The sequence below is a fragment of the Cibotium barometz genome, chromosome 30, assembly GCF_041138505.1.
Source record: "Cibotium barometz isolate CiBa-2024 chromosome 30, ASM4113850v1, whole genome shotgun sequence".
Lineage (NCBI taxonomy): Eukaryota > Viridiplantae > Streptophyta > Polypodiopsida > Cyatheales > Cibotiaceae > Cibotium > Cibotium barometz.
The window spans coordinates 24,463,570-24,607,748 of record NC_141075.1 but is presented as its reverse complement, the minus strand read 5'-3'; the positions used below and the strand labels follow the sequence as shown (position 1 = coordinate 24,607,748).

The window sequence follows — 144,179 nt, the reverse complement described above, 5'->3', positions numbered from 1 at the left end:
GGGTTGTGCCATCAGCGGCGGCGGGCAGAAGGAGTACCCAAGAGCTCCACTCTACCACCACCTCCATACTCCAAACGCAACTCGACCCTCCTCTCACTCAATTCTCTCTCTCTCTCTCTCTCTCTCTCTCTCTCTCTCTCTCTCTCTCTCTCTCTCTCTCACACACACATGCAATGAGCACACAAGAGCTCAAATCGAAATAGGCAAGCAAGACACAAAAGAGAAAGAGAGTAGAGAAGAACATCACTCTATTGATTATGCATAAGAGAATGAATGGTGAGAATACAAATTAACCCTTATCTTGGCCCTAAATCATTCACACCTTAGCCGGCCATACTTAAAATATAGGTCCATGGCTATCCAAGGTTGCTTAGGCTTGTGCAAACACTTAATCTAAGCATGCAATCTCCATAATTAATCTCGTGGCTCGCCCTTCATAGAGAAGCGATAATCGCATATGTAAAATATGCAATATTAGCATTTTTAATATCAATGGCCAAATGAAGTGACGGTTGCCAATGGATCGCGTCGATGCTAGAGAGGTGTCCTGTGTAACTTGAGACTAAACCATAATCGTAGGCATATGACTAAGACTAGTTTAGGTACAGATAGGCTTCTTAATAACCTCTAAGTTAAATTGGCCTTACCTTTCCTCTCCATAGCACAACTTGAAGTTTATTTACTTAACAAAAAATGCATGCATAGCCATGTTTCATCTTATTGTTACAAAGAACTCTTTACCGCTTGATTTGTTTTTCATGCAGGTATCTAACACTTGGCCTTCAACTATCATTACCTTCATATGCACGGCATCGACTCGTCTTCACCAACGTATTCCAAGGATCGAATCGGCATCAAGAAGGGGAGAATTTTTAGCCCATGTGTGCATGCACTCCATGTGCACACACCCTTAGTACGAGGATAGCATCCACTTAAATTAGCACTAATATAGAGTGGGATTACTTCATTAGGAATAATTATCCACTTACATTAGCACTAATATAGAGTGGGATTACTTCATTCAAGAAAAGGGGGTTACAAGCATGAGGAGTGGTTGGAGGTCACATAAGAGAGTGCGGAACACTTCGGAGGCTACATAAGGGAGTGGGGAACACCCATATGCTTGGGGGGTTACACTAGAGAGTGGGCTAGTGGGGTAGCCCAAGAGTCATTCATCCATTGCTATAAGCACCCCATTGTATCTTCTATGAGAGAGAAAAGAGCATATGATAATTTAAGCCTATGCTTATGCCCCAATTATGTGTTTTTATTAATTGCCTAGTTAATTAAAGTTCATTTAAGTATTATGTTCATGAGCATGTAATCTCTCTTTCTCTTTCTTTCTTTGCAAATAATACATCGTAAGCTTGACCCACATCGTGCTCACCAAGCTCCTCCTCAGCTACAACATCTACAATTTATTCCTAGGGATCGGAGCTACTGCTTGATCCACTTCAGAAATAGATTTGTCAAGTTCACCTAGTTCCGCTCCTCCATCTTGTTGCCGTGTCACATTTAGGCCTTCACCAGAATCGCCCACTTGCAGCAAATCTCCCCCACTCTCAGAGGCTTCCACTTCATCTACAACCTGTTGATCTGGTTCAATTTCTACAAGGGCTGGCTAATCTGGTTCGATCTCAACTAGATCCTGTTGATCTGGTTCGGATTCAGCAGCAGAAGCCTGCTCATCTGGTCGAGCTTCAACTAGAGCTTCAACTTTTGGTTCTGGTTTGATCTCAACCAAAGCCTCCACCTCTGGTTCGATCGCAATCGGAGGTGGGTCTGCCACTGGTTCGATTGCAACCGGGGCCCCGTTCTCTGGTTCAGCTTGACCTGGATCCGCTTCACCGTGTTCTTGTTGATCGGGCGAAACTACAGTGGTGGTCATATCGCCCACAAAATAGGTGCAGAAGCATTTTCTAACTGGATACCATTGTCTGGCTCCTTGTCCTGTGCAGGTGTCTTAGGAGAGAGCAATCTTTCTTCCATCACTCCTTCCTGTAAACCAACAATCTCCCCATTGATCTCCTGTTCTATCACGCCTCCTGGCCTTCTGCCACCATAGCTTCTGCATCTCTCTCCAGTTACATCAGTATCCAATTCTTGCTCAACCAGAGTCTCGGAAAGAAGAGAAACTAGTGTTTTGAGGGTTTTCGGAGCTCAATGTTGACCTATGGCGGAGGGAGCTTTCTATGGCTATGGATGTGGTTATGGCTGTGCCATTGTGGCCTTTAAAGCTTTGATCATGCTACTGAACAACTTCACTTAAGCGTGTAGTTAATCGTATGCTAATTTCGCACCGTTTGGCTGCCCAAACGGTTCAATTCGATGTATAGAACGGCTTCATTTGTCATGGCTATGGTGGGCTACAAAGTGATAGCAGATTTTGTAATGGCTATCTTCCAAGCCATGCTTTGCAGGGTCTCATAGAAGCACCAAGACGAGAAAGAGGGATCAGGTGAATTCATTTGTAAAAACCAAGAAAAAACATTTGTAAGAAAAATTAATAGGCACTGGGCCAAAGGAAGAAAAAGAAAAATAGATACAAGAAAAACGTTCACAAAAGTGCTTTTCAGCACTAGCTGATATATCGAAGGGCTGACATTGCGAGAGTCTGGAGCATCGCCCCCGAGACTGTCCCAAATGTTTGGCATATGGCAGATTCAGACATAAATCCAAGCATTTTCCGACTTGCTCCAGATGTCAGTAGCATGGCCATCGCCAAAAAGATTGTCCCCATTCGTGTTTTGCAAGGAGTGCAAGGAAGTTGGCCATGAGGATAGTTATTGTCCTAGTGTATTTGAGGAGGAGGTACTCCACATTCTCGATGCTCTAAAAGTCTCCACCTTTGTTGTGACCATGTGAAGTGCAAATTTTTTAAGGGTAAGCATGCATATAGTATTTGCATCATGAAGAGATTTAGAGCATTACAGAATGAGCTACTTATATTGTATGCATCCCTAGAGGAGAGGGAGAGGGAGAGAGAGAACATGGTAGAACAAAAAAGGGACCTTGATAGCCAGGAAATCAAGATTGGCTCGGTGGAGTTTGAGGGAGCATGGGAGGACAAGAAGAGCCAGGTGTCCTTGTATGTCCCTAGCCTCACATCGGCGGATGGGTCCAGTGGGTGGGCGAATGGTCTAGATGATGGTTCAGATGTGATTCTTGCTCATGATAGTTCTTGTGCTGGATGTCTGACTATGACTTATGACATGGGTGGTTGCAAGATGAGGTTATCTAGTTTCATGTAGTGGGCGTCCTTGGCTTTAGCTGAAAAACAGGCATTTTTTCAAGAAGAATAGCTAATCTCTCATAGTTAGCCAAGGAGTTTCACTTCAAGGTCTTCTAACGAAACATCATATGCAAAGTTGGGCACCCAAAACTATAATCTGATCGAATATCCAATAATTGCAAATTCCCTTTTCTTTGGGAACCAAGTTTGTATACAGGCCCTGTCCTAAGTTTAGATAGGTACAGTGAATGTGAGTAAATTGCCTATAACTTTTACATTATTACTCATATGATGTTCCCACTTTGCATATCACAAATACAAATAGCATAGAGCTTAACTTGATTTACCGAGTAATTTTTGATGTGTTCTACTATTTTCTATATTATTTAAAAGGTATTAGAATTGTTTAAAAACATACTATTTTATCCTCCCACCACATCTACCATTTAAAATGCTCAAATTGTATGGATCTAGTGATGATTAGATTGGGAAAGATTAGTATAATGTGGATATAAGGTAAAATTATAAATCTAACGGTTGGATTTTTGTAGATTTACTTTGGAAAATTTATTATGACTGTTAGAGACCCATTAAATCAATAGTATGTTAATTCTAGGAAATTAAATATTGAATCTTTCAATCTAAAAACTCAACCAAGTAGTTTCAAAGCTTTATCAAAAGATACCAGTCATTGAATCCAAGGAATTTTCCTTACCAAGTAGTTTCAAAGCATTTTAAAAACAAAGCATTTTCAAAAGATACCGGTCATTGAATCCAAGAAATTTTTCAAAACCAAGGAATTTTCCTTACCAAGTAGTTTTAAAGCTTTATCAAAAGATACGAGTCATTGAATCCAAGAAGCTTCCATAATAGATACTCCTTGGTGATTTTGTTGTCTTGATTTTTTGTGTAAGTACATTATAGTTTCACTTTAAAAAGCAACAAAAATCATGAAAGCTTAAGATTAAGTTAGACTTATCTTTTTTTGTATGATATGTTGTCTCAAAATTTCATGATTGTGGTGAACAAGTTTTGAGGTACAATAAGCATTGATCTTTTAATACTTTTGTTGTCATTAATTGTAATCAAATCCCTTGAGTTATTTAGTTATTGATTTTCATAAGTTTAGCAACATGGAAAGGAGAACATGTGTGAATTCATTCAATCATGAACAATGCTAGAGAAAAATTATCCTTTAGTGTAATTTTCACGGCTCAAATTGAGAAAAATGTTGTAATTTTATCTAATCTTGTATTTAAAGGTTTTAAATTTTATAAAATTGATTAACCTATGCATTTTATTAATAAAAATATGCTTGAAGACATCACTAGTTAGGAGAGAAAAAACTTACTTGCGACACTGATTCTGTGTTGATTTGTGATACTGTTGGAGCCCTTAATACTATTCGCTACATGGGTCTCGGCCTTTGCAGTGTTGCACAGTGCACAACCTTATAAAATGGAAGTGCCTAAAAACAACATGGAATTTTTAATGCGCCTAAAGTGGCACAATTGCATTTTAGGTTGGGAAAACTTACCAACGTGGGGAATAAACTTTTTTTCTAACCAGTGAAAAAAGGATGACCTTCAAGCGGTTTTTATTTAAAAAAATACGTAGGTTAGTACTTTTATAACTTAAATTTTAAAATTTTAAATCTTGAAAATCAAGGCTTGGCAAAATTACAACGGGTTTTTCTTGATTTGAGCAGTGAAAATTACATTAAACTTTAAAGGATGGTTTACCCACCCTATTCATGAGGATGAGCTCACACCAGTGCTTGAAAAAAAAATCAACCAATCTAAATAAGGACATCTCTTAAATCTATCCGGTTTTCCAAAATCTCTACGCTATGCTAGTAGCATAACTAAAATATATGAAAAATCATTCCTTAGAATAAGGGCTACTTAATATCCCAACCTTTTTTTCTTAATTATGGCCAGTACAAATATACTAGAATGTTGGTTTTTTTGAGCACTAGTAGCCCTCACAATTGTTATAAATGTAACAAGTAGCTTCAATGGGTTGCAAGGGCCAAAACGTTGTACACCTCCAATAACTCTTTATATATATATATATATATTGCTACTAAATATATGAAGGAAACTACTTTGTAATCCTTTTTGTGCCATGTGACAAGGGGCAAAGTAGTCTCCTTTATATATGTACAGATAGATGTATAGATGTGCATTAAGTGCAAATGTAATGTGCAGTAGATGCTTGTGGGAATCTTTAACTTGACAGTAAGAACTTATTAGAAGGTTCCAAGAGTTTAGTCCAAAAGTCTAACAAAAAAACCAGCAATGAGGGCACTGTGCCTTTTTTTTTTTGAAAAATAAAATAACCTTCTGCTAATAAAATTCTAAAACTGGTCAGACATGGCTTATGGCACCATCGTGCAATTGATCGAGTAGTCATTTGCTACTGCAGCAATGATAAAATCGGAAGATAAAGGAGAAGGATTCATGGGCACTTTGTGCTGAGTTTTGCCACTCGCTTGAGGTGCTTGAGAAGCTGTAAGAGAGCGATACATGGCCAGTATGCTGTGAAGGCGCTCATGCAGCTCTTAGCTCTGTAAGGTTGCGGCGAATGAGAGGTCCTGAGGGGGATGCAGGAGGTGGAGGAGGAGGAGGAGGTGGAGCGGACAGCTTGTGGGCGGCGTTGGCGTAGATTCAAATCGGGACTATTACTAGCGGGTACTAGTACGCTCTGCATGATCGGCTGCAAGTAGCATACGAGGTCGTGAAGCTCGAAGCTGTCAAGCAGAGTACTACTGTATAATACTAAGCTGCTGTCTCCCGCTATGCTGTAATTGTTTGCCTCCAGCTGCAGCAGATCGACTCTTCCGCTGCTGCTGCTGCTGCTTCTACTTCTAGCTAACTGCGCCTGCTGTCCAGCAGCATGATAAGCGTCGATTGAATTAACAGAAGAAGCTCGATCGAGCTGATAATGAGTCGTATTCTGCCCTTCCGCCCCGCTTCCCGCTACAGCAGCTGCTGCTTCTCGCCTGAATCGAGAGTAGCCACAGGTCTTCATACTGTTCTGGCGGCGCGGATCAGGTCCTATCATAACCGGCGGCGGAACAACCGTGTGAACGCTAATCTCTGGCTTTACATCTTGGTTCCCCCGCATGTACCAAGCCCACGCTGCAGCCTTGGTGCGAGCATCAGCGTCGCCCATAAGAATAGTGTTCTCTGCGGCTAGACCTACAACATACCCGTCTCCGTAAATGAGCAAAAACGCCCATCAAAGCTATCAAAGCTAGCTCGTAACAGCGATGCGACCTTAGAAAACTCGACGTCTGCGGCGGCGCGGCCTGCCCACAGGGGGAGGCGGCGCAAATGCACTGATCGCTCGCACCTCCGAGCACATTGCAATCCGCGAAAGTGATGATTCTTCCTACTCAGACACTGCCTTTAAAAAGCTCACAGACTATTGCGAACTCCAAGCGCACTAACTCTCTCGTTCATTGCGCACTGTGTTCTTCTTGGAAACTACAAATCTGAAAAGCATTTTCGAGACGTTCTCTAACATGTGCATGGCATAATTAAGCCACGACGTACTCAAAAGTTCTTTCGTTTCCCCCGACGCTCCTGCAGGACGCTGCTGTGACCTAGCGCTGCATCGCATAATACGATGACCATTGCCCTTCCATTCGTAACGGTCTATAACCTTCAATTTGAAGGCCATAAACTAGGTTGCCCTTCACCACCACCACCACCACCACAACAACAACAACAACAAAAACCACCACCACAACAACAACAACAACAACAACAACAAAAAAAAAACTTATATGTTTATGTCTAAAATTTAGCCTCAAACTTTCAAATAGGTTTTCTTTTGCAACCCTATTAGGCTTTCTTACAAAGTATGCATGATGGAAGCGTCTGGATAGTGCCGAGATTAGAAGCCCTCGAACCTTTCAAAAAAACATATGTTTGTCTAAGATTTAGCCTGAAACTTTCAAATAGGCTTTCTTTGGCAACCCTATTAGGCTTTCTTATAAAGTATGTATGGAAGCATCTTCACGGTGCCGAGATTAGAAGGCCTGATGGGGGCAAGCATATGGAGAAAGAGGAGTAATAGGAGTACATATGCTTGGAGTGGGACCCACATTGGTCCCAATCAAAGCAATGTTAACTCTCTCGCGAGAGACGACGTGGTGGAGTATGAGCATTAGTCCCACTACCACCGTAATAATAACCACCACCACTACCACTAGTATTGCTCATCTGGTGTGGCTACTACCACTCTGGTGAGACCTACGGTGCAAAGTCCCTCTATCATTGGCTTGGCTATATGGCCTTGCTCTCTACAGTGTGGGATGATGTGCTAGGTGTACCAAGCTCTAGCCTGGCTACCTTCCTATTAAGGGAAGAGAATCCAAAAGAATTTTCGAAGCTTATCATACATGTAATTTTGTGGATTAGTAGACCATGGTCTAGGAGGCGAGTCCATGGATCTGGAAAAAACAAACACATATATTATGTCCAAATCTCACATAGAGCAAGGCCTCATGCACATACTTAATTGTGGATATAGAAAAGCATCCATAGAGTCTTATGCATAAGAGTCTATGCACAAGACTGACTATGTAATAGACTCTATGCATAATACTATACATAAGACTCTATGTATGCTTCTATTATGCAATGCTTACATAGACATCTATGTATGCATAAGAGCTCTATGCATGTATAATACTATTTTGAAACAAAGTTTTTCCAGGAACCCTAGGGTGCAATAGCAAAGAGTATGGTGGTGGAGGTCACTTATCGAAAATGAAGAGAGCTCCAGGAAGATCGTAGAAAAACAAAATACAGTTCATAGGATACATGTATACATGGCTCCATTATAGAGAGCATGCATGGCATAAGACTATGTAATAGACTCTATGCATAGAGTCTTATGCATAAGACTATGCAATAGACTATATGCATATATTATGCATAGACTCTTTACATAGACTTTTTGCATAGACTCAAAGCATAAGACTATGCAATAGACTCTATGTATGACATTATGCAAAAGACCCTCATGTATAGAGATCTATGTATAGTATGCATAAGAGACTTATGTTGAGCTCTATGCATGCATGCATGCATAGAGACCAAAAAAAACCATATTTTGAAACAAAGGTTTGTTGGGTTGAGGGGGACACACACACACACACACATAGCTTGAGACACATACAAGTTGCAAGAGAGCTCGATAGTTCTTCTAAATAATTAAATGTGATCAGAAGTTATAGTACAATGCTCTAGGGTACTCAAGTATACCAGCGCCGAAGAGGGCGATCACACAGGGAAAAAACCCTTTCCAACAAGAAGGCAAAAAGTGCCCATGTACAAGAGTCTGTTCACACAAAAATGACCACAAGAGTATAATGTGAGAAGTGATAGTATAATTCTATAGGGTACTTAAGTACCACCACCTAAGAGGGTACTTGAGTACCACCACCTAAGAGGGTGGTCACATGGGGAAAAAACCCTTCCCAATAAGAAGGTAAAAGCAACCTATGTACACTGGAGTGTGTTCACACCAGAATGACCACAAGAGTAACACAACACGTGTAGTGAATGATATAAACGTATACATGGAATAGCAGATTAATCCCTAAATGGTAGTAAGCCTAAAGCCTTGTGGAAGACTTCAAACTTTTCTCTCGAAAGAGTGCAAATAGATCTACCACATTGTCCTATGTAGACATGTACACCAGGTCAATCTCTCTAACATGGAACCTTTCCGTGACATAATCATAATGGACCTCAATGTGCTTTGTGTGAGCATAATGATAATACACCTCAAATAGATCTGCCACATTGTCCTATGAAGACACGTACACCAGGTCGATCTCTCTAACATGGAGCCTTTCTCTGACATAATGATAATGCACCTTAATCTGCTTTGTGCGAGCATGAAAAATTGGATTCCTTGCAATTGCCATTTCTCTGACATAATGATAATGCACCTCAATGTGCTTTGTGCGAGCATGAAAAATTGGATTCCTTACAATTGCCATTGTATTCCGAGACTATCAGTGTAGATAAGAGTGGAGGACTGCTATTCCACTTATAGATCTACCAATAGCCATCTAAGCCATACACATTCAACTATAGCTATAAATGCTTTCATGTATTTAGCCTCATAGCTAAAGGTGGCCACATTAGGTTATTTCTTGTTAGCACCAAGGGGGGGTGATGGAAAGGGTGCCTACTTGTAAGATTACCTCAAATTAGATAGACTGGAGGCCTTTAGCACCTTAAGATTCTAGGGTTTGGATGGCTAGATGAATTTGTGGAACCTTGTAGTTGAGTGCACTCATGTAGTGACAGTACTCGCATGGGTGACATCCCGGGAAGTTTTCCCCTCATTACATTTTAACATCATAGCCATTCAACACGCATAGGTGTTTTCACTCTCCTTTCTCTCCCTTATATCCCTCCAAATGGCTATCATAGCCATTTCAAGCACATTGGTGCTTTGATTCTCCTTACTCTCCCTTGTATGGCTCCAAATGGCTATCATAGCCATTTCAAGCACATTGGTGCTTGATTCTCCTTGCTCTCCCTTGTATGGCTCCAAATGGCTATCAAAGCCATTTGGCACATATTAGTGCTTTGATTTTCCTTGCTCTCCCTTGTATAGATTTAAATGGCTATTTGATGTAATCACATAGCTGATTGCCACATAATTTTGGCTTGATTGTTTTTGCTCTCTCTTTTATAGCTCAAACCAGTTTTGTGAACGAAAACTAACCCATTTGTCGGTATTTATAACTAAAATTAGCAAATTTCAACATTTTTCTTAAGTGGACAAGTTGGCACCAAGAGGGGATGTTGGAAACAAGTGCCTACTTGTAAGATTACCTCAAATTAGATAGACTGTGGAGGCCTTTAACACTTTAAGATTTTAGGGTTTGGATGGCTAGATCAATTTGTGAAACCTTGTAGTTAAGTGCACTCGTTTGGTGACAGTACTCGGATGGGTGACCTCTCCGGAAGTTTTTCCCCCATTACATTTTGCCCCCATTACATTTTAACATCATAGCCATTTAGCGCGCATATGTGTTTTCATTCTCCTTTCTCTCCCTTATATCACTCCAAATGGCTATCATAAAGCCACTTTAAGTGCATTGGTGCTTTGATTCTCCTTGCTCTCCCTTGTATGGCTCCAAATGGATATCATAGTCATTTCAAGCACATTGGTGCTTTGATTCTCCTTACTCTCCCTTGTATGGCTCCAAATGGCTATCATAGCCATTTGGCACATATTAGTGCTTTGATTTTTCTTTCTCTCCCTTGTATAGATTTAAATGGCTATTTGATGTAATCACATAGCTGATTGTTGCCACATAATTTTGGCTTGATTGTTTTTGCTCTCTCTTTTATAGCTCAAAATGGCTATCTAATGTATCGGTGTGTTGGGAAACAACTTTTTTTGAGCATTGGTGTGTTGTAGCTATTTTTGGAAAAAAGGAACAGAAAGAGAAGAAGAAGACACGACGATGAGAAGAGCAAGACAAGAAGAAGAAGATCGAGGAATGAAGAGAACATTCAAAGTTCTCCCTCTCTTGCGTCAAAAGAAAATATATGCTTCGTACTTGGTCAAGCCTCTTTATTACTATTGTCAGGTCACATTCTCCAAGAAAGCGCTACTTTTTAGATGAAAAGGTATGTTTATTGCTATTGTTAGTCACGTTCTCCAAAAGAATGTTACTTTTTAGATGAATACCAGAGTTTTTTGATTATAAGTTAAAGTTTTTAAAATTTTTTATTTTAATATAGTTATTTTTTAACGTTACGTTGCCCGCTTGCTCATTGGTCTACTTCTGTTTTCTCTCTCTTCTAAAAGGCCCTCCAAATGACCTCCAAAATATTCTAATGTATCTTGCCTCTTAGGGTCCTCCAGGGATAGAATAACTGGTGCATGACCGGGGAAAGTAGTGCTGTGAGAATACCAATCATGCCACCGCATCCACAAGCCCACTTATCTACATAGAACCAATCTAATCATGACCCCACATACACAATCCCACTTATCTACAATCTGGATAGGTTAGGGCCTATACTCCTCTCGTCGAATCTTAAGAAGCACAAACTCTCGAAGTTACGACCAAACTTTAGTAAATACCAAGGGTCCAATCCCCTCAAATCCAAATGCAGTGCCTCCCAATCCAAGTACTATGTGCCATACATTGTAGCCATGCCACCTCTGAGTATATCCTTAGTTGACTCTAACGTGTTAAAGTCCCCACCCATACACCAAAAATCTGCCTATGGGAGAGTCTGGCAAACTATACTCAAGAAAGTGACTTTGTCTACTACAACATTCGATGTATACATGTTCAGAAAGCCCACTCTATCGTCTCTAATCATGATGGTCACCCACTGTGGCTCTCCCAAGTGAAATGGTGCTTGAGTCGACCACTATAGGCAAAAGCTTGCTAATGGAAACGTCGTACTCCACCCTATCTCATCCTGGAAGGGCCCAAAAGCATGGGACCGGAAGGTGTGTCTCTTGCCCCGTAGGATCTTCCCAAGTAGCTGGCGAGGGTACACCCCTCTAAAATATAATGTTCCTAGAGGAAGAGAATGTCTATGGACCCACCAAATGTAGCACTGTTAAGCTTATATCTAAGGACCCCGTGCCTTTGATAGCACTGTGGTCCTCCCAAACCTTGAATGTTCCATGAGACAATCCATGTAACTAAGATTTGTGGGAGGCTGAGTTGTGGGAACTACCCTCCAGTCAAAGAGTCTTGGGCATGGGTTTTGATAGAGAGTAATCACTACTTATCCTTGTGCAAAGTTGCATTAGATGGGCACGAATCCTACCCTCCATGTGGAGCCACTCTGTCCAAGCCATGGAATATGCACACTTTGGGCTCCATCAAGTATCTATAGGAGGGAGGAATGGGTATTGCCACTAAAACATGAAGGAAGACAAAAGGAGAACCTTCAGGCTGGATGACACCATCTCCCCTTTCAGATCTGTATGGCCAAATCCACCAACTCCATCCATGCTAGTGGGGCTAGAAGTGAGTGAGCACGTTGGTGATATATAAATCATGCAAATGGTGTGGAGATCTATGGCCTACTCGTGAATAGCAATAGACATTGACTCCATGCTCCAATCCATCTTCTCGATGCTACACTCAAGGGGAAGGAGAAGATAATTACACCACTCTGTGGGGTGGCCTAGAGTGATGTAAAACCACACATATATGAATGGGAGTCACTGTCTCCTCAAAAATACTAGCTCCTTTAACGGGAAGGCATCGGAGAAGCTATAGTTGACACCCTATCATCCCAGCACTTGGGGGGAAGGGGGGTGCCTACTGATGACTTTAGAGGGAGAGCCCACACTGAAGAGGAAGCAATAGTCATCTACTGGCTCTATGAAACAATGGATCAAACGACAGACTAAACTAGATTGCTACCTCTACTCTCCAGGTCAGGCATGGTTGGAAGGGGATACGAGTTCTTTGGTGAGGTGGAAAAGGGGGAGGGGGTTTTGATGAAATCAAAGCAGAGGGAGCTGTAGGGGGGAAGCCAGAGTATAGGAGGGGGAGGATGATGGGGGAGAGGAGGAGGAGAATGATGGTGGGCGAGGGCTAAGGAGGGGGGTTACAGGAGGAGGGGTTCACTTGAGAGGGAGAGGGGGCTTGGGCTATGAGGTCAGGACCACCAAAGGCTCTAAAGGGTCAGAGAGCCTCACAAGAATTTAAATGCCTAGTGCAAGATCATGACAAGGCCATGGTCTCCAAAAAGTGGGGGATAGTGGTGGGTTCCTCGAGGGTACTGTGGGCAAATGCTCGTCAACTGTTCTCTGACAAAACTGTTTCCTCCTCCTCTCCTGTGTCCTTCCAGCTTAGCATGCCACTATGCTTTGGAAGTCAGATGGTGGCTCCTCCTTAGGCCAATTGTCTTGTACTCTCCTGCACTAGGATCAATGGAGGCTCGAACTCAATGCTCTGATGCTTGGGGCCCATTATCCCCCCACCCCCCTATGATGAGGATTTAAACTGGGAAGAACTAGGGGGACCACTAAAGGCAACCTCCTAGACTAATAGTGAGGATAAGCTCTAAAAAGGTATCCCATTCATCTAGCAAAAAATGAAGCATTGTCCTAGGAGGCCGGAGTACTCAACTCTTTGTAGAATAGGATCTCCCTGGGGATCTTCTCGAAGGTAAGGAAGTAATATGGTTTAAGGGGGACTAACTCCAAAGAGGCTATGTAAATACAAAGGGATGGAATCCCGACTGTTTGGGCTAGAACCAAAGAGGCAGAGAGGATCTTCATCACTCTCCCAATAAGACCACCTATCATCACTGGAGGAGAGGAAATCAAACTCCGTGAGACTAAGAAAGAAAACTATCACTGGGAAAGCAAACTATCACAATGAAAGCAAAGTATCATAGGAAAGAAAATTATCACCAGGAGGAGAGGAAAGCAAACTATCTAGGAAAACTTGAGATGCCAGCCATAGGGGGTCAGACACTAGGTTGAAGTCAAGCTACCACCTTAGAAAGAAGGCATGGGCCATATGTTTGCGACATGGTTTAGCTTCTTAGCTACATAACTTTGTTTGATTCTATAGGCAAATCAAACTCAACCTTGTAGTAACTACACTCCAAGGGATAAATATTAGTGACGTTTCTAGGATCACCAAGAAGGTCTGCCTGTAAACAGATCCCTAAGTTGTCCATACACTGGGCGGATACCAACAATCTTGTAGACTAAGGTGGATATGACTGCGTCAAAGAAAGTAGATGGAGGTCCTATTTTGAGAAGAAAAGGAAAAGGATGATGGCCTTGATCGGTGACGTGATGAAGTGGCTACCATGGAGTATAGTGGTACATACTTATCATTCCTCACACCTGGAGTTATTACCACTAGAATTTCCAACTCATCAAGACACTCTGAACTTAACGAGTGATAACTTGTATTCACAATACCAATGCCTTCAACGTTATTTTTACCCTTGTCCAATGCACTACTCTCAGTTCTCACCTCATGTCTCAATCTTCCTGACCATGGACTCACTTTGTGACTACTAGATGTCTCATGTGGGCCAGACATACTAGTGGAGTCCTCCAAAGGTAATTGGACATCCTCATTTGCATCATCATGACACTCTTACTTTGTTTATACTAGCTAGCCATGTCATTAAATATCACATCTCTACTAATGAGAATTTGCTTTAGGTTCTAGCATTTGTATACTTTTCTATCCTATGCATACCCAATGAACACACATTTTTCAAATTTTGGGTCTAATAACCTCCTCTTCTCATCTAGCACATGTACATAAGCAATGCATCCAAAAACTTTCAAATGTCCAATTTTAGAACTAAAACCTTTCATCCTCATCTCAGGAGTACTCTCATGTATAGTAGTTGTAGTAGGTGTCTTATTCAAGATATACACCGATGTAGCACATGCTTTTTCCCAATAATACAATGGCATCCTCTTCTCATTCATCAATGCTCTTGCCACTTCACCTATCACTCTATGCTTTCTCTTATTATAGTAACCCCATTTCGCTTAGGAGTATACCTGCATATGAGATCCCATCTAATACCATTCTCTCTCAAGAACCCATTAAATGCATGTGAGGTATACTCACCACCACCATCTATCCTTAAACATTCAATCCAATGACCATATTGCTTTTCCACAAGTGCTTTGAATTCTTTAAACTTGCCCAATCCTTCACTCATCTCTTTCAAGAAGTAAATCCATGTCATCCTACTGAATCACTAATAAATGTAATGTAGTACCTAGTTCCATTTACTGATTGGGTTTGAGTAGGACCCCAAATGTCACTATGCACAATCTCAAGTAGTCTTCTACTCATTTAACTATCCCTAGGAAATGGCAACCTTGCTTGTTTCCCAAATTGAGATGCATCACAAACATGTGTGCTCCCATCATATTTTAATCTTGGTAGACCACAAACATGTGTGCTCCCATCACAAACATGTGTGCTCCCATCATATTTTAATCTTGGTAGACCACCAACAATGCTCTTTCTTTGCATAGATTTCATCTTTTGTATGTTCACGTGTCCAATCCGTTTGTGCCAAATATCAATGGTGGCTGGCACTATCGCATGACTATGAGAAAATATGTCTGACTTCGATTCTAGCATGCTTGCATCTAGCTTGAAAAATCTCCCTTCTTTTTTATCTTTGGCAATGAATTTTCAGCCATCCTTAAAGTCTTCAACAAAGCATCCATGCTCATTGAATCTATTGTAATCCTTGTTCTACCATTTGTCCAACAGATTCCAAACTCTTTGTAACAGATTCCAAACTCTTTGTAATCCTTGTTCTACCATTTGTCCAACAGATTCCAAACTCTTTGTAAAATAGATGGCACATAAAACACCTTAGACATGGTTTTCACTCTACCATCATGCATCTTCAATGATACACTACTAACATGTATGATAGGATGCTGTGTATCATCACTTGTAGGAGATCCAGAACTCCCTCTAGCATGAGGGTAAAAGCCTCTACCACCACATGCACCAAATGATGGTTGTGAATCCTTTATTGTTGTGGTGGCCTATTTTCCCAGCCATATCCACTGGTACTAGATGAAGTACCTAAACCAAGTTTCATTTCCTCCACAATAAGCAAAGAGACCAACTCATCAAAATCTGGGGGATCACCACCTCTAACGCTGATAGACGTTTCAAATGCCTTGTAGACTTTGCCCAAACCATTCAATGTAATGGCAAGCAAGTCATCATCTTTCATAGGGGCACTAATAGATGCAAGTTCATCTACACAGCCTTTAATCTCATGCACATAGTCGTTGATATTCCTATTATTTCGAGTCACACTATGTATCTTTTGCTTTAACTGCATTATCTTTGATTGAGTAGTTGTATCATACAACTTCACCAATGTATCATACAACTTCACCAATGTATCCCATACAACCTTGGGATTGTCTGTATCCTAAATATGGCATAACACTCCATATGTCACATAAATCAAGAAATAAATCAGCACTTTGAATGCTCTTTCCGTCCAGTTCCTATGTGATGTAAGTTGAGAAGGGGTTGTATTAATTGCTGGAACCCTAGGCTTTGTATCCTCACCTGTCACACCCAATTCTAAAGTCCTTTGCCCTTAGGAATTTTGACATGTGATACTTCCAAATTTGGAAGTTGTTTCTATCAAGCTTTTCCCCAACAATCTTATGTGGACCATCACTCATCTTGCTATGCACAATGTTCACTAAATATACCAACCAATCAACTCAAACACTCACCAATGTTGTCCTCACATTCAATAATTTTTATGGACGACTAAATTCGGGACTTAAAACCACTGTTTGCACAAGCTAAAAAACACTTGACACATTGCTCACAAATTCTGAGAAATACATTCAAAACAATCCTCCACTTTCCAGAATAAGCTCAGTCACATGTAAATATATACATACATCACATGTGCATACCATATGCTTCACTTGACTTGCCTCACATAAATCTCATTCTCTAAGCTGTCCAAAAAATAACACTCTCTATTTTTGTTTTCTAAAGATTTGCAGCACCTCCAAGCTTTAAATCATCACATATGAGCTCCACACATCACATGTCATCATATTGTATGCCATACACATTTGTGAGGTCACCTCACCACATGTAGTGATCCAAAAACACTACAAGAGCTTGAGGACATACCGACGCCAAAATACCGACGCAAATGTCGAACATCGGTATGTCCGTCGTCATGTTGGAGGAGACAAGCATGGCGGGGTTTTTTTAAATTTTCGTGTCCCGTCGCGTATACCGACGCCTATACCGACGCTTATTCCGACGTCTATACCGACGCATATTCCGTAGCATATACCGACTTATATTCCAACGCATATTCCGTAGCATATACCGGCACTCGTAAGTTTTTCACAGCCGAGAGCCTATTTTCTGGTTTTTTCGCAGAAACAGCGCAAGTAGAAGCGAATTAAGGTGCTTTCTCTCCCTCTTCTCTTTCTCTCTCTCTCCTCTTTTTTCCTCTCTCCTCTTTTCTCCTTCTTTCTTCTTTTCTCCTCTTCTCCTTCTCCTAACATGTTATTGCAATTGCTTTTAGTTTTTAATTCAAGAATTAGGACGTTTAGGGTTTTGTGTTTTTTTTGCTCTCTATGCATGTTGAGAGCTCTCTATGTATGCATAGATCTCCTAATGCATGCATAGAGATTTTAGGGTTTTGTATTAGTTCTTTTTCTTGTGTTTAATTTACTAATTAGTTTGTTTAATATTTTGTTTTGCAGCTCTTTCACCTCACCAATCTTTCACCAATCCTCTCCTTCAGCTTTGCAAAAAAGAGGTAGATCCTCTTTCAATTTTTCTTGTTTATGCTATTTTCTATGAATTTTTGCATCCCTGTTTTATGCTTTAGGGTTAGTTTTGGGTTCTTGTAAGCTTACACATAGGATTAATTTAATATCTATGCATAAAACCTATAATAAGCTTGCAATCTCTATTATTCATGTACGTAAAACAAGATCATGTTTATTACACCATTGGGTGATGGGATTAAGGGTTAGCATAGTGCATAAGGCATATAGCATAGAGCTTATGCATAAGTCTTGCATAGAGCGTATGCAAGAGACTTATGCATAGAGCGTATGCATAAGACTTATGCATATGACTTATGCATAGAGTTTATGCATATGGCTTATGCATAGAGCGTACGCATAAGACTTATGCATATGGCTTATGCATAGAGCTTATGCATAAGGCTTATGCATAGAGCGTGTGCATAAGGCTTATGCATAGAGCGTAATTGCATAGAGCGTAATTGCATAGAGGGTGTGCATAAGGCTTATAGCATAGAGCTTATGCATAGAGCTTATGCATAAGTCTTGCATAGAGCGTATGCATAAGACTTATGCATAGAGCGTATGCATAAGACTTATGCATATGGCTTATGCATAGAGCTTATGCATAAGGCTTATGCATAGAGCGTGTGCATAAGGCTTATGCATAGAGCGTAATTGCATAGAGCGTAATTGCATAGAGCATGTGCATAAGGCTTATGTGAAAGGGATTGTTGAAATGCAATTGCAAATGCCTTGATTGTGGTTAACAAATGCTTATGCAAATGCCATGGTGAGGGCATTGTGAATTGTTGGTTTGTGTTGGAGCTTTTGGATGATGGATTGAGGCATGAGTCCATGCTTTATTGATGAGTTCTAAATTGTAAAAGGGCATGAGTCATGCTCAATACTTGTAAGCCAACAAACTTGTTCTATCATTTGATATTATCCACATCATTTTGTACGTACACTCACCATTGCAACCACTTCAAGTTTCTATAGAATCTAGCAATGTGTGAGGGTACCTTGGCATTGGTTGGAGAGGCCAAGGGGAGAATGGCTTGAACTCTTTGTGCCGTGATTGCTTGGTAAAGCGGTACGAAGGGGGATTAGGTACACCGGTGTGAAGAAATGGCCTCAACCTTCACCTTGGAGGAAAACTCGGTGAAGGGGTGAGAAGAGCTTGGCCGGGAGATCGGCAAGCTTCAACGCGCGTCCTCAACAATCCTCACCATCGACTTTGTGGATGCATTTGGGCAATGGGGCCCCTTTTCCGTCATATTGTGTGGATATTGCAAATGCATATGATCTTTCATGACATTGTGGGATACAAAGAGTATTGCGTACAAGTTTTAAGAAGTTTAGGGTTTAGGGTGAGATTTGGTTCCAATTACAAAGGAGACTCTGGCGGAATTTACAAAACCGTAATTCAGTCCTAGGGCTTTTGGGATTAGGTCCGAGCTTATGGCTTATGCATAAGACTTGTGCATAGAGCGTGTGCATATGGCTTATGCATAAGACATGCATAGAGCGTGTGCATAAGGCTTATGCATATGGCTTATGCATAGCATAGAGCTTATGCATAAGACTTATGCATAAGGCTTATGCATAAGTCTTGCAGCCTTATTATGCAAGCTTATACTTATAATATGCATTTAGATTATTGCATAAGGCCTTTATAAACAGCTATTTATGAATAGAGATAGCTTCTCTCTCCATCCTTGTTCAAATTCTATTTAATTTTGTATGGAGAGGAGATAAGCTGATTTGTGTTTAATGAGCTGCATGTACATGTTATCCTGCTAGATGGAGCCTCTCAATCTTGAAGAGAGAATAGCGTGTCCATGCATGCGATGTAAGTACCAAATCTTTCGAAAACGAAGGATTTGCAACGAGCATGTTCATGACGCTGGCATATTTCCAATGGAGCGCTTGCAAAATTTACGGTTTCAATCGTACAACCAAGCAAGTGTGCAGCCGCATCTTGATAACATTGCGCCTGTGAATTCTCGTCCCCAACAAAGGATGAGGATATCGCAGGAGGGAGTGACAGATGGAGCTCAATTAACAGCACCCGAGGGAATGGAAGAAGGTCAGGAAATGGAAGAAGGTCCAATGGAAGAAATGTTGGATGCCTTCATCGAGCAACAAGAAGCTCTCTTCGAGGAGCATGAACATGAAGATCATCAACCACGACATTCTCAACGGTCAAATTATGAACCAGAGGAAGAGGCCATGCGTAAACTTGCACGCCTTCCATTATACAATGGTGCCAACATATCTGTATTGCGTGCATCTCTTACGATGCTAAATTTGCAGTCAGTTTTTGGATGGTCTAATACAAGTGTCACTGAACTATTCAAGTAAGGTCTTTTTTTGGAGATTACACCTACTGTTGAAATGTTAAATTATCAACTTGTATTTGAGAAAATCTTAATAGTAACGATCAGATATTGCCATACTTGCAGGCTTTTGAAAGATCAAATATTGCCCCCTGGCAACGAGATGCCTCCATCTCGTGCAGATGCGAAGAAGTTATTGAAATCCATAGGCATGGATTACAATAATATTCATGCTTGTCGCAATGATTGTTGCCTCTTCCGCCATGAATATGAGCATTTGCAAGAATGTCCCCATTGTGGCTCTAACAGATATAGAGAAGATGTTCAGGGGGAAGCTGTCCCGGTAAAGGTTCTCAGGCACTTTCCAATCATCCCAAGGATAAAAAGCATGTTCAGGTGCAAATCAATAGCAAGCTTGATGACATGGCATGCCACAACTCGATCCACAGATGAAGTGATGCGTGTGCCTACTGACTCACCCGCATGGAGACACATTGAAGAGAAATGGCCGGCTTTTAAGGAAGAACCTAGAAACCTCCGTCTTGGCCTAGCAATGGATGGTGTAAACCCTTTTGGTTTAAGGAGCTCTTCATGGAGCACATGGCCTGTTTGCCTTGTGAATTATAATCTTCCGCCATGGTTAGCAATAAAGAAAGGTCATCTGTTGCTCTCATTAATAGTTCCAGGAAAGTACAAGGTGAAGAACATGGATGTATATTTGGCACCACTTATTGATGAGTTACGCACCTTGTGGAACGGAATTGAAGTGAAGGACATGTCAAAGCAGCAGAGTGGCCAAAGACTTACAACTGTGCAAGGTATTCTCATGTGGACAATGCATGATTGGCCTGGCTATGGAGAATGCTCAGGTTTGTCTATATCGGGTTACAATGCATGTCCTGTATGTGGTCCTCAACTTGATTCAAGATACTCAAAAGCATTACGAAAGAATGTCTACCAAGGACATGTTAGGTATCTTCCAGAAAATCATGAATTGCGGGATGGTAATCTAGGAAGACCTCCTCCAAGTGCATTGAAGGCAAGCGATTGGAAGATCAAATGGGAGGAATGTGGCAACTTGGCATGTCCTGGGATGAAGAGGCTCTCTATCTTTCACCAACTCCCCTATTGGGGTGATCTCCTTATAAACCATTTGCTTGACCCGATGCATATTTTCAAGAATGTAGCTGACATTCTGTGGAAGACCATGACAGGAAAAAAGGATACTAAAGGCCAAAGGGATGACTTGGAAGAGATTGGTTGTATGCAAGAGTTGTGGGCTCGCACTAGACCCAATGGAAAGGTGCTACTTCCAAGAGCCCCATGGGTTTTTAGCAAGATGGAGGAACAACAAGTCAAGAGGACAATTTCTGAGTTTCGGACTCCTACAGGTTGTATGCATTGCTTGAAAAGTGCATTTACAAAGGATGATGATCTTAGTGGTCTCAAGAGTCATGATTGGCACAAGTGTTTAAGTTCTACATGTCTCTCTTTTTTTTCTCTACATGTCTCTGTGTTTGATTCTCCATCAACAAACTTTTTGTGCTATTTGTAGTATCACAAATATGGGGCGTTTTGGTCACATGGACGTCATTTTCGAGTAGAACGAATAGACCAAAGAAGAGCAACCTTTGATTGTGGTGTCACAGCACAGTTTGTTCAAGAAAGTCGTGCAAGTGCAAGTGATGATAACACAATTACTGGAATGCTTGATTACTTTGGAACCATTCAAGATATATTAAAGGTTGGCTTCAGAAGTTTTGAGTTGTTTATCTTTGATGTGAAGTGGTTCAAGGTAATCATGAATGGGCCACATGCAACTGTACGTAGAGACAAGAGTGGCCTCATCCAAGTGGACTCCACAAAGGTATGGACCGATCAGCAAGATACTTTTGTGCGCCTAGAGCATTGTGAGCAGGTTGTCTTCATAGTTTTTTACTAATAAACCTTGTTCTTAGTCAACACTTCATCTTATGTGAGCATTTACTCATTTTTGGGAGTTTTTCTTTTATAAATTGGATTTATCTCCTCCTCCCCACACTTGGATTGATCTTATTGGCCCATAGGAACGTTAATTGGAGCATAATTCAAAAAATTTTAAAAATCTGGACCCTTAGGCTAAGGTCTTTTTTTAAAATACCTATTTTCAATTAATTCCAATTGCACATTGGAAAGTTCTTTCTGAATTTCTATTTTAGGGGAAACCATTTTAGACATTAGGAGGATTTTTATATCAAAAAATATCTCAATTTTGGATTACCTCTCTCTAGACATTTTCTCTCTCTAGGTCAAAACAGGGTAAAATAGAGTCTTTCTTTTATTTCAAAGAGGGGAATACATACAAGATCAGAAGGGGAGGTTCTTACACTTGTACACCTCAAAAGCTGGAGGGAGGAATCTTACATCCTATCCCACTCCACTTAAAATGCGAGATGTCCTCATCTCGTAGGTGGAGTATGATCTCTTTCATCCTCTTCTTCTTCTTCAATCACTTCCAGTGTTATTGCCTTGGAAGTGGACGGTCGATTTGAGAGCATCTCTCCTTGACTTCTCCTATTATTCTGAGGCGGAGCTCTTGCATTACTTTGGATTAAAACTGCGGGTTGGTTAGACGGTCTATCTCTAGGATTTCTGTGATTTTTGGCGGAAAGAAACCTGATTACTCTGGAAGGAAGGAGCTGGAGTCTTGAATCTGTTCCCTGATTTTTTCGCCCTGAAAACCTTGTTCCAAAAGGTGTTGGACAATCCATACTGCGATGTCCAAATCCTTGACAGTTATAGCATTTCACTTCCTTGTTCAAGGGTGGAACTTCTGAAGTTGAATTCCAAGAGATTAAGTTACGGGAAAAGAACATTTCTTCCATTCTGGAACTTCCCATATCCTGGGCCCCTTATATCTCTTAGACGGTGGAAGGTTGGAATCACCTTCTGGAGCTAAAAACCTTTTGAAAGGTGATGGTACTGGTTTCGAGAGACCTTGACATCAAAGGCCTTGGCGAAATCCTTCGCCATCCGCACTGCTTCGGCCATGGAAACGGGCTTGGCATTCTTTACTAGGATATTCAAAGGTTTGTTTAGTCCCCGAATGCGCCTGGCCATCAGCTGTTCTTCATATAGCGGTGGCGAGTATTTGAGGAGGAGAGCGAATGCTTGGTGATATACTTCAATAGTTTTGCTCCCCTTAACTCTAGGAATTCGTTCATCTTTGTTTTTAAAAAGCCAGGAGGATAGAATCTCTTCCTTAAGTAAATTTTCAGATCATTCCATGTCTGAGTGTTTCGATCCACACGGTTTGTTTCGCAGTGGTTTCTCCATGCTACTCTGGCTGTTTCTACTATCTTCAGCCTTGGAAGAGCCATTTTGCTCTTCTCATTGTACCCGGTGACATCGAAGTACTCTTCCATTGCTTCGATCCACTTCTCCACAGTCTCTCCCAAGTTTTTCCCTTCACCCTTGAAAGGTCCAGGCTACGATCTATGAAGAGTTTTACGAACATTCAAGTCGAGCTCTTCCTCATCGAGTTGGGGGTTATCATTCCTACACACAACGACCTCGATCCATGATCCAATCAATACGAAAATTCTTGTCAAGTCTTTTTATTTACAATTCAAATTTGACTTTAGATCCAACTGATTTTGGGGTTCTTTAGATTGGTCAGCTCTCCACAGAATCATGGGATAAAGATCCCTTATATAGAACCCATTATCAGATAACAATTCATTCAGAACATATCATTCATATTCTTAACACAATAATGGTCCATCAGATTGAAAATTCCATCTGAACATTCTTCCATGGAAGTTTTAGTTATGCAGGTTTTTAACTTATCATCCCTTAACTTGATCCATCGGGTCAAGTGTTAACAGTAGCAATCTGACAGTACAATCCACTAATCTCATAGTGATTCGCTGAAGTCATTATCATCATTCCAGTACAATCCACTAATCTCATAGTGATTCGCTGAAGTCATTATCATCATTCCAGTTACAAACATCATCACAGGGACTCGTCCCATTCATCCTCATTGTGGCTTTGCTGAACTTCTCGCTTTTCAACCAAAATTCAGGAATAATCATTTTTCAATCAGAATCCAAATCAACTCATCAGTTCTCAACCAGAGTTTTAAAATCATATCAACCACATTCGAATTCATCATCTGGATAGCATTTTTGCTTATAATTTCAAGGTCTTAGATTTACTCGTATATACTGCCAGTAAAGCGCTACAGTTATACCCTCGGTATACACGGGTAATCACGGTCCCTGGAATTATAAGATAAACACCATCATGTCTAGGCCTCAAGCAAGTCAGGGATTCCATAAAATTGTGGTACTTCCATCTGAAGACCCACTTTCAATTTTATGAATCTTCATTCTGAATATCAATTTATATGAATTTTATCACACAATTACAACCTTTTATTGTTACTTCACAAATTTTTAATATTTTTGGCTTCTCAGTTGATCCACTTTAGTCAATTCGCTCTGATACCACAGCTGAAAGATCCCTACCCCCCCTCCGCACAACGGATTCGGGGATGCTAGCAGCGGAAGTAGCACTCCTTGCGCGGTGCAGGGTCCCTCACTCGGGGCCTCGCCCGCCACCACGGATATCCGGACAAGAGACTAATCCCTCGGTTCTTCCAAAACTCAGAAAAAACTTCCCTCGCCTGGAAAGCACGGGCGATTCCTCCAAGATATTTTTGGCTCCAACGCAGTCAAGGTCATTACTGACCGAACTGATCCGACGACCGAACTTGTAAGTCGCTTGGTCAGATCAAGGAAGAAACTTGCACTTGGATCATAGAGATCAACGCTTTTTTCCCCATCGACGAGAGGCACAGCCGCCGTTGATTCTTTTCCATAGAACAATAACTATCCGGGATTCACTTCATCTATTGTACTACAACAAAATTGAGTCTCATTTTACGGATCCTTCAGTCCAGCCTAACCCTATCCAGTCCCATGGGTTAGCCAACCACCCAACCACTGTAGTGATGGGATCCAATAAAGAATTTGGTTAGGTTTTGTCTCGGGTACCAGGGAAAAGAGTTCCCAGGTCTCCTAGCCAGATATTCCTGCAAATTTAGCGCCAGTCACACCATTTACACACCCAATATGAAATTACCTTTTTTTCATAGATTCAGTTATCTTTAAAACAATCCTTTAATGAAACCATAGTGTCACTAATCATAATCCTCCAAAATATCCGATTTAATCCTAATTTCCAATCATTCTTTCATCGGTGTATCTATGGCATCATTGGCAAAACGTTCACCACCTGTCCCTGAGGGGACCTTTTCGATAGTTCCTAGCTCATAGTACCCGACAATATATTCACTTATAAAAATCAAGATGGAATCTCCATTGAAGATCAGCAAGATCAACTAACAGCTCCATATAAAAGAGCCATGGACTCATCCGTTGAGGACCAGCAATGTCAATCAACCAGATCCATGCCCGGTTTTAGAAAACAACTCTTACTCCTTGTTCCAATATCTTCCCCGACACACGTGTGGGTATCTTTGGCGACCCAGAGCCCGAGCACCCTCTAAGATCCTTCGTAGGTGACCTAGCGCTTCACTCATAGGCTGCTTCCTTGGTCCCTCATCCACCATACCGGAAGCTCACCATTTAAATCGAACCGAGACTGGTCAAGACCTCGGCTGAGACCTTGCTATGCGAGACGTCCTCTGTTGACTCTCCGTCATAACTGTTGCAACTTTATCAGATTAGGTCACCACGACCTCATTCACAAGACGGTCAAAATGCTTCTCCAGCATTCTTGACATAAAACAATCATTTAAATTCAGGTCATAAATATAGTTTCTATAATGAACTCTCGTCTTTCCACATTGTTCCACATCAATCCACATTACTTAATCCACATCCATTTCATATGTATTCCCATTCTCATCCAATCACATCATTTTCCATCTCACCGCATCTTTCCTCATTTATCTGCATCAGTCATTATTTCAGTATAATACTGGCATAGTATAGTTCTCATATTTTTTTACAAAGGGCTAAGGATCTTTTTTTTAGGTGAGGGAGGCCTCTACCCAAGTCCAACTAGTTTCTAGAATTTTCTAGGTTCAGTTTGGCTGAATTTGGACAAGATTTGGACCTAGTTTGGCTCCCTTGATCTAGGAGAGAGAAGAGATAAAAATATCATAATATTTTTGAGTTTAAAACTCCACCACACATGTGAAATAGGTGCCTCCTTGAAGATCCCCCTTCTCCTTACCAAGGTGTCAAAATTGAATCATTACATCCAAAATATCTCATTTTTTTAGTAATACTCATAGTTTTTTACTAATAAACCTTGTCCTTAGTCAACTCTTCATCTTATGTGAGCATTTACTCATTTTTGGGGGTTTTTCTTTTATAAATTGGATTTATCTCCTCCCCACACTTGGATCAATCCTATTGGCCCATAGGAACCTTAATTGGAGCATAATTCAAAAATTTCTAATAATCTGGACCCTTAGGCTAAGGTCCTTTTTTTTTACCTATTTTCAATTAATTTCAATTGCACATTGGAAAGTTCTTTTTGAATTTCTGTTTTAGGGGAAACCATTTTAGACACTAGGAGAATATCTCAATTTTGGATTACCTCCCTCTAAACATTTTCTCTAGGTCAAAACAGGGTTGATCCACCGGGTCAAGTGTTAACAGTAGCAATCTGACAGCACAATCCACTAATCTCATAGTGATTCTCTGAAGTCATTATCATCATTTTAGTTACGAATATCATCACAAGGACTCATCCCATTCATCCTCATTGTGGCTTTGCTCAACTTATCACTTTTCAATCAAAATTCAGGAATAATCATTTTTCAATCAGAATCCAAATCAACTCATCAGTTCTTAACCAGAGTTTTAAAATCATATCAACCACATTCGAATTCATCATCTGGATAGCGTTTTTGCTTATAATTTCAAGGTCTTAGATTTACTTATATATACTGCCTATAGTTATACCCTTGGTATATACGGGTAGTTATGGTCCTTGAAATTATAAGGTAAATACCATCATGTCTAGGCCTCAAGCAAGTCAGGGATTCCATACAATTGCGGTACTTCTATTTGACGACCCACTTTCAATTTTATGAATCTTCATTCTGAATATCAATTTGTATGAATTTTATCACACAATTACAACCTTTTACTATTACTTCATAAATTTTTGACATTTTTGGCTTCTCAGTTGATCCACTTTAGTCAATTTGCTCTGATACCACAGTTGAAAGATCCCTGTCCCCTCTGCGCAACGGATTCGGGGGTGCTAGTACTCCTTGCGCGGTGCAGGGTCCCTCACTCGGGGCCTCGCCCACTAATCCCTCGGTTCTTTCAAAACTGAACCCGGAAAAAACTTCTCTTGCCCGGAAAGCACGGGCGATTCCTCCAAGATATTTATTTTTGGCTCTAACGCAGTCAAGGTCATTTTACTGACCGAACTGATCCGATCGAACCTGTAAGTTGCTTGGCTAGATCAAGGAAGAAACTTGCACTTAGATCATAGAGATCAACGTTTTTTCCCCCATCGAGAGAGGCACAGCCATTGATTCTTTTGCATATAACAATTACTATCCAGGATTTACTTCATCTATCGTACTACAACAAAATTGAGTCTCATTTTACGGATCTATCAGCCCAGCCCCATGGGTTAGCTAACCACCCAACCATTGTAGTGATGGGATTCAATTAAGAATTTGGTTAGGTTTTGTCCCGGGTACGAGGGAAAAGAGTTTGCAGGTCGCCTAGCCAAATATTCATGCAAATTTAATGCTAGTCACACCACTTCCACACCCAATATGAAATCACCTTTTTTTCATAGATTCAGTTATCTTTAAAACAGTCCTTTAATGAAACCATAGTTTTACTGATCATAATCCTCCAAAATATCCCGTTGAATCCTAATTTCTAATCATTCCTTCATCGGTGTACATATGGCATCATTGGCAACAAGAACGCTCACCACCTGTCCCTCAGGGGGCCTTTTTGATAGTTCTTAGTTCATCCGCCGGCCAACAATATATTCACTTATAAAAATCAAGATGGAATCTCCCTTGAAGATCAACAAGATCAACCAATAGCTCCATATAAAAGAGCCATGGACTCACCCGTTGAGGACCAGCAAGGTCAATCAACTAGATCCATCCTCGGTTTCAGAAAACAACCCTTACTCCTTGTTCCAATATCTTCTGACGCACGTGTGGGTATCTTCGGTGACCTAGAGCTCGAGCACCGTATGGTTAGCACCCTTTAGGATCCTTCGCAGGTGACCTAGCGCTTCACTTATAGGCGGCTTCCTTGGTCCCTCATCCACCGTACCGGAAGCTCACCTCGAACCGAGGTTGGTCAAGACCTCGACTGACCTTGCTACGCGAGACGTCCTCCGTTGACTCTCTGTCAGCTGTTGCAACTTTATCAGATTAGGTCTCCACGACCTCATTCACAAGATGGTCAAAATGCTTCTCCAGCATTCTTGACATAAAACAGTCATTTAAAAACAGGTCGCAAATATAGTTTCTATAATGAACTCTCGTCTTTCCACATTGTTCCACATCAATCCACATTGCTTAATCCACATCCATTTTATACGTATTTCCATTCTCATGCAATCACATCATTTTTCATCTCATCGCATCTTTCCTCATTTATTCTCATCAGATCTCATCCACTCGCATCTACCCATATTCACATCTCATCACATCACATTCATTCACATCTTATCCATTTGTACACATCTATCCCGATTCACATCCCATCACATCACATTCATTCACATTACATATCATCCATTCATTCACATTACATATCATCCATTCACATCTATCTCAATTTAAATCACATCTCATCACATCCATTTCACATCACATCTCATTCATTCACATCCTGATTTACATGATATCACGTCTCATCCATTCACATCACATATCATTCATTCACATCCCAATTCACATGACATCACATCTCATCCATTTCATCCATTTACTCACATCGACATCACATTCTCTCACATGCACATCCACATCCATTCTTTCACATACACATCCACATCCATTCTTCCACATCCATACATTCACACATCCACATCCATACATCCACATACACATCCACATCCAAACATCCACATCCATTCTTCCACATACACATCCATATTCATTCTTTCATATACACATACACATCCACATCCATACATCCACATACACATCCACATCCATACATTCACATCCAATCTATCACTTACACTTACACATCCACATCCATACATCCACATACACATCCATATCCATACATTCACATCCATTCTTCCACATACACATCCACATCCATTCTTCCACATGCACATGCACATCCATTCTTCCACATACACATCCACATCCATTCACATCATCCCATACACATCTTATCGCATCCTATTTTCACCTTATCTCATCCATTCACATGCTATTCCCATTTAATAGCTTTTTCGAGGTTGATCCTGATAATGGGACTTTTTCTAAATTTCTACCAATTGCTTGGCCTAATTAAAGGTTCTTTTTCTCGGCGACGACTATTTCCATATTCATTCTCAAATGAATTATATTCAATATTTCTCTTTTGAATAAAAGGATTCATGGGATTTACAGAAATCAATTCTATCCATATTTTCACTTTTGATAAATAATCATAAATTGAATTATACTAAAAATTCCTCTTCTTCTCATTTAATTTCTTGGATCTCAAATACCATGGAAATTTCTCTTTTTCCATTTAATTAATTGCATTCCAATGTCATGGGTATTCCTCTTTTATCATCAAATATTTCTCATAAAGTAATTTCATCTAAAATAAAATACCCATTAATTCAATATGCTAGAAATTTCTCTTTTTTCATCTAAATGGTGGAATTCCAAATGTCATAGAAATTTCTCTTTTAACATTTAAATATTTCTCATAGATAAAATAAATTTATCTAAATTTTATCTTTGAATTTAATTAAAATACTCATTAATTTCAATATGCTAGAAATTTCTCTTTTTCCATCTCAATGATGGAATTACAAATGTCATAGGAATTTCTCTTTTAACATTTAAATGAATTACTAGAAATTTCTCTTTTGCTAATTACTATTTATGCATAAACATAAAAATTAAAAATTTCATGATTATAATGAGAATCATTCAATTAATCTAGGATGATTAATCCTAGAATATGGTAGGAAGTCCTCTTTTCATAATATAAATGAAAATGGTTTATTTGTTTTTTTTAAGAAATTTTACCAAGCTCTGCTGCTATTACTGATAATTCTCAATAAATTTAAAAGAATAAAGTTTAGTATTATTCATGTGACTAGAATAACCACTAATTGGATCATTATCCAATTATGGATTGATTCTTAATTTTACCATAAATTAAATAGCATAAAAGTATTAAAAGCTATTATTTTGGCCTCCAATTAGACAAGCATAGAAATTACTTTTAGATTAGAGAAATGCTTCATGAGAAGCTTCATTTGAATTGAGAATAGGTCATAGGAATGACCATTCTTTGGGGGAGAGAGAAAAATACTTAAAAATCATTATAAATTAAGCATAAATAAAAATTTATATATTTCTTCATTACAATACATTAAAGAACTTCAATAGTATTCAAAAGCCATTCAAATTAATGCTTCTCAAGCTTGAGAGGGGTTGAGAAGAGAAACATTTAGAGATTTAAGAAAAAGAAGACAATAATCCACACTTTACCTCCTAAATTACTTGATTCTTTGATCACAGTAGTAGAGGCCCCCAATAAATCAATTGGTTTGGTATGTTGTTGGAGTCACCAAGGAAGATTGAAGAGAGAGAGAAGCTCTAATCTCTTCAATTTGTAGAGGATTTTTAGAGGATAATAAAAAATATCATTATTTCAGTTAAATACTGGCATAGTATAGTTCTCATATTTTTTTACAAAGGGCTAAGGATCTATTTATAGGTGAGGGAGGCCTCTAACCAAGTCCAACTAGTTTCTAGAATTTTCCAGGTTCAGTTTGGCTGAATTTGGACAAGATTTGGACCTAGTTTGGCTCCCTTTTGATTTGGTTTGATCTAGGAGAGAGGAGAGATAAAAATATCACAATATTTTGAGTTTAAAACTCCACCACACATGTGAAATAGACGCCTCCTTGAAGATCCCCCTTCTCCTTACCAAGGTGTCAAAATTGAATCATTACATCCAAAATATCTCATTTTTTAGTAATACTCATAGTTTTTTTACTAATAAACCTTATCCTTATCAACTCTTCATCTTATGTGAGCATTTACTCATTTTTGGGGTTTTTTTTAATAAATTAAATTTATCTCCTCCCCACACTTGGATTGATCCTTTTGGCCCATAGGAACCTTAATTGGAGCATAATGCAAATTTTTTTGAAAATCTGGACCCTTAGCCTAAGGTCCTTTTTTAACCTATTTTCAATTAATTCTAATTGCACATTGGAAAGTTCTTTTTGAATTTTTATTTTAGGAGAAAGCATTTTAGACACTAGGAGGATTTTTATATCAAAAAATATCTCAATTTTGGATTATCTCTCTCTAGATATTTTCTCTCTCTAGGTCAAAATAGGGTAAAACAGAATCTTTCTTTTATTTCAAAGAGGAAAATAATTACAAGATCAGAAGGGGAGGTTCTTACACTTGTACACCTCAAAAGCTGGAGGGAGGAATCTTACATCCCACCCCACTTAAAAGCTGCGAGATGTCCTCATCTCGTAGGTGGAGTATGATCTCTTTCATCCTCTTCTTCTTCTTCAATCACTTCCAGCGTTATTGCCTTGGAAGTGGACGGCCGATTTGGGAACATCTCTCCTTGACTTCCCCTATTCTGAGGAGGCGGAGGTCTTGCATTACTTTGGATTCAAACTGCGGGTTGGTTAGAAAGTCTACCTCTGGGATTCTCTGATTTTGGTGGAAAGAAACCTGATTACTCTGGAAGGAAGGAGCTGGAGTCTCGAATCTTGATCCCTCATTTTTCCACCCTGAAAACCTTGTTCCAAAAGGTGTTGGGCAATCCATACTGCGATGTCCAAATCCTTGACATTTATAACATTTCACTCCCTTGTTCAAGGGTGGAACTTTTGGAAAACATCACTACAATGGTTGGGTGGTTGGCTAACCCATAGGATTGGATGGGGTTAGGCTGGATTGATGGATCCGTAAAATGAGACTCAATTTTGTTGTAGTACGATAGATGAAGTAAATCCCGGATAGTAATTGTTCTATGGAAAAGAATCAACGGCTGTGCCTCTCGATGGGGAAAAAAGCGTTAATCTCTATGATCCAAGTGCAAGTTTCTTCCTTGATCTGACCAAGCGACTTATAGGTTCGGTCGGATCACTTCGGTCAGTTAATGACCTTGACTGCGTTAGAGCCAAAAATATCCTGGAGGAATTGCCCGTGCTTTTCGGGCGAGGGAAGTTTTTTTCGGGTTCGGTTTTGGAAGAACCGAGGGATTAGTCTCTTGTCTGGATATCCATGGGCGAGACCCCGAGTGAGGGACCCTGCACTGCGCAAGGAGTGCTACTTCCACCGCTAGCACCCCCGAATCTGTTGCGCGGAGGGGGTAGGGATCTTTCAGCTGGTATCAGAGCGAATTGACTAAAGTGGATCAACTGAGAAGCCAAAAATGTCAAAAATTTGTGAAGTAACATTAAAAGGTTGTAATTGTGATAAAATTCATACAAATTGATATTCAGAATGACGATTCATAAAATTGAAAGTGGGTCTTCAGATGGAAGTACCGCAATTGTATGGAATCCCTGACTTGCTTGAGGCCTAGACATGATGGTATTCACCTTATAATTCCAAGGATCATGACTACCCGTATATACCGAGGGTATAACTGCAACTCTTTACTGGCAATATATACGAGTAAATCTAAGACCTTGAAATTATAAGCATTATAAGCAAAAATGCTATCCAGATGATGAATTCGGATGTGGTTGATATGATTTTAAAACTCTGGTTAAGAACTGATGAGTTGATTTGGATTATGGTTGAAAAATGATTATTTCTAAATTTTGGTTGAAAAGCGATAAGTTGAGCAAAGCCACAATGAGGATGAATGGGAGGAGTCCTTGTGATGATGTTCGTAACGAAAATGATGATAATGACTTCAGCAAATCACTATGAGATTAGTGGATTGTGCGGTCAGATTGCTACTATTAACACTTGACCCGATGGATCAAGTTAAGGGATGACAAATTAAAAACCTGCATAACTGAAACATCCATGGAGGAATGTTTAGATGAAATTTTCGGTCTGATGGACCATTATTGTGTTAAGAATATGAATGATATATTCTGAATGAATTGTTATCTAATAATGAGTTCTATATAAGGGATCTTTATCCCATGATTCTGTGGAGAGCTGACCAATCTAAAGAACCCCAAAATCAATTGGATCTAAAGTCGGATTTGAATTGTAAATAAAAAGACTTAACAAGAATTTTCGTATTGATAGAATCATGTATTGATAGGATCATGGATTTTAGCCTAAGGGTCCAGATTTTCAAAAAAAATTGAATTATGCTCCAATTAAGATTCCTATGGGCCAATAGGATCAATCCAAGTGTGGGGAGGAGATAAATCCAATTTATAAAAGAAAAACCTCCCAAAAATGAGTAAATGCTCACATAAGATAAAGAGTTGACTAAGGACAAGGTTTATTAGTAAAAAAACTATAAGTATTACTAAAAAAAGAGATATTTTGGATGTAATGATTCAATTTTGACACCTTGGTAAGGAGAAGGGGGATCTTCAAGGAGGCACCTATTTCACATGTGTGGTGGAGTCTTAAACTCAAAAATATTATGATATTTTTATCTCTCCTCTCTCTCCTAGATCAAACAAAATCAAAAGGGAGCCAAACTAGGTCCAAATCTTGTCCAAATTCAGCCAAAGTGAACCTGGAAAATTCTAGAAACTAGTTGGACTTGGCTAGAGGCCTCCCTCACCTATAAAAATATCCTTAGCCCTTTGTAAAAAAATATGAGAACTATACTATGCCAGTATTATACTGAAATAATGATATTTTTATCTCTCCTCTCTCTCCTAGATCAAACAAAATCAAAAGGGAGCCAAACTAGGTCCAAATCTTGTCCAAATTCAGCCAAACTGAACCTGGAAAATTCTAGAAAGTAGGTGGACTTGGCTAGAGGCCTCCCTCACCTATAAATAGATCCTTAGCCCTTTGTAAAAAAATATGAGAACTATACTATGCCAGTATTATACTGAAATAATGATATTTTCTGTTATCCTCTAAAAATCCTCTACAAATTGAAGTGATTTGAGCTTCTCTCTCTCTTCAATCTTCCTTGGTGACTCCAACAACATACCAAACCAATTGATTGGTTGGGGGCCTCTACTGTGAACAAAGAATCAAGTAATTTAGGAGGTAAAGTGTGGATTAGTGTCTTCTTTTTCTTAAATCTCCAAATGTTTCTCTTCTCAACCCCTCTCAAGCTTGAGAAGCATTAATTTGAATGGCTTTTGAATACTATTGAAGTTCTTTAATGTATTGAAATGATGAAATACATAAATTTTTATTTATGCTTAATTTATAATGGTTTTTAAGCATTTCTCTCTCTCTCTCTCTCTCTCTCTCTCTCTCTCTCTCTCTCTCTCTCTCTCTCTCTCTCTCTCTCTCTCTCTCTCTCCCCCCCCCCCAAAGAATGGTCATTCCTATGACCTTTTCTCAATTCAAATGAAGCTTCATGAAGCATTTCTCTAATCTAAAAGTAATTTCTGTGCTTGTCTAATTGGAGGCCAAAATAATGGCTTTTAATACTTTTATGCTATTTAATTTATGGTAAATTTAAGAATCAATCCATAATTGGATAATGATCCAATTAGTGGTTATTCTAGTCACATGAATAATACTAAAATTTATTCTTTCAAATTTTTGAGAATTATCAGTAATAGCAGCGGAGCTATGGCAAAATTTCTAAAAAATAAACACATAAATCATTTTCATTTATATTATGAAAAGAGGACTTCCTACCATATTCTAGGATTAATCATCCTAGATTAATTGAATGATTCTCATTATAATCATGGAAATTTTAATTTTTATGTTTATGCATAAATAGTAATTAGCAAAAGAGAAATTTCTAGTAATTCATTTAAATGTTAAAAGAGGAATTCCTATGACATTTGGAATTCCATCATTGAGATGGGAAAAGAGAAATTCCTAGCATATTGGAATTAATGAGTATTTTAACTAAATTCAAAGATAAAATTTAGATAAATTTATTTTATCTATGAGAAATATTTAAATGTTAAAAGAGGAATTCCTATGATATTTGGAATTCCACCATTTAGATGGGAAAAGAGAAATTCCTAGTAGTTCCATGGCCGAAGCAGTGCGGATGGTGAAGGATTTCACCAAGGCCTTTGATGTCAAGGTCCGACCGAAACCAGCACCATCACCTTTCAAAAGGTTTTTAGCTCCAGAAGGTGATTCCAACCTTCCACCATCTAAGAGATATGAGGGTCAAGCCCAGAATATGGGAAGTTCTAGAATGGAAGAAATGTCCTTTTCCCGGAACTCAATCCCTTGGAATTCAGAAAACAACTCTTTCTCCTTGTTCTAATATCTTCCCCGACACACGTGTGGGTATCTTCGGTGACCCATAGCCCGAGCACCGTATGGTCAGCACCCTCTAGGATCCTTCGCAGGTGACCTAGCGCTTCACTCATAGGCCGCTTCCTTGGTCCCTCATCCACAGTATCGAAGCTCACTATTTAAATCAAACCGAGGCTGGTCAAGACCTCGATCGACCTTGCTACGCGAGACGTCCTCCGTTGACTCTCCGTCAGTTGTTGCAACTTTATCAGATTAGGTCTCCACGACCTCATTCACAAGATAGTCAAAATGCTTCTCCAGCATTCTTGACATAAAACAGTCATTTAAAAATAGGTCATAAATACAGTTTCTATAATGAACTCTTGTCTTTCCACATTGTTCCACATCCATTTCATATGTATTCCCATTCTCATCCAATCACATCATTTTTCATCTCATTGTAACTTTCCTCATTTATCCTCATCAGATCTCATCCACTCGCATCTACCCATATTCACATCACATTCATTCACATTACATATCATCCATTCACATCTATCCCAATTTAAATCACATCTCATCACATCCATTTCACATCACATCTCATTCATTCACATCTCATTCATTTACATCCCGATTCACATGACATCACATCTCATCCATTCACATCACATATCATTCATTCACATCCTAATTCACATGACATCACATCTCATCCATTTACATCCCGATTCTCATCACATTACATCTCATCCATTTACTCACATCGACATCACATTCTCACATGCACATCCACATCCATTCTTTCACATACACATCCACATCCATACATCCACATTCATTCTTCCACATACATATCCACATCCATTCTTCCACATACACATCCACATCCATACATCCACATCCATTCTTCCACATACACATCCACATTCATACATCCACATACACATCCACATCCATACATTCACATCCATTCTTCCACTTACACATCCACATCCATACATCTACATACACATCCACATCCATACATTCACATTCATTCTTTCACACATACACATCCACATCCATACATCCACATCCATTCTTCCACATTCACATGCACATCCATTCTTCCACATACACATCCACATCCATTCACATTCTATCATATTCCATACACATCTTATCGCATCCTATTTTCACCTTATCTCATTCATTCACATGCTATTCACATTTAATAGCTTTTTCGAGGTTGATTCCGATAATGAGAGTTTTTCTAAATTTCTGCCAATTGCTTGGCCTAATTAAAGGTTCTTTTTCTCGACGACTATTTCCATATTCATTCTCAATTTCTCAAATGAATTATATTCGATATTCCTCTTTTGAATAAAAGGATTCATGGGATTTACAAAAATCAATTCTACCCATATTTTGACTTTTGATAAATAATCATAAATTGAATTATACTAAAAATTCATCTTCTTCTCATTTAATTTCTTGGATCTAAAATACCATGAAAAATTCTCTTTTTGCATTTAATTAATTGCATTCTAATGTCATGGGTATTCCTCTTTTATCATCAAATATTTCTCATAAAGTAATTTCATCTAAAATAAAATACCCATTAATTCAATACTAGAAATTTCTCTTTTTCCATCTAAATGGTGGAATTCCAAATATTATGGAGGAATTCCTCTTTTAACATTTAAATATTTCTCATAGATAAAATAAATTTATCTAAATTTTATCTTTGAATTTAATTAAAATACTCATTAATACCAATATGCTAGGAATTTCTCTTTTCCCATCTCAATGATGGAATTCCAAATGTCATAGGAATTTCTCTTTTAATATTTAAATGAATTACTAGAAATGCTAATTACTATTTATGCATAAATATTAAAAATAAATTTTCCATGATTATAATGAGAAACATTCAATTAATCTAGGATGATTATTCCTAGAATATGGTAGGAAGTCCTCTTTTCATAATATAAATAAAAATAATTTATGTGTTTATTTTTTAAAATTTTTATCATAGCTCCGCTACTATTACTAATAATTCTCAATAAATTTGAAAGAATAAAGTTTAGTATTATTCATGTGACTAGAATAACCACTAATTGGATCATTATCCAATTATGGATTGATTCTTAATTTTACCATAAATTAAATAGTATAAAAGTATTAAAAGCCATTATTTTGGCCTCCAATTAGACAAGCATAGAAATTACTTTTAGATTAGAGAAATGCTTCATGAGAAGCTTCATTTGAATTGAGAATAGGTCATAGGAATGACCATTCTTTGGGAGAGAGAGAGAATTGCTTAAAAACCATTATAAATTAAGCATAAATAAAAATTTATGTATTTCTTCATTACAATACATTAAAGAACTTCAATAGTATTCAAAAGCCATTCAAATTAATGCTTCTCAAGCTTGAGAGGGGTTGAGAAGAGAGCATTTGGAGATTTAAGAAAAAGAAGACAATAATCCACACTTTACCTCCTAAATTACTCGATTCTTTGATCATAGTAGAGACCCCCAACCAATCAATTGGTTTGGTATGTTGTTGGAGTCACCAAGAAAGATTGAAGAGAGAGAGAAGCTCCAATCTCTTTAATTTGTAGAGGATTTTTAGAGGATAATAGAAAATATCATTATTTTAGTATAATAATATTAATAATAATAATGGCATAGTATAGTTCTCATATTTTTTTACAAAGGGCTAAGGATCTATTTATAGGTGAGAGAGGCCTCTAACCAAGTCTAACTAATTTCTAGAATTTTCCAGGTTCAGTTTGGCTGAATTTGGACAAGATTTGGACCTTGTTTGGCTCCCTTTTGATTTGGTTTGATCTAGGAGAGAGGAGAGATAAAAATATCATAATATTTTTGAGTTTAAAACTCCACCACACATGTGAAATAGACGCCTCCTTGAAGATCCCCCTTCTCCTTACCAAGGTGTCGAAATTGAATCATTACACCCAAAATATCTCATTTTTTTAAGTAATACTCATAGTTTTTTACTAATAAACCTTGTCCTTAGTCAACTCTTCATCTTATGTGAGCATTTACTCATTTTTGGGAGTTTTTCTTTTATAAATTGGATTTATCTCCTGCCCACACTTGGATTGATCCTATTGGCCCATAAGAATCTTAATAAGAGCATAATTTAAAATTTTTTAAAAATCTGGACCCTTAGGCTAAGGTCCTTTTTAAAAAACCTATTTTCAATTAATTCTAATTGTACATTGGAAAGTTCTTTTTCAATTTCTGTTTTAGGGGAAACCATTTTAGACACTAGGAGGATTTTTTATATCCAAAAATATCTCAATTTTGGATTACCTCCCTCTAGATATTTTCTCTCTCTAGGTCAAAACAGGGTAAAACAGAATCTTTCTTTTATTTCAAAGAGAGAAATAATTACAAGATCAAAAGGGGAGGTTCTTACACCTGTACACCTCAAAAGCTGGAGGGAGGAATCTTACACTTATCTCCCTCTACCTATCTAAGCTGGAGGGAGGAATCTTACACTTATCTCCCTCTACCTATCTATGATGGAGCTTTCATATATATGTTTTCTCACTCCATCATTTGCCAAGGTTTCTTCACAACATTGAAGCCTACATACTAGGCCTTGAGCATGCCAAGGGAATTCACTGATTGACTTGTCCATCACCTAAAAATCACGCAAGATGTAGCTCTTTTTTTTGGACTATTTTGACGAAATCGTTGCCTCCACAAACAATTAGGTTAAATGCTTCTAGAAGAGTTCAATTGTGCTTAAGTGCTACCCACAAATGAAAGCTTGGATCATTTTATTAAGAGATTGGTGAGATCTCTTCATTTTTTCAAAATGTGCCTTATCTTGCTTAATAGTGAGATTAGTACTAATCATAGTACTTAATCTCCACAATTGGTGGTTCAAAATTGGCATTAGAGTGTTGGTATTTCATAATACATTATTCATTTGCAAAAGCCTCAACATTTGACTAAACTTTTGCATTCTCCAAGTTTTCATAGTCTTTGTATACTACAAATAGAGATTTATCTCTGTTAATCGAGCCTTAATTATCATTAATCTAAGTTATTTTAGATAATTGGGGATTCAACTCTCTAATTGGAGATTTGCTATAGGCGTATATCGCATCAAATCACACAATCTCCTTGTTTTAGTGCTCAAATCGTACACTCCAAGTCAACCTATTCACCATTTTCATGCTTTAAGGAGTGTTTATGATAATCATTGCTTAATCCTTTATTTAGCACTAATAAAAATCATTTTTAAAGGGATTAGACACTGTCTTTGGTTAAAAATTAGCTTGGTAAGATCTTACCTCTCTCTTGCCCCATGGTTAACTCTGCTAAAATTAGTGCTAAACAAAGGATTAAGCTATGATTATCATACACCATGGCTAACCTCGCCAAAATTAATAAATTTTTGAAGGCTTCTCATTTCATACTTAGTAAACTAAGGTCAGGTTTACTCGTATGAGAAAGGGTTTGTGGAACATAGCATGTGGCAAGGAAAAGAAGCCTACCACAAGGGAAGATGAAGCTATATGGGTATCCAAAGACAAGAAATCTCTTGCCATAATAGCTTTGGGTCTTAGTGATCAATTTATTCATCATTTCGATGGAATGGATACATCCTTTGAAGCTTGGGAAGAGTTGTAAAAACTCTTTGGAGTGCAAGCTAAGAGCTCTGAGATTAGCTTTCTAATTCAACTGTTTGAGCTCAACTTGATGAAACAAGACTCTGTTTTGCTGCACATCTTAACAATATGAAGAGTCTCACAACTCAACTTGCAGGTATTAAAATGAACACTGATGAAGATATTTGCATTGCTTTATTGATTAAAAGTCTACCACACGAAGACTATGGAAACATAGTCACTACACTCACCAATCTACCATCTCCGAAGTTGGTCGACACACTGCATCCTTGATGGAGACAGAGAAGAAGATAAAGCAAAAACATGAAAGAAGCCATCTCTTCTCCCATAATGAGGCCTACTACACAAAGAATATATCCAAAGGGTGTACATCAAAAGGTAGCTTAAAAAACAAAGCAAATGGTAAATACAACTTTTGCGGCAGGCCAAGGCACTTCGATAAGGATTGCTATATCAAGAATAAGATCTCCGCTAACCTTGTGGAACAAGACAATCAAGAAGTGAGGTGAAGACAATACAGATGAGGCCTTACATGAGGCCAGCCTTGTTGTTGATACTAAAAGGGCCTTCTAGGCCAGCTCTCTTGCATCCTAATCCATTCTACTCATTATATTCCTTTTAAATTCTACTTACTTTGTAAACCTACAAAATAGCGTGAGTTCCAGGTTGGGGTCATGTACATTGTCACAAGGGTGGACAAGTCATGAAGCATCCCATGGGTTACTGCTAGGGGTTTCAATTTCAAGGGGGGATTATCGGACAAATTAATGTACTTGGGATTTATGGATGTAGAGCATAAGCCTTAGGTCATTTATCAAAGGTTAACATCTCGTAGTAGTTGTAAATTGTGCCACTAAAGGTGAAAGAATCCATGAGATGTACTAGGAGCCAAGAGCATTAAAGGCAACCTTCTTTGTTGACTTTGTAAGCTAGAATCTAGGGCATGTGGAGGCTACAATCATGGAGATATTTTAGGGAGAGAATCGTGGAGAGATTTGTGGAGAATATCATTGACTTTGTTAAGATACTAAGCATGATTAGCATTTGCTAATCTATCTTGTACTCAGCCTATTTAAGTCTAATGAAAATATATCTCACTCTTCCATCTTGGTGTCATTATGCTCATAGTTATCTTATGATTAGGCTAACTATCTAGATTAGCATGTTCATTTTGTCTAAACCATGAGGTTTCTTATCATTTATGAGCCACCATGATGCCACCAAAAATACATCAGTATCAAGACACCCTCAAATCATAGATGACAATTATGTGTGTTACCGACAAGCTCGTACTATGCTTTCAAAACCTCTTGCAATGAGTCCAAAACTAGGAGTCTATTCATTAACAAATATCTCTTTGATACCCAAGTCATGCCAAAATTAGACATTGAGATATTGCCATTTAGAGTCAATTTCAGTTCGGTCTCCTTATGTGTGCATTGGAAGCGAAATTGCGGTGTTTGTATGTGCACATACATGACAGAAATCAATAAAAGTCCATTCATTTTGCATATTGAAGAAGCAAAAATGTACTCTTTTTATAAACAGAACTATTAAATAGAGAGAAATGTAGAGAGAAATGAAGTAGAAGTCTGATGATAATTTTTAATAAGTAATTAAAAGAGAAAAATTAAGTTAATTAAAAGTAATTAATTATTAATAAACGATTAAAATACTGGTGGTGTACTATTTTTTTGATCTTAATAGTTGTTAAACATTACTTAAGTAATAAAGAAAAAAAATGTAAAAGTATGAATATGCACCCGCGAAGAAAAAATAATTAATAAAATTATACATGGCATAAAGAAAAATAATTAATAAAATTATACATGGCATATGGGTGCATTTATCTTCCACTAATTATTTAATAATAAACGTTGATTTGTATTTTTAGTATTTTTAAAAGTTAATTAATTTTTGTGCTCCTTTTCTACTCATTTTCTAGTGTTCTCAGGGTGTACGTGCCTTGAAAGGTTTAAGTATTTAATTTGTTGCCGTTTTGCATTTTTTCTTGAAGGTTCGAGCAAACTAGACGCAAAAGTAAAAAAACCAATGCAAAGTGAAAAAAATACAGATTCTGTACACAAAATCCCTTCTTTTCCACCAGAAAAAAAACCAGGCTCTTTGAAGTACTCGTTACAATTGCAATCGGGAATAGAGATATTCACTTATCATGCTGGGAACCCTTGGAGGAATTTGTGAGGATGGAGTGTTTAAAAGGTCTCTTTGCACTTGAGAAAGGAGGAATCTTAAATCACTTGCACTTTCAAATGGTTGCTAGTTTAATGGCACCATCCCCCTGATAAGCATAGGAAAAACCATAAAGCTAAATAGTATAGGTGTCACCAAAATTTAGAAAAGGAACCTCTTGAGTGGCCAGGTCTTGATCTTACTCTAAATACACATGTTCACAATTACAAAGTATGTGTGTTTCCACTGCTCTAGCATAGGCATCACACATTTCTTGTATCTATAATTTGAAAGTAATTCTATTCCTAGATATATGAACTATTACCACATTCACCCTTCTTTTTTTGGTGAGGAAGTTGTTACTCACACCGCTTTCCCACCCCTTTTTGGAGGGAAGAGTTCAAAGCTCACATCTCTACACATAGAGCCACTAGCTCTACTGTTGGGCTACTGTCCCACCCCTCCACTTTAAATCATTCATTTTGATAATATACAACAAGAATGGGCCCTCTCATGGATTTTTCATATCCTACTTTCCTTTTGAGCATTGACCATATAAGTCCAATGTATACACAAAATTGTTCCAAGATAGCCATTAGTCTTTCGTGGAGTAGGTAATGAGAACTGCAAAATCAGCATAATGAATAAGGAGAATGATATTTTTCCAATGCTTTTGATGTGTTTATTCTCTTTCTTAGCATACTTAAGCACTATGTCTTTGAGTCATTACAGAGCCTCAATAGAGTAGGCAAGAAATGATATCAACACTCAACATCTTTGAGATTCCATTTCCCATGCACACATCATATTTGACTTGCTCAAATAGTCGTGTAGTTGCTTGCATGAGTGTATGTGGGACCCCCAATTTGGGCATCTTTCTTCATATGTTATCTCACTGAGTCGTGTTAGATCAATGAAATGCTTGAGTACACATCACCATTTCCATTATTTCTTCATTAGTCATTTAGTGGCTCTTCATAGAGATTTCATTGCATGTGAGTGGTGTGTTCCAATCCTTTGAGCATTAGTTTCCTAGTATGCAACATTAATAGTGTCATGGCTATTTTGAAAACCCTTTGATTTTGGAACAATCCTTAGTAGTTGAGATGGACTTGCTGCCTTTGGCCTTTGGCAACAAGTTTACGGGTGATTGGCTACACCTCTCATCTCTACTAGCCAGGGGGTGCCGTGGCTATTTCATTTTTATTGTGCACACACCAATCCCTTATTCCAAGGGCACCCATTGCAATCCCTAGTTGAATAGCATTTGTTGGATCCATAGGCTACATCAAGAGAGAGAGAGAGAGAGAGAGAGAGAGAGAGAGAGAGAGAGAGAGTTATATTAACATCTTCAAAAGAGCCAAGGTACCGGTTAGTGTGTTCAGCTTCACGCTTCTAGATTTGGCCGGTAGCTAACTCACGCAAAAGACGTGCACGTGTGATACGACATTCGTTGTCATACCAACAATTTTGAGGCATGGTACCTATGCGGGCTTTGGGCGGTAGACCGGCAAGGGTGTGGAAAACTGTCGATGGTGGAATTGTGGATAAATTTTGTGACTTGTGAGGTGAGGGTGGTGAGGGGTGAAGATGGGTCTACATCCAAGAGATGATGACATAGCTGATTTACATACATAAGATCACAATCATGGATGAAATACGTGGGTGGTGTGTGATGGGCGGTGTCTGTCGTGGGGTAGGTGGTGTGTAGATGAGGGTAAAGGCGAGGTAGATGTGGTCGGCACCAACAAGTGGGCATGGTGGGATGGTAAAGTCGGGTATCAACGAGGCTAGTTTTGATGATCCCATAAGATAATTGACTGTGGTGGTTCCCCCCTTGTACAGAAAACTAGTAAGCCCTCTTGATGCAAGCCACCATGCCATCCCATTATAGATAGCCAGGCTGTGGCATGAGCCAAGGTCTAGGAGGCATCTCCCATAAAGTGATGGCTCCATGGTCCTGTGAGATTCACTATAGTTCTGTGGCATCCTAGTCTAGCATCTACAACTTGATAGGGTCCTCAAAATCATACATCTGTATCTGCTCACTCTTGGTACTAGCATTGAAGTCCCCAAGTAAGAGGACTTCACCTAGTCCCAAGAAGCCAATGATATCCTTGGAGAGAGCTGTGTATGGAGACTCCCTCCACTCTTGTGGGGCATATCGTGAAGAAACCGAGATGAAATAGCATATTGCCACCTAGATACATCACGAGGCTATAATTTGCAACCGCACCCACATGTAGCGGGCCTCCTGATCCCTCCTGACTATGCTAACCATGGGCTATAAGTGTGTTCTGAATAAAACCGCTACTCCTAATTCCCTCACCCTCTTGTTGTTCAGGTATCCCACCTAACTTCACTAGATCGGGACCTTGGCGCTTACCTTGGGCAGGTAAGTTGACTCCCATTGATATCCTAATACATGTGGTAGTCCCCTCTCCTAGCTCTCGTGCGTCCATGTGTAGAAGATAATGTCTTATGAATCTCCATGAATCCCTCAATGTTTGACCACAAAGTCCCATTGTAATGCCAAACTGCTATCCTCAGATATGTGGTCCATAGATCGCGTGTCCCTATTTGGGACGCCTGTCTGTGTGGATGAGTACCTTGCCATCTCTATAAATGGCCCACTTTCCCACCTTACGGACTTCAAGCACCTGCAACATGTTCATTTTTCTATGCTCCACCTGCGTGGGAGTGAGGTCATCACCAAGATAATTTTTCTCACATTTGAGGGTTGCTCTATGATCCTAGAATGCTTGCCGACTAGTAGGGTCTTTGAATTTGAGGGGTAGTGGTCAGGCCCGTGTGGTGTCCTTACCTGCTCTCCATGTTTCCATATATGGTGTTCCTTCTATGTCCATTGTATCTTGATAGCGTCTACCTTGGCAAATTCCACTTCTTGCAGCCCCAACCACCCACACATGTAATGCTTAAATCTCCCTTCTGTTATTCTCCTCAATCGTGTCATGAATAATAGTGAGCGTGTGTGGTGTCCATTGTATCTTGGTGACCTTTGTCCACACCTTCTCAACTTCTTTCTGTTGGAATTAGGGTTGCAGGAATGCACACACAACTTCAAGAAGATGAGGAAGCTTGAGCACAACACAGTAGTGTATTATGAGTGCCAAAAATGAAAGATAACAAGCCCTAGAAGATAATGGGCGTATATACAATGCACGGGGGAAAAAACCTCCTAGTGAGGGAAAAAGTGCCCCGGCGGTCCTAAGTGTGTTCACACACATCACTACTATAATATGGTAACAAATCCCCCCTGGAGTGATGCGGTGAACAAGAGCTAGCACTCATGTATAGGGAAGTGTCTAGCTATGTGGACGAATCCACAAAAGGGAGTAAGCCCAAAGCTTTGCGAAAAGCTTCGAACTTCTCACGAGGCAGAGCCTTTGTGAAAAGGTCTGCAAGGTTATCCTGTGTTGGCACATAAGCCAAACTGATCTCTCCTGCAGAGAGTCTCTCCCTGACATAATGGTAGTGCACCTCAATGTGCTTCGTACGAGCATGGAACACTGGGTTCCGCGCAACTGCCAATGCGCTCTGATTGTCAGTGAAGATGGTGGTGGCAGATGGCTGCCCAACACCCAAATCAGCCATAAGGCGTCTGAGCCACACACACTCAACCGTAGCTGTGAAAGCTGCCCTGTACTCAGCTTCACAACTAGAAGTGGCCACAGTAGGCTGCTTCTTGCTCAACCATGATATGCATGAGCTTCCAAGCATGAAGCAAAAACCACTCGTGGACACGCGTGTGTCATAACAACCAGCCCAGTCAGAATCTGAAAAAACATGTAAATCTGGCGGCAATGATCCCCCCTTGGGATAAAACAACCCAAGATGCCGAGTACCACTCAAATAGCGAAAGATACGCTTCACTGCCTGCCAATGCTTAATGCCTGGGCTATGCATAAATCTGCTCACCTGTGAGACTGCAAACTGAAGGTCTGGCCTCGTAATGCATACATAAATGAGGCAACCAACAGCTGTCTGATAGAGTGTGACATCAAAGTGATCTCCAGCATCATGAAGACTCAACTTCAAACCTGTCTCCATTGGAGTAGCAATAGGCTTGCAGTCTTCAAGGCCAAATCTCCGCAACAATGTTTCAATATACTTTGTCTGACACAAAGCAATACCTCCATCACACTGCTTAAATTGTATCCCCAAATAATGATGCAAATGCCCCAAATCTGACATCTCAAAAGAGGCATTCAAATCAGCCTTAAAATCAGCAATATGACTCTCATTTGGTCCTGTGAGCAGCATGTCATCGACATAGAGAGCAATGATTAGATGTACACCATCCACACGTTTAACATACAAAGTGCTTTCTGTTGGACTATTCTGAAACCCATGTGCAGTCAAATATGCATGTATTTTTTCATACCAAGCTCGTGGAGCTTGCTTTAAACCATATAAAGCCTTTTTTAACCTGCACACTTTGTTTTCCTGCCCTCTTTGAACAAAACCACGAGGCTGCGATACATACACCTCCTCATGCAAATCTCCATTTAAGAACGCAGTCTTTATGTCCAGCTGATGTACATTCCAACCATTATGAGCTGCTAATGCACAGATGCTACGAACAGTGGTCATACGACATGTGGGAGCAAAAGTCTCATCAAAATCAATGCCCTTCTCTTGAGCATAACCTTTTGCAACAAGCCTAGCCTTATGGCGATCCACTGTGCCATCAGGCTTACGCTTCAATTTGTATACCCACTTAGTGCCAATGGCCTTCTTGCCAGGGGGAAAGTCACATAAAGACCATGTACTATTCTTCATAATAGCATCGTATTCTGCTTGCATAGCAGCCATCCAATTTTCTGAACTTTGTGCCTCATCAAATGAAACAGGCTCACTTTCATCGCACATACTAGAAACAGCCAATGCATAACAATCTGACGCATAAGAGGCACCATGAGAGCCAGAACGAGTGCGACTAGACAAAGGGGCATCCAACTTGCTGTCACGCAAAGTCTGCACCAGCCATCTAGGCATGTTCCTAGAGCCCTCAATCTCTTGTCTCTCATCCTCAAGTGCATCATGCACATCTGCATCAGATATAGGCTGATCTGTGCCATCATTTAAAACCTGCATAGGCTGAAAAACTGCCTCATGAGGTATTGCACTTGACTGTGCACCACTGAAAAGAGGCAACAATGTATCATAGACATCACGTGAGCTGATATCTGTCTCCTTAGTACATGAAACCAAGGGCTGAACTGCATCTTCCACAAATACAACATCACGGCTAACCAAAATGCGCTTTGTCTGTGGATGATACAAACGATAGCCTTTGCTCTCAGCACTATATCCAACAAAAATACATTTGACAGCTTTGTCATCCAATTTTCTGCGATGTTGCACAGGCACTAATGCATATGCCAGGCAACCAAAAACACGTAAATGGCCAACAGATGGCTTGCGGCTATGCCAAGCCTCATATGGAGTGACAACCTGTAATGCTTTGGTGGGACACCTGTTTAGTACATAAGTGGCACACATGACAGCCTCAAGCCAAAAACCATGTGGTAGACTTTGACTCTTAACCATACATCTTGCCATTTCCATGAGAGACCTGTTTTTTCTCTCAGCCACACCATTTTGCTGTGGTGTATACGGCACTGTACATTGGTGTTTTATCCCACGCTCAGCCAAAAATGCATTAAATTCTGAAGACATATACTCCCCCCCTCGATCTGAACGGAGGGTGCCCATCTTACTTTCTGACACATTTTCAGCCATAACCAAAAACTGTTTGAAGCACAAAAACACTTCGGACTTTGCCTTCAAAGGATATACCCATGCATGCCTGGTAAAATCATCAATGAAAGTCACGAAGTAAAGGTAGTTTCCAAATGATGGAGTTTGCATGGGACCACAAACATCACTGTGAACAAGCTGCAATCTGCGTTCAGCTCTCACTGATCCATCTTTGGGAAAGGAAGCACGCTGCATTTTACCCAATATGCAGCCCTCACAAACATGCTTGACAGGTGCCTCAAGCTTAGGCAAAGAAGACACCATTTCAGATTTCTGCAGGCGCAGCAAACTTGCAAAATTCAGATGACCAAAACGTGCATGCCACAGTTTTGCATTTGAAATAGCCTGCGTATCCATAATAGCACATGCTGAATCCTCTACACATTTGCCATCCATATTGAGCTTATACAGCCCTCGACATAGTGAACCAGATGCTACAATGATGTCACCACAAGAGAGATCATGAACAGTACATCTGTCATCCACAAATTTTACAACCAAACCTGTTTTGGCAAATGCGGAGACTGACAGCAGATTCTTTTTGATCCCTGGCACATACAATGCATCAAAAAGTGTAAAGGTGTTGCAATTTGCAACATTCAGCACAATCTGTCCAACTCCTTTAACGGGATAAGAGGAGTTATTGGCACAAGTGACAGTATTCCCTGTGGGAGCAGACTCAAGGAAAGTGAATAAACTGCGCTGCGAGGTGATATGCTTAGTGGCACCACTGTCAAAGTACCATACATCTGAATCTACTGCAGACATACATGTGTCATGCAAAGATGGGTCATAACTGCACTGCGCATTGAATGCCCATTCTGTATCTTGAACAACATTAGCAGATTCATTGTTAGAAGGAGAGGCATCTGCAACAGCCATACCAGCCTCTTTCTTCTTAGCCTCTTTCGCAGCCAGCTTAGGACACGCTTTGATGACATGATCATTTCCCTTACAGTACTTGCAAAATGTCTTCTGTTTGTCACCCTTCTTCTCATCTTTGTCTTCCTTCTTTGGTTGCGCAGCATTTGCAGATTTCTGCTTACTAGAAGAAAAGCCAGCTTTACCTTTCCCGCTTCTCTGACTAGCAACGAAAGCTTGATCTGCGACACGCATAATATTCCTGTTTTGCCTTGACTGGTCTTCTTGCAGCAAAACAGAAACTAACTCCTCAAATGATAAGGCATTGGGATTGCCTTTCATCATCAAGCGAAGAGTGGAAGCAAAACCCTGATAAGAATCTGGTAGACCATTCAAAACAGTCTGCACAAGTGAACTGTCTGACAGGATTTCATCTGCAGAAATGAGCTGCTCTTTGAAATCCTTGATCTTTGTCAAAAAGCTATCCATAGAATCACCTTCGTTCATATGCTCACTCTCCAACTGTTTTCGGAGGTAAGCAACACGAGCCTCATTTCTTGCCTGATACAATGTGGCAAGTACATCCCAAGCATCCTTAGAAGTCCTGCAGGAGCGAATATGTGGGATAATGGTACGTTTGACAGACAGCGCAATCAAGGCATGAGCCTGCGCATCTCTACCATCCCAACGAATCTGCTCTGCTGAAAGTGGTGGTTCTCGAACAGCTGCTACAGCACTTGTGCCTGCACCATCATCAACAGTACCTGTTTCTGATGTGTTTGCAGCATTCCCAGCCACAATAGGACGTGCATCAATACCCTGCACAATGTTCCATAACCCCTTTGCTACCAATACATGTCGCATCATATATGCCCACAATGGATAGTTGGTGCCATCCAACTTATCCTCAGCAGCCAACATGCGGAATACATCATTGTTGTCAGCCATGGCCAATGACTGTACTACTAGATGTAAATGCTGTCTGTAAGAGGTAAACCTGTATAAAATTGACCTGTGCTATGTAGCACAGCCCAAAACAGACGAATGGGCACCTGTCCTGCAGATTTTAATCTTGACAGAAAATCTGCACAGTAGGACGATTTTGCCTGCGCAGTACTTGGAATGCAAAAACGGAGGGCGAAATGACTTCAGATCAAAATTCTGAAACGGCATATACTAACCTGCAGACGGCTCGTGAAACCTCGTCGCAATCGGAGGAGATGAAGCGGCAGGTGCCAGTGATGCTGCCCGGGAGGAGGAAGCCTGCTCTGATACCAATTGTTGGAATTAGGGTTGCAGGAATGCACACACAACTTCAAGAAGATGAGGAAGCTTGAGCACAACACAGTAGTGTATTATGAGTGCCAAAAATGAAAGATAACAAGCCCTAGAAGATAATGGGCGTATATACAATGCACGGGGGAAAAAACCTCCTAGTGAGGGAAAAAGTGCCCCGGCGGTCCTAAGTGTGTTCACACACATCACTACTATAATATGGTAACACTTTCTTCACTATGCATCCCACCCTTGTTCAATCTCCCTTTTGTTCTGCACAATGTCCTGATGAAGCTTCACCTTAAGGTCTGCAACTTTAGAGAGGATGGAGGGACTGATTTCTCTTTCTTCCTTCTTGCACTACCTATTCTGGCAATCATTCCAACTACCTATCTAACATGTTCTTTCATCCTGGAAATTTGCTCTTGTGTTTTTCCACCTCTGCTCATGGTGATCTTCTTGGATAGTCAAAATTTCTTTCAACAGCCATAGGCACCTCTGGTAAGCACACTGTGTCCAGTTGGTTATGTATTTGCATTGAACTGGGCATCAATCTTGTCGAGAACTTTTTTCAATTCTCCTTGCAATCCATCCCACCTGCTCGATCTGTGGTCTTTTTTGGCTTGGGGATAGATAGAGAGAGGGGGGGGTACAATCCCTAGTTGAATAGCATTTACTGGATCCATAGGCTACATCTATTGAGAGAGAGAGAGAGAGAGAGAGAGAGAGAGAGAGAGAGAGAGAGAGAGAGAGAGAAGGGAGGGTGGCTATCCTTGTTTTACACTTATCAACATCTTTAAGATTGCATTTCCCATGCATGTCTGGCATTTAACTTGCTCATATATTCTTATAGTGGCAAGCCCCAATTCTTCTTTATGTGATACCTCTTTCAACCATGTTAAAGTCCTTTTTGAAGCCTAAAAAGTAGTAATACAACTTGCTACCATTGAATCTAGTCTCTTCAGTGAGCACACTTAGAGTTAGAATATGCCCAAAAGCACTACATGGGAATCAAAAATTTTCTTGCCTCAATGATTGTTTGGTGTCTTGGTCCACCCATCCACGAAGTGTGCATTCCACGATGTTTCCAATTAAATTCACCACTTACATGGAGATAGCGATGATGGTGGAGTAGCTATAAAATTGATTCTAGTCTTTTTCTTTATGAAGAGTTTTTATCAAATTTGTGGTCCATTGTATCCTATGTTGCATTTCCACGTTAAAAACATATTGTATCGTCCTTCCCATAAATTTTTGCACTTTAGTCTTAAATCCTTTGCACTACTTCACAAGTTGAGAGACTTTTGTGATGTCTTTTGTGTGGTGAAGAAGTTTTTGTGAGTTTCTCATTCTTAGGCATTTTTTCTACATTTACTTTTGACTATAGATTTTACAATGTCAATATGTGTGAGCTAAGTTTGAACACTCTGAAGGATTCAATTTTTCTCCTTTAGTTTCGAGCCAACTTTATTTTCTTTCTTTAGCCTTCTAGTAAGAATGTGCAATTCCTTGTTTGATTTCTACTACTCATGCTTCTTTGTAGTGAGTGTGGAATATCATGTGGCAAGCTTATTTACTTCAATATCATGTCTATACATGATGCGCCCAACCTTTTGTTGGATAATGTGGTATTCCATGTCTCAATGAGTTTTTTTGCACATCCTTTGTTGTGAGTATCCTTTAGAACTTTTTACCAAAAAGCATGATATTGAGTACTCTTCTTTGAAGATAGGCTTTCTCTTGAAGTCCATTTTAAACATAAGTGCATCATATTTTTCATGTGGTGTAGGTGGTTGTTCAAGTCAAGAGATTACCTTAGCCTTGTTGAGGCATGAGTCATTGGGTCTTGCTTTAAAGCCGCAAATGCAACTGGGTGTGCTATCTCATGCCTCGTGTCCTCACTTTGTTGTCACACCAAAAGACTCGTTTGCCAATGGGGTGAAGGTAAAACTCTCAATGCCTGTATGGAAGCAAGAAGATATGGTCCTTCATGATAGTTCTTTCTCACAAAAGGTGGGGAAGGAAGAAGGTAATGGAAGAGGGAAACCTACAATCACACCTATTTAAACAAGTATCCATCTAGCATCATGTAAGAATCTAATAGCATGCAAGCAAGAAAAGAAGGGAAGAAAAGTATAGCAAGGGAATAATTGTCTTTCTTATTGTAAAAAATGATTAGTTTTCACACTAGGTCAACTCAACTTAAAAATGGTATGGCCTCTATTACTAGTCTTAAGCAAGTATGTGCACTAGGTCCTTAGAATTTTTCTATTTGATATCAAGCACATGGTAAGGCTGCTTTATATGCTCTAGCAAAGCGGTCTTACAAAAGTTGTGTCCATTTGAGTGAGTAAGATGCCAAAGCATCTTAAGGTAGGTCCATGTTAATGGAGTGGTTAATATACTCTTGGAAACAAAGAGTTGTCATCCACCCATGATGTGTCATGGTTCACACACACCAAGGAAGAAATTGATCGTTTGGTCAACATATGTGCCTAGCATTCCCCTTTCACAAGAGGGCCACTAGTACAACTGGAGGCACACATATCCGCATGGGCTTGTGATGGCTCTAGCATGCTAAGGCAAGTCCCGAATCTGCCTAACTAGCCCTCCGGTCTTCCGTGGGATTACTTGGCATCCCTTTTCCCATCTTACAATCCTCACTACCTATGCGAGATTTGCAACTCCAACACCCCCTTCCAATTGATTAGGGAGGGAAGCGAGTCGGGGCTTTGATACCATCTTTGAAACTAAGAGTTGCTATGCTGTCCATGGAAGAAATTGATAGTTGGCCAACATATGTGCCCAATGTGCTCCTTATGGACGATCACTAGTGCTCTTGGAGGCACACACATCTGCATGGGCCTACGAAGACTCTCGCATACTAAGGTAGATCCCCATTGCCTAACCAGCTCTCTAGTCTTCCACAAAAGCCAAGCTTGGGAAAGTTGGAAGATAGAAGGGGCCCCTTTGGATTGCATATATCCTTCCATCTTGCACACTGACTTTGAATGTGAGATTACTTGGCATCCTTTTTCCCATCTTGCAATGTCCACTATCCATGATGTGAGATTTGCACTCGCATCTCCAACACATACCCCCCCTTCTGAATGGTGACCTCGGCCTTGCATCACCCAAGCCGGTGTGATGCTAGTGTAGAGGTGGAAGCCGAGGTGGAAGGTGTTGATGGTATACGATACGCCATGAAGTTGGCGGTTGAGGTTAAGTGGTATAGTTCAAAACCACTCAACCGGATGCAAAGCAAAATGGTGGGAAGCTTTGGGTAGCCCTAATGGCAAGCAATTGATCAAGGTGGCATGGAAAATGATAGGTAATGGAGAGGTTCTTCATGTCAAGCCTCCATTGGTTGTAGAAGTGGTGTGCACTCTTCAATATGAGGTGGTTGGTAGAAGTGGTCCACACCTTGGGATTGACGGAATGAGGGCTAGGATCCCATGTATTAATCAGCATGGGTAGATGGCAGTCCAAGATGTCTTGGCACGAGAGGCTATGATGTCAGAATCTCACTTTGTGATGCTTAGAGATTGGACTTCGTCATGGCAAATACGTCAGCCAGGCTTAAGTCATGGTCTCCCCATCCAGAAATGTACGTGGTGGATTGGCATTGATGAGGTTAGTTACAAGTAGATTGGCATTGATGAGGTTACTTACAGGTGCATGTGTACGTGTCATGAGATGCGAGAAGAGAAAACAATTGTGATGCTCATATGAGGTTAGTTGCACGTGCACGTGCATGTGTGTCATGAGATGCTAGAAGTGAAAAAATTATGATGCTTGTATTGAAATAGGCAGGTGACGTGCATGGGCAATGGGCAGAAGGTGTGCCGTGTATGCACTCTCCAGCACGAAGACCTCCTCAACTCAACTACTCTCTTCAACTCTCTTTGCTGCTTTCTTTGACATTTACCTGACATCCCTTTGCTTGAGGAGTCAAGATTATTAGATTGTTGGAGGCATGGTAGCAGCCATTGTGCTTGGTTATGTCCACAACTGTAATGGAGTTGGGCAGCCTGTGGCTTGAGAGCTTTGACGTTATCGAGCACTTGGGATAGAGGCAGTGTGGATCAAATGGGTGGTGTGGTTCAAGATGAGTCCAAGGAAGTTTCCTATTGATTCGAGGAAGATCCAGGTGATGGGACATACTATGGGTCAGGGTTGTGCTCGCCATGGTCTTCCTATTTAGAAATGTACTGAGAGGACTATTGACGATGTGGCTCAATGTAGGTTTGTGAAAGAATAGAACTTATGTGTCTATTACATGCAGAGCACATGGATATATTGCAGGTGGTGTGCATAGGCATTGGGCAAAAAGTGGGCCTATGTAGAAGCTTCTTCTGGTGAAAACTCCAACACTTTACTTTATTGGATACTTTTGATTTTACTTTCTTCGACTCTTACAGACAGTTTGAGATAGGCAATTGGTGGTTGATATGTAATGAGGCTGCTCAATAAGGTGGGTGTGAATTAGGTTTGGTTGTCCATGAGAATGCAAGAATTTAGGACACCCAGTCTAGCAGGTACATTGGTAAACCGCAAGCTATGGGTGGCTTGCTCAACATGGCCGAATAGATCCAGGTGATTCTTGAGCCTCTTTTTGAAACATTGGTGGCTATTCGGCCCGCTTAATGGCGATGTCAGTGGAAAGAAGGGAAGCATTATAGAGCTTCCTCCATGGCTTGGGCATGCAGCATGGCTTTGACCATTTGGGCATCTCTACCTTACTTGATTAGCATGGATGTATGCAAATTTTGTGTTTGGGAGGGAGATGCATAGCATGGTTGGTTGAATCACTGCTTTGTGTGAAGATTTCTATTTGGATGCATGGATCCGACACTCTAAGATGGAGGAATCTTCGATGGGCATCTTCATGAAGTCCCAATGTGCGGTGCACAAATGGAAGGCTAGTAGCCCTTATGAGTATGCAGACGCCGGAATTGCAATCCAAGGATGGAAAGAGGGCTCGACTGAGCAAGAATGAGACCCAATGAAGAAGACAAGATAAGACAATTGTGGATTGGGTGGTCAAGCATGAAAAGTGTTGACATGGGAATGGATACTGCATGCAAGAATGGGATCTGATGTCAGAGTGCCTTGATAAGGTGCATTGAGACCATTAGGTGCGAGCGATCAAAGGCATGGCTGCATGGATGATTGCCAAATGGACCAGATGGACCACATAGTAGGAAGGACTGTCCAGGTCTATATGCCTACATGCCGATGAGGATCGAAAGGATGTGAGTGAAGGGGCTACATTGTGTAGGCTGCACCAAATGAGTGATATAGACACGAAAGAGCCATTAGTGTATCTTTTAAATAACAATTTTGAAAAATATTGAACAAAAGGGAGGGGAGCACATGTCGTGCATTGTGTTTTTTAAATGTAATCAAGTGATTAATTAACTTTGCATTTTTGGTGAAAAATGAAAATCAAAATCAAAAGGAAAAAAGAAAATAAAAAAGAAGGATGAAAAAGTTAAAAAGAAGAAAAAATTAAGAAGAATGATAAAGAAGCTGAAAAGAAGAAAAAATAAAATCTAGGGGAGGTGGGAGGAGCATGGGAAGGATACGTGCTGATGCAAGAAAATCTAATCCCTTTCAATACTATACATTGTGTACATATGCCTTCTTTTTCAAGTAACAGATGCCAAGGACATGGATGGACATGGATTTTCCTAGTCGGGAGAAAGATACTAAGCTTATGGTATGCTGAGAACATATGATATACAAGACTATGCAACAATGATTTCAAGTTTCTAGATCAAAATTTAGAGTTTTCTTGAAGGTAGAGCTTCGTTTAGAGTTTTTCATGAGTTTGAAGTCTCAAGCTTGTAAATCAGATCATATATGTTTAGCATCTTTCTGAGTTCTCAATTTCTCTTTTTGCAAGTGTCTAAATCAGTTTCTAAAGAGTTCATTGGGTTCATCTGAAGTGTGAATGTTAAGGATGTTGTTACATATCCTCATGAGATTTTTCAATCTCCTATACATCTACTTGATCAGTTCTTTTCATGTGACATTACTTAGTCTTTACAAGAGGTGAAGAGAGGGGAGCTGCCTTGAATAGGACTTAGTTTTCTTTTCTGAAAAGGGTTTTCAATTTGTTTTGATCCAAGCCACCTTGTGATGACCTACTAGGGTTTTTGTTGGCACTTTGGGAGAGCTATCACCATGAGTTGAAGATGTTTTTCCTTGCTTGTGGTTTGAGAGGCTTGGGTGACTAGGAGATTGATGCCTAGGGAGGTGTTGGGTTTGAGGCTTGGGTTGCTAGTAGCTTAGTTAGGTGATGGTTGCATTTCCTAGAGATGTAGAGGCCATCTTTAGAAAAAACTCAGCTCCACTGTGTGCATGTATGAGTGAATGTGTGCACATGGTGTGTGAGCAAAGGCGATGTGGGGGGAAGGCAAAAAAATAACAAGGGAGAGGGGGGAGGGGGTTGAAAATTAAAGGCTAGGGAGGGGATCAACTTTGTGTGCGGGTGCACAACATGCATGCACAGTCTGGAAATGTGTGGGATGCACGTGCGAGTAAAAATGTATGTAGGTGCACTTATGAATGTGTAAGTGTATGCATGCGATGCGTATGATGGTGTGTGCACATGTGTAAGTGAATATGCGCACACAAAAATGTGTGCCAAGGCATGTGCGATGTGTGATGGAGGGTACATGTGCGAATGAATGCGGATGCACACATGGGATGTGTGAGTGAATGAATGTGCATGCATGGGGGGTGTAGGTGTGTGCTTGTGCATGTGCAAAGGGGAATACATGCATGATCTAAATGGGTTAGAGTGTGTGAATGTGTGCACATGTGTGTGAATGTGTGGAGTGCTCGTATTAGCAAGAGAAAGACTCAATTGCACAATGTGAGAGTATATTGTATTATGAGAGATATTCACTTATATACATGGCCATAAGTGTTCACACTCACTTAAACTGTGGTGGCCGATCGGGCACTTTAGGCTCATAAGAGGCCTAATGCTATACAATGACTACTCTCATAATATATCCATGAAGTACATCACTTAGGACTTCATCCTAACTTGCTATCACACGGAGCGAGAATTGCCATAAATACTCCGTCACGTCATTACGAGTGCCTGTCCAAGTTGTAGCTTTGGACACCATTGCTTTGTACCTTGAATGTATGACCCTTTGGTGCATCTACCGTGACTCCTTGATGTAAGATAATGGCAGTAGCTCTTGTTAACCCTAAAATTGGGTTAACATCCCCCCTTCCTAATGGCAATCGCATCCTCGTGATCGCGTTAAAGACCTTTGTGTGGGGAGAATTGTGTGGGGAGAATGGACAAGCTTTGTTGATGGCTTTGATGTTGAGTGATGTTCAATTTGTTCCTCTAGAAGGAATAAGAAAAACTAGTTAGTGAATAAAGAGGTTAGTGGTTTATTGGGAATTCCTAACGGGGTGGGGAGTGGACTTTTTTTGTGAATGATTGCATATTTGTGTGAGCATGTTTTTTTTTTAACTTTTTTCACTTTGTTTTTGACAATCATAAGCAATGTTATGTGTGATTTGTGTTAGTGGGGATGCTAAGAAATGTTAATAATGGGAGAGAAGAGAGGAAAGGATCCAGAGGAGCGTAGACTTAATTTTCAGGAACGAGATGGTGATTCTTAGTTTCTCATTTGATTCATTGAAGCGGCATTCATTATTTGAAGAAATTGACCTTCGATGATATCCCTGTGTGTGGTAGGATTCTTGTCAAATATTGTTGAGTAGGACCTGTTTCTGCTTTCTTCTACCCATGTGCTTTTTTTATGTATATTTAAGTGCTCTTATAAAGCAGATATACATGGAGTACAAGAATTGAGTCATATAGACTCTTATTGAACTGCTCTGTGTTGAAGTAGTCACTTGTTGGGCGAGGATTGAAAGAATTACATCGACTTGAGAGGCTAATATAGATATCTTCACTAAGGATTGAAGATCATTTATTTGTGAAGATGGTGGCGTCATTTGGAGAGGTTTGTAATTTAAAGGAAAATTCCAGGCGATGGGCTGTACCATTGACCAGGCTTTCGCCCACCATGGCCCCCCCATCCAGAGATGTACCTAGAAGAAGTTGATGGTGAGGCTTTTGTGCAAATGTTTTCCAGTGCATGAGTATGGATATGTACTCATGGAGCAGTTGCTACATTAATTTAGCCAAAAGAATAGTAAGAAATAAGCTTAACAAACATATAATAGCTATTGAAGATTATTGAAAAAGTGTTAATGCGTGAGATGACTTAATCCGTGATGAGGATTAAATCGTGAAAGTGCGGGTTCTTAAGCCGTGAGACTATAATTTGTGAGAAACCTGAACTCGTGAGATTGCAGGTTTTTGGCCGTGAAGGGATATTCTGTGAAAGTTAATCCCATGAAATGGTGTTTCGTGAAAGTGCAGGCCGTGAGATGGAATTCCGTGAAATTATAGGCCGTGAACTGGAATTCCGTGAAGTGCAATTTTGTGAGATGGAATTCCATGAAATTGCAGGCCGTGAACTAGAATTACATGAAGTGGAATTCCGTGAAATTGCAAGCCATGAACTGGAATTCCATGAAGTGTAATTTCATGAGATGGAATTCCGTGAAGTGCGATTCCGTGAGTTGAAATTCTATGAGATTGCAGGGTTTTTTTTTAAAATATATAAAGGTCGTGAAAGGTTATTCCATGAAATGGCCTAAACCCTTGAAAGTGCAGGTTCTGACCCCGATGATTTTTTATTGAAATGATTCTATGGATTAGCTAGAGCATGCATGCGAGCAACATGTTCTTTTGCACTTATGCTTCACATCCAGAGGGGTAACAAGAGCATTGTAAGTTTATCTTTGATGTGCTCATAAGTCTTCGTTTTGCAGACGTGGGAATTGATTCCTAAATTTTTGGCTCACATGTTGTCGAGGCAGTAGATAAGACTGCTCGTTGGTTACCATTAGGGTTGCTTGAACACACAAGCTCTTGTGTAGGTGCTGAATGTACGAGAGTGGTTGAGTGAATTGCTTGGTGTTGCTTGGGCCTCCACTCTTGTCGAACTTGAGGTGAAGCTATTGGGGTTGAAGTCCGTGGTGAGGTTTTCTTCATGTTGCTCGATTTTGGCAACCATATGATGGGATTATCATCATAGTACCCATGTTGTTGAAGCACATGCACAAGCACCCATCGTTGATGAACATTATAAACAGGTGGCGGATGTGCTTGGTGCTAAGGCTTTCTTCTTTGTGCAAGCTTAGGGGCTTTGTGATGTGCTTGGGAATCCAAGCTTCGGTATTTCTTCGGTAGTACCGTTGTGCTTGCAGTAGTGTTTTTGATACCCACACTTGTTGACTTAGTGGAGTTCTTTGAGGAACTCGCATATAGGCTTTTTTGGATGATGTTGTGGAGTACTTTTCTTTTTCTTTGGCCTCTGAGTACTACGTTGAGGAAGAGGCTTTGACTGTCAAGGCACCCAAATTTGATGGGCTAGCCTTGAGCTACAAGTAGCTGCTTTTCCACCCACATCTTGATACTATTTAGATACCTTGATTATGGTTATCTTGGTGGAGTTTTCTTTTGGGTTTATGTGGAAGGTTTGGGGCCCTTCTTGACTTTGGTTGGCGCGGAGGCTACAGGTTTGAGACTCATGGGCATTGTTGACGATGATGAGGCTAGAGTCTCTTGTGGAGTGGCTGTCAATGATGAGGCCTTTAAGCATGTGGCTGTCTCCTTTGGTGAGTGCTCTAACCGAGTCGGTTGTAGATGTAGATGGTATGTCATTTTATAGAGGGGATGCTATGAAAGAGGCTTGTAACTTTTTGCGTTCAGCATCATAGAAATCCATTAAAGTTGGATCCTCTTCCTTGCAATATGGTATTGTCAACTTTTTGTTGTTGACCATCATAATGACTCTATCGCTAGCAAAGCACAGTGGTGCTTGGGCGGCAATAGTCCATTTATGCCCCAAGAACAATTTGCTTCAACCACAAAAAACTTGCGCAAGTAATGGGGTTAGTTTCAATATACATTGTATGTTCAAAGTACCCCAAACATGGCATGTTCAAGTCTTGTGTAAAGGGAATTATTTCAGGATGTGCCATGAGTATTGGTTAACCTAACAAATCTCATAGCTCGAGGGTCATGAGATTATGTTCTTGTGTTGGATAAAGCTATGCTTGAGCTGTGGTGATTTTATGGCAAATTTCCAATCCAACCAGAATCCTAGGAATCTTTTCAATAAGATATGTTGGAAGTTCCAGCTCCTCTATGGTCTCGCTCTCTCGTAAAAGCAATTGTACAATGTCTGCAGGAGTGTTCAAGGTGACTGTTTGCATGGATTCATCTATTGAATACAACAATTCACCTATCCAAGTTTTACCAAGGATGACATCATACTCGAGGGAATCTACATCTCCACCGATTATTTGAGTATCATAGCTAAAGTAACCTGAAACTTTAATGTCTTTTCCATTGGCTCCTCTTGCAAGAATATTGTCTGTAGGGATGAGTTTAGGTTATCCCAACGACACCCAAGTGTCTATTATCATGATGTTATGTGACTAGCTCGAGGACTAATCAATGCGTGTTTGCGCTTAACATCATTTTGTGTAGGGAAATCCAACCATACCATGACAGAATCTTCCAAAGGAACCATGGATGTTTCAATTTCTGTTTCAACTTCAAATCCCGTTTTTGTTTCATATTCCTATTCACTTTCATCCTCATTTTGGCTCTGAGCTTTTTCAAGTGTACTCAATGTGTACACTAGCACACTTAGCCCTCTGAGAATTCTTAATGAGGTCTGTTTGGAAACTTGCGAATCCTCACGGTCCTATTCTATGGAGTTCTTTATGTCTTGGTATAACTCATGTTGATCCCTTAAAGGTGCAAGTGTGGATGTTATGCTTGCTTCACTATGAGAGAAGAGCATTCCTCCAAATGAGGTTTTGAGAGACTGTTTTAATCTTGTAAGGGAATTATCAAATTCCTTACGTGCTTTCTCAAGCGTATAGTTTGTGCAATCTGTCTCAAATGACTCTTCTGTAGAGAGTATGTCTTCCTCTTCTTGAAAGGGGAAGCGGTACTCCTCTGGGCTTTGTATTTTGGTTGCTTTTTTAGGATTAGAATTATGAGGCTCAATCACAATCGGTGACCCTGTAAGACACTCAACCAAGCTAAGCATGCTCTCCTGAGTTTGCTTTTTGCGTTCCACATATGTCATGTGATCATTATTATCCATTTGGGGTGGTTGGGTGGGTTCTAGTTTCTTGATTGGTCTATGAGGTGCACTGAGTGAAGAGTCAGAACTTGTTTCATCCTCACTCAGTGATGTATTAGAACTTGTTTCATTTTTTGACTTTCTTTGGATTGTCAGTTTTTCATTATGTTTGCCCATGCGATGAGATCAAATTTTCTTTTGGGCTTTTGTACCCTGTGTAACACATATGGGTTTTGTGGTTTGCGTCGTGGCTTTTGTGATGGATGCTTCTACATCATGTATAGATTTTGGCTCTTTTGGGTTTATGTCCCCATTTGGGTTTGTCCTCTACTGGCTCCTTTTTCCTGTCTTTTAATTCAATCTTGGTTTTGATAGTTTGTAGTCCCTTGTCTTTATTGAGTTTAAAAGGTTTTGTTTTCTGTTTTGGGTTCATTTTAAAGCATGTTATTCTACCCATGTTGAGATAGTGTCTTTTTTGTCCTTTCTGACCGTCTCTCGTACCTTTGCTTGTAAGCTTGTAAGCACATTTAAGGATATTGTAGACAATTGCTCCTTTTGTACACTTAAGATGTTAAGAGTTGTATTTTGTGAGGCAAGTTGCATTGAAGCAATTCATCTTGGGTAATCTTGGAACATGTGATCAATGGGTCACAAAGTGTCAGTGACTATGGGCATGAAAGTATTCCAAACTGTGCAATCTGCCACCTTGTGAGGTCCACGACAATAGAAACACTGGAGTGTTCGATTAACTCTTCCTGAGCAGTTTCTACCCTTTGGACTATTTGTGTTTGGTGTACGGGAGATGGAGGTTTTGAGTCAATTGTGGATGAAGCGGGACACTTTTTAGTATCATGGTCACAAAGGTTTTATAGTATATGCAGTATAAAAATAGGTGTCTTGTATGCACAATGAGGATTGGGATGGTCGTAGTGATTGCACTCAACACAAGGCCTTTTGCTCCTCACTTGTAGAGGCATTAAGGATGTCTAGTTTTGAAGGATCTCATCCTCTCTTAGAGATGTTGGCTGTAAGGTTTCAAGCAAGGCTGCATAGAATTCTGGAAATGTCAATTCTGAGATTGATCTTTCTTTTGTCATTGCTTCACTTGGTTTAGATGAGGAACACCTCGTAGCATGATCATCTTCCAGCATGTTGTCATCTCAACGTATTGCTTCTTTACAACATTGATCGAATGTTTCCAGATTGGATACAATGATCAGGTTGTGTAAGCTGTTATTCTTCAAGCCCATCTCATGAAACATCTCTTCTATTGAATATCGTTTAATTTTTCCCATGACTCACAACGTGAGTCCAAGAGTTTTATTCGAAGGATAAAATCTCTAATGGATTCATTTGGTTGACGCTCAATTGAATAGAGTTCTGTTGCTGCACTCCACCGATCACCTTGTCTGGAAAAGCCATGTATAAAGGTTGATTTCAAGATTTTGAAGTTGGTCTTGATCGTCGGCATCAATGTGATGAACCATCGGCTAGCCTTTCTCGCTAAGCGTAGGTTCAACGCATGTACCTTGGTGGGGCAATTGGGATTTCCAAAGGCTTCACATCGCAATTCAAACATTTGTATGAATTGAACAAGATCTATTGTTCCGTCGTATTTGCTCATCATTTCGAAAATCTGTACAGCCGTATTTCTATATGAGTCACTGAGACCGTATGTGAGTGCTCTTGTTGGAAGAGACTCACTGAGTTCTTGGGCTACTTCCCTTCCTAGACTTGTCAGTATGTCCATGGTGTGGGTATCCACCCCACCAGGAAAGAGTTGGTACCTATAGGATTTGTAGAAATGTTAGCTAAGGGACCAAAGACCGGTGGGATCGAAGGACAGGGAGTGCAAAACCCGATGACATGCTTGTTATAGACATAGCCAATGGTATTGGGAAATGCATTTGCCGCATGGATCTCAATGGCTCGAAGATGTCAGCCATTGGGTTTAGTCCTCGTGTGATCCTTGGCAATCCCTCTATCGTGGCTAGGGTTTTGTTTTTTGCTTTTTATATTCTCACAACCCGTTATTACAGCCTCAAGAGACTTGGCGTTCTCTTTGTTGAATCAAACGAATGTTCGTTCGCCCTAATAAGCTTAGACGCTATATACACGCGAACGACCTTAGATAATTTTCCAAAAAAAGCGTGTGCTAGTATCCTCCCAGATGGAAGAGAAGGTCCTAAAACCTATTTTCCATCATTGTCTCAAGACGGAAAAAAATTTCGAGAATTTTTCTCCTATTTTGCGACACTTTTCTGAGAGTGTTCTAAAAGGAATTTTGAAAAACTCTGTATGAGAGAATTGTAGTATTTTTGGAGTACTACAACTTTATTCACCTGAGTTGTCCGTGATTTTATCATTTGCACCCTCAAAAAGTAGTCTAAATATGGCTCGTCATTGTTTTCGCCTGTTTTTTGTGATTTATGTTTTTTGGGTTGTTTTTTACCTCAATTTTTGGATCGAATTTTGAGGTTGTTGGTCAGAGGCCAAAATGATTGATTTTAACTTTAGAAGGCCAAGTCCAAAGTCGAAGAGCTCGGTATCAGCTTTCTAATGAGCCCTAGTACGCCTTCATCAGATACACGGTTTAGGAAATACGGACCTCCAAACAGGGGTGTTTTTCAGAGTTTTTTTTTAAAATCGACGGACCCTTTTTCACGTCGTGAAGCAAACTTCACGGATTTTAAATATTTTAAATATTTTATTATTTATTATTTATTATTTATTATTTATTTATTTATTATCGCGTGCACAAATGATCTCACGCCGTGAACCGAATTTCACGAAAAGATTTTTTTTTGATACGGTTTCCAAGGATATGAACCCTTAAGTCATGAAGTTGTAGAAAACGGTTCACGCCGTGAACTAGACTTCACGAAAAAATCAAATTTAATTTTTTTTAAAGTCTAGTGAAAAATATGAATTTTCCTTTTTGAGAGGGATATTTTTTGAATTTAAAATTAAAGAGATATGGACATTTTCTCAAAAAGGTAAGTGAATAAAAAAAGTCAACCTTTTTATGACACCCTTTATAAATGACTCCCAAAATGGACAGTTTGACAACTCATGAGCATCTACTCGTTGAATGCTCATTAGCCTTAATGAGTTATATAAAAAAGTGATTAAAAATTAATTCAAGATTAATCTTTTTACTAATCTTTTTCTCTTTTATACTAATTAAAGATTTTAATTAACTACTAATCTTTAATTAATTCACATAATTGAGCACATCGTTGAATATAACAAGAGAATGCTAATCTTTGTGCATCAACAAATGTGTAAATTAATTTGAAATAAGAGATTAATTAGACTCTTAATTATGATCTCCTCTTTTAAGGTAAAATTAAGCAGAGTCAAATCTCTTCAATTAATAAAAACATTAATGTAATTAGGTGTTTTGATGCATTTAGATGTTCTCAAAATACTCAAAAACACCAATTTCAAGTACTCATATGATCAATTTAGATCAGTCCATTAAGAGAAATTAGTCAAATTTAAAGATTTTTTTATGGTTTTAATTTTTTTTTGAAAGATTAAGCTACTCCTAATGCTTGCTAACACTCTAATCCATACAATTTCAATAACAAATATAAATTTAAACTAAAATTAATGATCTTAATTATATGCTTAACACTAAAGAGAGATAACATACACTAAAAATTATATTTTTGTATCTTGAATGTATGACCCTTTGGTGTATCTACCGTGACTCCTTGATGTAAGATAATGACGGTAGCTCTTGTTAACCCTAGAATTGGGTTAACATCGTTAAAAAGTAGCCACTTGTTGGTGAGGATTGAAAGAATTACATCGACTTGTGAGGCTAATATTGATTTGTAAAGATGGTGGTGTCGTTTGGAGAGGTTTGTAATTTGAAGGAGAATTCTAGGTGATGGGTTGTACCATTGAGCGAGCTTTCACCCACCATGGCCCCCCCATCCAGACATGTACTTGGAAGTTGTTGATGGTGAGGCTTTGGTGCAAAATGTTAATGTTCACCCTAATCCTCCTTGATACACATCCAAAAGAGATTACCTGGTTAACTTGCACGATGCAAGTTTGGATCCAATAAGAAACTCCGCCGCTTCAAAACAACTGACTGTCATAGATTGGTAGTTATTTACCATCATAATAGTTACTATGGATAGTGCGAGGGGTGGATAGCCTCTCCATCGTTCCTTTATAAACAACAAGTAACATGACATTCACTTCATCGCTTTTGAAGTAGTGTCACAATTTGTTCATGGGCACTTTTGGCTGTTCTTTTATCTTAGGTATGGAAGGAGAGTACTCATTGTGGCATGGCTCATCCTCCTCTCCTCTTCACATGTGGGCTCTTAATTCAGTCAAATAAGTCTCTCCAAAGTTAAGAATTTTCTTGTAAAAGAGAACTTTTTGGTACTTGGACTTTTGAGGATAAGAAGGTTGTGAGGCTTGCTATGTCCCTTGTGTGATATTCGTTCTCTCACTTAGCTCGTACACTCGCTCGGAGGTGGACCTGCCCCAATGTGTAGGGTGACCCTTCTTCCCTTGGAGGTGGTGCCTCTGATGGGTTCGAAATGGTGTTGTCACCTACGTCAGAGAAAATATTATAGTGACCATAATGACCCATGGTGGAAGGCTAACTTTCATTTCCCACTAAGTTCTCCTTTATTATATATGGCAATGCAGAATCTGGTCAGATTGGTTTTAGAGGTAGAACTTGCTATTTTTGTAGCCTCTTAAGAATGGTCACGGTTTTGATCAAGGCTAATGGAAAACTCCAAGGTTCCCTCACTGGGTCTATGATTGGCTCTGGGGCTAGGGTTTGGTATATGCTTAAGTGGGGTTAGTGGTACGTACTTGACAACTTGCTCTTGCACTGGCTCTAATTCAGCCTTTACCTTCCTCAGAAGCTCTTGGCCTTGCTTCATTCTCTCTTTCTCCAATAGGGTTGGGGTACTCCTTGAGTTTCTTTGGAAGGTTTTTGTAATCTATGGGTTTCTTTTCTTTGGGAAGAGCTGATTTGAACAAGAGATCACTCATTGTCTCTATAAGGGAGGCAGCTTCATAGTTATCGTCCGAACCACTTCTTTCAATAGTCATGACGTCGTTGCCCTTGACAATTGATTGTGCATTGTGTTTCCGTGTGCTCTTTGAGGTTTTGTTTTTTTGGACCTCTAGTTCCAGTCCTTTCACCGTTTTCGGGGACTACTGTAGCCTTTTGGGCTTGCATTGCAGGCTGTTATGCTACTGGATTTGAGGTTGAAGCTTAAGCTTTCTGCTCTTTGGTTTTCCTTGGATGTTTCCTTGGCCTTGTGATTGCATTAAGGCGGACTACATAAATAAATGCACCCTATATAATTAATAACTTAAGGCTCAGTGACGTGGATGCTCTTATGGTGATTGCCACTCTATTGGGACAATCCTCAAAGGCATGTTTGAATCCATGTGCCTCCACATAGAATGACATTAGGGTTTGGCACTGGATTTAGGGATGGAGTTGGGGTACTTCGTGCAGGGTGGTAATACCATAGGTGGATATGGCGTTGGTAGTAGCTTATACATACATCTCAGTATAGGGCTTTGATAAATGGGCACTAGATTATGTGCTGCAATTGAGAAGCATTTAGTATGCGTGGTAGGGCTACTGGATGTTTTGGTGCTAGCAAGAGCATAGGTTATGGTGTCGGATTTCCTTGGTACCAATAATGAGTTGCATTGTGGTTCCCATGGCACTGGCACCAATGAGTACAAAATTATTATTATATAGGCCTTAACATTGGACACTCCGTACTTCTATGATTTTGGTGATAAATTGTGCATCAAACCATATCTCTTCGAGTGGGAATAGATGCAGGTGTCCTGCTTGAGATGCTCATTGGGGTTGGCCTTGGGGTTACCCTTCAGGGCTAGCCTTGGGTTTACCCTTCGGGGCTAGCCCTATCATATTGCTGGCCTAAATGGTTGAGCAGATTCTTTTCCATGCTCATGTACTCAACTAGGACTCGGTCATTATCCTTGAGATCTAGATTGGCTTGGTTTTGCCAACTCTGAGCCTCTAGTTATTATGTTTGTGATGACAAGCCACATTTCCAGTTTAAATGCCATCCTTAGTATGTCTTATGTGTTCACGAGGTGGTGGAATGTAAGGAGGTGGTTGCATGAAATCCTCTCTTTTAGGATATGAAACCTCTTGCCCTATGGGGTTGGGTGTTTTTTCCAGTGGGTTGGCCTGGCACTTTGAGGCTACACGCTTGCTATGTAGCAGTAGTTGAGGATATGTTTTGAGATCTCTTTCAGATCCCTTTGTGATGAGGTAGTCCTTGACACTGGCTCTTTACTCTTCCCTGTGTTTCATGTTCCTCATGGATCCCTTTATAATAAGGTAGTCCATATGGAGAAGAACATGAACTTGGTTCTGTGGTGGTAAAGATGCTTCTATAATAGGCTCCTATGGAGAGCAGGGCCCCTTCTTACGTTGTGTGCACTTTCTGTTGGGTGTATTGTGAAAAACTTATCCCTAGTGGTACAACAAAAGAGAAATATCTCGATTGCCATTTAAGTGTGGGTGTTGTGTTGTTATTGGTCATGGTCTACTTGACATAAACCTAGCTCAAGATTGACACCAAATATTTGAAATATTATGGTATTCGACATGGTGTAATCACTTCCAGTGGGAGAAAACCTTGAGGTTCTTGGTCCCGCTCCTGCTCCTAGAGCTACAACCAAAAATAGGGTGATTGAATGCCTTCTTAATAAAACTTAGGGTGTTGTTTGACAAGGTTAGTTGGTGCATTCAGAGCTTGGAGAGCCGTGGGTGGCTTCAGTTTCTTGGTGTTTCATTTTCCTCCACTCATGTATGTGTTTCATTGGCTCATTTCCTCCTAAAGCTTCTCGCTTGAGGTGGATCCGAAGGAGTTTAGCCTTCTTAACAGGGGAGCACTCTGTTGAGAGTGTTGATCATGTATTGGAATTGAAGGCTTGGTGGGTTTGAGAAGGTATGGTTTAATACTCTATAGACTAAATCGATTTCGCATTAAAGATCCTTGGTGTATCTGGTGCAGGTTAAAAAATGCTTCAAACACGTTTTTTTTTTTGTTTCTACTGCTAGGCTCGTGTCTCCAAGTTTACACCGCTAGGCTCACGTATGTAGTCATGTCTATAGAACCATGTCTCTAGGCTCGTGTGTCTAGGTTCACACCTCTAGACTCACGTCTCTAGGCTCATGTGTCCAGGCTCATGCCTACATGCTTACGTTTTTAGGCTCACGTGTCCAAGCTCACATTTTTTTTCGTATGAACTCGGCTCATGTACTTTCCTTATATGAAATAAGCTTACTCGGGACATGAAAATACAGGATCTGGACTTATGATAGGCTTGGTGTGTAATTATTAAGTAATAAGTGTACTTTAATTCTCTAATAATTGCGAAGGATAAGATTTTACCTTGGAATTTGTAGATGGTACAGATTGTATGACAATAAAATCTTCCAAGGACATAAATAGATATGTCCATACAAGTCCTTATGGTAGGAATTGGTCCATATAATGTTAGGTATATGTACCCTAGACTCAAGTCTCCACGCTCACGAGCTAACGTGTCCAGGCTCATGTATGCAAGCTCACGTCTTTTTTGTGCTAGACTATGAACTTACGTCCCTTATCTGAGAGCTATGGCCTATTTTAAGTGTTTTTTAAAATGTTTTTTTTGGACTTGATAGGATGTGATTAATGATCTTAATCTTAATTAATGAGTTATAATGCAAGTAATTCAATGTTTTATTGTGGTTTAGCATGCTTTTACTCTACCAATTCCAACAATGCATGCAAAATTATGAAATGCATGAACACAAATTGATAATCTCACTCTAATTCAACCTAATGGAGCTCAATGGTCATGATTTCAGAGTGGATTCCACTCCTAATAACAATTGCTAATATAATCCTTGATGACTCAAATCAATGAGATCTAAGCCTGTTGGGCTCCAATTTCATGCAAATCACCAAAGAACCATAGTTTTGTCCTACCAATAGATGAAAATAGAATGCCGTAATACAAATAAACTCCAAAGAAGAATCAAACGAAACAACCAACACATCCCAATGGCTCAAAAACTCGTATGCTTTTTTAAGTATGACCTAACACTGAGCAATATTAGGTGATCCTAATAGCTTGGAATGGACAAAAAAACGAAGCTAAGTCCTGGGTTGGCGCTTGACAATGGTGCCAAATATGTTCAAGTCAAGAGCTTACCTTAGCCTTGCCAAAGCATGTGTCGTTGGGTCTTGTCTTAGAGCTGCAAATGCATCTTCCTAATGTGGGTGCGCTAGCCCATCCGTCGCTTTATTATGGTAAGACCATTCTATTTCCTAACAGCGTGAGAATATAGATATAAAAGTGAATTAGTTTCCCTCCCATGATAGTCTAGATTCTTTTGACCCATTGAAGTTCTTGCCCATTTTGGGATGTCCATGTCTACAATTATCTACAATTACAAAGTTGATGTTTTTGCTTTCTACTCCAAAGTGGTGGTGCCTGCATTCCTATCTTCAAAAACCAATACATCTCTCGACTTTAAGTTTTTAGTGTCTTGTTCCAAACTCGATAAAGGCTAGATCAAGCCCATTATAAAAATGCAAATCCTTGTGAAGGATGTAGCATCTTTCTATAAAAAAAGGTGATTACCAAGGTATATCTAAGGGGACCCAAATATATCTCTTATGCTTATTCTCTTTGATTAATGAAATGCTTGAGAGTATTTCTTTTGTTAATGTACACACCACCATCATTTCCACTTCTTCACATTTCATTTAGTGGCATATTATCACGTCCCTACAGTCCGCCATAGCCAAGAGGGACTCGAGCTCTAGTCACCACCCAACCATAGAGGGGAGTGCATGGCTTATGATCCATTGATAACTCTGGGCTACAACCTCGTAGTTGGCTGCTGGTGTGTCACGAATATCATGGACATGTAACTTAGCAAGAATGCATAAATCAATGATAATGTTGACGAAGTTATTGATAATGAGCTCAAAGATTCAATGTTGAAGAAGACAACGGCCCTATCTACACACCAAATACAACTGTAGTGCAAAAAACCAAAAATCGAATAAAGACATTCGAATTGACACCTCCTTGGGATGTTTGTGAAAACCTATAGCATGGAACCAAACCCTGAAACACACTCAAAATGCTTCAAACATGTATATTTTTATGTTAACATAGTTAATTACACTCTATAGAGTATACCTTCTCCACCTAAGAGGATAGCTCAATCTGAGACAATCAAAAGAGAGCAGCTCAAGGAGAAGATGGCAAGGGGTTGAGAGCCAAGAGAATATGCTCTGTGTTAGACTCCTCTTTCACTCCTTGAAAAGAAAGAAGAGAAATCTCGCATGTAGGGGATCAAGCATTCACCTTTGCAAGTCAAAAAGGTAAAGGCAAAGCCTTTTCTCAAGGCAATTATAAGCCAGAGGCAAAATTAGCCCAATTGTATGGCAAGGATGCCGAGAAGAGTGAAAAGCCTCAAGATAAAGAAAAATTATGCAACTATTATCGGAAGCCAAGCATTTATATTAGTGATAATGGAGAAAAAAAGACAAGAGAAGGAGAAGAAGAAAGAGTTAATCATGGCTAACTGATGCATCAGTACCAAGTGCTGAAAAGAAGGACTAGACGAACCATGCACATGATGATTAGGCATTTAGTGTGCAGTGTAGTTATGACCCTTATTTCCATGATGTATGCATACATCATCACTACTAGGGAGATTTGTAGCCCTTTATATGGTAGTGATATGTGAACTTAGGCTACTAATGGGGACCGGACACTTTTTCCCTCTTTAGGAGGTTTTTTCCTTGAGCGTCTGTATGCACTCTTATGAGTGTGTGTAAGACCTTATAATGTCACTTCTTAATGTAGGCTAATAAGGAGGGCCAAACACTTTTTCCCTCTTTGGGAGGTTTTTTCCTGGAGTGCCTATATACACTCTTATGAGTGTGTGTAAGACCTTATCATGTCACTTCTTATACTTTACTCATTCTCATCAATCTACTTTGAGTGTTGTGCTTCTATCTATCTCTCCTTGCTTGTTGCATCTAGGTGTGTGTTGCTACCCTGATCTCCACTCCAACAACGATAATCCTAAGATTAAAGTAGTCCCTAATGCACTCACATAGTTTATGAAAGATTTGAAGGTCTAAATGGCCTGTTGTTGAACTTATTTTATTGGTGTTCTCAAATAATGGTTCTACCTTAGAAACCCCTATAGTGAAAAAAGAATTATTCTTATAATGGTTTAGTTTAAGTTTATCAAGATTTTTTTGCAATGATGATTATTTAAAGTTGGTCTAGCATCTTAAAACACTAAAGCAAAATGGTCAATTTTGGGACATAGCATATCAATACACTAATGCATTAATGGTCAACCATGGGATGGCTACTAATGACTACAAAGAGAATGTTCTTTGTGTCTAATAAGGCCAGTATGTGGATTTGTCACATTCCACGGAAGTAAGATTGTATTGAGGTAGAGAAGGAGATTTTTATCGCAATTTACCCATCAAGACTCTAGGATTATTCTATCTTGCATTGGAGGTACCAAAAGGTTGTGGCGAGTCTCTCACAATGGCCTTACCATGGCTGCCCACACAATAACCACTCCATTTTCATCAAAGTCAAAATTGTCGATTATGGTAGTTAATGATCCCAAAATAGCCAAGTTTGGTTTTTTGAAATATGGTACCTAGACCATCTACTACTTTTTGGTTGAATCTTCTAACATGAGGGAGAAAGTACATATTCCTTTCATAAGGGACTTTGCATCACTACCAAGTGCCACCATGACATTATCTTTCTAGGCTTAGAACAAAGATTATTGCCACATTGAGCTTTTTGGGTATGATCTTGCAAACTTTGCAAAAGGAAAAGTCATAAAGCACTTTCTATATGCACGTATCAACATTTTACATTGTTGTCAATTGTATTTACACATTGACACACCAATATTCAGAAAACAACAAATTAAGATTGGAAATTGTAATGGGCTTCACAAATGCACATAAACATTGAGTTAAACATGAATGCACGAAGAAGACCAAGTTGCTTCTAGAAAAGTTAAAGCTAGTCCAATTGCCCACCACTACACTCTTGTGGGAAAAAACCCAAAGGAAAAGAGAGTTCTTTGGTAGATGAAAGCTATATACCATAACCTATTCCAAAACTCAAAGAAGACGCGTGGAGAAATACCAAGGGATCTCCAAATGTGGGGCAATGACCAATTCTTCACCCATCTCATATAGCTATATCCTCTCTTAGGTAAGTGGAAAACAAAGATATTCTTCTTCAACCATGCAATTTCTTTTATTCCACTCTCTATATTCAGAAGGGGCCAACTCTCCCATAGAAAGAGCCATCATAAGCGATTCATCTATGATCTGAAGGGGAGAGAAGTTTATGTGCCATGTCCACCTATGGGAAGTTGCCAAACTAGACCCACTCTAGGAGGGCACAATAGTCATGCTTGGGGAGTGTTCCTATAAACTAAGGTGGCCAAATTAGCCAACTACACAAGCTAGTGGAGGAAAGTCCTCTTGGAGGCTAAAGATTAAGAATGGGATGTCATAGAAAGATGATCCTATTGGAGTGAGCCACTCTTGACGATGGCCAAGTCAATCTTGGTAATAATCACTTGATGTATGATGAGGTGATCTACGTGTAATAGAGTGAGCAACTAAGAAAAGTAGAGCAAGATTTAAGAAACTAAGTGGTCTAGTGCCTAGATTAACCCAAAAGAATGTGGACGTAAGAGCCAAGTAGTTTTCCAATAGGGAGAGAAATCCAAGTGTTCCAAGCCAATAATCATTATAAACACTCTTTATCCAATATAGAAGGGGACTAGACAAGCGTCAATTTCAAATCGGCTCAAGATCAAAGAAAATTGGTCACAAATGTACTTTCAAAGAAGGTGCTGAAATTGTCAAGAGGGGCTTTGATGTAGGGTTTCTTAGGTGTTAGGGACCTAAGGACCACCATGGTAGGTGGAATACTAGGGTATTGTTGGTGATGCAAGAGAGTTAGAAATCCTTATATAGCCCCACCCTGAGATTCCTACTCATTGTACCCACCCCACAAGTCCGCGATGTACTTGTACCTTGTATTCACATGTTATCAAGGCATACTTAGGTTTTTTTTAATTTTCCATGATTCAACAGTCTCATGGATTCATTGTGCTACTTTTTGGTCTCAAAGACCTAATAGATCTCTCTCTCTCTCTCTCTCTCTCTCTCTCTCTCTCCACACACACACACACACACACACACATATATAAATATATGAGTGAGTATGATAATAGGTTGGCCATCATTCTGCTTGCACGAGTTACATAAAGAGGCAATTCAACAAGCAAGCACACAAGAGGCAATTCTTGCAAACAAAAAGAAGACACTCCAACAAACAAATGAAGAAAAAGTAAAGCACATTAGAATTGTGTGTACATATGGTTGTTCAAAATTGTTTTTGCAATTGCACTCAATGCATGCATGCCCTACTAAACTAGGCTATAGCCAACATCTCCAAAAACTAAGGTCCAAGCCCTTAAACTTTGACTCTAGATAATACTACATGAAGCTTTTCCAAGAAAAAAGAACACTGACACTAAAGCATGCAAGAGGCATCTCTCCTTCAATGGCTTGAAACTCAATACTTGGAAAAATATGCAATGATGTATTCAAAAGACTCCATATTTGAAGCTGCTTGTCAAGGTGGTTAGAAACATTAGGCATGAAATGTACAATGCATCTTTGGTGCAATTACAAAAAGTTGACTAAAATAAGGCATGTCAAGTACCTCACTCTTTTTCTTGAACTTACTTAATTTGGTATATTGAAAACAATTGTATACACATAATACATGCAAACTGCATGGGAATGCATGAATGAGGCATAGGGGCTGCCTAATAAAATCTAGGGCAAACGCTAACAATCTAGAATTTATATAGAAGCTTGTGCATTGTGTAGCGTACGGAAGGTTTGAGTACAAGTTCAAAAAATGAAAGTATGTTGTTGACTATTGCATAGATGCAAGGATCAACATACCTATCTATAGGGAGTCTCTTACATGTCACTAGTGCAATGATCATAGTAATCCCATTGCACATAGTCTCTTCCCTTGGTAAGAGGGTGAATCACATTAAATGGGGTCTCTTCCCTTGGCAACAAAGGAGCTTAAAATGCATAAATTCTAAACAAGGAATGCATTAACTACATGATTTTTAGAAAGATCTTAAGTCTAAGGGAGGGGCAAGGAATGCATTAACTACATGATTTTTAGAAAGATCTTAGGTCTAAGGGAGGGGCAGGTGGACATTGAACACCTTGCTTTCTAAGGAGTTAGTTATATATAAGTTTAGATTTTACTATATATTTATATAAATGTGTATATATATATATATATGTATATATATATATGTATGGAGGGAGAGAGAGAGAGAGCATATAGCAATGTAGACCACTTTCAATCAATGCTTAATTATAATCATCTCTTGCTGAGGTTCTAGCATGTGCATGGCTTCATCGTCCTGGGCAATCAGTTGTAGGTCTTCATCTCCTGTCTGAGGAGTTTGGAAGTCATCAGCTGTGCCCACAGGCAGAAGGGTCAAGAACAGGAGAGGGGCCAAGCGCAGGAGGCTGCGAACGAGCACCGCCAGCCAGAGATGGCTGTAGTCCTCCTTGCGCACACGCAGCTGGCGCAGGAGGAGGGCGCCCAGCCACGACGCACAGGTTGCCCCAAAATTGGACACAGACATGAGGAAGGCAAACACCGTCCCTTCGATGCCGGGCGGGCACAAGCGCGCAGACAACACCATGAAGGGTATAAGCTGCAGCCTGCCAATCACGTCCGTCAGCGTGGCATCCCCAATCACGAAGGCGTGGTCAGGTATCCCCACTCTCAGGTTCCACCGGCTCACAATCACGATATCCATCAGCCCCATCACACAGTAGGCCACCTGCCACAAATCTCACAACATCAACATTATTTCTTGATTCATTAACGAGATTTGAGCGTTTAACCCTCCGTTGTAGGCTTAGGTTATTGATTAATTAACTAAACTTGGGATTAAAAGGGGGTTTGAAAATGCAAGCTCGGACCTTCCCCTCCAGCCTTCTAGCCTTATTGAGCAATCATTTGAACACGCATTTTCTTCGCACTTTAATCTGATTAGAACTAAATCTTTTTAGGAGATATTCCTTCTCCCAGCTATTTAAGAAGGCTTCTTTTTTAAGATTGAACAAGTTCTGGGCTAATCTGAACCTATTTTTCCCCAAACCATTAACACAGCAGGTTCTGCTAATGAGGTGATCGCTCAAGTGGTAAAGGAGGACCAGGTCCTTAGGGTCAAAACCCCATAAGGTGCTTCCTCCACAGCAACACCTATGGGCAGATAAGGAAAGCGCCTACGGGCGGTGAAAGACAACTACGGGATGGATCTTGCGCCTAAGACCAGTCAGGGAAAAAAAACAGACACACGGCAGGTTCTGCAAAGCCAACAAAAGGATAAAATGGGTGAATCCATGGTAAAAAGGATTTTTTTTTAAAAACACGCACACACACAGACAGCAGGTTCTGCAAAGCCAACAAAAGGATAAAAAGGGTGAATCGATCGTAAAGCAAGACATGCTGTGGATAAACCTTTTTCCTAGGAGAGGATGTGTGATAACTCCAGGCACATAACATAGTCTCAGCTGTTTTGAACCCCTGGTACCTTGATGTACCCATAGCAGTTTTAGTAGATCTCTCTCTCTCTACCCCTGCCTACCTCCCCTTGCCTTCTCCACAGCTCTAGCTGGCTCTCTCTCTCTCTCTCTCTCTCTCTCTCTCTCCCCCACCCCCCCCAGGGATCCATCTCAGAACCAGCCACCGCAGGCACAAGACAAATATATATTTGATAGACGCACAAAATTTTCACTCATCCACACCTTCAAAACAAGAAGAGATCCTAAGGCCGCACATGCAACACATTTATTTCGACATCGAGAGTACGGCTGCAGCATGAAAGAACCTAGTCCTTTTCTGTTTTAGACATTTACTTGACAACTAGATGCATGTTAAAGTGCTGCGCTAACTTACCTGAGGCCAAAAAAACATTGTCCTGAAGGTGTAGAACCGAAACCAGCAGTTGTACAAAGAGATTCCTGCAAACATGGCTAAATAGCCAGTGGCGCTAACTAATCCAATAAACTGCTCACTGAATCCAGGCCCTACCGCAGGATCAGTGAACCAATAGAACATAGCTTCTGAAATGTCCGGGCATAAACTCTGCACAAAGGCCCCAATATTACTTTGTTTTGCACAAAAACACGTAAATTAGACCTTGTTTTTATTCTCTCCCCCGTCCGCCGTCGGATGAGCAGGGGATCTGTCTGTAAAGACACTTAGAAATGAGGTCCCTGGGCATCATGTTATCACCCCTGATGTTATGACTGGTCTCATAATAGACCTTTTGCAAGTAGAACAAACAGGCCCATACTTATGAAATTGATGTGAATTAAAGATTGAAATAAATACCTCCCAGGATCTGAGTGCAACAATGTGGCTACCTGTGATAGATAGATATAAAATGCCGGTCTCCAAATAACGGGGTCGCTCAAAGTTTGTCTGAAAAGCTGAATTGTGTTTAACATGGCCCCAAATTTGACCCTGTCTAGGCCTTTGGGCAGTCGTTTTTCTGGAAGAGCCCATGCCGCAACTAAAAGCATAAGTGGAGCTATAGATATTAATAAAAAGGAGCCTCTAGGTCCAAAAGAATGAACAGCTGGTCCGGACACGGCACATCCAATCAACCCACCAATGGATAGGCTGCCCCATGATAAACTCTGCAACACAAAGCAGTGTTTTATGCATCAAAATGTTGAATAAAGAGCATTTTATTTTTTAGATCTAGCCATAGAATTACCTTCCTTGTTATATCATCCAAGTTGTAACTTGCCCCTCTATCCCGATTTTCAAGTGCCCCAAAGAAGTTTCATATTATGTATTAATCAAGGCCTGCCATTTCCTAAATTCCTAGACATTCCCATTTCTTAGTTTACAGCCATTACCATTTCGTACACAGCAGTTCTGTTTCTGTTCCATGTGATTATGAAGTGCATGCCCCTCTTTCAAACTATCACCTACATTTACACTGGATAGTGACAGCGCTTTATATGAGCCGGATATGGATGTCTCCATCCAAACTTCCCACGAAACTCCACTCGTACAGACAACACTTACTGAGAGTTTCAGAGGATGGATTCATCAAGAGCCCCGCCACATGTCACATGCCATGCAAATTGCCATTGGCCAGCTGAGGGTATCGTCTCGTCTCCGAATTGAGAGGGGGTGTGTGAAAACAGTATTTTTCCCAGCCCTAAAAAGGGGATTTTTCTGGGTATTTTTGGCTTTATTTGGGGATTTTTGTCTTTGCTGCTGGCCGCCGACAGCCTTTAGGCTGGCCGAACAGCAGTCCCCCTTGGTATATATAGCATTGCCTCATCATTCACCTGATTGTACCACTTCATTGCACATATCCAGTACAATATGTTGCTGCTGCTGCTGCCGGGCTCTACACGACACAGCTTCATCATCCTCGCCTGACATTCAGCACATCAGCGTTCTCATCTGGCCACTACACGGGACAGCAGCCCGCTCTTTGCTACAGGCCACACCATGGGACAGCACCCTCTCTACTGCCTTCAGCGTTTACATCAGCACTGACATCAGCGTTTTACATCAGCCTACATTCAGCGTTTACATAAGGCTTTACATCTGCGTTTACATCAGCCTACATTCAACGTTCACATCAGGCTTTACATCTGTGTTTACATCAGCCTACATTCAGCACTTACATCATCTTTTACATCAGCCTATCATCAGCGCTTACATCAGGGTTTTACATCTGCGTTTACATCTGTGCTTACATCAGCACATCAGCGTTTCCTCCACAGCTCATGGGACAGCAGCCCCCTCTGCTATACATAGAGCACTTCAGCCTTTTTGCCTCAGCTCTCACCATCGGGACAACAGCCCACTCTCTGCTACATCACACCATCGGGACGGCAGCCTACTCTCTACTCATCTTCACCATCGATACCAAATCAAGTACGTAGCACCCATGTCACCAGAGCTTGCACCACTCGGGACGGCAGCCCTCTCTGCTCCTTACCACTTCAGGTATGCAACACCCGTGTCACCAGAGCTTGCACCACTCGAGACGGCAACCCTCTCCTCACCACTCTTCAGGTACGCAGCACCCTTGTCACCAAAGCTTGCACCCCTCAGGTACGCAGCACCCTTGTCATCAGAGCCTGCACCCTTCAGGTCTTGTAGCACCCTTGTCATCAAAGCTTGGACCCTTCAGGTCTTGCAGAACCACTTGGGATGGCAGCCCTCTCTGCTCTTCATCTATCACCTCACGTACAGCAGCACCCTTGTCACCAGAGCCTGCATGAAGGACAAAAGGACCAAAAGTATGAGAGATTAGAGCAAAACAACACAGCATGAATTATGTGAGTGAATCTATATATAATGGTGAGTGAACATATGTACAAGAGCCCTCTGATGTGAGGTGACTCTGAGAAGAAAGACCAGTGCAGAAGTAGAGATGATGCCGGAACTGAAGCATGGTCAATGACGAAAGCTTGCATCGATGTGAGGCAAAGCACTCCAAGAGGTGATCGGTGTTGAAGGCTCGCATCAGTGGAAGCAGAGGCACTCCGAGGTCGTAGTGAGGGTGCTGCGTACCTGAGGTGTGGTGAGGAGTAGAGGGGGCTGCCGTCTTGAGTTGTGCAAGCTTTCATGACACGGGTGCTACGTACCTGAAGGGGTGTCGATGGTGAAGATAAGCAGAGAGTGGGCTGTCGTCCCGATGGTAGGTGGGCTGTTGTCCTGATGGTGAGAGCTGAGGCAAAAACGCTGAAGTGCTCTATGTATAGCAGAGGGGGCTGCTGTCCCACGAGCTGTGGAGAAAACGCTGATGTGCTGATGTAAGCACAAATGTAAAACCCTGATGTAAGCACTGATGATAGGCTGATGTAAAAGCTGATGTAAAGCCTGATGTAAGCGCTGAATGTAGGCTGATGTAAACGCTGATGTAAAGCCTGGTGTAAGCGTTGAAGGTAGCAGAGAGGGTTGCTGTCCCACGGTGTGGCCTCTAGCAAAGAGTGGGCTGCTGTCCCGTGCAGTGGCCAGATGAGAAACACTGATGTGCTGAATGTCAAGTGAGGATGATGCAGCTGTGTTGTGTAGAGCCCGGCAGAAGTGGTACAGTCAGGTGAATGATGAGGCAATGCTATATATACCAAGGGGGAGTGCTGGTCGGCCAGCAGCAAAGACAAAAATCCACAAATAAAACCAAAAATACCCAGAAAAATCCCCTTTTTAGGGCTGGGGAAAATATTGTTTTCACACATCCCCTCTCAAGCCAAAAAGGGGACCATGAGAGAAGATGCCAAGGTCCCACACTGACACACTGGCAGAAGGAATGTATCTCCCTCTAGAAACAAAATCTGATAAAGTCAGAGAGGGCGATTGTGATGGCAAAGGTGGTGAGGATGAGTGGATGTACGTGGGTTGATCGTCTCCCAAAGTAAGATCTTGAATGAGACTCTACACTGAGTAAGAAGTCCCATTCCCTGTGTGGTACGGATCAGAATTTGGAGAACCAACTTCTAGTGAGAGAAATTGGTCCTCCGGGAGTGTGGGTAGACGATCCATGTTGTGACGGGAGGAAAAACTCCCCTTGCATAGAAATCTAATAGGGAAAAAAACTAGCATGATAAAGGGGAAAACCCGTTATAGATAACAAGACCATGTGCAGCTCGAAGCTCTAGAAAGTGTCTCCCATACACCGTGACCTCCTACGGTCGTGTGATGATCTCTGTAACCCCATGTCAGTGATGTCTAGTTCTTGTAATAGTTTGATAGGATCATCCAGATCAAGTAAGAAGTGGGACATGGCGACTCCCTATTTTGGCGTTGAGGTCCCAAGTAAGAGCACTTTCCCCCCTGCTGAGAACTCCATAATATCCCCATATAACAGTAAGTACGGTGAATGGCCATGCTCTCCAACCAAAGGGAAGTGGCTCGGTGCAAAATAACACACAGCAATGTGCATGACTCTGTCCCCAATAAGCTATAGCTGCACCTAAAGATACCATCCGTCCTCGTCCTTCCGGACAATGTTGAGAATGGGGCAACATTCTAATAAAGCAAATACACCATTTGTGGTGGGGGCCCTACAAAGGGTATTCGGGACCCAATACTCTGTTCGACTCCCTCTCTTTCTCTCTCTCTATTTCTGCACTTGTCTCTCTATCTTGTGCGTTAATCTTCATCGCTTTAATATTGCTGAAGTTACCGATTCTACCCATCAAGCTTCCACGTGTTACATTGGTATCAGAGCCTTCTTCAAGTGTGAAGATTCAGCCAAAAAACCCCCAAAAAAACTACAGAGGACCACCGGTGTCCCTAGAAGGACAATTGGTTTTTAGCCTCCAGATATTTTCTTTTAGTTTTACTTTAAGCACCATGATGATGTATTCCATGGACATGATGTAACATTTTGGTCTCATAGGTCATTTTAGCCTTTTGAAGACGTTAATACAACTCTCTCTCTCTCTCTCTCTCTCTCTCTCTCTTACTTGCATAATCATTGCTGATGTAGCGTTTCATTGCTTGATCAATTTATAACCCACAATTCAGAAATTGAATCTTTGAGGAAAATCTCTCTATCGTTCATACCTGCAAATCACTTGCAAGGGTTGGTTTATTCCTGCTTTGCTCAGCCATTGCTGCATCTAGTACCACATCTGGAAACGCTGTGCACAGTGCCACACTGGCCATTAACAATGTTGCCAACCAGGGTGAAGGTGCTGAAAGCATTGACAGTATCCACAAGCCACATGCTCCTGCAACACCACATATAGCAAGATATGGCCAACGGTGGAACCTGAAATCAAAAGAAATTGATTAAGGAAAAGATCATTTCTTTCTGTATTTCTTAATTATTTGCAATGCTGTTTAGAAGAAGTCGGTAGCAGTGTCAAATCACTTGAGACTTATAGATAACTTTAAGAAGAAAATCGTTGTATGAGGAGAGCTTACCCGGCGATAGGAAATGTGTCGGTGATCAATCCGTAAACAGGTTTGATGTTCCACGGCATCCCAACAAGAGCCTACATATAAAATTTGAAAATGATCAGTGCTAGCTTGTGCTCTTGGACTGGCACATGTAAGACATTGTTTGAGCTATCCAAAACTCTTAAATGGACTAATCAAGGCATGCTAAAGTTCTTCTCTTCTTCAAAAGTTCCCAATGCATAATATTGTACAGTGTATACTTCCATCACCACATACATGATTTCTGTTTCGTTATGTTTGGGTGGATCATTGTGTGCTTTTCAGGTGAAGAGAAGGCGGTCCACTTGCCCCCAATGCAAGAAGGTCATCGCAGAAGCTAATGATTACCAAAGGAATGTCCAAAGCGTAGAAGATCGCAAAGTTGGGGAAACAATTGGTGCCAACCACTGCAAGGGAATATAATGGGATATGACGCCAGCTACTGGGCAGCATTCTGTTGTGCTGCCACTGCTGCCCTGCTGTAAGCTGTGAGATAAAGAGCCAAAAGGGAAAAGACTGCACCAAGCCCCATGGACTGTAGGAGTGCATACCCGAGAAGAAGGTTGGATGTTCTTCTCAAGCTCATAAGAGGCTGGCCACAAATCTGGTGAATATCTACATGTATCCTCAAACCCAAGTGCCATAGGGTTTCAGTGTGCAATATTCAATCCTGGTACCAAGGAAGGCTTTAAAGGGCTCCCCTCCTGACTAAGGATGGCAGACAGTTTGCATAATATGGCCAAGCTCTGAAACTTCAGATCCATTGTGCCTAGCCCCCTTTCATGACTTCAGCCCACACATAAAGCAGGAGACAGAAAAGGACCAGCATTCTGTGAACTGCCACATCATGTGGCAAGCACTACCAACGAGATGAGTCATGCTCCAATGCATGAGTTTCTTGCAAAATCTTGCACAAAAAGGAGCTACTTGCTGCTCCACTGAAACATCCACCCCACATAATAGCCCATATATCTGGCCAGGAGGGAGTGATCAGTCAACCAAAAGCTACAATATATAACCCAAGGTGATCCTGGCTCCAAAGGCCATGCAATGGGTCTCTACCCAAAGCGCCACAAGCTTCCTTAAGGTGATTGTGGTGTCTTCAGTCAACTCCAAACCCATGAGTTCCTCAGGCCCCAGATGGAGAGCCATGATTATGTAGCTCTGTATCTTGTGCCACCAAGAAGTTAAGCATGGACTCCCCTACGAGAAAAGTTATGGTGCAATTGGGTATAACCGACACAGCGGAAATGTGCATGGGTCCTAGAGGACACCTGTGCATGGTACCAATACTCCATCCTCGATGTCTCAATGACCACTAAAATGGCACATGCAGCACGGATCTGACAGTGATTGTCTGGGCTCCTGCAAGCATGGTTGCGAACCCAAGCTCCTACATAAGCTACACTCCTGCACACAGAAGGCAGCCAATCTAGCTCGCACCGCCTCTATAAGATGGTGGCTTGCATCACAAAGAGCGGATTCAAGTGCCTGAGCAGCCATGACTGGTTTAAAGGAAGTCGCCAACCAGACAGCATCCATCCTGTTCTTGTTGTCCACCAACCTGCCACTAATCTTCACGGACCTGAAAAACGGGCCCTCTATGTTAGATTGATGCCCATCATGGTCAACTCCACCTTAGTAAGGGGGACAGGCTTTTTCTGTTGGGCTCCCTTTCTTCAATTAGGAATCTTTATGAAAAGAATCCAAATCTTCCAATTCTGAAATGCTCTGCTCCAGATAGACTTCTCTCTCTTGTCTTCAGACCTGATCTTCAGCTTCATCTTTTATGGCTGCAGCTACAGCTGCATCTTAACCTCGCCAAAGGGACGCATACCACTAGTTCCCCACACATCCACTCTCGTATGCATCAGGCTGGAGCTAAACTAGTCCAACCAAACCTGATTTCTAATGATGATGATGTTCATCATCATCATTTCACATGCAACTTTCTTTGAACAAAGCATGTCTTTCTCTAGGGTTTCTATGCGACACAGCCCAATTGCATCAAATAAGCAGCTGGGGTTTTTGCTAAGTCCTCCAACTAGCACATTAAAAAACTTTACCACTTCTGCTGATAATGGTCTCAGGGCAGCGATGCAACTTTTGGTTAATATTGCAATTATCCAATCCAAATTCATGTTCTTTGTCTAATTAATAAATCTGTGCTCTGATCCTGAAATTTTTTAAGTATTAAAGCCAGGATTTACCTCAAAAGCCTGTGTTGAAGCGGGTTGTAATTTCTGCACATCCTTCCAGTAGTAGTTGGTAGCTAAGCTTCTCACAGTCCCAACATAGCCCTGGCTTATCCCATATACTATTATGACCACTGCCATGAAAGGGGCTCCAAAAGCATCCTTTAACGTTTGAAGCCATACATAAAATTGCCTGACAATATTCCAAGTCTTCACATTTTGGCAATGTAACTTTTCTGTGCTTTCTATATCATTTCTGCTGCCGCTGAGATCGGCCTTGACATCTGACTTCAGGGCGACACCCTCCAATAACGCATCATCTTCTCCCTCCAAGATCCTACACAATTTTAAGGTGACAACATCAATGGTAGGACGTGCTACAATGCTAAATACCTCTTAAAACACTTTTCTCATTACACATCATTAGGCATAAACCAAAATGCTCACTTCTTTAAAGGTGAAGGGCAGACTCAATATAGTTACAAGAAAGGGCTGTTTCCTAGCCGAAATTGCTGAAACTCTGTTTCTCTAGAGGCACTGTTTCCCATTTCCTTATCTCACCTAAGGTCTTCCCCCTTACTTTTCCCCACTAAGTTTTGATTTTCACTAATTTTCCTTGTTATCTCTTCCGAATTATGATCTATCCTAAGTTTCCCCTCTACTTCTCCTAACTTTTTTCATCATTTCTATTTACATCTACTATATAATGTTAAGAGACGTGCCGTCTCCTAGCCGTTTTTGTTTCCTAGTTTCTATTGCAGAGACATAATCTGTTTTCGTTGCCTATTCCATTGCATGCAACTATGAGACTCAGCCACGAGAAAGGCAAAGCAAGGTCAATCTTTACTCCCCATTAAACCAACTTATTGTCAAATAATGGAGTTTAGCTAATAGATGTGACAAGGATGCTTGCCTTTGCCAATGTTTCTACATCAGCTACATCAAAAAAAAAAAGTGGCTATTATCGCATATTGGCAAGATTGAGGGGTTTAGATGGGGGTGCATTACGCTATCTCTTTAGTATCTAAAACCTTCAGTGCAGATAGCTCCACACTTCATGTCAAAGCTTAGGTCGGTGGAGTCACATGTGAAGCATTTGTTAGAAGTCATCTCCTGTCTATTTTTATACACCAGGGCCTTTGTTGTGGGTGTGCCCGCCCTTATGAGGTGTTTTCCTATTTTTCCCCACTCTCCGTATTTTTCCCCTATTTTTTCCCATTTTTTTGTGGCATGGGAGGCAGTCTAGTAGTGGCAAGAGGACCCTGAGCCTGGCCGACTGCATCTGTGACATGGCCGACTGCACTGCATGAGTCGTGGGACTCTTCTGATGCTGGCCGACCCATTTTGATGCTGGCCGACTGTGATTATTCAGTCGTGGAAGATTCTTGTGTCCAGTCGGCTGCCCTACAGCATGCCGACTGCTGATGGGGGGGCATATAAATAGGCCCCCAGCCCCCATACCATTGTTGTATCATACTCGGGATTTTCTTGTGTATATAGAGCAGAGTTACACGCCTATATCTCTCTCTCTCTTGTGCTGTATTTTTCTGCATGCGTTTTTTGCTTGTGTTCCCAGATCTGGTCATCATCTCCGCTGCGTATTCTGACATGGTATCAGAGCCCTAGGCTCTAGATAGTTCTTGGGATTTGTGTGAGCAAGAGGGGGACTGTTGTGTGGCTGATTGGTGGACTGTTTTGGACTGTTCGGGAAGAGGAGAAGCAAGAGGACGGCGAGCTGATTTGCTGGACAGCCACTTGCAGGTATTAGTTCTTCTTTGTTCCCACCCACTCACCCTTTTCAGAGTACATCCCCGCAATGGCAGATCTGTTTGAGATGGCCGAGAGGCATGTGAAGATCCCGACACTCCCCACGTTCCCGGTAGACCGTCAGTTGGACTGGAACAACTACGGCATATGGAAGGTTATGATGGAATCTGTTCTGGAGTCTTACGACCTCGCCGATTTCGTCGTTGTTGGTGTTCCACGGCCGGAAGTAGAGGAAGGAGAGTTACCGTCGATCCGAAAGGACCGGGAGGCTCAGACACAGATGTGGGATCGTGTCAACGCCAGGGTCCGTTCGTTTATCTTTCTCAACTGCACACCGCAGGTAATCAATCATGTAAAGCATATGACGTTGGCTAGAGGTATATGGTAGCATTTGGCTTCTCTTTACAACAGGGTATCGCCCATGAAGAGGATTTCCTTGGAAGTACAGATGCGGGTTATGAACCCTGCAAAGTCGTCGACGATGCGGGAGCATATTAACAAGCTGCAGGCTCTTCAGCAGGAAGTTCTTCAAGCTGGGAAGGAGATATCGTTGGAGGACATGGCCATAACATTGCTGTCACATTTGCCCTCTTCGTACTCAGCATTTTACTCGTCTTTGATTACCAGTGCAGGCTCAGCACCATCACGTGGGAGGAGCTTGTGCCAATGGTCTTGAACCAGGAGGAACGATTTGTCATGTGCACAGTGTGTATCTACCGTGTGCTATACGCATGCAAGACTAGTTTCGAGGCTTTGGGAAGCTTAGAACTAGGCAGGCTGATTGACGAGCTGAGTTAGGGAAATACTAACGGGCGGGCACCCAAGTATGGACGGGTGGGCGCCCAAGTGTGGACGCCCGATGACCGGCCAAGAGCCTATAAAAGGGTGGCCAAGGTTAGTTATTGTATTATAGAGAGTCTCGCGAGTTTGTGAGAGCTCTATGGTCTTGGAGCCTGGATCTAGTGCAGACGTGCACCTGCTTTACGCAGCCGAGGCCGACAGCAGTCTCGAGGCCCGCGAGGGCAGCTTCGTGGCGGTATGGGACGTCGCGAGGAGGAGATTGGTCGGTACGTCATCCTAGTTAGCTCAGCTCGTGGCTCGGTGGGGACAGCCAAGGCTGTGGGCTTGCCCACGGCTGTCATGGTTGGGAGGTGAGTCAGGCCTGCACCCCCTTGCTTGTTTGTTGTTCGTTTGTTTGCAGGTTTCGAGTTCGAACCAAGATCGATCACGAGGGGATCCGTGGGGATTTGACAGTGGTATCAGAGCATACCTCGTGAACGAGCAAGTCGGTAGGTAGAGAAGAAGAGGTCGAAGAACGGTATGTGTTAAAAAACTTGCTGTTTTTCTGTGCATACTGCAGTTTTCAGATTAGTATGTGTTTTTTCTTCATCCAAGACACCCATGTTGTAGATGGGAGATGGTAGTTAAGTAGGGTTGATTGCTTTTGCAAAGAAGAGGCATATTTGTGTGTGCAGTCATACGCATGCACTGCAGGGAGAGAAACAGAAAAAGTATGATGCTTTTTGGCGCATGAGAGAGAGAGCGAGCGAAGTGTTGGTTGACGCGTTGCTGGTGGGTGTGCGTATTGGCCGCAATAGGCCCTGTTGGCAGGCGCCTAAGGCCATGTAGGCCTGCGTAGCCAGGCAGCCAGGCACCTAGGCTTACGTAGCCAGGCCTACGCAGCCTAGCGTCGGCGGCCCAGGCCAGGCCAGCGCCCAGGCCAGCGCTCATGCCAGGCGGGCCAGCGCCTAGGCAGGCCGGCGCTCATGCCACGATGCCCGGCCCATATAGGCGCAGGCGCAGGCGCAGGTTGGCGCAAGAAAGCAGGCAACGGCAGCCAGCACGCCGGCGGGTGAATCCAAGGGGAAAAGAAAAAAAACACTGAGAAAGCTTATGTTTTTTTTAGCTTTCGGTTTTTTGGGGAGTTTAAAATTTTTAAGTTTAAAAGAATCCCCTTCTCTAAGGTTTCCAAGGTGTTTTATTTTTTTAAGAAAAGAGAATATATATATCCATATATATATATATATATATATATATATATATTTTTATTCAAGGAAAAAAAAACACAAAAGTAAAGCAAAAACTAAGCCTAGCTTTTGAAGATTTTTTTGGCTTTTGGGAAACCTTTATAAACCCCCTGAAGTGGGCTTCTTGCCACACATCTCTCAAGTTCTCAAGTTTTCAAGCTCTCAAGCTCTCAAGTTCGCTCGCACTTTTGTTGTGCAAAGATCGAATTTTCTCTCCACGTACCCTCTTCACGATGTCGACCCAAGAATCGCAGTTGGAGCCCCTCGTGGAACGCGAAGGCTTGCCGGCTACGGAAGGTACCGATGCCAATCTTTTTGACGATTTTGTGTCAAAATCAGATTTCCAAGAGTTCAAAGTAGCTCTCGAAGCTTCTTCGACGGAACGTCAGGCACAAATCGCAGCCCAGATGCAGGCTTTGCAGAACTCCATCGCTCTATTGACCACTACCCTCTCTACTTTCTCGGGTATGGATAGCTTGGCTTCAGCCTTAGGCCCCAACATTACTCCGGAACCGTTCGGGGGCGAGCAAAAGCAGCAAACCAAGGAGATCGTGGACACGCGGCTACATAAGTAGCAAGTTCACTTTCAGTTTCATCCATATGATGATGGAAAGAAGATCCAATTAGCAGCAGGTTTCCTGTCCGGCAAAGCTTTGCTTTGGTGGAAGGAACTCAACCCTAAGCCAACGACTTGGGCACAATTTGAAGATATTTTCAAGAAAGAATTCCTCAAGAAAGAGGATGATTACGATGTTGTTGCCCGGTTTTCAGCTTTGACCATGACCTCGCAGCACCTCACTTATGAGGTCTACCTCCAGAAGTTTCGTGACTTGCAGATGAAAGCTACAAAGATGGATCCCACTACTCTTTTGGGATTTTTTGTAGCTAGTTTACCAGACTCGTACCGATTACAGGTTAAAAATAACAAATGTAAAACATTGGACGAGGCCATTCATTCAGCTCGTATCTATGATGATACGATGGTCTCTTCCAAGTCGAAACCCGTTACCGAGCAGGGGAACAAGCATAAAAGAAAGTTCTCCGCACCTATGGCTAACACGACTGAAGGCAAGTCTTCGGACCAACCTTCGAAGAATTCAAGTTCGACACTAGCGAAGAAGAAACGACTCCTTAGGGCTTTGAAGCTCAAGAAGGAAGGACGTTGTTTTATCTGCGAAGAAAAAGGACACATGCGTAACGAGTGCCCGAAGCAAAAGGGTACCAAGTTAAACGTAGGACCCAAGCCAAAGGCAGCTAACCAGTTGTCTTTGACAGGTACGTCAATTACTGTACTTTCTCGCCCTAGTACTTGTTCTGATTGTCTGTTCAATTCTAAGGTATTTGGCTTGCATGATCTTCTCCGAGTTTATGGAGAAGTGAATGGCCATAAAATTCACATTCTTTTAGACCCTGGCAGTTCGCATAACTTTGTTAATTACAAACTTGTGCAGAAATTGAGTCTTGATACGACACTCAACGACCATACCTATGAGGTACGCCTACCTGCGGGAAGGCAAGTTTGGGATCGCAAGGTGGAGATGCTTCCAATCCAGATTCAGGACTACAAAGATACTCTGGAATACTATGTTATGCATCTGGAAAATGTAGACTTGTTATTAGGGATTGAGTGGTTTAAGACTCTTGACGTCCAGATGGTCTAGTCATATTTTTTCTTTTCAGCATAGGGACACCAAGTATAGTATTTTAGGTGATTGTATTCATCCCTCTCAGGGACCTCTTGTAAATACAATTGATTTTGGAAATATAATGGATTCTTCTTTGTGATGGGGAGAAACCTGGCAATTAGGGTTTAGAGTTCATTCATGGGAGACATACACAGAGAAGCAAGGGAGAGAGAGAGAGTTGTGGGGATAAGTCAACTCATGAAAAGCATGAGTGTGTGACTCCCCTATCACACATGTATATTGCACTAGTACACATAGTGCACTTAGTACATTAAAAGTACTAAGTGTACTATGTACTATAACTTATGGGCTTGTACACACTATAAGGGTGGGCATAACGCCTTTACCCCAACAACCTCCCACTTAAAGGCAAAGTGCCCTTAAGTAAAGGAAAAGAAAAAATCAGCATGTACATGATAATATACAAGGCCATATCAAGGCTGAAAATGGCCTCATCCAATGCCCATCAAGTGTCTGCAATGAGCAAACCGCTCCGGAGGCAAACTCTTCGTCAACAGATCAGCCGGGTTGTCATCCGTGTGAATCTTAACAAGCTGAATTTGCTTGTTCTCTATCACCTCTCTGATGAAGTGATACTTCACATCCACATGCTTCGTCTTTGCATGAAAGACAGGGTTCTTTGCCAACTGGATGGCACTCTGACTGTCACAATGCAACAATGGAATATCCCCTGTATAGCCCAAATCAACCACTAACCGAGATAGCCATAATGCCTCCTTGCAAGCCTCTGTGGCTGCAATATACTCGGCCTCTGTAGTAGATAAGGCAGTGCACTTTTGCATCCTGGATATCCATGACACAGCACCTCCTGTGAATGTAAACACATAACCGGTAGTAGACTTCCGGTTATCTGGATGACCGGCATAATCCGAATCCGTGTAACCATGCACTAATGCATCCTGTTTGCCAAAGCAAATGCACAAATCCTATGTGCCCTTCAGGTATCTCATGACACCTTTCACTGCTTCCCAATGCTTCTTGCCAGGGTTGGCCATGTATCTAGAAACCACTCCCACTGCAAATGCAATGTCCGGCCTAGTAGCAACCATGGCATACATGAGACTGCCACAAGCTGAAGCATACGGAATCTTGGCCATATCAGCCCTGTCTCTATCTGACTGTGGGCTGTCCATAGCACTGAGTTTCACATATGGAGGCAAAGGAGTACTAGCTTTCTTCCCCCCGTCCATATTGAACCTCTGCAAGACCTTGCCAATGTATTCCTTCTGAGACAAATACAACACATGCTGATTTCTGTCCCGAAGTATCCGCATACCCAAGATGTGATTAGCATCACCCAAATCCTTCATATCAAAGGTTTGATGCAGCCTCTGCTTCAAAGCATCTATCTCTTTACGAGATTTCCCGGCAATCAACATATCATCAACATACAAAATGAGAATCAAGAGACTGCCATCCAAAGCTTTCTTGGTGTACAAGCAGTGATCTATGTCACTTCTCCTGAATTTCTGTGATTTCATGAATGTATCAAATTTATGATACCATTCTCGTGGTGCCTGTTTTAGCCCATAAAGACTCTTTTTCAGCTTGCATACAAGCTTCTCCTTTCCACTCACTGCATAACCCTCTGGCTGCTGCATATATATCTCCTCATGGAGATCACCGTGAAGAAAAGCAGTCTTCACATCCATCTGAATCAAGTCCAGATCATCATGCGCAACCAAAGCCAACACAGCTCTAAGTGTGGTCATTTTGACCACTGGAGAGAAGATCTCATCAAAGTCCACACCATATTCCTGCTTGAAGCCCTTAGCCACTAACCTGGCTTTGTATCTTGGCTTTGCATCTGATGCAACTTTGAGCCTGTATACCCACTTGCATGGCAAAACCTTCTTGCCTGCAGGCAAAGGCACCAACTTCCAAGTTCCATTTTTATGCAGAGAATCCATCTCTGATTTCATGGCACGCTCCCAAAGAGCCTTGTCTGCCCTCTGTAAAGCCTCTTTGTAACATGAGGGCTCCCCACAGTCAGTGAGCATCAAATAGTCAACCCCTGGAACAAACCTGTCAGGGGCTCTGGAGGGTCTAGTGGACCTCCGTACCCAATGACCATCATTTGCAGGTTGCTGTCCAGCCTGCATATCACCCATTGGTGGCTCCTGTTCCATGCCATAAGGCTGAAAAATCATGCCCGGTATATCCTCCAACTGTGGTATATCCATAGGGATATCTTCTGCCATATCTGGCTGTCCATTTGGACCATTTTCAGCACCATTTAAGGGCTGGTTTTCCTGCTGTAATGGCTGATTTACAGCCCTTTGTTGTTGTCCATGATGTCCATCATCATCAAAGATGACTCTGCCAGGCTCCTGTTGCCTTGCAGGCTCCTTATACATGCATGTTTCATCAAAAATGACATCATTGCTGCGTATGATCTTTCTATTCATGGGATCCCAAAGTCTATACCCCATTTCACCTCTGTCACCATATCCTAGGAATATGCATTTGTGAGACTTAGGATCAAGTTTGGTGCGCATTTCCTTGCGTATGTGCACGTACGCAACGCAACCAAACACTCTCAAGTGCTTGTATGACGGAGGCTTCCCTGTCCATACTTCTTCTGGCACTTTCCCACCAAGCCTCGTGTTAGGTGACCTGTTTATAAGGTGAACGGCTGTCATAACAGCTTCAGCCCAAAAACCATGAGGTAATGCAGCATGTGACAACATAGAACGGACCTTCTCCTGTATGGTCCTGTTCATCCTCTCTGCTGTCCCGTTTTGTGGAGGATCATAAGGAGTAGAGAGCTCCCTCTTGATGCCTTTAGCATCACAAAAGTCCTGAAACTGTTTGGACGTATACTCTCCACCATTGTCGGAACGCAAAGCCTTCAGTGTTTTGCCAGTTTGATTCTCAACATGAGCAACAAACTTCTGAAACACTGAGAATGTATCACTCTTCAGACGAAGAGGATAAACCCACACCTTGCGTGTGGCATCATCTATAAAAGACACAAAATATTTTGCCCCTCCCAAAGAAAGCTGAGGCATCTCACATACATCTGTATGCACAAGCTCTAATTGAGCATCTTTCTGTCCAAGAGCTTTCTTGTGGGGGCACTGTAGTTGCCTACCATATATACAATGCTCACAAAACTGAAAACTTGAAAACTTTAGAGAAGGCAAGTAACCCAAACGAGACAATTGCTCCATTCCCTTGACACTCATGTGTCCCAACCGGCTATGCCACATAGAAATTTCCGGTAGCTCGGTTGCATTTACATTAGCATGGTGACAAACACCTGCATGCATAAAGTAAAGAGTGTCCACTTTAGAGCCTCTGGCAACAACCAGTGAGCCCTTACTAATCTTCCACTTTCCACTACCAAATGTGGTAACATAATCAGCATCATCAAGCTGTCCAGTAGAAAGCAGATTCTTCTTGATCTCAGGCACATGCCTGACATCATGGAGCATAAGCTGTGAGCCATCTGAAAATACAAGCCTCACATCACCTCTGCCAAGAATTTTGCATGCATGGTTATCACCCAAATAAACCACTCCTTCATTGCCAGCAGTGTACCTGACAAACAAGTCTCTGCAACCTGTGACATGAAAGGAGGCACCTGAATCAATGATCCATGAGTGCATACCATGACCACCTGTAAGAAGTGAATGGGCATCAAGTGAAGACGTAAAGAGGACCTCATCCTCACTGCCACCTGCATGTGACACATTGATTTCTTCGATCTTGACTCCACTTTTGCCCTTTGGCTTTACATCTTTGGCTTCGTCTTTCTCTTTGTCTTTGCCTTTTCCCTTTTCTTTTTGATCATTTTTCCATTTGTAGCATTGCTTTTTAATGTGTCCCTTTTTGCCACAATAATGGCATTCCAAATCCTTTTTGGAGCGAGACTTGCTCCTTCCCCTTTCTTGGCTTTTCCCCCTTTGCTGGGATCTCCCACGTGCATTCATTGCATTGGACTTGCCAACAGAGTTGTTTTTTCTGTTCATCTCTTCTTGAAGAAGAGCACCCTCAACATCTGCATATGACAGCATAGCATGCGAATTGCTAGTGGCTGTCCTAAATGTGTCCCAACTCTCTGGCAAAGTGCATAACAAAAAAGTGGCTTTGAACTCATCGTCCATTGCCAACTTTTGATTAATGACCTGGCTGACAATACCATTAAACTCATTGAGATGGGCTGTCATAGAAGCCCCTTCCTTCATCTGAAGACCTATGAGTTTCTTCAACCAATACACTTTGCTTGAGGCACTTTGTTGGGCATACAAGTCCTGCAATCTCTGCCACATTCCCCAAGCTGTCTTCTCTTCACGAATGCTGAAAAGTAATGAGTCTGACACAGACAACATGATAGTAGATCTTGCCAGCTCATCCATATCTTCCCACTCTTCAGCTGTAAGAGAAGCGGGCATCGCACCCCTTTCTTTGATAGGCTTGTGCTGCTTTTTCTGGAGCAACACATTGTAGCACTGGGTTTGCCAAATATCATAATTCTGCGAGCCTTCAAGCTTCTTGATGTGAAGCAATGAAGAGCTCTCACCTGTGGTTGCCATAGCAAAATGCAACCTGTAAATGCCTGACTCCCTGCAAATGTGCAAACACTGCACCCAAGATGTGCAAACACTGCACCCAAAGCACACAAAGTGCTCACAAATGTTCTCCCAAGCTTTATCTCCCACTGCGGAAGCAAGAATGCAACTTTTCTCCCACTTTTTGTGATGAAAACACCAAAATCTGGTTGCTGCAGATTTTGGACAGCACCTTAAATGTGCTCTTTTGCCCTTCCAAAGTACTGTACAGCAGTACTAAGCGCTCACCAATGATGTACCAAACCTGTACCGGCAATTTCAGCAGCTGAATTTGAACCTTTTGATCACTCAAAACAATGTACAGCCATGCCAAACCATGCACAAAGCTGTGCCAAATCTGTACCAGCAGGTACAGTAGCAATAAATGCTCTCCTGGCTGTCCAAATGAGTGAAAATCAGATTTTTACAGTCACGAACACTGCATAAAACAGTCCCGAACAGAAATTGGGCAAAAGCCCCTTGACTGCAAGCTGATTTTTTGAGGATTCAAGGCATAAATGTCTTGCCTGCTGCTTTGCCAAGCTCAACAAGCATACAAACTTGAAAAGCCCCTTGATTTGAGATCAATTTCTGATCATGCATGGTACATTGGCGCACATGAAGGCATCCAGAGTGTTCACGATGCTTCCCCCTGGCCACATATACATCAAATACATGAAAGCCCCTTGATTTACAGGCACATTGAGTGCTTGTAAGGCATCAACACATTATCCACAGCATCAAATGCGATTGCCTGCATGCAAATCGACCAAATCGGCACAAAAGCCCCTTGATTTGCACTGCAATTTGCTGCAAATATGCCCAAATGTGCGATTTTTCACATCATACAGCATGTATGAGTGCTTAATTGCACAATTACATCAAAAGCCCCAAATTTCAATGCCCAATTTACTGCCAATTGACTGCAAATGTGACCAATGTCACCGATTTCCTGCCAATTGACGTGGGATGTGACCAATGTCACCCAATTTTGCCAATTTTGCTCAAAAATTGAGCAATTATGCACCTGTACCTGCTCAATTAATTGAATTGATGAGAAATTCCCAAAATTGAAGCAAAATACCTCTGCTTTTCTGATTTTCGGGCTGAATTTGAGGTTTGCAGGTTGATTTCTGTTGCAGGAGGGGGGGCGTGATGAATATGCTGCTGTATTGCTGTATTGATGCAGGCAGGCCAATGGACGATGGACCAGGCGGAGCCGGCGCTGCAAGCGAAAAGAGTGAGAGCGATGAGCCACGCGAAGAAGAGCAGGAGGATGTAGAACGCCCAGACGCCTGCCTTCGCTTGTGTAGTGGCCGTCTCACGCCCAGCGCTACACGCTTTTTGGACCAACGCCTCAACGCCTGCTGTGCGCTGGAACTCCACGCTCAGCTGCCTAGTATTCGATGGACGCCCGCCACCAACTTCGCCTAGTCGCCAGCGTCGTGTAGTGCTACACGCTTCCCAACGTCGAATCCAGGACTACGCCGATGCCCCCTTGGATTCGCACTTCAAGATTACACGCTTCGACTAGCGAAGGTAGCCGGTGTCGCCCAACCTTCGCTAATGGCCAGGCGCTGCCTTCGCTTAGCACCAGTCGACGCCCAGCGCTACACGTTTGCGCACCTGTTCGCCTGCGTGTATCCGCCTATCGTTGACTCCCGCCTGTGAATGCTGCCTTGTGCCACAAGCTCGCCCAGCCTGTCTGGTCGCTTCTTGACTGGAGACTCTGAAGACAACAAAGGACCAGGGAAGAATCTGCTTGCACCGAATGGCTCTGATACCAGTTGATGGGGAGAAACCTGGCAATTAGGGTTTAGAGTTCATTCATGGGAGACATACACAGAGAAGCAAGGGAGAGAGAGAGAGTTGTGGGGATAAGTCAACTCATGAAAAGCATGAGTGTGTGACTCCCCTATCACACATGTATATTGCACTAGTACACATAGTGCACTTAGTACATTAAAAGTACTAAGTGTACTATGTACTATAACTTATGGGCTTGTACACACTATAAGGGTGGGCATAACGCCTTTACCCGAACACTTTGTATACCGCTTTCCATTGTGTATTGATTCCACTTTCTTCTTTTCTCATCCCTTCCATGGATGTAAATGAATTTTGAAAGCAAAGAATTACAGAAGATACTTGATTCGTTTCAAGATGTATTTCCTAAGGAACTGCCATCGGGTTTATTACCACCTGAACCGGCAGTAGATCATCGTATTGACTTGATCCCTGGTGCTCATCCTGTCAGTATTCCACCTTACAGGATGAGCCAAGCTAAGGAAGATGAGTTGGCTAAACAACTCGAAGATTATTTGAGGATGGGTCAGATCCGTCCAAGTAAATCACCTTGGGGTGCACCTGTGTTGCTTAGGAGAAAGAAGGACAATACTTGGAGAATGTGTATAGATTACAAGAGATTGAACAAGCTGACAATTAAGAACCGTTATCCTCTCTCTAGATCAGATGACCTGATTGACCGGTTAGCAGGAGCGAAATATTTCACGAAGATAGATTTACGTACTGGCTATCACCAGATACGTATTCATGAAAGGTATGTCGAAAGAACCGCCTTTTGGACTAGGTATGGCCATTACGAGTTTCTCGTATTACCTTTTGAGTTAACCAATGCTCCAGCCACTTTCCAGCAAATGATGAACGATCTTTTTCGTGAACATTTGGGAAAATTTGTGGTGGTGTTCCTAGATGATATTTTGATTTATAGTCGTACTCTTGAGGATCATGTCAGACACCTCACGATTGTCTTATCTATTTTAAGACAGAATCGACTATATGCTAAGTAAATGTGAGTTCTTTATGACCGACATCATTTACTTGGGACACAAGATCACTAGAGATGGATTGAGCATTGACTATGACCGAGTTCAGAAGGTTTTGGACTGGCCTATACCACGAACAGTGAAACAACTTCGTTCTTTTCTCGGTTTTGTTGTTTTTCTTCGGAAATCTATACGGGAGTACTCTCAGCTCACACTACCGATGACCGACTTATTGAAAGGTCGTGGACGTAAGTCAAATCAGCCTATCACTTGGAATAACGATTTGGATATGGCCTTCAGACTTTTGAAAGATAAAGTCAAGGAAGCACCTATCTTAGCATTACCTGATCCTAGTCGGCCTTATGTTCTTGAAACTGATGCCAGTGACTATGCTATCGGGGCTGCTCTATTTCAAGATGGTAGACCAGTTGCTTTTGAAAGTAAAAATCTAGACGACACTCAATCTCGTTGGCCAACCCTTGAGAAGGAGCTTTATGCTGTGATTCATGCTCTCAAGGTTTGGAGACATTATTTATATGGCTCCAAGTTTGTGGTATTGACTGATCATCAGTCAATCAAGTATGTGTGTGATGCGGATGATTTGAGAGGAAGGAAAGCTCGTTGGGCTGAGTTAATGCAAGATTTTGATTTTGAGATCCGTTATCGGAAAGGGTCCATGAATAGTATTGCAGATGCGCTTAGTCGGATTAGAGAGGTGAATACTTTGTCGTTCACCGAGATTTCTACCGACTTATTTCAGTCATTGAGAGGGCTTTGCAGGACTGATAGTTATTTTGGTCCATTTTGGCAGAAGATCCAGGACGGGAGCTCATTGATTGACCAAGACTTGGTGACTGAGCAGTCTACTATTCAGGCTGCAGGAGGTCAGTGGATGATTCGGAATGATTTACTATTCCATAATGACAAAATTTGTGTACCACAGATCCCGGACATTAGGTCCAAGATTCTTAAGGAGTGTCACGACGCCCCTTTTGCTGAACACCCTGGGGTACACAGGACACTATCATTAGTGAAACACACTTTTTATTGGCCGAAGATGAAAGGGTATGTAGAAGATTATGTTCTCAAGTGTCAGATTTGTCAGGCAAATAAAGCTAAACGCTTTCGACAGGCTGGGTTGTTGCATCCTTTGCAAATCCCAGGTAATAAATGGGAAAGTATTTCCATGGATTTTATTACCGGATTGCCAAGAACGCATCAAGGCCACGATTCTATTTGGGTTGTGGTAGATTGCTTGACAAAAATGGCTAGATTTTTACCGACCCGGAAGACTATTACAGCTACGCAATTAGCTCGGCAGTTTATCGAGCAATTGTTTAGACTGTACGGGTTACCGCAGGACATAGTCAGTGATAGGGACTCTAAGTTTACGAGTGACTTTTGGAAACTTGTTTTTGAGAAGTTGGAAACAACTTTGAATTTGAGTTCCTCTGATCATCCTCAATCTGATGGCCAGACTAAAAGAGTGAATCAGATTTTGGAGGATATGCTTCGAGCATATGTATCCAAAAGACGGAGTTCATGGGAGGATTATCTTCCAGTACTAAGCATACGAGTACAGGTTTTAGTCCTTTCATGCTTATGTATGGTTTTCAACCAAGATCACCTGTTACAGTAGGATTCTCGGGACTTCAGCATGATGCAGCTCGTAATTTTTTGCAAGATATGCAGGAAATGTTACAAGTTGCGAAGGAATCTATTAGAAGTGCTCAAGACCGAGATAGGTTTTATTCTAATAGACATCGTTCACCTAGAGAGTTCTCTGAAGGAACGATGGTGTATTTGCGAGTTCCAAAAGATTCTGAGATTTTATGGACATGTAGATCTCCGAAATTATCTCCTAGATACTGTGGACCATTTCGTGTTACACGACGGATTGGTTCAGTTGCATATGAATTGGATTTGCCTTCTCATGTGAAAGTTCATCCTGTATTTCATGTCAGTAGATTTAAGGAAGTACTGGGTGGAGCAGATCAGTTAGTTACTCCTCAAGAAATTATAGATGTCGAGGACATGACATTTGTTCCGTACGAACCTGAAAAGATTCTTGGATTTCGTGAAAGAAGATTGCGCAATACGCTTATCACTCACGGAATACAAGATCAAGTGGAAGGATCGTGTTGAGGAGGACGCTACATGGGAGACATTGCCTACTCTTCAGAGAGATTACCCTGGCCTTTTAGTGAGCTCAGGAGTGAGCTCTTAGAGGAAGAGGAGTATGTCATGTGCACAGTGTGTATCTACCGTGTGCTATACGCATGCAAGACTAGTTTCGAGGCTTTGGGAAGCTTAGAACTAGGCAGGCTGATTGACGAGCTGAGTTAGGGAAATACTAACGGGCGGGCACCCAAGTATGGACGGGCGGGCGCCCAAGTGTGGACGCCCGATGACCGGCCAAGAGCCTATAAAAGGGTGGCCAAGGTTAGTTATTGTATTATAGAGAGTCTCGCGAGTTTGTGAGAGCTCTATGGTCTTGGAGCCTGGATCTAGTGCAGACGTGCACCTGCTTTACGCAGCCGAGGCGGCCGACAGCAGTCTCAAGGCCCGCGAGGGCAGCTTCGTGGCGGTATGGGACGTCGCGAGGAGGAGATTGGTCGGTACGTCATCCTAGTTAGCTCAGCTCGTGGCTCGGTGGGGACAGCCAAGGCTGTGGGCTTGCCCACGGCTGTCATGGTTGGGAGGTGAGTCAGGCCTGCACCCCCTTGCTTGTTTGTTGTTCGTTTGTTTGCAGGTTTCGAGTTCGAACCAAGATCGATCACGAGGGGATCCGTGGGGATTTGACACGATTCACGAACCCTCCTCAGGGTGGAGGTTCGGAGGCCTTAACTGGCCAACGGTCGAAAGGCCGTAACACGGGCAAGGGGAAGGCTTCGTCGGAGAAGTCTTCTGAGAAGAAGTCCGTTACTGACCGCGAGAAACTAAAGGCAGAGAGGACCTATAATGATTGTGGCGAGAAAGGCCACTATTGGAGGCAGTGTCCCAAGCGGAAGACCGAGAAGGGTGAGGATTCCTCAGGAGCAATCATGAAGACTCCAACTTTTGTGCACCTGGAGGTGGTGGACACCGATGTTTCATTTTCTTCAGGCAGGGAGGAGATTGGAGGACTCTCCGCAACGGATACTCGGGAGTGGATTCTAGATAGTGGTGCTTCCACGCACATGACTCCTTCCCGTTCCGGTTTACAGGATCTCTGCAGGCTTTCTGGTCACATTCTTACTGGGGATACATCCACTATCCCAGTTCACAGTGAGGGCAGGATGGAGATAGTTCCCGATGGCAGAGGGGGGAAGCATTCCTCCCAGGTGTTGTATGTTCCGGCACTTGGTTTTCATCTGTTGTCAGTGCATCAGGTTTGTAAGACTGGCGTACGGGTGGAGTTTGATGAGCATTTTGTTGCTCTCCGAGACAAAAGCAACAGGCCAAGTGGTTTGGGAAGGCGGAGTGGAGAATGGAGTTTACAAGCTTTCAGCACTCTCTCTCCCAGGTCCTCAGGTTTGTGATGAGTGGCAGTCTGGTAATGGCCACTTGTGTGTGGATATGCTGCAGGTGCAGGCTTTCCGGGACCAGATGGTGGATAGCTTGCCAGCAGATGGCAGCAGTTGGCAGGAACTTTCCAGTACTGATGTTGGTAGTTCTTGTGTTCGTCAGTCACCAGAGGAAACTGAACAGGTAACTTATGCTCTGATGTCTCGTAGTATTCGGGACAAAGAACCTCCAGTAGATGAGGATGTTCTTTCCACGGGGACCTTTCGGAAAGCCAGGCAGGTGGCAGGTGATTACTTGCAGAAGGAGGTGGTTTCTCCAGGTTTTGTGGTTCCGGATTCAGAGGGTGTGGTTGACAGGTTTCAGAAGGCCTTGCGTGGTCTTCAACAGGTTTCCAGGACTTGTTTTTGCACCATAACAGGTGTTGATCCTTGTGAGCAGTGTGATGCCTCTTTGACTCAGAAGCAGAATGGTTCATTGAACTGGTTGATGGACACCAGTTTGGACGGGAGCTTCCTGATGAGGCAATTGAGCTCATGGTTGCGGATGACTCTTTTGGAGGCAGGTGTCACAAATCCCTATATTCTAGGGACATGCGGATGCGTGTCAGGCCTAGAAACATGCGGATGCATGTATGTATTATACCTGGGCATGTGTATGGATCATATGAGTGGATGCATATGAGTCCAAGGACATGGCAGGACATTTGTGGACTTTCGGGCGGTGCCCGTGTGGATCCCGGCCATGCACACATGGTGTGTTATGATGGCAGGCGGAATATTTTCAAGTACAAGAATGATGATAGGTGGTTCTCCAAGTTTACATGTGCACAATGCATAAATGATGCATGCCATAACTTTATTTTACTTTGTGTGACATTGTCTTGCTGCCTGGACAATGCTTGTTATTTTGGCTAATGAAGTCCGAGGGACCGGGGACGCCCGGGCACCTTGTGGACGCGTGTGTGCACACCTGTTTGGGCCTAAAACTGTGGGCTTATGGGTTTTGCAGGTGGTAAGTGCGTCCACATTCAATTTACAGCTTATTTCATTTACTACTAAAGTTTATTGGTTTGCAGGTCCACACTCATTAATAAGTGGCCGGACAACTTATAATGCGTTCGCATTTGGTTGGACCAAAATTAATGAAGTCCGGACAACTTATGGCCATTTCCCATTTGGTTGGACCTAAACTTATACAAACAGGACAAATGGAGCACTATGGGCTGGAGACCTACCTGGACACCTTATGGGGACACTTGTCAACCTGTATGTGAACCCACCAAGCCCCATAGGTGGCACTGGAGAAAGGCGCCTCCTTCAAGAGGCCATTTGGGCTGTTTTATTCATAATTCAACACATTGGAGAGCTGATTGAAGCTTTGGGAGTTGCTACAGGGCTGGTTGCTTGCTTCCCGGACTCACACAAGCTTGGATAATGATCCCCACACTCTTCTAAAGGGCTGGTTGGTAAATTTCAGACCTGTAATTTCTGGTTATTGCGAGTTTTGGGCTGGTTACAGGTGTCCAAAGTCAACTTGGATAGTACAGGACAGCTCTAGGGACCTCCATAGGGCTGTAGGACCCTTTACAGGTGGATTTCTCGCGATGGAAAGCTGCTGTTTGGACTGGTTATTGCATAAAACAGGCCGGACAGCAATGGAATATGTGAGCATGGATGTGTCTCAAGGATTCCTGGTGTAACAGGTGTTTAGGGCAAGCATTGGGAACACTTGCTCGCGGAGAACACAGGTTTCTGGATCAGTTTCTCGCGTGGAAACAGGGCCTAAAGATCCATTTACATCTTGTGCAGGGCGGAGTACCTGTGAGGATGGTGATACTCTTGTGCAGGGCGGATGTACCTGTGAAGAGGCTTGTGCAGGGCGGATGTACCTGTGTGTAGGGCGGATGTACCTACAGATTCTCTTGTTTGAAATGTATTCATTCATGATGTATTTGGAAGAATCAGGTGCAGGCTGGTGGTGAATCCCCAGGCACCCGTAAACTTGTACTTGCAGACTCTTTTGGTAATATAACCTAAAGGGGGGGGGTCAGCCTATCATCGGCCCCTTTATGTGGTGTACTGTCATTTTCAGCTTTGTGGTTGTAATGCTCAAGTGTTAAGTGCTCAGAATCTTGTTCACATTTATACGATTCCAATACACGCGTCCGCCTCCCGTTACAACAGGATTGCATTTCCTGTGGTTTCTGCGACATTCAAGGAGATCCGGACACGAGGAGATCTACTTCAGGCCCAGGAGCAGTTTTACGGAGCAGTAAGAGGCAGTCATCTTTTGCCTTGTCGCGGACAGAGGCAGAGTACCGGGCTGCTTGTGAGGTGGTGAGGTTGCAGAGGTTGCATTGCAGGTTTGGGCTTCCACTGGAGGAACCCATGGTCATCCAGAGGCACTTTGTTCGTGAACAGATCGTTGCTGATGACATCTTGCTAGAGTTCTGTTCGACGGAGGACAGTACAGTGGACCTCTTCACGAAGTCGCTATCTCAGGATTTGCTCAGGCGGCACCCCAGCTCCTTGTGGTTGGTTTCAGGGCCAGGAGCTGAGAGGGGGTGTTAGAAGTCATCTCCTGTCTATTTTTATACACCAGGGCCTTTGTTGTGGGTGTGCCCGCCCTTATGAGGTGTTTTCCCATTTTTCCCCACTCTCCGTATTTTTCCCCTATTTTTTCCCATTTTTCTGTGGCATGGGAGGCAGTCTAGTAGTGGCAGGAGGACCCTGAGCCTGGCCGACTACATCTGTGACATGGCCGACTGCACTGCATGAGTCGTGGGACTCTTCTGATGCTGGCCGACCCATTTTGATGCTGGCCGACTGTGATTATTCAGTCGTGGAAGATTCTTGTGTCCAGTCGGCTGCCCTACAGCAGGCCGACTGCTGATGGGGGGGCATATAAATAGGCCCCCAGCCCCCATACCATTGTTGTATCATACCCGGGATTTTCTTGTGTATATAGAGCAGTAGTTACACGCCTATATCTCTCTCTCTCTTGTGCTGTATTTTTCTGCATGCGTTTTTTGCTCTTGTGTTCCCAGATCTGGTCATCATCTCTGTTGCGTATTCTGACAGCATTACCATGCTAGCAGCTTGTCTTCTTGAAGAGGCATGTATGCAACACTACCAATTTAAACTGCCCTTGTCACCCTCAGTCTTGGCTGCTCCCTCGTTGACCTTGCCCTTGTACTGCTCATCCTTGAGTAGAACCCTCCATGGTCTACATAATAGTCACTGTGTGCACTATATGTGCAAGGTTCTTGGGCTGATGGACACCAACATCCATGTGGAGCAATTGGCTTTATACCATCCTTAAACCTGCTGCTACCATACATACCTGACTGGACACCATAGAGTCTGGATCTGCATGTGGGTGAGCTTCTAAGTCTCTATGGGGTCTTCACTGGTGGTCCAAAAAGTGATCCTTCTCATGCTTCCTATCTAGACGGTACAATCATCCTCATGCCAAGAAAGATGGGTTGCTATGCCAGCTAAGTAGTTGAGAACCCAATTCCAAATTTCCAAGAGTTACTGCGGCTGAAACCATCTAAGGACTAAGTGTTCTTGGAGTAAGGCACATCATTTCCTTGGAACTGGCCACTAATTTTTTGGTCAAACATGTTCCGCATTTGCCAGATCCCTTTTGGTTAAAATTGTTATTAACACTAATTACTGAAAACGCAATGAGAAGAGATAAATACCTGCATTTGCCAGATCCCTCTTGGTTAAAACTGTTATTAACACTAATGACTGAAAACGCACATGAGAAGAGATAAATACTTGCATTTGCCACATGTTTCTCGGTTAAAACTGTTATTAACACTAATTACTGAAAACGCACATGAGCAGAGATAAATACTTGCATTTCAATCTAATCTACCGTATATGCATTAATGAAATGTATAATCATTATTTTCAATGATTGTTCAGATCAAGACTTGACCACATCAAGAATTGATATGGACACTTAATGATATGTGTTAACTTCTACTCCATGCTATTGACTATACCAGCTGCTCCAGTGCTACAAACTGCTATTCCAAGACTGCGTTCTGCTAACTTGGACTTGTGAATAATTGAATTAGGATGAGGCTTGATAAACCAATGTTGAATGCTCAATAATGACCCAAATCTTTCTTATTATATGCTGATAGCTATTCCAATCAGCCAACTTTTTAATTTGTGTCATAAAATTCATGTTCATATTGGGTTAAAAAGGTGTCCGACCTTTGGAGTCTGGACACCTAGCCTCGGCACTTTTGGGTGTCTATGTGGACTGGTTAGCAACCCTAAAACCTGCCCAAACCTCACTAGCATGTCTACGTGGCACCCATCATGGTGTGCACATGACATCCCCCTCTTGGTCAACTCGCAGCATTGGAAGAAAACAATTCACCTTTGCTCCAACTCCAACTCGCAGCATTGGAAGAAAACAATTCACCTTTGCTCCAACTCCACCTACATCATGCACTCCCCGCTTGTGTTCTCCTTTCAATCTTTTGTTCACCTTTGCTCCAACTCCACCTGTTACATCCTGAACTAGCTAGGGTTAGTTAACTCGGGGTTTGGGCGTAAAGCTAAGCCCTAGGTTAGGGTTTAGTAGAGTGTGGAATTGAATGGCCCCACTCGGTCAAAGGTGCTAGCATGGATTGTGAGGTGGGATTTCTATCCGAAGGGACTTGGTGCCTTGAGGGTATGCTAGCCTGCCCCGAATATATTGCATTGAGGGTATGCAATATATTCGAGGCAGGCTAGCATACCCTCAAGGCACCAAGTCCCTTCGGATAGAAATCCCACCTCATATGGATGAGGTGTGAATTGACCTTGGGTCAAGATAGTAACCTATGGGCTAGGTATGGCAAGTTGGCAGCAGCTTACTAATAAAGTATGAGCCATAATAGCAGGTTACAATATTAGCAGGTCCCTTGTTATATAAGTGACCTTCGGGGTCACTAGCAGAACAAGGAGGTAGCCACGTACAAGGAGAGGCCTATCCCAGCGTGCAGGACCTCTAGGCCAGAGTATGCTGCAAGCATGTTGTCACGTGCACGCCCGTGCCATGGCTAATCTCCAGCAAGAACATCATAATCCCTAATTAGGACAGCATTTAGGTCAACAATATCATCTTCATCAATAACAGTAGTAGCCTCAGCATAAGCATTAGTACCATCATCATCAACCTCAGCTTACTAATAAAGTAAGAGCCATAATAGCAGATTACAATATTAGCAGATCCCTTGTTATATAAGTGACCTTAGGGGTCACTAGCGGAACAAGGTGTCAAAATACGCAGCGGAAATGATAACCAAATCTGAGACCACAAGAGCAAGTAGAGTGCAGAAAATAGACAGCACAAGAGAAGTAGAGAGAGAGGCGTGTAACTCTTCTCTATACACAAGATCCCGAGGAAAACTGAATGAATACAATGTGGGGGCTATGGGGCCTATTTATATGGCCCCATGAGTGCAGTCGGCCAGCGCATCATGCCCCACCAGCCCTCACGACTGGGCACAGCCAGTCGGCCAGCAGAGAAAAAACCCACGACTCCTTCTGATCAAGTCGGCCAGCTCCAGGTGAACAAGAGTGCAGTCGGCCAGCATCAGAAGCTCCTGCCAGCCTATGGCAGCCACCCACACCATGGAAAAATGGGGAAAAAATACGGGGAGTGAGGAAAAATGATAAAACACCTATACAGGGCGGGCACACCCACAACAGAGGCCCTGGTGTCTGATAAAGACAGGAGATGACTTCTAACACCCCCTCTCAGCTCCTGGCTGTGAAATCAACCCAAGGGAGCTGGAGCGCCGCCTGAGCGTAGCCTGAGGTAGAGACTTCGTGAAGAGGTCCGCCGTATTGTCCTCCGTCGAACAATAAAGGAGCAAGATGTCACCAGCCAAGATCTTCTCACGTACAAAGTGATACTGTATCTCTATATGCTTGGTCCGGGCATGGAAGATCGGGTTCCGAGCAATAGCTATACAACTCTGGTTATCGCACTGGATGACTGTGGACTCCTTCTGTGGAAACCCAATCTCGCCTAGCAGCCTCCGCAACCACAACATGGCAAGCAGCACCACAAGCAGCCCGGTACTCTGCCTCTGTCGAAGATAGGGCAATAGTTGGCTGCCTCTTACTGCTCCTGAGCCGAGGGTAAAACTATAACCTGAAGTACATGTCCTCGTGTCTGGATCTCCTACCCAATCTGAGTCACTCCAACCTTGGAGTCTGACTCCATCCCCTCCTGTGTAAAAGAGTCCTAGATCCTTCGTACTCTGCAGATACCGCAAGATCCACAATCCTGCGTCCCAATGAGACTTCAATGGCGTCTGCATAAAAGAGCTCAACAGTCCCACGGAGAAGCTCAAGTCCAATCTGGTGTTCACCAACCAGATCAATGAACCAACCAACTTCCGATACCGCGAGGCATCAACTGGCTCACAAGGATCTTTAACGGTTAACTTTGTGTTTGAAAAAACCCCTTTGGGTTTGCCAGATCTCCAATCCCAAAAAGAAGTGGAGTAAGCCTAAGTCGGTCATCTCAAACTCCTTTGACAAGGCAGCCTTTGTCACACCAATGTGCTCCACATGACCGCTGGTGAGAATGAGATCATCCACATAAAGGATGATAATCGTAACCATGCCGCGTTCTCGAAAGAGATACACGTTAGGATCTGCAACCGATCTCTGAAATCCAATCCGAACAAAGAAGGAATCAATCTTCTGATTCCAAGCTCTGGGAGCCTGCTTAAGACCATACAAGGCCTTACGTAACCTGTAAACCATCCCTTCTGATCCCGGAACAAAGCCTAGAGGCTGCTCAACATACACCTCCTCCTGCGGGTCACCATTAAGGAACGCAAATTTTACATCCATTTGATACACGGGCCACCTCTGAGAAGAAGCAAGGGCAAGAACGGTCCGAATCGTGGTCATCCGTGCTGTCGGTGCAAAGGTATCCTCGTAGTCAATGCCTGGCTGCTGAGCATAACCTTTAGCCACAAGTCTGGCTTTGTGTTTGTCCACCGACCCATCTGACGCATATTTGGTCTTAAAACCCCATTTGACACCAATGATTGACCCTTTCGACGGCCTCGGTACCAACTCCCATGTGTTGTTCTTCTCGATGGCATCAAGTTCCACCTGCATGGCTTTCCTCCAAGTATCTTGTGAAAGGGCTTCCTTTACGGAAGTGGGTTCCTTGTCCCGCATAATACGAGACATCAGAGCATAGTTTACCTGAAGAAGCTCCGCTGTATTGCTTCTGTCTCGGACTCTATGTGATCTTCGAGGGCCGTCCTTTACGGAAGTGGGTTCCTTGTCCCGCATAATACGAGACATCAGAGCATAGTTTACCTGAAGAAGCTCCACTGTATTGCTTCTGTCTCGGACTCTGTGTGATCTTCGAGGGCCGTCCTCTGTGGTCCACTCGGAGGGTAACTCCGTGATACCTGACTCCCAAAGGGTGTCTAACAACCACCTGGGTACTCGAACAGATCGAGGAGCCTCCGGCCGTTGTGCAGGGGCTCCACTCCAGCTGCAGGCTCAACCTCCTGAACTGACTGAGGTTGATCAACTGGAGAAATGGTCTGGGAATCATCATCGGACTCTTCTGGATCTCCAAGAAGTGGCGGTTCCTCGACAGTGGATACTGGAACATGCTCATCAAAGACCACATCCCGGCTGACAACAATCTCGTTCCTATCTTGATCATACAATCTATATCCCTTGGAAAGAGAATTATACCCCACAAATATAAGCTTGCGGGACTTGGAGTCAGGCTTCCCCCTCTGCTTCTTCGGAATATGTACATACGCATCACTCCCAAAAACACGGAAGTGCGAGACATCAGGTTTCCTGCCAAAGTATGCCTTAAGGCTCGCCGCAATGCGTCCACATTTAAGTGGCCAAAACGAAAGTGCCACAAATCTCCGACCTGAGAACCTGTCCAACGAGGAGAGTGCAAAGAGTTTGTAGATACCATTCTCCACACCGCCTTCCCAAACAACCTGGCCAGACTCACAGTCCCGTAGAGCAACTAAATGCTCCTCAAATTCCACCCGAAAGCCAATCTTGCATACTTCATGCACCGACAGAAGATGAAAACCCAGAGCAGGGACATAAAGAACACGGGAAGCATGCTTGCCCCCCTTGCTGTCAGGAATAATCTCCATCCGGCCCTCACTGTGTATCGGAATAGTAGAGTTGTCGCCAATAAAGATGCGACCTGACTGTCGTTTCAGATCCAAAAAGAAGTCACGGGACGGAGTCATGTGCCTGGAAGCACCACTGTCAAGAATCCATTCCCAGGTATCCTTCGCGGTGAAGCCAACTGCCTCCTCGCTCGAAGACGATGAAGCATCGGAGTCCATCATCTCTAAGTGCACAAATGCAGGAGTCTTTGGAGCTGAGGCTGAAGAATCAGCACTCTTCCCAGTCCGCTTAGGACACTTCCTCCAATAGTGGCCTTTCTCGCCACAATCATTGCAGGATCGTTCGGCCTTCAGTTTCTCTCGTTCTGAGTCAGGCTTCTTCTCACAAGACTTCTCCGGTGAAGCCTTCCCTTTGTCCTTGTTGTTGTTCCGGCCTTTCGACCGTTGGCCAGTTAAGGCCTCCGAACCTCCGCTGTGAGGAGGGTTCGTGAAACGTTCCTCCTGGTCGAAGACCATGGGCACAAGCTCCTCCTAGGTAATGGTGCTGAGCCTGCCACTCGTAATCAAAGAGGAGTAGAAAGCGGAATACTGAGCAGGCAAGTGGGACAGCAAAGTAATGGCCATGTCTTCAGATGATATCTCCTTCCCAGCCAGGAGGACTTCTTGCTGAAGGGCCTGCAACTTGTTAATGTGCTCCCGCATCGTCAATGACTTCGCAGGGTTCATAACCCCCATCTGCACTTCCAAGGAGATCCTCTTAATGGGTGATACCCTATTATAAAGAGAAGCCAAGTGCTGCCATATGCCTCTGGCCAGCGTCATGTGCTTTACGTGATTGATTACTTGTGGTGTGCAATTGAGGAAAATAAATGACCGGACCCTGGCGTTGACACGATCCCACATCTGTGCCTGTGCCTCTCCCCCTTCCTCTGCTTCCGGCCATGGAACCCCGATGACGATGAAATCAGCAAGGTCATATGACTCCAGCACAGACTCCATCATAACCTTCCAGATGCCGTAATTGTAACTATCCCCCTCTTGCTCAGAAAACTCCCAAGATCTTTCAAGAGCCTAGGGCTCTGATACCATGTCAAAATACGCAGCAAAAATGATAACCAAATCTGAGACCACAAGAGCAAGTAGAGTGCAAAAAATAGACAGCACAAGAGAAGTAGAGAGATAGGCGTGTAACTCTTCTCTATACACAAGATCCCGAGGAAAACTGAATGAATACAATGTGGGGGCTATGGGGCCTATTTATATGGCCCCATGAGTGCAGTCGGCCACCAGCGCATCATGCCCCACCAGCCCTCACGATTGGGCACAACCAATCGGCCAGCAAAGAAAAAACCCACGACTCCTTCTGATCAAGTCGGCCAGCTCCAGGTGAACAAGAGTGCAGTCGGCCACCATCAAAAGCTCCTACCAGCCTGTGGCAGCCACCCACACCATGGAAAAATGGGGAAAAAATACGGGGAGTGAGGAAAAATGATAAAACACCTATACAAGGCGGGCACACACACAACAGAGGCCCTGGTGTCTGATAAAGACAGGAGATGACTTCTAACACAAGGAGGTAGCGACGTGCAGGGAGAGGCCTATCCCAGCGTGCAGGACCTCTAGGCCAGAGTATGCTGCAAGCACGTTGTCATGTGCACGCCCGTGCCATGGCTAATCTCCAGCAAGAACATCATAATGCCTAATTAGGACAGTAGTTAGGACAGCATTTAGGTCAACAACAACATCATCATCAGTAACAGTAGTAGCCTTAGCATAAGCATCAGCACCATCATCATCAACCTCAGCATCAACCACATCATGGAGAGCATTGGAGACCTGTCGACAGCTAGCGGGGATCCAAGGCAGCAGGCGGCCAAGCAATAGCTTGCATGGCAGCAAGTTTGGGTAGTATTAAAGAATGCACAGCCTTTTTATGGCAATAAGCACAGCATTTATGGCATTCATAGTCGTCAAGTACAAAACAAAGGTACGAAAAAATGGTACCAGTAGGGAATTTTTAATCTTCGAAAAATAAAAAATGATTAGGGTACGGTCCACTTTAAAAACACTTGAAAAATAGATATTTGCACACATTTAGAGATGCAAAGTCTAGAGAAGTTGTCATAAACTAGAAACAAGTTAAAACACAAGTACAAAGAGTCATGAATGGTGAACATATGCATGTGGCATGCCATAAATAAGAGTCATGGCCCGCAGCCTGCAATAGTAAATACAAAAAAGTGTGTAGTGACTAGTGATACATGCCAATCGCCATGGGATGGCCCCACCTCCACAATGGCCTTCACCATCTTGTGCCATTGTGGGACCTTGAGCACATGGAAGGAGAGATTACAATCGATGACCGTGCGTGCAATCTCCTCGTTCGCGGCTCTCATCTTCATCTTCACATATGTGAGGTGGTTTATGTTTGCTCCGATGGCGGTTTGCCTCATTACCGGAGAGCTCTCTTCCCTTGGCCTCTTTGATTGGAAGGTGGAGCCGGTGCCCGATGCAGCGGGGGAAGCGGAGGCTTGAGACATGGACGCTCCTCCACGTCCACATTTGCCTTGATTGCGGATGAGCCCCCCCCCACCCCCCCCCCCCCCAAGCTTGGACACATGAGCAAGGAGCCTCGTGACGCTACTTGTGTAACCCTTTCCGCATAAGTTGCACGTCCATTTTCATGGCCCGGAACCGCCAGTAGGTTTCTTGCCCGTGGTGGTATATAAGAAAAAGGCCTCATGCTTTTTCTTTCCTCTGGTCCTCGTTCCCATTCGAGACTCCAGGGAAGACTCAAAGACAAAGAGAGAGAGAGCTTTTGAGAGAGAGAAATGAAATGAAATGAAATGTTATATTAACGTCTTCAAAAGGCCATAATGACCTATGAGACCAAAAAGTTACATCATGGTGAATCTGATACAATGTATGGATAAAAAACCAGAAAATGAAAAATAAAGATGATACTACTGGCACCTAGAAAATGAAACTGGAACTGGAAGGTAAACAGAAACCCTTATAGGGTGTGAATATAGTGAGGGGGGGGGGGGGGGGGGGTACGCTATGGAGGTGAGTGGAGTACAGTGAGGGGATACAATATCATATGGAACGGGGGGGTACACTATGGAGGTGCCTCCATCTCATAATATGTGCCGCATCAGACGCTGGCGGATCTCCTCAATATCCTCTGTGGTCAGCACCCTGACTAGGTGTCCCGCATATCTCGCAAGAATAATCCGAATCCGCCGCTGCAACCTCCGTCTATGCTGGGATGCCCTCCTCCGTAGTCGTGGGCGTCTGGACCACCCAAGCTCAATCGCACGATCAATCAGTGTACCGCTGGTGTGGGCGGTATCCATGTCCTGCTGCTGCTGTGGTCCATCTGGCACAGTGATGGCTGGACTAAAGAAGTCTGTAATGTGCCTCTGAGTCCGGCTCTCTGTGCGCCTAAGCAGGCTATCTCTATATCTCCGCAGCTCAAGCAAGAACAATCCCAAACACCTCTGGTCCTGGTACCCCATGACTCTGGAAGGTCCAAAACCCTCTCTGAATAAACAGTGGAAACGACCACGTATCTCATAGTATGCAGTACAATGGCATATATAATGCAGCTCTATCTCTGGCTCCCCATGGCATACTCGGCATATCCTGGCCTCAGCTGGTATACCTCTATATCGCCAATCTCAATCTCAAGCTGGTGTGAGGATGTGCGAATCTGACCAATAGCACATCGTACTGCATGAGACAAGTGTACATCAATGTAACTGGGTCTGATCACAAAACCATTTGCTGTGAGCTCAAGAAAATGCTCTCTGTAGAAAGCCATCTTCGTGCCCAGCTCCTCAGTCGGCTGTATCCATGTCCTCCTAATGTCCAGCTGAACTAAATCCTGACGGATGAGTCTGGTAATCTCTGTCCGTGTGAGAGTGAGAGAGGGTGCATCCAGAGAATACTGGAAGGGAGGCAATCTGTCCATGCTAAAACCATGTGCTTGGAACCAAGATGTCATCTGTCCATACCAACAAGCCGTGTCTCCCTGTAAAGCTAACTGTCAGGAGGACTCAAGGGCGAGGCATGCATATCTATATCTACCAAATATCTCCCATACTCTGTGCACTCCACATCCTGTGAGCGTCTGTCTAATCCCATATCCAGAGTGTCCAGCTCTCTGAGCATCTCCTCTGAGGTATCATAAAAGGCTGTCTGGCGGTTGCCCGTCCGGGCATTAAAGTCCCCTAACAGGATGATGTCTCCATCCCTAGAGAACTCCCATATGTCATCATCTAGCACAGAGAAAGGAGACTGCCCTCTAGGTGCTGCATATATCGATGTACTAGGAGCAAAATAGCATATGGCAATATACAGGAATCTGCCTGTGTCGGCCCTCAGTCTCACCCACATATATCTGGCCTGATCATCTCTCCAAACGATGTGTAGAAGCGGTTGCAGCTCCTCCCTGAAAAGAACTGCCACCCCCCTGATCCTCTACTACTGTGTACCGATCTCGTCCCTACTCTACAAGCTGTCTGCCATCTGTATCCTGTCACCTGTGGCATCATCTGACCAGGGGCCTGGTGAGTCTCCGAGTAGAAGACTATATCTCTATCTCTAAAGCTGTCCTCAAAGGCACCTACATCAAGTCTGAGGGATCCATTGCAGTTCCAGGCTGCCAGCTTTAATTTGGTCCCATAGGTCTCGCACCTTCATGTAGAGCGTCGCTCCACGATGACCACCCTCCCTTCTCTATAAAATGCTATCTTTCCCTTTTCTCTTGCCGCCCTAATCTCTGGCATGACTTCCTTCATATGTGCAAGCTGTGAAAGTAAAAGATCGTCACCAAGAAAAATGCTTGTATTCTTTAAAGTGGGTCGCCTCTTCAAGAACTCCTTCTTCGCCTCAATAGAGGGGAAGCGAAGTATGAGAGCTCTTTCCTTTGATGTTTCCCCGTTGCCTCCGCTTTTTTTGCCCACTCTCCAGGCTTTTGCGTGTGCCGGACTGTCAATCCCCATCAACACCATAAGCTCTTTCACCTCCTCTTCAACTTTATCCCCGTCTTTAAGGCCGGTAATCCTCACATGCAAAGCACGTGTACGTCTTTGTTGTTCCTCTTCCAAAGTCATGTTAATGATTGTAGGTGTAGGGGTTGTTATCTCGTTACCTTTACCCTTCTTGGCGACCTCTATCCACTTCTCCGCTTCATCCATCTTCCTTTGAGTCTTGGTGATGACTTCCACCCATGAGGAAGTCTTTGCTTCGTGTTGCTTCTCTTCTTCCTTAATTGCCTGTACTTGTTCCTTGATAACCTTGAGCTCTTCTATCATGGATGGCTGAATTTCACCTTCTTCAAGTCCACCATTTGCCTTAGCCTCTGCAAGCTCCCCTTGAAGAGCTGAAATTACGCCTTTGAGCGTGTTGACTTCCCCGTGAAGGTCTTTGACTTCTGCTATGAGGTCTTCCTTCTCCTCTTTCCACCGCTTACCCTCATTGAATACCATTTGGAGAAAGTTGGCTTTCTCCTTCCACCATCCCTCCATCTCCGCCTTCCATTCCTTCATCTCCTTTTCCACATTTGTTATCCTCTTGTTTGTGACCATAAAGGTCGCCTTCGTCGGGTTGCGCAAGGGGGAAGCCATGGAAGAAGCGAGAGAGAGAGAGAGTTATGTTGCTGCCTTGGGGGCCTGAGCAAGGGTGCGTGGGGAAAAGGGGAGCCACACCCTAGCGGAGAGAGAGACGGGCCAGCATATTTGAGAAAGGGTGGGTGCCAGCAGTACTGTGCACGGACAGAGAGGACGGCTACGAGAGAGAAAGCGGCGAACAGGGCAGCCGGCGGGAGGGAGAGCAGCAGGTTCGAAGAGAGAGGGAGGGAGGCGTCAGGTTCGAAGAGAGAGAGGGAGGCGAGCAGTGAGGGGGCGGCGAGCAGGGCGAACAGCAGGCGGGAGGCGACAGGTCAACAAGCGAGCAGTGAGGGGGCGGCGAGCAGGGCGAACAGCAAGCGAGCAGTGAGGGGGCGGCGAGCAGTGACGGAGGCAAATAGCAGGCGGGCAGTGAGGGGGCGGCGAGAGCGAGAGAGAGAGAGAGAGAGCGAGAGAGAGAGAGAGAGAGAGAGAGAGAGAGAGTTGCACGACACGATCAGGGGTTTGATTGAGTGAGAGAGAGAGAGAGAGAGAGAGTTTCAGGCTGCGCCTGCTGTCCAGTCAACAGCCCGCCAGCAATCTTCCCTCGCCCAATTATCTGTGTATCAACTGTCCTGCAGCTGCTTGCAAAAACCCACGCCCAGCTCTATACGGCTACTATCCTACAGCCGCCTACAGTTCTGTCCACCTGCAACCTGGTTTGGTGAGCACCTACGCAGACTGCCAACTCCAAGCGTGTGCAGCCCACTGTGTGCTTTCTGCTGCAGCCGCCTTCTCTCCACGCCTGCAATCACCTAGGCTGTATGTGCCCTCCTTTCAGAAAAAGCGAGAGAGAGAGAGAGAGAGAGAGAGAGAGAGATTTTATTAACGTCTTCTAAAGGTCAAAATTGAAAAAACGGCCTATGAGAGAGAGAGAGAGAGAGAGAGAAAGAAAGAAAGAAAGAAAGATTTTATTAACGTCTTCCAAAAGACCGAACTCGGCCTATGAGACAAATCGGAGTACCTGTATGGGGTATCCTCTGTCATCCCAACAAAATGAAAAAGTACTGAATAAAAAAGCTGAATCTGGGTGTGCAGGGGATGGAGCTCTATTACTAGGAGAATGCAAAGCTATATGCATGGAGTATACAATCATGATATGCAACCTAGCTAGCTCCATCCTGTACCATACTGGGGGTATAAAATGGTATACATCAGTGAAGGGGGTGTCCACAGCTCCCTGAAGAACATGCCTGGGTGTGCTCTGAAGCGAGCCAGTCGCTCCGCACCCTCTCTGTGAAACTGAGCTCTGATCTCTGTCATCTCTCTCTGGTATAGGCGTGGTGTCCGAAAGCCAGGTGTCCTCTGTCTCCTGCGGGCTCTAAGTGTCTCTGCTCTCTGGAGAGTAATTCCCTGCCGTGTAGGGGCTGGGGGGGAGAGAGAGAGAGAGAGAGGGAGGGAGCTTGAGAGAGGTAGAGGGAGAGAGAGAGAGAGAGCTGTTGGATTTCAATTTTCTCCAAAGGGTCTACATCACCTTTTCATGCTTGTCCTGGTCATTTTATGAGACCCTGCATTGCCATATTTTAGCAGATATTATTCAACATTTTTCTACCATTTTTAGGCATTTTTTGCTACTGGTCTACTGTCGGCCTGCTACAATTGGCCGATCAGCACTCTACACTCTAGAAGAGTATATAAGGGCTGACCCCCTTTCCCCAATTTATCTCATTCTTTTGCATCCAATTGAGGTCATTAGCAACTGCTTCTGCTTCTTACCATTGTACAGCACCTACAGGCTTCCCTCGTGCTCAATTTTCAAGAATAAACATCAGTTTCCAACATTTACAGGTCTTGTACCTGGGCCTACATCTGTGTTTTCTATTTGCTTCACTTTCTTTCATGGTATGGTATCAGAGAAAAACACTGACCTGTGAGCAGAAGAGAGCTGCATTTTTTGTTTTGGAGCAGAGGCTTCGACAATTTGCTGCGTTTTCTGCAGATTTCAGCGTAGAAGCAAAGATTGCTGATTTTTTCTGCCGATTGGATTGTTGAAGCTCTCTTCTAGGTGCTAAGCTTGGAGAGATCTTCCTTCTTCCTCTCCTTTCAGTTTCCGACCCTCCCTCCCTTTCTTCTTGCTGTGCACAACCTAAGAGGAGGATTTGCTAAAACAGCGCGTGTAGCCCGCTGCCCCCTGCGCCTCCCCCTTCGCAGTCGCCGCCGCCTCCTCCCCCTCCTCCTTCACCCGCCTGTCCCCGCAGCCCTTCCTCCCCTCCGCCTTCACCCGCCTGTCCCCGCAGCCCTTCCTCCCCTCCGCCTTCATTCCGCCTGCCCCCCTCTGCCCCCCGCCTGAGCCAGACCCTTCCGCCCCTGGCCTTCCTCTTCCGCGCCGCCCTCCACTCCCCCCCCCTTTTCTCGCCTTCTCTGCGCAGCCCCCCCCTCGCCATCTTTCTTCCTCCGCCTCTCTCCCTCCCCCCCGCCCGCCTTTTTCCGCCTCCTTTCCCCCCCTCCCTGCGTCGTCGGCTTCTCCGCCCCCCGTCCCTGCGTCTCCCTTTCTCCCTGCCTCAGCCCCCCCATCCCCCCCCCCTTTTTTGTTTTTTCGGCGTCTTCAGCGGAGTGGCGTGGTCTTTCTTGGGTTCGTCTCGTCGATTCAGCCAGTACCTGGTCTTTTTCCCCTAGGAGGACTCCATGGCAGCCTCTCCGTCAGCCCCGACCGATACAGGTCTTCGACTAGACTTCTCAGATGCAGAGCAGCAGCTTCTCGCGTCCTCCGTTTCTTCTTTGGAGGCCTCCTCCTTGGTTTGCAAGGTGGTGGGTAGCCGCCCAATGCGGAGAGAGTTACGCGACCTACTTCAGGGTAGCCTCATCGGCGAGACTGCCAGAATCGTCAGCGTGGATTTTTTAGGCCGCGGCTACTACCAGGTGGAGTTCGAGTCCCCACCAGCAGCTCAGAGGGTGCTGGCTCGGAGCCCCATTGCCCTACGCTCCTCTCGGGCGTTCTTGGCGCGATGGACACACGGTTTCGACCCATCGTCTGATCCACTGGCAGGCGCGACTGGATTCCCCATCACCGTCTGCTTTCCAGGTCTCCGAAGGGAGTACTTGCCCCTCCTGCCGGCCATAGGCAAGGCTATCGGGCAGGTGGTGGAGGTGCCACAGACCGCGGCTTCAGTGGTTGCTCGGGCAGCAGGACTCCCGGCCATTCGTGTTGTTGTTTCGTCACCGGAGTCCCTCCCGAAGACGATCCTCCTCCCTTGTCTTTCTGGAGGACATCTGATTCAGCGCGTGGAGTATTCGGGCCTCCCCGGTCAGTGCTTCATTTGTCGGGAGATGGGCCATCTCGCACGCTCCTGTCCCCGCAAGGGGGCTAATCCTTCACGCTTTGCTGCCTCTGGACCCCCTGCGGGAGACCCGAGAGGTGGCCATCCACCTCCGAGACCGGACATCTCTGGCTCGTCACAGCAGGCGCCACCATCGGACGAGCAGGCTCCGGCGAAGGACACCGCACAGACTCAGGAGGCTGGAGGCTGGCAGGAGGTTCGCCGGCGGAAACGCCCGGCTCGCAGGGACCGTCGCAGACGCCAGCAGGCAGCGCAGGCTGGCGGACAGGATGGTGGACGGGCGACTCCGGCTGGCCCACAGGCACCTACCCGCATTTATGCTCCAGTCAGGGATAGGCGGCCGGTAGGTCCCACCCCGATGGACGAGGATTCAGTCTCAGTGCCCGTTGCTGAGGCCGATGGAGGAGTCTCCCACGTGGAGACCCCACTCCCGCCTCCCCCCGCGGGGGGCCCCGCCCCCTCCTTGGAGCAGTTCCCTGAGGATCCCCGGCCGCACTCTGCGACCCCCGGCTCCCCTCCCCCCCACCCGGAGAGCACTCTTCCCTCCTCCCCCCCTCCCCCCCCCGCCCCCCCCCCTCCCTCCTCCCCCGGCGGCCCCCCCTGACTCCTATCCTCTGGCAGATGCCTTTCCATCCTCCCCTCGCTCTCCCCCCTCCTCGCCGCGCGCCCCCATCCCTCCTTCAGCCTCTCCAGGATACTTCGCCAGACCACCCACTGCCCCGGGGCAGCGCAGCTGGGTAGGCCAGAGTTCAGTCCAGCGGCTGTTTCACCGCCACTCCGGGCCGGTGGAGATGGCGATCCTCGCTTCACCCGCCACAGAGTTCGCCCCAGCCTCCCCTGGGGGGCCCCCGCGAGTGATGGGGCTACCAGTGGATTACAGTTTTTTCAGGTGCCTCCAGCTGGATGCTGGCCCATTCGAGACTCTGGTCGCGCCCCTGCGAGTTTGCGTGGTGTGCCATCCCTCGCGTTCTCCTTCAGTGGTGAGCAGCATGGTGGCCTTCTCCTTTCCTCTCAGCGTTGCCCCAGACACAGCCTGGGATTGCAGCTCTGTAGAGGAAGTTCTGCGTGACCAGATACTGGAGTTTTCTCACCACTTCAGCGACCTGGGGCTCACGGATCTACTGCAGACCCGACTTCACTCAGCCCGCATGAGCCTGTTTGGTACAGGAGATTGGCGGGTGGATCCGGTCCACACATCAGTTGAGGCGGTGCTACTGATTCTCCTCCATGCCGCCCCGAGGGTGCAGCCTTCCTTTAGGTACTTATATGCAGAGGATTGGTCTCACGCCTATGCTCTGGATAGGGCGAAGGCGGAGTGGGGCTGGACTCAGACACAGGTCACCCTCTTTCTGGAGAGACTCCGCACCCGGACAGACAGTGATTATTCTCCCTCCAAGCCGGCGCCCAAGACTCCTAGAGTGGAGGGCAGATCATCCGGGCCGGCTGAGAGGGGTGAGCCAGTGGCGGCTTCTTCACTTGCCTCAGCTCATCCATGAGGATCCTCTCATGGAACATCCAGGGTCTCGGTGGACATCGCTGCCACATTGGTCGGGGCAGACTTCGTCAGGAGATCCAGAGGGCTCTCGTTGGAGGACCCATAGATATTCTTTTCATCCAGGAGCACCACCTTTCTGCCGGGCGTACCCGCATCTGCGGGAAGATCTTGCCAGGCAGGAGTCACACTTTTTGGTCCCCGGCATATGGCCCCCAGGGGAACCAGGGCGGAGTATGCATCTCAGTCAGCGAGCAGCTTCTTTCTGAGGTTGTGGACTCTGGCACTATGGTCCAGGGTCGAGCGCAGTGGGTCATCCTTCGGGTTGGGGAAGACCGCATTGGCTTCCTCAACTTCTACGCCCCTAACGGGGCGTCCGGGAGAGCCGAGTTCTGGAGCACCATCAGGCAGTCCCTCCCCTTGGCAGACCACTGGTGCCTAGGAGGGGATTGCAACATGCTGGAGGACGCAGAGGATAGGATGGGGGGCAGCCAGGAGACCATTCATGGGCCAGAGCTAGCTGCCTGGGAGGAGCTAGTGCTACAGGTGAGAGGCCAGGATCCGTGGACTCTCCCGGAGTTTGGCAGGTTGCAGGGGAGTCTATCTTTCTCGCGCTCGGATAGACGAGCCACAGGCGTTAACCTTTCCCGCATCGACAGATTCTACATTGATGAGTGGGCCTGTGATAGAGGCGGCACTGTGGGCATACTTGCTGGCTCCTCCTTTTCAGACCACTTCCCAGTGCTTCTCCAGATTGAGGACCCTACGAGAGGAGAGCGGGGCCAGAGCGTCCGGATTCCTGATTGTCTCATAGAGGAGCCTGAGATCGCACTCAGAGTTGAGCAGGTCTGGCAGGAGCTACAGTTCAGGAGAGGCTCGGCAGCCAGTGATCTTGCCAGTGGCTTGCAGGAGATTAGTCGGATGCTCAGACTGGCTGCCTTGGACCGTCTGGAGGCCTTCAGGGAGCAGGAGAGGAGCCTTCAGAGGAGTTTAGCGTCCCTCCAGAGACTCCAGGAGAGAGATCCTCTGAGCCCTTGGATCTCTGAGCAGATGGAGACAGCTCGCACTGAGATCAGATCCATCGAGGAGAGGCGGGTGGAGTTTCGATTCCATTCTCGGTCTTCTTTTTGGACTCAGGCTGGAGATAGAGTGACTCGGGATTTCTTTGAGGCGACTGGGCCTCGCTTCAGACGAGAGGGTCTCAGGCGGCTTCGTCAGGCTGATGGCCAGGTTGTGGTGGATCCCCCCAGGGTGCGGGCGATAGCCACAGATTTTTACAGGGTTCTTCTCTCTGCTGAGCCGGCAGACGACAGGGTGAGAGAGGCTAGGGAGGCAGTCTGGAGCTTCACGAGACCGGTTGTGCCGGCCCATCTACAGCACTCCCTTCTCTCCCCCTTCTCGGATACGGAGCTGGAGGAGGCTCTTCAGGCATTACCGCGGGGCAAATGCCCAGGAGAGGACGGTCTTTCAGTGGCTTTCTTCCAGAGGTACTGGGGCCTCCTTCATAGGGGCTTCAGATTGGCATTCCAGGAGATTATGGAGACGGGAGTCATGCCGGACAGCATTGCAGAGGGGTTGATTCACTTGATCCCCAAAGAGGGCGGAGACAGACTGGAGATTAGACAGTGGAGACCGATCACCTTGCTAGGCACGGCCTACAAGGTCCTAGCTAAGGCGATCAGCAGGCGGCTTCAGCCTCACCTTCCGGACATCATCCACTCCACGCAGACAGGCTTCATCCAGGATCGGAGCATTCTGGATAACATTTTCTCTTTCTGGGAGGCTACGGCCTTGGCTAGACTTCGGCAGGAGGATTTGGCGGTGCTCCTTCTCGACTTCGAGAAGGCATATGATCGGGTGGACTGGGCCTTCTTGGAAGGCACTATGGAGAGGATGGGCTTCCCCCCTCAGTGGATCCGTGGGGTATCTACACTCTACACTTCGGCTCATAGCCAGGTGCTGATACAGGGTGTGTGCGGAGAGAGGTTCCAGCTTTCGCGCTCGGTGCGGCAGGGGTGCCCCTTGGCGCCCTTTCTTTTTCTTTTTGTGGCGGAGGCCATGAGCACCTTCTTGACGGCACAGGATACAGGTTTGAGGGGCCTCCAGCTTCCCATCCGCACCTCGGAGGAGCTCCTAGACTCGGAGTTTGCGGATGACACTGCTGTCTATCTTCAGGGAGGTGAGGAGAACCTCCGCCGCTTCGCCTCAGCCATGGACAGGTTTTGCAGAGCCTCGGGCGCTTTGATCAACTGGCACAAGTCGTGTGGGCTGTGGGTCAGTTCTATGCCCCCCCCGACTTGGAGGCCAGTTGATGGTTTTCAGTGGCTGCCCCCCGGCACTACAGTGCGTTATTTGGGCTGCTATGTGGGCATTGATATATCTCCGGAGCAGCAGATAGCCCCCCTTCTTCTGAGCATTCGGAAGAAGCTTCTGTATTGGAGTACTGCTCGTTTATCTCTGGCTGGCCGCGTAGTGGTGGCCAACCAGGTTCTGCTCGCTACCATGTGGTACATCACTTCCTGCTGGGCCTTCTCTCGGGCGTGCATTGGCCAGGTGCAGAGGCTCATCAGGAACTTTCTTTGGTCCGGAGGCGATGGGCGACCCGCTAGGGCAAAGGTGGCATGGGCTGTGATCACTCAGCCGAGGGAGAGAGGCGGCCTGGGCATTGTAGATCCTATTTGCCAAAGCCGAGCTTTGCTTGGCAAGCTGGTAGTTCGTGGTCTCCTGCCAGGTGTTGAGCCGTGGAAGGAGCTTCTTGTTTCCAGGATGCTCAGCCGCACTCCGTCTCTTAGCGGCCCCTGGAACCCCAGCATCAGGTGGATCTTTACGGAGCAGCGCTCCAGAGGAGTGGGCCTTGGCTTCGAGGAGCGTTTTGCAGCCAGCCTTCTGAGGGCCTGGGCGCATCTGAGGCCGGCACTCTTCCAGACTCCCCCGGGCACCGATGAGGAGCGCCTGAGGCAGCCATTGATCTGGAACCCCTTGATTCGTCTCCCCAGTGGCCATATGGTTGGCTCGCGGTCTCACGTGTCGTGGGGCCCGTTGAGCTCCGGCCCAGCCCAGTCCCTAGACGACTGGATATGTTTTCAGCAGCTGCCTCCAGAGGCTCAGGAGAGGAGACTCAGTGGGATGAGGGGCAGAGAGTTGATGAGACAGGATATTGAGGCGGCCATCCCCCGGGAGTGGCGGACCCCAGTACAGGACCCTTCACCTCCACAGTGGATGGGTGTCTTTACTCGGCATGAGATCCTCCTAGCGGTCTGCGGCACAGCGGAGAGAGTCGCCCCACTCACTTTCGAGGTGGGAGAGGGTGGCCAGCTTCAGAGATCACGACTAGATTTGGATGGGTTCCAGGGTTGTATCCTTCAGAGGGTTCGGGTGGTCGGCTTTCATCAGAGACAGTGGTATGTAGACCCCTCACCGGCCTCGATAGGGGAGGATTGTTCTTGGAGACTCTGGGCTTGGGACAGCAAGCCTCTTGTTCGCCTTCAGTGGGACCCAGGGGAGTGGTTTTGGCGAGATCCCTTCTCGGCCCCTACCAGCCCTGCCATTCCCTTTTTTCAGTACACAGCGAGGCTGGGGCGGCGGATTCAGAGACACAGGATAGAGAGCACCCCGGCAGCGGCCGAGCATTGGCGGCGACAGGGGCTCTCCCCTGCCTTTCTTAGGGACTTCTGGCAGCGCCTTTGGGCCAGCTTCCGTCCCCGGAAGGTGACACTTTTTCTCTGGCTCACAGCGCATAGAGGATTGGCTGTGGGGGCTTGGCTTGCTTTTGGTAGACACCCAGCGTCCTGCCCTCGGTGCGATCATGCACAGGAGTCACAGCGGCACTGCTTATGGGATTGCCCACAGGCACAGCAGGTCTGGCAGCGCGCTCTCAGGATGGTTTCTGCAGGTTCTCCAGGGGAGATGTTGGTGACATGGGGTGCGGTAGCTTGGGCCACGGATAGCGGCCCTGCACTTGGATATGAGGACGCTCCTGGCAGTGTGACCATCCAGGTCTCTGACAGGGCGATGGCGGTGGTTCCGACGGCAGACTTCTCCTCGGCAGCCTCTCAGGAGGGGGTCGGGCAGAGATGGGAGTTGATCAGCAGCATGACGGCCTGGCACATATGGAGAGCCCGATGCAGGGAGGCCATTGACCACCAGACGACTCCACCGGCGGAGGTCATACAGGCCCTCTGGGTGGACATCATCCACACCTTGAGAGGACACTGGGGGAAACTCCAGGGAGACTCGGATCGCATGAGAGGGCGCCGCAAGGCTTTCCTCCGCACTTGGCAGCCTGGCCCTTTCCTCACCGCGAGGGACGAGGATGTCATTTGGCACTATCGGCCGCCAGTTTGGCTTTTCTCACCTCCTTCATGTATTACTAGGTAGCCCCCCCCAGAGAGCGGCCAGCCACGGGGGGGAGCTCAGGTGTTCATTGTGTTTTATCCCTCCTTGCGAGGTGAGCTTTGTAGCCATATGGCGTTTTCTCATTAACTAATAGAAGGATCCTTTTTCCGGAAAAAAAAAAAAAAAAAAGAGGAGGATTTGCTAATTTTTTCAACCCCTTTCTTAAGAGAAGGTTTCTTGTCAGAGGACATGGCTTCATGAGGTTTCTCTACTGCAGCCTACTGCTCCTTCTCCTGTTGATTCTCGAGCACCATCACAAACTGGATCCCCTGCTCCCGCTCCACATGTGGTTCTTACTCCCAATCTTTCCTCTCTGAGTTTCTCTCATCCAGGTGTTGCTCCCACCCCTATCCACATACCATCCTACAATCCTCCCCAAGTCAGTGACTCCATGAAGCTTACAGCAACCAACTATCATACTTGGTCTTTCTACACTCAGTTGTTGCTGGAAGGAGTCGGTGTGTGGATGGCTATCTCCACACCTCACTTGGTGGACCTTGCTTTGAGAAGCATATTGGATGCTCGGGCTCGTCTTATCATCATCCATTGCATGACTCCATCTATACAAGCACAGTTTGTCTCTACCCAGAGTAATGCTCATCAGATGTGGACAAAGATCCAGAGGAGGTATAGGAGAGTTTTGACAGTGAAGATTGCAAAATTGGAGTCAGATCTGGAGAAGCTTACAATTAATGAGTCAAATAACTTGATTGAGAAGATTGGAGAGTTCACCTGTATCAAGCTGCAGCTTGAGGAGTACGGGAGCACCATCAACAATCCCATCCATAAACTTCTTGGTAAGTTGCTTGCTTCCTTTGATTCTTTCAGGGATAATATTTATTTCCGTGATCCTCCCCCCCCCCCCTTGTCATGAGTTATCTCCACGACAAGTGTATGCTTTGCGGAAAAGGTAAGTCGGAGTCTGCCTTTGTTGCCTCTGACAAGGGCAAAGGCAAAGGCGGTAAACGGGAACTCCAACAACAACAACAACAACAAAAACAAAGGCAAAGGCAAGGGTAAATAGGATTCTAAGGAATGCAAGGACAAAAGCAATGAATGTGATTAGTGTGACACGTCAGGTCATATTGAGGCTCGTTGCTTTGCTCGTCGTGATGATTCTCGACTCTCGAGCAACCAAAGCCAAGTATAAAGCCCAGGATGCTTCTAAAGCATCTGACAAGTACAACACCAAAGATAAAGGCAAAGTTTCAGAGGAGGGATCTGCCAAAGTGGCAGCCAGATTCATTCACTTATTCACAGGATTCATTCCTCGTGATCACAGATATGACTTCTTCTAAAGAGGTTAGTGACACACCTGAAGCAGTGGAATGGGTTGGTGATAGTGGTGCGTCGGCCCACATGACCAATCAAGCCCATATCTTGGAGAACTACTAGACTCTCTTCTTTAGTTCATATCAGCGACAACTCTTCGCTTCCTGTCACCGGTGTTGGTAATGTTTCTTTGGGTTCCTCTGCCACCTTACATGATGTTCTGCATGTACCACGGATTTCCAAAAATCTGTTTTCAATATACAAAGCTTCTCAGAAGGGACTTGGTGTGTACTTTGATAATGAGGTCATCGAAGCAATCAAGAGAAAGAGAGTCAAGTTTCATGCAGATGGTACTTTGGACAAGTAGTACAAAGCCCACCTTGTTGGCTCATTGCTTTACCTTGCCAACACCCGTCCAAACATCTCCTATCCTATGAGTGTCCTCAACTAGTTCTCATCAGCCGCTTGAAGGTCTCATTGGTAGGCAGCTTTGAGAGTTCTTCGTTATCTTCGAGGTACTTCAGATTATGGCATCGCCTACTCTAGTGGTGCTGATTTGGTTGGCTTCAAAGATTCTCATCGGGCAAGCCGCAAGCTGCATTGATACTCGGAGGTCTACATCTAGATATTGCTTCATGCTTGGTTTTGGATTGGTTTCTTGGAAATCTCAAAAGCAGAGGACTGTTTCTGCTTCTTCCACCGAGGCTGAGTATAAATCCTACCTTCTCTCCTCCACTGAAGGACTTTGGATTCATCAGATTCTAGAGCATTTGTGTTGTGTCGATACTTCCCCAGTTACTATCTTCTCGGATTCTCAAAGTGCTATTGCTCTAGCTCACAATCCTGTGATACGGGGACGATCCAAACATATTGAAGTGCATTATCATTTTGTACGCAACTTGGGATTGAGTTGGGACTGAAACTCGCTGAGGTTAAGCTTTCTTAGTTCAAAATAGAAAAAGATTACACATGTTAGGTTGCATGGGAAACTTTTACACATGTTTTAGTTTGCATGGAAAACTTTTACACATGTTTAGTTTTGCATGGGAAACTTTCCTTTGTCAACAAATAGAAAGAGTTAGTTCTCTCCCTCTTTGGAAAATAGAAAGAGATGCTTATAACTCAAGTTCTAAAACGAATTTGCATGTGCAATTGAAGAGACAATTGCTGAGATGGCCTGGGCGAGTCACCACGTCACCTCAAAAAAAAATTTAAAAAAAATAATTTAAAAAAAAATTTAGCCGGGGGGTTCTCGACCGCTCTAACTCCGATTCCAACCTCTGTTTTCCCAAAAGATAAAGGGAAAGGCCTCAAAATCAACCTCCAACTTAAAAGGTACATATCTTGTACAACTATCAAAATTGAAAGTAGTTTAAGTAAGAAACATACTTAACCTCCTACAAAATACAAGTCGCTGGATCAGCGACCACTATTATGCACAAGTTCGATGCTTTAAGATGAATGCCTAAATATTCAAGCATTCTCAAAATCAGCATCCAATGCAAGATCTTCAAACAGCTTATTGTGCATGTGCCTAAGGTGAGTACCATCCGTTCCATACACTTGTATCCATCTATACGCTCTCCCATAATGGTAAGAGTACATAGTCCATCATGCTTATAAAGTATGTCCAATCATACTTCCCCACTTCGGGATGGAAGCATGTCCATTCATGCATGCAATATTATGCTCTCCTATTTCGAAATAGAAGCATGTCCAATCATGGTTCCTTGGAAAAGAACACATGTCCAATCATGAAGTCTGCCATGCTAAGTCAGACAACATGTCTAAGTTTTATTAACTTCAGGGTGACAGACTTCTTCGGCTGGCCTACTATTCTACCAATGACAATGTGGATGATCTCTTCACCAAACCACTCCCGAGAGCTACTATGGAGGTGTTACTTCAACGTGCTGGTATTGGACAGCCCCTCTGTTGTTGAAGAGGAGGTGTTGGATTATATCATCTCCAGAGGGTCTACATCACCTTCTCATGCTTGTACTGGTCATTTTATGAGACCTTGCATTGCCATATTTTAGCAGATATTATTCCGCATTTTTCTACCATTTTTAGGCATTTTTTAAAGCATTTTTTGCTACTGGTTTGTTATCGGCTTGCTACAGCTGGCCGACAAGCACTCTGGGGGAGTATATAAGGGTTGACCCCCTTTCCCCTAGTTTATCTCATTCTTTTGCATCCAATTGAGGTCATTAGCAGTAGCTTTTTCTTCTTACCATTGTACAGCACCTACGGGCTTTTCTCGTGCTCAGTTTTCAGCAATAAACATCAGTTTCCAGCATTTACAGGTCTTGTACCTAGGCCTACATCTGTGTTTTCTATTTGCTTCACTTTCTTTCAAGAGCTTGAGAGAGATAAAGGAAGAGAGAGAGAGAGAGAGAGAGAGAGAGAGAGAGAGAGAGAGCTTGGGAAGCCTCATATAGTAGAGACTAAGAGTCAAGACTCAAGACTCAAACAGCCATAAACGGCTAGGCACAACAGCAATAAAAAACGGCCTTAAAATTTGAAAAAAATGGGGGGGGGGAACGGCTCCACGGCCCAAACGGTTGAATCGAGCAGACGTATCATCTCGTAAGATGCCACGAAACAAAGATGCAAAAAAAAAAAACGACCCGCTTTGGTTTCGCACCGGTAGTTTCATAGCGTCCCGGTGATGCGTGCCCGGTGATGCGGTACGCGTCTCAGAGACAACTATGATGGCATTTAATGCCTATTTCAGGTCCATGCATCAGGCCGACAGCACCTTTGCTGGCCAACCAGCCACCTCCACACCTATATGAGCAAAACCATCATTTGCATCCATTACATTCAGTAGAAGCAAGTTCATTCATCACTTATCATAGAAGTTAGCAGAAGTTATGTAGGAGCCAGAGGTCAAACCCTGTGGGGCTGACCAAGGACTCTAACCATGTATAGCATTAAACTCACCTTTTTGTACCATATGAAATACAAGAAAGCTTGACACCAACAATCTCTCTCCTCCGTCTCAAGGTTGCATCTGTACGTACATACCTTACGATAAGGTATGTTTTAGTATTCAGTACGGTATTGTACCGTATGGTACGGATCCGTACATGGCAGTCCCCCCCCTTTCCCCCTTTTTTTCCCGACTGGCCTTTGGCCCAAGATCCTCCCATAGTTACCAATTTTTCACCACTCGTAGGCACCTGCCTATAGCTGCTTATTTATCCACCCGTAGGCTATGCCGCCAAGGAAGCACCAAGGGGGGTTTTGAACCCAAGGCCTCTTGGTCCTAGGCAAACACCTTCACCACTTGAGCTATCACCTCATTGGCAAGTACATGGCAGTTTTTAAAAACAATTTGAGCCAAAAAAAAAAAGCCTAGGCCAGCCGCCGTCGCCGACTTATGCAAAGTGCGAACGTAGCCATTCCTCTCATTGATACAGACATTGCAACGAGAGATGATGATGCATTGTCAGCCATTGCGGTCAGCACCATTGCAAAGCCAGAGCTGAGAGTATGATAGGGAAGGAAACATGTTGACAGATGGAGATCTTGAATCTTCATCTTCTTCATCATCTGAGGGTGATGAAGTGGATTGATCATTGAGTGCTCTACAATGTGCAGTGATAGTGACACTAGTAACTAGAACTATTATTTTTTGGCTTCTCTAGATAGTAAACTTTCTTTTAACTTTTAAATTTTGATTGATTGCTTATAGTATGTAACCCGTGGCATTTGAGTCATTGGTATTGAACGTTTGAGTGATTCCATTTCGTGAAACCTATTTATGCTTTTGTTTACTGATAGGTCTCGTTTTGGTGATTGTGTTGTTGTTCAGAAATGAATTGTTTTTCAAATTTAAAGTTTGCAATTTTTCATTCATTTTTCTATATATATATATACACTACATAGTGTATTTTAAATGTTTTTACGTACCTTACATATTTAACGTACCTCAAAATCTCAACCCATACTTGAATGCATACCTTATGTACCTGATTCATACCGTACCTTGCATACCTTTCCACCTTGCTCCGTCTTAATCATGTTTATTTAGCATCTTGTTCTTAATCAAGCTTAGGACTATGGATCAGTACAGCAAGCATTCCGCGCATGCAACATTGGTATCAGAGCATTCACGCTCAACCACTAAGCATAGTCCCAAGGAGGTGCACAGATCCATCCGAAGAATACAATCAAGGTAGCATAAGGAGTGGTCTGCAATAGGCAAAGCTGAAGGAAAGCATCCTCTGGGGGTATGTACTCAAAACCAATACATCATTAAGCTCTCAGATCAATTCCAAAGAACTAGCAACATGCATGATCAGTTCCGATAGGTGACCCGCCGCTATATTAAGGAAAAGGGATAGCAAGCATGGGAACAACAATGGAACAAATGCTCAATTCTTCAACATGACTTAGCAGTGGAGATCAAAAGTAGAAAGTGTTCAGACCAAAAATATCGAAGTCAACGTTAGAGTTAAAAAGTAGCAAGTCAAAGTCAGTAGTTCAGGGAGGAAGGATGCCAAAGTATCCACCCCATCCATCAAGTTTAGTAGGAGGGGATGTCACGTGTACACCCGTGCCATGGCTAATCTCTAGCAGGAACATCATAATCCCTAATTAGGATAGTAGTTAGGACAGCATTTAGGTCAACAACAGCATCTTCATCCAATATCATCATCAGTACCATCATCAACACAGTAGTAGCCTCAACATAAGCATTAGTACATCATTATCAGCCTCAACATCAGCACCATCATCAGCCACATCATGGAGAGCATTGGAGACTTGTCGGCAGAGCCATCAGAACACAGTCAGCAGCCAGCAAGGATCCAAGGCAGCATGCGGCCTGGTAGCAGGTTTGGGCAGCATTAAAGAATGCGCAGCCTTTCTATGGCAATCAGCACAGCATTTATGGCATTTAATGCCCAAGCAGCAGGCCGACAGCACCTTTGTTGGCCGACCAACCACCCTTACACCTATATAAGCAAAACGCATCATTTGCATCCATTACATTCAGTAGAAGCAAGTTCATTTATCATTTATCATCCTAGAAGTTATGTAGGAGGTAGAGGTCAACCCCTTCGGGGCTAACCAAGGGCTCAACCATGTACGGCATTAGAGTCACCTTTTTGTACCATATGAAATACAAGAAAACCTGACAGCAACTACCTCGCTCGTCTTCTCTCTCCTCTATCTTAATCATGTTTATATAGAATCTTGTTCTTAATTAGGCTTAGGGCTGGGGATCAGTACAGCAAGGCTTGCACGCATGCAACATAGGTAGGCGGTCTAGTGGTATGGAACACCAAGACATGGCTGTTGGGGCTTGGGTGACTCACGGCAGTCCGATCCTCAACAGGCTCAATGGGTGGCTCATGAATGGAGCCTATGGCTGGGTGGTGAGCCGCTAGCCACAATTCTTCGCGGTCATGGATTTGTTGCAACAGGGAGGGCTGCTAGGTGTGTGTGAACGTTTATGGTGCTTTTTGAGGCAACTTGGGCCAGCTATAGCATGTAGCTATTTTCAGATTTAGTATGTTTAAGAGATGCTAATTTTGACTTGAGATTTTTTTTTTTTGGGAGTGGCTGCCTTGTGTGTACATGCTGTCCGTACTGAAATCAATCAGTTGGAAGCCTTTGGGTGCCCCTCAAAGCATATTTTTGGTCATTTCTCTGTAGTGCATCTTTTACCTACTTGCCCATACTTGTTTCCACCTTCTACACCACTATTGCAGCTCTTTGGAACTCTCTACAAGTACCTTTTACTGAACTGAATCATGGCTGAGCATGTAGACTCCATGGCTACACAGTGGTGATACTGTACAACAGCCTGGAATAGCACATGTTTCCTCAATATGTGGGACAGCCTAAACCCACATTGCAGACGTGTATGGATCTGAATTTTTTCTAATGCTTTTTCTCAATTTCATCATCCATATACTCAGTCATGGGCTATGTGCAGCCTCCAATCACCCCCTAGATCTCCTCGTGCTTTCGTAAATACGTTGTATTCATAAAGCTATGTTATGACTAATGAACAATGAGGTTCTTGTTTACTGCCATTTCTTGTGTATGAATCCACACTTTAATTTGCAAAATTATTTGCTTTCTCTTTTCCATGCTTCTATTGAATGCTTTACTTTGTAAAGCTTCTTGTTATGTTATTTGTTATGAGGCTTTTGTGTGTTCAATTTTCTGCTTGCCTGGTGTAAGTCTTGACCGAGTGTTGAGACTTGAGTTACCAACAGTGACACATCTCTAATAGCCTTTATCCTAAGGGAGTGAGAAGCACCTGACATGACTGTCCTTTGCCACAATACACCCACGCGATGACCTAAGCTTGGTGACCTAAACAACTAGGGGAGGCGAGCCAATGGACAAGCCTAGTCCCAAGTAGCTAAGGTCACATATTTTCTAAGTTCACAGGCAGCTCTGGATGGATCGCCCGAGTGGCGAACCAAAACCCATGGAGCTGAGGTCATGTGCACCTTAAAACCCTAGTCCCTGACAGCTTGCACTAGGATTGTGGTGATTATGGTCTGGTAGGTGGTACTATTGTCCATTCCAAGATTTGTATTATTCGCATGTTGACGAGATAGCTTGGTGCTCACCTGGAGGTTTGACCATGGTGTCCAGAAAAAGGGAGATGGTTGTATCGAGGCCCAATCTTTGGAGGGGACTGGCCGTCTCTCCTTTGGTTGTGAGCTTTTAAGGGGGATTCTTACATGAGGATTGTCTTGGTGGTATGGGACGCCAAGGCCTATTGCATGTAAGATCTCTTAATACTTCTACATCTCTTGGCTGGAACATCCTATTCTTTCATAAATAGCTAGCCTCAGGAAGTATTACGGTGCTACTTCTCACCTGTATTCGATATCAACATAATGGATTTTCTCGGGTGTCTTGAGCATGATATTCACCAAGGTGGAGTAATCCCTTGGGGTATTCGGTCAGGTTAGTTAAGACTCTGGATCACTTGGATTCATTACACAACCTGTCATTTGGCCAATTTCTATTATGTACCTTGTGTACATTGAGGCAACCTCAATACACATGAGAGAGAAGGGGAGTTTGTGAACTTCCGGGTCTATAGCTGAATGGCTAGGACCTCGTGGTTGTGCCCTAGTGTCTAGGACATCAATGATTACTAACGTTGTGACGTTTTTACGTGAGGTACACACAAAGGTCAATGTGCTCCGTGTTGGATATGGATCCACGGAGGCATATGGTTCTCCATAGGTGGATGTAACTCCATGAAGGCACCCAACCCTTGATTTTTTAAAATCATAGGGAATTTCACCTATGTCAAATGGGCTGCAGACCATTGACAAGAGATAGGTGTAATTTTAACCTTCTTTATTGAGGAAAAGTGTACTTCCAGATGTGGAAGTGTGATGTGTTACCATTCTCTCGAATAGAGAACACTGAGTTAACACAAATTTATATTCAGTCTAGATGTGAAAACTTTGCGTCGTGAACAGTTTCTATGCTTGCCGGCAGCCTTCTTTTGCTCTTCTTGAGATCTAGCAATGGTTGTCTGCACCTTCATATAAGCATCATCCAAATCTCGAAAAAACTCATCCACAACAAAGATCTCATCTTTGGTCCTAAGGATAGGTGGAACAACCACCTTTCCATAGAAGATCTCAAAAGGAGCTTTACTTGTAGAGGAATGTTACCGTGTTATTGTATGCAAACTCTACCTAAGGTAAATACTTCTTCCACAAAGTCTTCTGATCTGCTACATAACTATTAAGCAAACCAAGCACAACTGAATTTGCAACTTCACTCTGTCTATATGTCTGAGCATGATATGCCAAAGGGAAACTCAGCTTTGTTCCCATATAAAAGCTCTCCAAAATAAGCATGTCGTCCTCGGATCTCTGTCCCCCACAATAGACTTCAGCATACCATGATGCTTAAACACCTCTGCAAGAAAGATACAAACCATATGTTTAGCTTTAATATCTTCCTCACCGGATAAAGTGAGCATGCTTCCTATACCTATCAAAAGATCATCCAAATAGCAACATTCCCATAGGATGTCCGAGGCAGATCCATGATGAAGTCCATAGTGATACTCTCCCATGGCTCACTCGGAATACACAAGGGCTGAAGTAAACCGGAAGCCTTGTGCCCATCAAACTTCACCTTCTGACATGTAAGGCATTGTCTAACAAGAGCTTCTATATCCCATCTCATTGGAAGGCCAAAGAAACCCCTCAATCATCTCAGTCGTCGGAAGAATAACCCAATAACCCGCATAGAAAGGAGCATGGTACTCATCTCATCCAAAGAAATCTCTCAATCATCTCAGTCGTCGGAAGAATAACCCAATAACCCGCATAGAAAGGAGCATGGCACTCATCTCATCCATAACTTTGTCCCTAAGAGCTTTCACCACACTTAGACGATTTTGATACATAAGAAAACCATCCTTCAACCCATAGGATGCCATGGTTTTCCCAACCTGCAAATCCGTCCACAAAGGTGCAAAATCCTCATCCTCGTGATAAACCTCCGGCATCATGATGAGAAATAATTGTAACTGCAATCACATACGGTTTGTGTGACAAAGCGTCAGCCACAACATTCCTCTTCCGAGGAGTACATATAATCTAGAATTGAAACATGAAAAGAAAGTTGGCTACTTTCTGAGAGCTTGGTCAGCGTAAGAAAATACCTCAAGCTCTAATAGTCTATCTTCAATGTAAATTCAGCTCCAAGCAAATAATGCTTCCGTATCTTAAGAGCAAGCACTAGTACAACTGCCACATCATCATCTAAATGGCATGTCGCATTGCAGAACAAACTACCACGTCAAGAGTATGGTCAGTTGTACAGATAGTGTGGGATTGGGCTAGTTGTATTCAGGTTGCTTCTAGGACAAGCTTCTCATAGTTCAGATGTGGGAAAGGCAAGATTACAAAGATCTCTCCTGAGTCTTTGGATTGCCAGTAGGGGGTGGTTCGTCTTCAGGTGAAGTACATAGCAGATCTAAAGTCTCATGGTAAACTCATGCCATACTTGAGAACAAGATTTGGGCACCTATCTAGAGTGATGTGGATTTCTGTCGTGGCGTTGTCATCTCCATTCTCCTGCATTCGTTTGCAATAAATAAGTTTTGTTGTTGTGATAGCTATGCGCTACATAGTCCTGGTAGAAAACTGAGGATTGTGTGGGAGTGGAGGGTCAGCCAATGCACTCTAGATCCTTTTCTTAATGATGGCGCTGCACCCTTGCAGTCCCCGATCTGCGTGTATCTGCTCGATCTCTGGCAATATAATTTATCACGATAAAAACACCCCGATCTGAATCTGTCTGATCGAGCTCTTGCACTATAATTTATCATGATACTTCACATGGGAGAGCAAGTCTGAGAGCTTACGTGAGGGGCGCCATCATCATTGGCAGGGTCTCGTAAACAGGTGCGGCTGCAGCTCCCTACACCATATCCCTGTACACAATTTACCTGGCGAGTCAAAATATGATAAATATAGATAATGACAATAATCCTTGTCGGTCAGTCGTCCATGGTCAAAAACTTTGAAGACAAAAGTATTAGGCCCTTGGGGCACATTTCACACGCTTCCCTCATGCACTCCTGAAATTTGAAGCCCTCAAACGGCCTTCAAACCTTCTAGAGAAGGCCACTTAGAAACAAGGATTGCAAAACAGAAGGCCACTATCTCTAACCTTTACACATAAAACATATATATCGACCTATTTCATGGCCTTTAAATTGAAGGTTAGGGAAGGCCTTCAAATTTCAGCACTAACTCCATGTGTGTTGGCTTGGAAGCGTTCCACTAGCGGTGGCAAGCGGGCTTCCATGTGGAGGTGAACCATTCACACATACTCTAAATTTTAAGCGGCAGAAAAGAAGCGACTTTCACTACTAGTGGGCCTCCTCCAGTCTCAGAACACGCCTGGGTCCCTCTCTTTATTGAAGCGTCGGCCCTGAAGAAATTCAAATGTGGTACCCACTCCTCAATTCTCTAATCATGCCCAATTCATGCAACACACATCATTGATTATGTGTGTTACAAGTCTCTTGTGGCCCTACTCTGAATGTGTGCATGCTTTTAAAGATTAATGATTAAAGATATTGATGGGGATATGAAGAGATTAAAAGACCTAAAAACATTCAAATGAAAAGACCTAAGAGGAATGTGTGTGTGCACGTCTTATGTGGGTGTGTGGGTGTGTCTGTGTGTGTGGGTGTGTGCATGTGCGCGCACGCATAAGTGTGTTTTGTGACAATGTGTGGGCTCATATAGGGAAAATGAGGAAGCTTATATGTGTATGTATATGTTAAATTAGAGTTAAGAGCGTAAAAGGAAAAGAGAAGGCAATATAAAGGAAAATTACAAAATCGTATTTAAAAAGCCTGATGAGACTGACCTTAAAAATGTAGTATTTAGAAAAAAGTTTGAAACAAGGTAGATGTGTAAAGTAGGGCAACTACATGCATCAACTTTAGGGGGGTAGTCTCTATACCTACCACCATCCAACACCAAACAAAAAAATTGTATTGGTAGAGGGAAGGTAGGTGTCACCAAGACTCTACTCCTCTTGTTAAAAAAGTATGTAGTGATAAGACAAGTGAAGGCAACAAGATGGTTGAGGATTTGTAAAAAGAAAACATAGAAGCGTAAGGAATTCAAGACAAAAATTGTCATAACAACATTAACAAGTCAATGAGAGTGAGGGAGATGTGGAAAGAGGAGTTTTGAGGTCTTTAACATAAGAGAAAACAATAAGGACTAGAACAATAAACCTAATTTTTTTTGTAGTGTAAGTAGCATGTAAGTAAGAAAGTACGTACATGATGTGAGTGTGTGTACACGTGTGTGTGTGTGTGTGTGTGGGTGTGTGTGTGTGTGTGTGTGAGAGAGAGAGAGAGAGTGAGAGTGAGAGTGAGAGAAGGGGATAACCACTTGGATTATGTAAACATGTGTGTGTGTGTGTGTGTGCGTATGCGCTCGCGCATAAGTGTGTGTGCACATCTTCAAATGAAAAGACCTAAGAGGCATGTGTGTGTGCACGTCTTATGTGGGTGGGTGGGTGGGTGGGTGTGTGTGTGTGTGTGTGTGTGTGCGTGTGTGCGCGCGCGCATAAGTGTGTTTTGTGACAATGTGTGGGCTCATATAGGGAAAATGAGGAAGCTTATATGTGTATGTATATGTTAAATTAGAGTTAAGAGCGTAAAAGGAAAAGAGAAGGCAATATAAAGGAAAATTACAAAATCGTATTTAAAAAGCCTGATGAGACTGACCTTAAAAATGTAGTATTTAGAAAAAAGTTTGAAACAAGGTAGATGTGTAAAGTAGGGCAACTACATGCATCAACTTTAGGGGGGTAGTCTCTATACCTACCACCATCCAACACCAAACAAAAAAATTGTATTGGTAGAGGGAAGGTAGGTGTCACCAAGACTCTACTCCTCTTGTTAAAAAAGTATGTAGTGATAAGACAAGTGAAGGCAACAAGATGGTTGAGGATTTGTAAAAAGAAAACATAGAAGCGTAAGGAATTCAAGACAAAATTTGTCATAACAACATTAACAAGTCAATGAGAGTGAGGGAGATGTGGAAAGAGGAGTTTTGAGGTCTTTAACATAAGAGAAAACAATAAGGACTAGAACAATAAACCTAATTTTTTTTGTAGTGTAAGTAGCATGTAAGTAAGAAAGTACGTACAACATGTGAGTGTGTGTACACGTGTGTGTGTGTGTGTGTGTGGGTGTGTGTGTGTGAGAGAGAGAGAGAGAGTGAGAGTGAGAGTGAGAGTGAGAGAAGGGGATAACCAAAACTTGGATTATGTAAACATGTGTGTGTGTGTGTGTGTGTGTGTGAGAGAGAGAGAGAGAGAGAGAGTTTGAGATTGTGTGAGTAAATAGACCATGGAGAATATGAATGTGTTAAGTGTATCTACGTGCATGTATGTGTGAGTGTCTGTGTGTAAAGAAAAGGGGGGAGGGAGGGTGTGGAGAGTGAGTAAGTGTGTGTGTGTGTGAGTGATAGAGATGGGGGGAAAGGGAAATAGAGGACGAAAGGGGAGGGGAAAAGGGGAGAGTGTGTGTGATTGATATATATATGTGTGTGTGTGTGTGTGTATATATATATGTGTGTGTATATATATATGTGTGTGCATATATATATATGTGTGTGTGTGTGTGTGTGTATATATATGTATATATATGTATGTATGTATGTACATACATACATATATATATATATACTAAGGGGAGATGAAGAGATTAAAAGACCTAAAACATTAAAATGACAAGACCTAAAAGGCCTCTATGTGTGCACATATTAGTAGTAGTACCAGCGTTCATGAAACTCTTTTTATTGAACCTTACATGAATCCTTTTTGCCCATGGTTGAGGAGGAAATTATTATTTTGAGCAAGCATTTTCTTTATATTTTTTCCTAAATATAACTAAATCTTGAAATTTTTGAAGAGGTTTTTTTCCTTCTCCCATAATTTTGAAAAGGTTTTTCCTAAAGCTGAACAAGTTGTAGGCTAAGTCGAACCTATCTTTTCCTGAACCCAACATATTATCCATGTGTGCATAAGTGTGTATGTTTAGGTTGGTAAATAAGGAAGTGTATGTATGTATGTATATGTTAAAATAGAGTTAAGAGGAAAAAAGAAGGCAATAGAAAGGCAAATTATAAAATCGTATTGAAAAAAAACCGATGAGAGCAACCTTGAGAAAAATGCACTTGGTGAAATGCAATTCCAAGATGTAGATACGACTCAGTAAGCAAGAAGAAGCCATTACCGTGGAGTATAAGGCCAAGAAGCTATTTTTAATGAATTTTCTAGCTTTTCTCCCAAAAAAAAAGGCTATGAATTTTGTCAACATTTGAGAGAGGCATCCACCCACTTGGGTATAAAGTAATGATAGTAGGGGTGTAGAGCCAGTTGAAGCGAAGAGGCAGTACAGAGAGGAGTTCACCACATAGGTGAGGAGAACTCAGTTGATGAGAGAATTAGAGAGGTGGTGTGCAACACGAAGATTTAAAAATGCACTATATAAGGAGAATCCAAGCAAACACGTTGATGTTATATATATATACATATGTAAGAATACACAATATCGAAAGTTGGATCAACACGATACAAAGCATTAAATTGCGGAATGAAGTGGAGAGTAAACAATATTATTGCTTGCAAAACTTAATTACAAGCTGATGTCATCCACCCACCTATGTGCTCCTAGCAAGGAGCTTTAATGCGATCTAGATAGACTCTAGATGGGGGATGTCTTGCTTACAAGAGTGCTTGAACATAATGCACTCGATGATGAGCTAAGGCTACCAAACTAGTCTATATATAGTACCCAAGGTTAGTAGCGATGTAGGTCGGCCATGTTTGCCAACCCACGACTTGGTCCAAAATGACCAACTGACCACATCATCCGACTCAGGCCATACTAGACTACAACATAATTTAGCAGGGACAACGGGCCTCACAACCTAAGAATAGTGTGTCCTCAATTTGTTGTCCACAGCACTCACTAATGTGATCACATAGCTCACACACGCATGCATCCTACTTAGCAAAGTGCCAAGTCTTACATAAGTCGTCTCCTAAACGATATAGCCACACTTGGCCACCACCATCCAATGTCTAAACTAGGAACTGCCAGTGGGAATTTCCAATTGCTCGGGTGCTCATCACCACAATGGCGCTACTCCTCATAAAGGGGGCCTTACAAAATAGAGCACATGTGTCACCTATAGAAACATCATGAGGGTGGAGCATTGAGAAAATTCTTTTCCAGCATCCCCCTTAATGTCCACCCATAACTACCTCTTCGGTCCAATGTCAAGTTGATGAAGATGGCACTCTAGCAAATCTCTCCCTAGAGCCTTTGTGATAATGTCTACACAATTCTCTATCATCTACATCTCCATCCATAATTAGTTCATGCACATAATGATATTGTATCTCAATGTGCATCATACGAGTATGAAACACCAGGTTCTTTCATAATAGCCATGCAAGTCCTGATTATCGCACAACATTGTCGCTCCCTTTTGAGCAACAACCATGTCTCTTAAGATCCTCCTCAACCAAATTGCTTTACATGAAGCAAAGCATGATACCTTGTACTCAACTTGGATAGAAGAAAGCGCCAATGTAGGCTGGTTCTTGTTGATCCCAGATGTAATTCCAAACCTAATAAGAAAACAATAACTAGAAACTGATTTCCTGCTTTCACAATCTCCTGCCCAATTTGAGTCACAAAATTTTAGTTAAGGAATTACCCGATTTATAAGTGATGCCATACCCAAGGATACTTTTCATGCATTTCTACACTCTTATCCTTGCCTTCGAGTGATTCTCTTGGGATTGATTTGAGAACCTGCTAAGGACACAAACTACAAAGATGAAAACTCAACATCTCTTGTGTCTATCGGATTTTGTCTTCATAGTTTGAAGTCGTCCACATGTAGTACAATGATCATGTACCTACCCTACTCATAGAAAATTATAAACTTGTATCTGATGGGCATTCAGAGAAACCAATACTTACAAAGAAAGCATATATCCACTGGTACCCAAGGGACTTGTTTCAGCCTGTATAATGCCTTTTGGCATTTGCACACTTTGTTTTTTGCACTAGGTATCTTAAACCCATGTGGCTGAACCACATAAACCTCCTCCTTGAGATGGCCATTCAAAAATGTTGACCCACATCCATTTGCAATACTGGCCACTTTTTCCACGAGCAATCAAGGCAAGTATTATACACCAACCTAGCTAGGAAGCGAATGTCTCTTGAAAGTCAAACCCTTCGACCTATGTAAAACCCTTCACCACATGAGCCTTGCCTTGTACTTATCTAATGTACCATCAGACTTGTACTTGGCCTTTCAAATCCACTTAGTACCAATAACCTTTCGTTTTGCAGAATGATCCACAACATCCCAAGTGTAGTTTCTCAAAATTGAGTTGAACTTTGACTCCATGCCCCCCTCCAGTTTGGATCTGCTAATGCTTCCTCCAAGCTGCTTGACTCCTATACTTTCATTATCTCAACCATCAAGGCCATATCAAGTGTGTGAGGGGAGGCCCTCTTTTGCTCCTCTATTGTCTTGGATCTGCGAATAGACTCTTCTATAATTGTCGACAGAGCTTTCCCATCCAAGAGCTGCTTTATCTATTTAGGATATGGCCCCTTATGAGGTGTTGCAGGCTTCTGTACTTCATCATCTGATGAATTCACCTCTTGTGGAGTTGATTATCACCGGTGATTGTGTTTTCTGGGCTGCTTCTTTGTTGAAGGATAGTGCTGCGGATAGAGCCCTATCCTCCACTTGATGAGGCTGTTTCTTGAACACAACATGCTCGACAATTATCTTCTTTACCTTAGGGTTGACAATTATCTTCTTTACCTCAGGGTCATATAGTTGATAACCCTTTGACTCCATATTGTAACACAAGAAGATACACTTTCTGCTCTTGGAATCCCACTTGGTTCTAGATGAGTCTCGAAAATGCACAAAACAGTCAACCAAATGTAATAAAATATGAAGCTGAGGGTTTCTTACTTGAATATGCTTCTTGAGGTGTCATGCCATTCATTACCTTTGTGTAACTAATATTAAGGATATGCACTGTAGTGTTAATTGCCTCATTACCTTTGTGTAACTAATATTAAGGATATGCACTGCAGTGTTAATTGCCTCATTTCAAAAAATTTCTCTAATCCTTTGCCTTTGAGCATACTCCATGCCATCTCCACCACTATGCAATTCTTGTGCTTTATAACACCATTTTGTTGTAGAGTATGACCAATTGTCAAATCTCTTGATCTTGTGCTCCTTGCAATAGGCATTAAACTCACTTGAATTCTCCTCCTTGATCTGTTTGAAACTTCTTTAACCTCTTTCCTATCTATGTTCTCCTTTAAACTTTCCAAAAGCTTCAGTCTTATCCCAAAGTAAATACACCCACATCTTCCTATTAAAGTCATCGATCAGTAAATAACAAGAGAAGAACCACCCAATGCATTGATTGGCATTTTACCACAGAGATCTGCATGTATAACAAGCTCTAGAGGAGCCTTTACATGATTCTTGATTTCCTGTGAAAATGCATGCCGATGCTGCTTGCCCATCATACAAGCTTCACACACATCTGATATCTCTGAAAATGCTAGTAGATGTACCACAATCTAGACCTTTATATCTCTTTCAAGATTACAAAGCTCAGGTGCCCAAATCTCTCATTTCATAGCTTGCTATGCTGCCCACATTAGCTTGGGCTATAAACTACATCGGATTTCTTTCCCAACAACATTATAGTTATTAGCATTTGTGATGACTACATTAGTCTTATCGAAGAGAACCTTCAAGTCACGGGCATCTATGGCTACTAAAAGACAACATTCCTCTGGATTCTTGGAATATAAAGGACATCAAACAACTTCTTAGTATCACCATTGCTAGAAATAAAAGAAATGGGCTAGGAATTTGGTGTCATTCATGAGTGACTGCTACTAGGATGGACTCTCCCATAGGCATATATACATATATACATATATACATATATACATATACATACATATATATATGTGTGTGTGTGTGTGTATGTGTATATATACATACATATGTATGTATGTATGTATGTATGTATGTATATATATATATATATATATATATATATATATATATATATAAAGGTTTTAAAGCTTGTAAAGCTTGGGAGCTTTTTGTAACAAGTGAGAAAAAGGGGAAGTAGATCCTTGAACCTTTTTAAATATAAATTGTTTAAGGCTTTGTTTTATAAGCTATAAATATAGGCTTGAGGGTGATAATTGTAAGCTTTATAATATAAGCTTTTAAAGTGTGTGGTGTAAGCTTATATTATGAGCTTTATTGCATATAGCTTTAATTAATAGTAAGTTTTTAAATATCAAAGCTTTAGAAGCTTTAATAGTGGTAAGGTTTAAAGCTTTTAAATAAAGCATGATGGACTGCACTATAAAGCTTTTAAATAAAGCATGATGGACTGTTAGTGCAGTAGCAAAAGAGAGAGGAAATTGGAAGATGAGAGAGGGAAAAGGGCGGCTGTGCTTATAGCAAGCATGGAGAAATGATGAAGCAGTCCCCGGCGGCAGCAGATTGCAGAAAGAGCAGGCAGTGGCAAAGGCAGTTAGTTAAGGAAAATTGCTATGATTATTTTATATATATATATATATATATATATATATATATATAGAGAGAGAGAGAGAGAGAGAGAGAGAGTACATATTTCCAAAAAAAAAAAAGAGAGAGAGAGAGAGAGAGAGAGAGAGAGAGAGGAGAGATAAACTCAAAGGAAGAGAGAGAAATTGAGCGATAGCTGGGCATTTTTTTCTTAAAAAAATAATAATGGAAGAAGATTATTAGCCCTTGATTATGTAATTTCTCTTTGCATAATGGGTCTAGCAATTCAGAGATTAGGGGGTTGAAGCTCTTGACCAGCTCATTGCATCTACACGGCTTGATCTTTGAGCGATTGAAAATTGACAAAGGTGGTTTTGTAAAAGGATGGGTGGATTTGGTTTGAATAGAGGTGGTTTAAAGGTGATTTGGTTTGAACAGAGGTGATTTAAAGGTGATTTGGTTTGAACAGAGGTGATTTAAAGGTGATTTGGTTTGAACAGAGGTGGTTTAAAGGTGATTTTGAACAGAGGTGGTTTAAAGGTGATTTGGTTTGAACAGAGGTGGTTTAAAGGTGATATTGAACTCTAACCCTTGATCTTATCCTTGATCCTAAATCCCTATAAACTATTGAACCTTTGTCCAAATGTTTTTATGCCTTTATTCTCTTTACCTTTTAGATTTTTGGTGATCTCCTCCCTTTGTCCAAGCACTTGTACCCTTGCTACATGCTTTTGCGGACCTTTCTTTTTCCCATAATAATTCTCCTTTGATTTATTGAAGCTTTACTAATTCTGAAAATTCAAACCTTTGGCCTTCTTTGCCCTAAACAAATTGTGTAAACCTTAATTTTTCTTCAAATCATTCTGCTTGAGTGGTCCCCAAAGCTAAGCTCTAATACCACCACTGTCAAGACCTTTAAGACCCTTGAAGGAATTCTAATTTTCCAACACAAAAATTAGAGCATAATAGATACTTGCACAAATTAAAAGCATAAACCTTAATAAACCAAATTAAATAAATCTTGCTTTTTAAAAAGATAATTCTAAAAATGTTTAACCTATGATTAAGACATAATCTGCCACTCAATCATCAACCTTCATCCAAAAATAATATTAGTCAGTGCACATTAATCCTGACCATATCATACTTGTGCACATAGCTAATTAAACACGTTAATCCTAGTAGACATCATACTAGCGCACACAGCTTGATTAAACACGTTAATCCTGGTAGATGATATAAATAAAAGGCACATCCAAAATAAATTATCCTGAAATAAAATAATGGGTGACCCCACCTTTTCCCAAAGTTTACAAAAAGGCAAAATGGAGAAGTTTCAAGTATATTCAATATCTATTAGATTTTATTCCCTCCTCAGAGGTCTCTAAAGGGATCCAAGGTGCAAAGCTTCAAAAGACTTTCTTTTTCATTAAGGCAAAATCTTCAAAAGGAATTCTAGGCATCAAAGATTCTCATATTTCTCACTTCTTCGACAAAGCTTCTATAAAGAATAAATTAAGGGTTCAAGCATAAATTTAGAACAAAGGACTATAATTAAAAAGATAATTTCAAAGGTTTTGTCAAAGTTTGCTTTTTTTAAATTAAATCAAGACTTTTAAACGATAAAACATCATCAAGGTTCTCTACCATACGGACTTCTTCGACACTTCTTCCAAAGGACTATATCCAAAGTGCTACATCTCTAGCAAATCAAGAGCATGAAGAACTATATCAAAAGTTTTTTCTCGAAGTCAATCAATAGGATGGCAACTTTTCTCTCGAGCAAGAGGGTAAATTTTGAACATGCAGGTATTTCTGATAATCAAGGTATGCCTAAACTTATTAAAATGTAATTCTATCTCATATGCCTCTAAGAAATAATACTAATAATTAATTAGTTAATTTAAAAAATGATGAAAATGAAAGGACAAATTAAGGACAAGGAAGTAAAATTAGTTCCTAGATTTTATGCATCTTTCAACATTATAGAAAAAGAACATTTTATACCTAAGTTTATCATTGACCATGATGCACTGGCAAAACTTATGTCAAAAATCTTGAATTATCCTATTGAAGATGCCAAATGGATGCCACAAAAGTTTTTCCATTCTTACCAAAATCTCATCCACTCATACCATCCATGTAATTGAGGTCAATTGTAACCCAAGCAAGAGGGAATGTAACCTCTGTTCACTCATTATTTTATTTTGGGATAATTTATTTTTGGATACACCTTTTATTTATATCATCTACTAGGATTAATGTGTTTAATCAAGCTATGTGTGCTAGTAGGATGTCCACTAGGATTATTGTGTTTAATTAGCTGTGTATGCTCGTATGATATAGTCATAATTAATGTGTTTAATCAACTATATGCACTGACTAATATTATTTCTGGATTAAGGTAATGATTGAGTGGCAAAATATGTGTTAATTGTCGTGGGTGAAACATGTGTTGGACCACTATGAGATATTTTGGAAGACATGTGAACACCTTTTATGGTTTCATAATTAGGCATCAATATTTTTGTAAGGCTAAGGCCTCATACCTTTGTACATACCAAATAGTATTTTACGCTTTTGG

The 144,179-nt window shown here is 42.9% G+C and overlaps 1 protein-coding gene across 3 annotated transcripts; it reads right to left on the bottom strand.

The window, feature by feature from the left end:
- Positions 1–74,975: 74,975 nt before the first annotated feature.
- On the bottom strand, positions 74,976–133,971 carry LOC147621309 (putative folate-biopterin transporter 6). 3 transcript variants are annotated; one of them, XM_086824035.1, is made up of 8 exons: positions 133,813–133,971; positions 132,895–132,972; positions 83,845–84,166; positions 81,620–81,690; positions 81,257–81,464; positions 77,077–77,352; positions 76,607–76,795; positions 74,976–75,485 (listed from the first exon to the last, which is right to left on the bottom strand). In XM_086824035.1, exons 2-8 carry the CDS (start codon positions 132,927–132,929, stop codon positions 74,997–74,999), a joined length of 1,590 nt encoding a protein of 529 aa, XP_086680161.1. In that variant the 5' UTR covers positions 132,930–132,972; positions 133,813–133,971; the 3' UTR covers positions 74,976–74,996. The 3 variants fall into 3 exon arrangements, with proteins under 3 accessions (XP_086680161.1, XP_086680160.1, XP_086680162.1); XM_086824034.1 differs by lacking the exon at positions 133,813–133,971 and adding an exon at positions 133,108–133,718; XM_086824036.1 differs by lacking the exon at positions 132,895–132,972 and having other exon boundaries at positions 133,813–133,969.
- Between the last annotated feature and the right edge of the window lie 10,208 nt (positions 133,972–144,179).

Coding starts and splice junctions, on each gene's coding strand:
- LOC147621309 (XM_086824035.1), bottom strand. CDS start 132,929: ATGAGGATTTTGCACCTTTGTGGACGGATTTGCAG. Junction 81,691..83,844: donor CTTCAACACAGGCTTTTGAG/GTAAATCCTGGC, acceptor TTTTATATGTAG/GCTCTTGTTGGGATGCCGTG. Junction 81,465..81,619: donor GACACATTTCCTATCGCCGG/GTAAGCTCTCCT, acceptor TTTTGATTTCAG/GTTCCACCGTTGGCCATATC.